At 42.2% G+C, this 144179-nt stretch overlaps 1 protein-coding gene across 1 annotated transcript; it reads left to right on the plus strand.

Annotated features, from left to right (window-relative positions):
• Window positions 1-9584: 9584 nt before the first annotated feature.
• LOC134602725 (nuclear factor 7, brain-like) lies at window positions 9585-77445 on the plus strand. The gene is made up of 7 exons (XM_063447901.1): window positions 9585-9673; window positions 17966-18243; window positions 33397-33492; window positions 48452-48685; window positions 66074-66093; window positions 76465-76577; window positions 76742-77445. The coding sequence occupies exons 2-7, from the start codon at window positions 17968-17970 to the stop codon at window positions 77287-77289; spliced, it is 1287 nt and encodes a 428-aa protein (XP_063303971.1). The 5' UTR covers window positions 9585-9673; window positions 17966-17967; the 3' UTR covers window positions 77290-77445.
• The last annotated feature ends 66734 nt before the right edge of the window (window positions 77446-144179 follow it).

Here is a 144179-nt window from a genome sequence, read left to right on the forward strand (position 1 = left end):
GTTCGACAACACTTAGAAAGACACTGTTCAGTGGAAACATTCCCACGAACAAGGGGAACAAGCTCCAAGGTAAGACTATTGACTATGTTCAGTAGTTTGTTCATTTTTAAACTACCGAACTAGACTGACTGCAAGCCCCGATTCTCTGGAACTGTTTTGGGCATAGGACCATGCGTGTGGTCGGTCAAACAAATGGCTTCCAGGAAATTCCTGAACTCCTGAAATGATCTGGGTGATTTTTGGATATGTTGGTCACCCAGATCAGGGCTATCAAGGGATGTAACTTTTGTGTTTTTTTTTTTTTTATGTATCTTAGGACACTTTTCGGGTGTTTAGGAAAAAGTATGTTTTTTCTGTGCTTGGAGATAATTGGATTACATTAGTACAGTTCCTGATCTAACTATCTCCCAGGCACAGATGAGGGATTATATGATTATGTATGGGAGTATCCTGGATCTGAGAGCCAATGTTATTGTGTATTTGTTTCTACTGTGGTTTACTCTCAGGTCCAGGGGAGAGTGTCCCTTGCATGGGGACATGCATATAAGGCTGTTGTGGCTGCCATTAAAGTATTCCAGCTTGTACTCCCAGAACTATGTGTTGTCTGGCTACTGGGAGGGGAAAGGGCTACTCTTTAACTGTTTCAGTGTGGTGGATTCGACTCCAGGGAAAGTCCTTGTAAGGACTAGAGCTCCCAGGACTGAGTGTCGTCCAGCGCCTAGGGGTGTCTAGAGCGAATTCCCTATTCGGCTCCAGGAGAGAAGGTTTCCATGGCCCCAGTCAACCCATGGCGACTGTGGGCAGAAGTGCTGCGGGTTGTCCTCTGCTCCAGCTAGGAAGTGGTCCTTGGCAGAGGTACTCACCCGGGGTACAGGGAGCTCTGCCACAGTCTTGTCTGTAGAAATGACGGTATATATACAGCCGCAAGCACAAACACAATGTCGTTTATTCTCTAAATAGTGAATTAAGGGGAACATAAATCCAATTCGTACATTTCAAGCCAAAAATGTAAAGCTGGAAAACAGAAAACGTGAAGACAGTTTACTACTTTGCTTTCTAGGTCTAAAATTGTCAATTTTTTTTTAATCCTTCTAAAATTTGTGTTTAATAGATTATGAAGGATATTTTTTCTTTTTGTTGTTGTTGTAAGGATTCAGCTACTAAGCAGGCAAGTGAGAACAGAAAAATTACATGTTTCTCTAATAGTGGTCGATTCATTATCATAATAAGTTTTCTACCGTCTTTACCCTATTCCCTTCCCCAATCCATCATTTGATCCCTTTCCCCACAGTATTCATAGCTATCATTTGTCTGATTTGTTATATGATCTCTGTCCCAAAAATGATCCTTGAATGCATTGAATGTGATCACCTTCCCCACTGTGTTTCCAATCTACTAATTCCCACTGCTTTGTAATTTACTTCATATTGGGGCCACCTATTTGACTGCAGCTCTACCTTTGGGGTAAAATGAAGCAGGCTTCTGTGTAGTCATTCACTACTTAATGATTTTCTGAAGAATCAGTTGTACAAGTAGCTGGGTATTGGAGTAGTTGACAGTGTTAATGGGTCACTCCAGACCCCTAAAGCACTTTGGCTTGCTGAAATGCTTTATTTGTGAGTAAGAGTATGGCCTCTTTTTTTTTCAATAGAAATTTACACTTTTATAAATTAACCTGGTTACACCTCCTTTGCTTTCAAGCAGACAATGGGTTATGTTACTTCCTGGTCTGGTTAGCTCAGTGGAGCTAAACTCAAGAGGTAGCAATTGCCTAGAGCACCTGCCTTGCAAAGACTTCTCTTTAAGTTGCATTGTGAAGTCTGTGATTGGACAGCCAAGAAAATCTGGGTGTGGTTAAAAGACTGTAGACAAGAGAACTACAGGTATTGCAAGCTGTTTTTAGATATAAAAAAATGCATTAATAAATGCATGTAAGTTTTAATTTGGGGTATATCTACTAAACAGTGATTTAAAAAATATTTAGCATTTTGGCATTGGAGTTATGTAATTATATTTCCCTGTCAGCTTTTCGGTAACATTTCCTGACTGTCAGCTCATGTTACAGCTCTGCATCACGTTGTGGAAGTTGAGCATGTGATACCACCATAAGACCAACTGTTAAGCATAGTGAGCCCATACCAAACACAGACAAAAATATAAAAATTATTGTTAACTACAGGCTTGTGAGGAACATCATATATATCCTAACACTGAGTATTGTGATTTCAGCACAGAAAAGTGTTGAGCAAGGAAATGGGTAAGCAGTATTGTTCGGGTGTGTGGAGCGAGGGAGGGAGCATAGGAGTGTCAGCTAGTTTGTGTGCACGGATGTCTCTCTATAAGAATGTTAAAAACAGTGGTGCTCAGTAAAAAAAAATTCAGTGCATTGTATATATACTTGCTTATGCTTAAAATATGATTGATAAAACAGCCTGTAAATAGTAAACAATACAAACCTAATGTAATATTGTTTAATTCGAATTTCACTCACTAAATTGGACTGGATACAGTACCACTCTCAACTCCCTCATGTACATTGGATCCACTGTATTCCTTTGAAAGGACTCCCCAGCAGCCAGCCCAGGTCTGTAACAACTTTATTACACTTTACAGCAAGTTAAAATCACACAGAAGATTTCACAATTTCCTTTAGGGAATTTTTCCTTCAGAATCGCTTCTTCACACCAGCCACTGTGCTTCAAGACAGTACGTTTCTGGGTACCGTGTCAATGATGTATGACACACGCGTTTCACCGCACCTTGCATAAGCAAGTATATACACAATGAACTGATATCTTAATAGTATAACAATAGTGCACTCACACTTTTTTCTGCACCCTATTGTTTTCAACATTCTAATGTATATTGTTTCCAGTACTTTGATGGTTGCTGCACAATTCACTTGATTAAATTGTGACTTGATTGAATTGTGACACACAATGTTTTCACTTTTTTGAGATAGTATTGTTCTGTGATATTGTTATTTAAGCAGTTGAACTAAAGGAAGTCACGTGCAAAGGATTGATGCAGTATTCTGATACAGGCCTCTTTTTGGTTTCCAGGATATGAATAATCATGACATGCTGAGGAATAATACCACAAACGTGGCATGGTTTAAACTATTTCATCTTATCTCCTAGTGACTGAAAGTTGCCTTTAACTCCTAAAAGGGGACACTATAGTCACTAGAACTACAGCTTATTGTATTTGTTCTGGTGTGTATAACCTGTCCCTGCAGGCTTTTTGTTGTAAACACTGCCTTTTCAGGAACATCTCAAGTGGCTCTCCTCAGACGGTGGTTCCTGGGGCACTGTGCAGCACTGACGTTCAGCATCTCCACACTACATCGAGACATTTAACTTTTTCCATAGAAATGCATTGATTCAATGCATCTCTATTAGGAGATGCTGATTGGTCAGGGCTGTGTTTGGCTCCACTCCCACCCCCTTGGCTTAGATCAGCCAAGGGAGTGTTCCACGGAACTCTAGGGTTCCACAGTAACAAAATTGGGGTTCTGCGGCATTTCGCCACATCCAAGATGGCCGCCGCTACCTGCTGTTCCCAGAAGGTCGGAAACAGCAGAGATAATAAGAGATCGCGGGAGCGTGATCTTAAGCCCGCCCTGCTGTCAGCCCACCTTGCCGTCAGCACGCCTTGCCATCAAAACCCACCCTAGCGCTCGCCCTGCTGCCCGCTCTGTCATCAGCCAGCCACTTAGACTTAGCTCCTCTGTGAGAGAGCCTGCCCAGCTGTCAGCCAGCCCGCCGAGCAGTCAGCCAGCCAACCCTGCCATCAGCCATTTTCTATCACTCGTGGTAGAGGAGTGATAGAGAGTAGAGCTGATAGTTAAAGCTCTGTTATTGTCATAGATAGAAAGCTCTGTTAGGTAGGGACATAGAAATCTCTGTTAGGTAGGGAAATAGAAAGCTCTGTTAGGTAGGGACATTGAAATTCTCTGTTAGGGACATTGAAAGGCTCTGTCAGGGGCATTGAAAGACTCTTTGAGGGATATTAAAAGACTGTCAGGGGCATTGAAATTCTCTGCTAGGGACATTAAAAGGCTCTGTAGAGGACATTAAAAGGTTCTGTCAGGGACATTAAAAGGCTCTGTCAGGGGCATTGAATGGCTCTGTGAGGGGCAAAAAACTGTTAACTGTATTTTTCAAAGTGTTCAAATCTTTTTGCTCCAAGTCTAACTCAAAAATCCTGCTTAAGTTCAGTTCGTTCTAAGAGCGTTATGAAAACAGCATCCTTTTCAGTCAGGTTGTGAGATCTGTATTTTTCAAAGTGTTTTTTTTGTTTTGTTTTTACCAATAAACAACCATGAATTTGGAAAGCTGGTTAAAGCAGGGAAATTCTCTGTCAGGGGCATTAAAAGGCTCTGTAAGGGACATTAAAAGGCTCTGTCTGTCAGGGGCATTGAAATTCTCTTCTAGGGACATTAAAAGACTCTTTGTGACGAACTGAACCTTGTCACGGGTGCTTGGAGGGGCCTGCTGGGCAGCCTCTTAACAAAAGACTATGGGCCTTTTAAAAAAAACAAACTATGTGAACTGATTTGGTTCATGGGATTTTATATTTGGTTCAGGAACCGAACAGCTGCACGAACCGGAGACCACCCTGAAGCTTGTTAAGTCTAATTGCTACTTTGTACCAATTTCCACCGCAGTGTGCTAAGTGTTTGTCAGGGTGGCCGCATTTCCTATGCACGACCACGAAGTGGTGGCCATCTTGTTCGCATGAAAAGAGGCAGCGGTGTTTGGTCGTCGAGTTCATGGAACTATTTTTGGACACTGAAACTCCCGAACACTGCTGGACTTCCATGATCGTCTGTGTTCGGTTTTATAGCACTTAGGAAGACAGTGTTCGGTGGAAACATTCCCACGAACAAGGGGAACAGGCTCCAGAATAAGACTATTGACTATGTTTGGTAGTTTGTTCATTTTTAAACTACCAAACTAGACCGGCTGCAAGTCCTGATTCTCTGGAACTGTTTTGGGCATGGGACCATGCATGCAGTCGGTCAAATTATGACTTCCAGGAAATTCCTGAACGCTTGAACCAATCTGGGTGATTGTTGGATATGTTGGTCACCCAGATCGGGGCTATCAGGGGATGTAACATTCGTGGGGATTTTGTGTGTTTAAATGTATTTTGGGGGGTTTGTATAAATGTATGTTTTCTGTGCCTGGAGATAATTGAGTTTAATACAGTGCTGACCCAATTACCTCCCAGGCACAGAGGAGGGATTTACCTATTTTGTATGGGAGTGTTCTGGACCTGAGAGCCAATGTAATTGTGTGAATGTTTTTACTGTAGTCTACTCTCAGGTCCAGGGTGGAGTGCCCCTTGCATGGGGACCTGCACATAAGACCAATTGTGGCTGCCATTAAAGAGATTAGTTTTACCCTTCATGAAGTCTAGGCTCATGTTTGGGGGAGCTATATTCACTCTATGGATTGCTATAATCACTATACTCCCTTGGCTTACAATGATTGCTCTTGTAAGAGCAGCCTGCTTTGCTCTCTGGACTAGGAGAGGTCTACCCACTGGAAGCTGGATCCTGGTCTTGGGTCCAGGGTGGGTAAAGGACAGCGAGACCCCAAACAAACTGCTGTGGTTTGTGGGGTTTATGGTGGTTATAGTGTCTGGTGCGTTGCTTATGGTACTCCAGGATTACTAGGAAGCAGCGATTGACAGATGTACCCGGTCGGGATGCCAGGCAGTCTGTCACACTCTTTAAGGGACATTAAAAGGCTCTGTCAGGGGCATTGAATGACTCTGTGAGGGGAAAAAAAACTGTTAACTGTATTTTTCAAAGTGTTCAAATCTTTTTGCTCCAAGTCTAACTCAAAAATCCTGCTTAAGTTCAGTTTGTTCTAAGAGTGTTATGAAAACCAGCATCCTTTTCAGTCAGGTTGTGAGATCTGTATTTTTCAAAGTGTTTATTTTATTTTTTACCAATACACAACCATGAATTTGGAAAGCTGGTTAAAGCAGGGAACTCTTCAGACAAAATTATTACTACTTCTACACTGTTCTGCACTTATAGAAACTGAGAAAGAAGATACAACTAAAAATCCAGAAAAAATGCCTGAAATAGTTGTATCTACTGTTCCTCAAATAGCAGAGACAAGTAACAAGTTAAAAAAAAAGAAAGAAAAGCACACAATGCTAGTCAATCTTCTTCTCAAACAAAGAAAAGAAAATATGATGACAGCTACTTGTCATTTGGATTCACAAGTGCCATAAATGAAGATTGTCCGGAAGCACGATGCGTACTTTGCAATAAAATATTGCCAAACAGTTCATTAGCACATGCTAAATGACGTCATCATTTTGAGCAAAACCACGCTGAGTACAAAGATAAAGACATTGACTTTTCTAAGCGAAAGCTAAAGGAGTATCAGAAGAATAAACAATTTATGAGCAAAAAATTTCAAAATGCTAATGAAAAAGCCACAGAGGCTTCTTACATAGTGAGTTAAAAACACCATCTAGTCCCCCTGGCCCACCTTTGCCCCCCTAAATATAGTAGCATCTTACCTTTATTTAGTCTGCTGCTACAGGCTCTGCCCCTGATCTGCCTGCTTGGCTGACATCATCAGAAGTGGTGATCTGAGCCAATCACAATGCTTTCACAGAGCAAAGTATTGGATTGGCTAAGACTGTCAAGCAGGCAGATCAGGGGCAGAGCCAGCACAAGTCAAACACAAACACCGTGCAGCACTGCCTCAGGAAGCATCTTTAGTAGCCATATGAGGAGTGGCCAGTGGAGGCAGGAGCGTATTAGCTGCGAGGCAAACAAGGCATTTGCCTTGGGCAGCATTTTCCAGGGGGCGGCAAAAAAAGCCGCCCCCAAACGCCCAGGGCAAATGCCTTGTTAGCCTTGCGGCTAACAGACATGCCGTCTGGGTGGTCTGCTGGGCAGTGCGGGCGGGCGGGCGGCCGGCCGGTGAGGGAGCACTTCCTCTGAGCTGCCTGCTCAGCTCCCTCGCGCGCCGCAGAGTGAGGCTGGGAGCCGGAATATGACGTCATATTCCGGCTCCGCCTCCCAGCCTCACTGAGCGGCGCGCGAGGGAGATGAGCAGACAGCTGTGTGTTAGTGTGTGTGTCTGTCTGTTAGTGTGTGTGTGTGAATGTCAGTGTGTCTGTGTATGTCAGTGTGTGTCTGTCAGTGTATGTGTGTGTATGTCTGTTAGTGTGTGTATGTCTGTTAGTGTGTGTGTGTGAATGTCTGTTAGTGTGTCTGTGTATGTCTGTTAGTGTGTCTGTGTATGTCTGTTAGTGTGTGTGTGTCTGTGTATGTCTGTTAGTGTGTCTGTGTATGTCTGTTAGTGTGTGTGTGTATGTCTGTTAGTGTGTGTGTGTGTGTATGTGTGTGTATGTATGTCTGTTAGTGTGTATGTCTGTTAGTGTGTGTCTGTTAGTGCGTGTGTGTGTCTGTTAGTGTGAGTGTGTGTGTATCTGCTAGTGAGTGTGTGTCTGTTAGTGAGTGTGTCTGTAAGTGTGTGTGTTTCTGTTAGCGAGTGTGTGTTTCTGTTAGCGAGTGTGTGTTTCTGTTAGCTAGTGTATGCGTATCTGTAAGTGAATGTGTGTGTGTGTATTTAGAAGGCGGGGGAAGGGTGGGGGTGGTGCGGGCGGGGGGAAGGGTTGGATGGGGGTGGCGCGGGCGGGAGGGGGGCGCCTGAGTTTTGTGCTGCCTAGGGCAGCACAAAACCAGGATACACCACTGAGTGGAGGTATCCCTAGGCTGTCAGAGATATTGTGCTGTAATGTAAACACTGCATTTACTCTGAAAAAAACAGACTGCAAAAAGCCTGCAGGGACTGACTATACTCACCAGAACATATACAATAAACTGTAATTGTTCGTGTGTCCCTTTAATTCAGCCCTGTATTGAAAAAGGTATGGAAAGGGAACATAAAGCTTAGCATACTGTCTACTTTTGTAAATGGTATGCATTTATGGGGTAATTTAAAATGTGTATACATTTATATCATATTCAATACACTAGAATGTACACTTCTTTGTGCAGTAATTTGAACAGTCAAACTGCTACAATGCCCCAAAATGAAACATAGGCCTATTAAATCCATCTATGAAAATTCTCACTGTAAAAAAGAACTTCACATAGTAGTGGCAGAGGGAAACATTAGGGGTATTATTGCAAGATTTAGCTTAACACAATTTAGGATTTTGTATAAGAGCATCCCATGTCACATTTCCAAAATGCACTTGTATCTGTGTATATAAATAACAAATCACAATTATAGTAATTTTTTTAACAGAGATTGGCAGTTAAAAGAACACTCCAAACACGTAATGCACTTTAACTTGCTGAAGTGCTTTATTTGTGAAGTGTGTCCCTATTTATTTTACAAAAGGTACAGATTTCAATAGAAATTGGCACATTTATAAATGGACCTTGTTACACCCTCCTGACTGTCAATCATACAACCAGTCCTGTTACTTCCTGGTTTTTAGCTCAGTTGATCTAAACTCAAGAGGCAGGCAGGGAACTGCAAAGACTTCTCAATGAGCTACATTTGAGAAGGTTGTGGTTAGCCACATAATGTCTGGGCTGGAGAAGAAAGGGAGGGCTTGCAAAGAGAGATCTTGCATTCAAGGGGAGGGCTTGCATGCAAGGTACCTGCAGCTTTTGCAAAGCATGCTAGATATTCCACAATTAAAAGAATGCTATAGCACTATATAGCCCTAGTCACCGTTTAGGTTCCTAGGTTACTAGGGCCCCATTCTGTGGCGAATAAATGGTTAATTAACCATTTATTTGCTTACCTTAATCCAGTGCTGGGCTCCCTCTGCACTGGTGACCTCTCCTTCACCTGGCACCCAGACCACTTAATTAAACTGAAGTGGTCTGTGTGCATATAGTGGTCCTTTCAAAAATCCATAATTAAATTCATTTATATTTATTTTTTAATTTGGGGGTGGCAGTGGAAAGTGTCCCTTTAAATGGCTATATAAAAAGTTATTAAATACCTTTAGTCTACTTAATATAAATATATACTTTTGTGTGGCAAACTATTAACCCCTTAAGGACCAAACTTCTGGAATAAAAGGGAATCGTGACATGTCACACAAGTCATGTGTCCTTAAAGGGTTAAACTTAGAGGATAAACACACCAAATTTTAAAATCTGTAACTCTGTAAATCGGGGCAAATTAATTAATTTATTTTGAATTACTTTTCTATAGCTGAACTACTTGTGTACACATTATTAATGCCAGAAGCTTTTTTCTTTTTTGTTATAAATGGGAATTTATATATGTGTATGTTACATCAACTTAAAGGTTAAAAACCTTTTTGTCCTTAAAAAAAATATTTATACTATGTGTTGGTACAATGAGAGATAAAAAAAAAATTGTATTTGAACACACACATACTAAAGATGTAAAAAATGCTCAAGTTTTTAATTACAAAATAAGCAAACTGTAACAGTGTCCTGAAGTGGTTAAATAAAACAGCTATCCATGTGATTTAGAGGGAGTAGCTCTGGGGGTTGTGGTCATGTGACAAGGTTAGCCAATACAACAGAGGCAAAGAATTGATAGTTCAGCTCTGATTGGCTGCTCATTTGTCATTCTGGATGAAGTTGTTCTGTTTTCTAGTTTGTAACAAGGACACCTGTGAATAAGGCATCTACATCCAGGTTAGTGGGAGTTTGCACGAGCATTGGTCATACAGAATTACTATATTATTGTCCACCTTGTGCATGCTGCAGGTTATGTGCTTTGCAAAGACCATTGTTTCTGTTAACCTTTTTAGCTCCCCACAGCATTGAGGTAAGCCCTTAAGGACACATTTTTATTCCAGAAGTTTGGTACTTAAGGGGTTAAAGCGTCTTCAGACCCTTCTCTTCCCTTATGTGAGCCAGTACTGTGATCTGGGGAACGTCTGAACACTAACCATTCCAATATTAGTAACCCTCTGATAGCTATTGTGCAGATCCATTGCCAGTATTGTTTACAATCTATAAAGGAAATGGGATCATGGGAGATGTAGCTGACTGTACAGCACATGATGTGCAGATTTACCAGCGATGTAAAGGCACAGTGCAAGTTGTATCAAGTAGTAACTCTAATGTTTAAGTAGTTTTGCAATTGATCGGTAAAGCTAGCGATATTCTTTTCATTTGTTCTGAGATGGCAACATGAAATTGAAATTCACCAGATTGGTTACGTTGCCTTTGAGACTGTATTGTAGCCCAGGAATTAAATTTACACCCATAATGGCATACCATTTGCAATAGTAGACAACCCAAGGTATTGCAAGTGGGGTATGTCCAGTCTTTTTTTTAGTAGCCATTTGGTAACAAACACTGGCCAAAGTTAGCGTTAGTATTTGTTTGTGTGTGAAAAATGCAAAACAAACCGCCGATTTTGGCCAGTGTTTGTGACTAAGTGGCTACTAAAAAAGACTGGACATACCCCATTTGCAATACCTTGGGTTATATACTATTGCAAATGGTATGCCATCATAGGGGTAATTTTCATTCTTGGGCTACCATAGGGTCTCAAAGGCAACGTAACCAATCTGGCGAATTTTTATGTGAAAAAAATGAAACAAGCCTTATATTTGACGCTATAACTTTTGAAAACACCATAAAACCTGTACATGAGGGGTACTGTTGTACTCGGGAGACTTCGCTGAACACACTTTTTACTGTTTTGAAACACAAGTATTTAGCACAGCAATAATATCGTCCATGTAAGTGCTGTTTGTGCGTGAAAAATGCAGAAAACTTCACTTTTATTGGCGATATCATCGTTGTAATACACTTTACTGTTTTGAAACACTAATATTTGTGTTCAGCGATGTCTCCTGAGTAAAGCAGTACCCCCCATGTACAGGTTTTATGGTGTCTTGGAAAGTTATAGGGTTAAATATAGTGCTAGCAAATTAAATTCCCTTTAGTTTCGGCATGGGTTGTCAGCCAGGTCCCACTAATTGTAATTAATTAAGATACCTAATTATGTAAAAATATTACATAAATATATATGTAGAATTAATGTATGTATGTGTGTGTGTGTGTGTGTGTGTGTATGTGTATATATATATATATATATATATATATATATATATATATATATATTTTGTGTGTATAATTTTTTCTAAATATTTTTAGTTATATGTACATATATATTATCACAATACAGTTAGAACAAAATAAAACACATCTATATATTTTTTTAATTATTTATTTTTAATTTTTTAACGTATATACATATTTTTATTTGTGTGTGTATATATATATATATATATACACTTAGATCATATATCATTTTTTTTATTTCCAGCCAGCAGGGGGACTGTCATTACAGTTAGTCCCCCTGCTGGCAATGCACCAGGCAGCTAACCCGGCCATGTGATTGTGAGGTCCTCGCAAGGATCTCTCACTCACATGGCTGGGGGGGGGGGCTGCAGGACGTCGGACGTGCCACGGGGGGCTCCCTGGGAGACCCCCAACCGGGTAAGTTAAAAAAAACAAAAAAAACGGAGGGCGTACTATTACGCCCTGCGGTGTTTAGAGACGCTTAGAATAGTATAGTACTCCCTCCAGTTTTAAGGGGTTAAAGGACCACCATAGTGCCAGGAAAACATACTAGTTTTCCTGGCACTATAGTGCCCTGAGGGTGCCCCCACCCTCAGGGACCCCTCCCGCCGGGCTCTGGGGAGAGGAAGGGGTTAAACTTACCTCTTTCTCCAGCGCTGGACGGGGAGCTCTTCTCCTCCGATCCTCCTCCTCTCCTCCCATTCGGCTGAATGCGCACGCGCGGCAAGAGCTGCGCGCGCATTCAGCCGGTCTCATTGGAAAGCATTATCAATGCTTTTCTATGGACGCTTGCGTGCTCTCACTATGATTTTCACAGTGAGAATCACACAAGCGCCTCTAGCGGCTGTCAGTGAGACAGCCATTAGAGGATTAGGAGGCTGGATTAACCCATTTATAAACATAGCAGTTTCTCTGAAACTGCTATGTTTATAAAAAAATGGGTTAACCCTAGCTGGACCTGGCACCCAGACCACTTCATTAAGCTGAAGTGGTCTGGGTGCCTAGAGTGGTCCTTTAAGTACAATACAAAATAGAAACCCCAAACTAGAAAAATCTAGACAAGGAGTATATAGGGGGTTACGGAGGTAGTTTAGGGCATAACCCTGGGGAATGAACAATGAGAAGAATGTAGAGAAGATAGTTAGCTCCAAATCCAGGAGTCAAACCAGTTCACTATATCTACCTCCTGCGTAAAGATCAATATAAGATAATAAACTTTATTTCACATCAATATATATATATATATATAAACAATATGTGTACAAAAAAACGCACACCGTGATCAAAAGTGAGCTAAAAAGACTGCAATCATGTGGATCAAGATATTACCGCTGTCAAATCCTCTAGTATTGAGTATGTTGGCTACAAATGCAGCAGCTTATATTGACTGATTACAGTTAATGTGTTACAATTGTAAAAAGTAGCTAATAGTTTTCCCAGATGAAAAAGTACAGAGTTGTCTGTGTTTTAGCAGAAAAACAAAACTAGAGTGAAATAGAGGAAAGTCTACAGTAAAATCAGAGAACGTGGTGTACAAGGAAATGGTCGGAGATTTCGTCTGCGGAAGGAAGCATGAAGTGCTGGGTGGGTTATTTTTTTGTTTTCTCCTGTATGGAGGAATTGACGTCTTGTTATTTTACGTGTAAAGCTTGTAGTGTACTAGCAAGGAAATGCACAGATTTATTAATATATTCCTGAAATAAAAAAAAGGAAAATATTAAACTGTATTCATTCACCGAACAGTGCTGTAAAAAGTAAATTTCTGAGGAATGTTGTAAACTCACTTTCAGCCCCCTTAACGATTTAATCATAATGAAATTCTGCTGAGATTGGAGTCACTGGGCACCATATTACCTTCAGGGGTTTAACCACCATAGAGTCCAGGAAGGATTGCCTTGGCAGCTGGCGATAGGCAGTACCGAGAAGATAGTTAAATGGTTTTGAAATAGTTTAACCCCAAAGGTTAGACAATGATTAGGCCATGCTTGACTTGGAAACCTTCGGCACTCCGTATGTTGTGGACTACCTCTCCCCTGAGCCTTTGCCAGCGTTATAGCTGTAAGAGCTATGGGGGATGTACTCCACAACATCAAGGGTGCCGAAGGTTGCCTACTCATGGCCTAGGCATTTCAGCATCAATAACTTCACACAGATGTAACTTTTATATGTGTTAATTTAAAGGAACACTATAGCATTAGAAATAATAAACATGTAATGCTTTAGTGTCTCCTCACTATTTTATATCAGAGGGCCCCTTAACTTAAAGGGACATTCCACTGCCCAAATGCAAAAAATAATCACTATACCAATACCTCACTTCATTGACTTGGGAACCTTTAGTGTCTCTTTAAGCCATAACTTGTATGCATGACTTTATTCACTAGGCAATTTGTGGAGCAATTACTTTAGGGTCCTTCTGTATTGGGTCTCCTTCTCGTGCAGCATGACAAGTAATACAGATCCTTCAGCAGAACAAGGAAACCAGAACAAATTTTAGTTGAATAGCTCAGAAGAATTAATTAGGAGTGTGAGACTGGAACTTTTGCAGTGCATATGTCTTGCTGAGTCCCTCATGATGATGGTGTGCGAAGGATGGATGCTGCTCGGTGTATGCGTTACAGCTGAGGAGTCTGTACGCAAATAATTCTTGGATGGCCGTACCCTCCCCCCCAAAAAAAAACACAAGAGAAAGCCTTCTGTATCTAAGCATGTGATATTTTTCCTTTCTAATACATGCCTGTTTTTTTTCATCGCTTGCTCACATACTCTGAATTCTGTGGACCGTGTGTGAATGTTTTGGTTAGTTTGAAGAAATTTCAACAAGCAGGCCCTTAACCAGACTGTGTTGAAAATCTGTTTTTTGCACTTGTGTGCTGGGTGGATGTGATGTCATCACACTTTCTCTTGACCTATTAAAGATTCTAGGCATCAGAGCATTGGAAGCCATCAAACTGTAACAGTCCATTACCCAAGAGACCCCAGAGAAGCTAGCTACAAATCCTTAATGTAGGCAAGCAACAGGGTGGTTTTAAAACGATAGAATATTATTTCTACATAAGTTTGTGACTTTGTGAAGCTCTCCAAAATTTCTGATGGTAGTTGCAGTACCTTTACAATGTTCTATTTTATACCTTTTTTGTATATAGCTTCATTTCCTACCTTCCCTTCCCTTTTTTTTTTAAACTCCTTTTTAAAGATGCAGTGTTGTCTCTTCCCCAGTTATCAAACTGGTTTAGAAATTAATTCCCCTGTAATTCAGGACCAAATAAAGTAATGCCAACTTATTTTAATTGTGCATTTTTTATTTTAATTTTTGGAACCTGCTGGTAAATATAATGAATTTTGGCTGAACTGACAGAATACATTTACATCTTATTATTTTTTTATTTTTATTTTTTTTTATATAACTAGTTTGGTTATTTTGGATGTAGGTTGTTTAGAGAGAAATGGCTTTTGCCTTTCCAAATTATGCTCTGTTGGCTGCATGCATAGCTGCTTAAAGATCCATGACTTTTTCGCATTATCAGTCTGGTTCTAAATAATGTTCTTTATTTTAGTATAAGTTTTATATAAAGCCATGCTCTAAATGCCTGTGCCGTTCCATATCATGTGTCAGCAAAATCACACTAGTTTAATTAACTGACCAGTATTAAAGTGTCTCACTTTGGAAAATATCAATAGGTCCAGCAACTCAGTCCTATCCAATTCAAATATATTGTTACAAATAAAGGTACAGGCATCTCAACTCGGCAGGAAAAAAATACAATGTTTCAGCCATAGTGAGCCTTAAAGGAAAAGAACAAGTGCTTAGAAACTACTAGACTTGTGCATTCGTGTCTGGATGAATCTCGATTTGTTCGAAATTCGGTAGATGCAGCACTTTGGCAAATTGTTCATTAGTCAGACAAATTACCAAATTACATGATGTAGGCAATTTTTTTTTTCTCCTCCCTATTTCCCATCTCTTGTCACACCTCTCAGTTGTTTTTGTGTAATAATTATATATTAATAAATGTGTTACAACTTAAGTTATTGACATTTTTTTTGTATGTGCATGCACACATTGACTATTCAATGAAGTGGGAACTTTCACGAATTCAAATTAGTGGGTTTTTTTTTTTTTTTTTTAAATATTAGGTCAAAATAGAATCATAGGTGACTTAGAGAAATTCTATTATTTTGGCCTTACATTTAAAATTCACTTTGCGTTCCCACCAGTTTTAGGATTGTATATCCTCTCCTGTAGATCCAGTGGTTTAAACTTCTGCGTCTTCTTGGGACGGAAGGACTGACACTTTTCGTACAGTAAACATTTGCTTGCCACTAGAGGGGCTTACAACCTCTGCTCTGCTTGGAGACCCTGAATACTCCCCATAGAAATGCGTTGACTTAATGCATCTTTAGTTGGAGATGATTATTGGCGTAGCATAGCAATTTGCTATGCATGTGCACTATCCTCCCAGTGCTTCCACATGGCCCAATCGTTGTATTGGCTCATTCTTTAGGATTAATGAACTCCTCCATGTTCGTGGGCTGTGGGGAGCCCAGTGTGGCGGGAAGTAAAGGTGTTTACATTTTTATAGGAGTGCTGTAGTGTTCCTTGAATGTCAGAGTAACTGCAAAGGTTACTGCATCTCATACATGTATATTAAGTGAGGAATGATGAATTAGAAATTAAGTCAGGCTGGCACACTTAATTTAACATAGCTTTGCTAAGAGTTAATTGTGACAGGACATGTGTAAATGCATTACTGCCAGGAGTGCCTTCGCATACCACCAATGTAAATCGCGAACTTATTTGCAAACAGTTTTACAACTTATCAAAGGTCCAGATGGGCACCGGGCAGTTACACTGTGTATACTCCCTGCCAGTGGCATACCCACTGTGGCCAGCCTCTTCTCCTGGGGGGGCCCAGGAGTTGACCACCTTAGGGCCCTCCGAGGCTGGCCCTGGTATCATCGCGCAGGCTGGCGGGCGCGCGAGGGAGCAGTATCCCCTGAGTGCTTCCTCTTCGGGTCCCTCGCGCACTGCACTGATACCGGAGCCGGAAGATGACGTCACGGATCAATTTTCGCACCGGGGCCCCATGGGTCATGTGTACGCCACTGACTCCTGCATAGAGTTTACATTAGTTGTGCAGAGCCAAGCCCTGCTCATTGGCTGGGAGTATCAGATAACTTGCAGTCCATGAGCTAAGCCCTGCATCTCCTGGCTTGGTTTAATGAGAGCCTCCAGCTGTCAGACTGGAGCATAGTAGACCCTAGGTAAGTTGCTTGCCAAACCATTAGCAAATAGTTAGACTACTTCTTACAATGAGTGTCTGTGGTAGATTGCAAGTAAGAGGTCAAGCCATTTTAAATTAAGGTGGCTTCACTCCTTCCTTAAAATCATGGGGAGGCAGCCAGGATATCTCAGACACTATATTTACTACAACAAGCTGTAGTAGTTATGGTGCTGCTTATCTGCTTTACTTATCGAAAAGCAGAAAAATAAAGCGTGAGAACACATGACCGGAACAGCTCAATGGATAAAATGTAGTTATTTGGAGGAACAGATTTTTTCACCCATGCACACGTGTAACAAATCAATTTAGTTTAGGTGATTCAGCATTTATCCATGTGGCTTTTCGGTTTGGATGAATTTTGGTCCTACAACTCGTTTTGGGAAAAACAATTTGGATGGGTAAAAAATACACCTATCGGTGTGCAGCAAAATGTAAAGATTATTTAGATATTTTGTCATACATTGATATGTGCATTATACCACCTGGGTAACTAAAAGGGGAGGGACAGTAACATTTCTGTGTGTGTATATATGTGTATTCGTATTCTTTAAGCAGGTGATGAATGAATATGCTGATTTAAATCACCACCCAGAATATTGCATTCTGAAGAAAGTTTGCACTTTTTAAAAAAGTTTTTTTTTTTTTTTTTTTTTACTTTTAGCTTCAAACCATTTACATGAAAGGCCACCAATGCAGATTTAACCTACAGGTTTAGTTTAAATACTGAACTTATGCAGACCTCTACCTGTGCTGCATACTATGGAATCCTGTGCACTGTAGTGGTTGTAGTGCCCTGGCACTACCCCATTGTATGATGTTGAACTGTTTTTAGAATGTTAGAATTCTTTCCTGAAGTCTGCTGAGCACCGCGCCCCACCTCCACTACTTCCTATGGAGAGCTTGAAGCTCCTACGCAGATTTTTGTCAGCTTTCCAAAGTCAAGACCTCTGGACTTGGCTCAGAATGGTAGAGATTCCATCTCTACAGAAAGATGTGGAGGTGAGGAATGACACTAGGTGGTCTCCAGGTGCTTTGGTCCATTTTAATAAACTAGTTAAGTGTCATTGCATTGGGTGTAGGCTATTAAAGTAGTATTTGTAGAGACATTGTTTTGGTTGCGATTTGAACATTGCTTTCATGTGGAATAAAGGCTATATTTAGATGTAATCTCCATTAGTGTAACAAACTGGTTTTTTTTTTTTTTTTTTTTGGGGGGGGGGGGGGAAATAGTATAACATTTATTTGAAACAAACATGGGTTGCATAGCAAACAGACATAATAAACAGCAATTTTGTATATACGTTGCTTTCCAGACAACTTAAACATTAAGGTTATGTAATTTGTTTCAATTTTTAATATATTCCTTCATCCTTTTATAGTACAGCTTACTGAAAAAGGCAATGTAATGTAAAAAGATGTCCGCATTTGAGCATAATGTCCACATGCAGAAATTATAGTTAAATCATACAGAACTTTTTAAATGCCTTTTATGGTGAAATGGGAGACCCATTCACTTTTCCACATCCACAAACTTGGAGACTTTAAATTTCTTTTTATGAAAGTATTATTTTTAATTATTTTTTTTTTTTAACTCCTTAAACAGACATGGCGAAAGCAGTGCCACCTGAGACCACCCTTTCAGAGGAGCTGACCTGTTCTGTGTGTTATGAGCTGTTGACTAACCCAGTGATGTTGGACTGTATGCATCACTTCTGCCGAGAATGCATTACATGTTATTGGAACGTCTCCAATAATGAACCCACCTGTCCTCACTGCCGGATGAAAATACCTGACAAATCTGTAAAGTCCAACCAACTCCTAAACAAGGTGGTAGATCTGGTGAAGAAATGCAGCACGTCCGAGTACCACAACAAAATAGAGGTTGGTGTATATATTATGGCACATTCGTACTCTCTGAGCCGGTTGAATGGTCCAAACAGTCTGCTCTGAGAAGCTTTTAACCGGGCCTCCACAAGGCTCCTTTGGCATCAGATGGGTGTGCCAAACAGTGCCTTGAGCTTTGCCCAGTGCTGGATTCAGACAAGTACACTTTTACTTTTTCCCACATAGCATATTTGGGGGGATGCTAAAGAAAAATGGCCAACAGAGCATTATTCAATGAAAAAAGGGGTGCACAAGATGGTTTCAAACATGTTTCTGCATAGAATCTGTTCTACTCAGATTTTAGACTAATAGTTTACTTTAAAAATATTTTAATTATGAAAGTTGTTAAACTTAATCTCCCAAAAAGCTTTGCTACTCCTTTTAGTGAGATGTGCAATTCTTTTATTTGCCACTCTAGGTTAAAAGGTTGAGGTAGAATGTTAGCTGCATGCTAATAAAGGAAGCTGCAAGAAGCTTGTTTATATTCTTTCCTTTCTTTCCTTGACTGAACAAAATTAGACATTCAAAATGAGCTTAGGTCAAAAGCTACGAAGAGCATAAAAAGTTATGTTGGGGCATGTAATATGAAACTAAAGTGGCAAGTTAAAATGCTTTCATAGCAAACACAGAGGGTATGGCTTGAAAGTCTACGTTTCTGTAGATTTGCAACAAAAAAGAACATAGGAAGGTGAATATGTTACATGTTTTCTTTTCTTGTTTTATGCACTATCCATATCAAATATCTAGACAGTCTATTTCCTATCTAAGCTACTGCTTTAATTTACACTTACACTGCCCCCCTCCGCACTGTCGTCCTCCCACACTGCCCCTGCCCTCCTCTGCACTGTCGTCCTCCCACACTGCCCTTGCCCCCCTCGGCACTGTCGTCCTCCCACACTGCCCTTGCCCCCCTCGGCACTGTCGTCCTCCCACACTGCCCTTGCCCCCCTCGGCACTGTCGTCCTCCCACACTGCCCTTGCCCCCCTCGGCACTGTCGTCCTCCCACACTGCCCTTGCCCCCCTCGGCACTGTCGTCCTCCCACACTGCCCTTGCCCCCCTCGGCACTGTCGTCCTCCCACACTGCCCTTGCCCCCCCCCTCGGCACTGTCGTCCTCCCACACTGCCCTTGCCCCCCCCCTCGGCACTGTCGTCCTCCCACACTGCCCTTGCCCCCCCCCTCGGCACTGTCGTCCTCCCACACTGCCCTTGCCCCCCCCCTCGGCACTGTCGTCCTCCCACACTGCCCTTGCCCCCCCCCTCGGCACTGTCGTCCTCCCACACTGCCCTTGCCCCCCCCCTCGGCACTGTCGTCCTCCCACACTGCCCTTGCCCCCCCCCTCGGCACTGTCGTCCTCCCACACTGCCCTTGCCCCCCCCCTCGGCACTGTCGTCCTCCCACACTGCCCTTGCCCCCCCCCTCGGCACTGTCGTCCTCCCACACTGCCCTTGCCCCCCCCCTCGGCACTGTCGTCCTCCCACACTGCCCTTGCCCCCCCCCTCGGCACTGTCGTCCTCCCACACTGCCCTTGCCCCCCCCCTCGGCACTGTCGTCCTCCCACACTGCCCTTGCCCCCCCCCCCTCGGCACTGTCGTCCTCCCACACTGCCCTTGCCCCCCCCCCCTCGGCACTGTCGTCCTCCCACACTGCCCTTGCCCCCCCCCCCCTCGGCACTGTCGTCCTCCCACACTGCCCTTGCCCCCCCCCCTCGGCACTGTCGTCCTCCCACACTGCCCTTGCCCCCCCCCCCCCCTCGGCACTGTCGTCCTCCCACACTGCCCTTGCCCCCCCCCCTCGGCACTGTCGTCCTCCCACACTGCCCTTGCCCCCCCCCCCTCGGCACTGTCGTCCTCCCACACTGCCCTTGTCGCCCCCCTCGGCACTGTCGTCCTCCCACACTGCCCTTGTCGCCCCCCTCGGCACTGTCGTCCTCCCACACTGCCACTGTCACCCCTCTCCACTGTCCCAGAAAAAATGGGCAAATTGGGCAGAGAAAAAGTAAACATTTGAATAATAACTATTAATTATGAACATGGGGGTACAATTTATGGAAATGGTCTGCCAAGTGGTACTAAAGTCAAAAAAGGAACCACTGGCCTAAGGCCTCGCGGCCACCTAAAACGCCTTAGGGCAGACTGTCAGGTCCTCGGCCAGTGACTGAGGACCAGACACCAAGAGGGGCGTGGCGGCATACTGTCTGCCTGGGTGGAGAGTGCCCATCGCAGACACCGGTCTGGAGGGGGGCTGATGGTGTGAGGGGGGATACTGGGTGTGAGAGGGGGGTGATGGTGTGTGAGGGGGGATACTGGGTGTGAGAGGGGAGATACTGGGTGTGAGAGGGGGGATACTGGGTGTGAGAGGGGGGATGCTGGGTGTGAGAGGGGGGATGCTGGGTGTGAGAGGGGGGATGCTGGGTGTGAGAGGGGGGATGCTGGGTGTGAGAGGGGGGATGCTGGGTGTGAGAGGGGGGATGCTGGGTGTGAGAGGGGGGATGCTGGGTGTGAGAGGGGGGATGCTGGGTGTGAGAGGGGGGATGCTGGGTGTGTGAGAGGGGGGATGCTGGGTGTGTGAGAGGGGGGATGCTGGGTGTGTGAGAGGGGGGATGCTGGGTGTGTGAGAGGGGGGATGCTGGGTGTGTGAGAGGGGGGATGCTGGGTGTGTGAGAGGGGGGATGCTGGGTGTGTGAGAGGGGGGATGCTGGGTGTGAGAGGGGGGATGCTGGGTGTGAGAGGGGGGATGCTGGGTGTGAGAGGTAGGGATCGACCGATTATCGGATCGACCGATATTATCGGCCGATATTCACAGTTTCCTAAATTATCGGTATCGGCATCTAACCTTGCCGATAATGCCGATAATGCGTCCAGCGGGTGCGCCCCCGTCTCGCTGCTCCGCACGGCAAAACAAGAAGTGCGCACGAATCGCGGGAGAGGAGCTGAAGTCCCGGCCGCCCTGAAGTAGTGCTCTCTGGAGGAGTGGCTTCAGTCAGTGCCGTGTGCCAGCCGAGTTGTCTGCTCTGCCGCTTGTGTGTCACTGCCAGCCCAGTTGGATCGCTTTATTTGCCACCTTTTCTGGTCTACTAAAAAGGTAATTTTCTTTTATGATTTATATCTATGATTTTTATGTAATACTATGAATATTGTTTATTTAGAGGTTACTAAGTGGGGTGGTTGTGGTCGGATGCCGGATGGCACATGGTGGCACACTAAGTAACTATATTGGCACTTTGGCATCTTAAATTATAATTAATCCCTTGGTTGGAACTGGAAGTTTAAGTCAGGGGGAGGGGGGATGATGGTGGAAATTGGCATTTGGCATTAGTATAACTATATTATAAATGTAAATTATAAATTGACTACCAACTAATATTATTAATATTATTAATTTATAATTTACATTTATAATATAGTTATACTAGTGCAAATTTTGCCAAATGCCATTTTTTGTCACTAATAAAGCAATTAGTTGGTTGTCAGTGAGGGGGGAGGGGAGGTTGGTGGTGATGGTGGTGGTAATTGGCATTTGGCACTAGTATATTATAAATGTAAATTATAAATTAACAAAGCCTTTTGTTGGTAGTCAGTGAGGTGGGGGGAGGGGAGGTGGTGGTGGTGGAAATTGACATTTGGAAAAATTGGCACTAGTATATTATAAATTAATAAATCCACTTAGTTGGTAGTCAGTGAGGTGGGGGGAGGGGGTGGTGGTGGATATTGGCATTTGGCAGTGGCACTAGCTTAAATTATAATAAAGAAGCAAGCAGCCCTTGGTAGTCAGTCAGGGGGGGAGGGGTGGTGGTGCTGCTGGATAATATGGCACTATAGTATATATTATAATAAAGCTCTGGGTGTTGTTTGCATTAGATTTATATACACACACATACTATACAAACACACACTGCATTATATACACACACACTATACAAACACACACTGCATTATATACACACACACTATACAAACACACACTGCATTATATACACACACACTATACAAACACACACTGCATTATATACACACACACTATACAAACACACACTGCATTATATACACACACACTATACAAACACACACTGCATTATATACACACACACACTATACAAACACACACTGCATCCACTACACACACATACACAGCTCCCCTGTCTAAACACACTGCATCCACTACACGTGGCATGTCTATTTTATGCATTTACCTTTAGAAATAGTTTTTTATTTTCCAAAATGGTAAATGTACAGAATATCGGCAAATTATATCGGCTATCGGCCTGAAAGTTCACAGAATATCGGTATCGGTATCGGCTCTAAAAAATCAATATCGGTCGATCCCTAGTGAGAGGGGGGATGCTGGGTGTGAGAGGGGGGATGCTGGGTGTGAGAGGGGGGATGCTGGGTGTGAGAGGGGGGATGCTGGGTGTGAGAGGGGGGATGCTGGGTGTGAGAGGGGGGATTCTGGGAGGGAGGGGGGTGATGGTGTGAGAGGGGGGATACTGGGAGGGAGGGGGGTGATGGTGTGAGAGGGGGGATACTGGGGGGGTGAAGGTGTGAGAGGGGGGATACTGGGAGGGAGGGGGTGATGGTGTGAGAGGGGGGATACTGGGAGGGAGGGGGGGTGATGGTGTGAGAGGGGGGATACTGGGAGGGAGGGGGGGTGATGGTGTGAGAGGGGGGATACTGGGAGGGAGGGGGGTGTGATGGTGTGAGAGGGGGGATACTGGGAGGGAGGGGGGTGTGATGGTGTGAGAGGGGGGATACTGGGAGGGAGGGAGGGGGGTGATGGTGTGAGAGGGGGGATACTGGGAGGGAGGGAGGGGGGTGATGGTGTGAGAGGGGGGATACTGGGAGGGAGGGAGGGGGGTGATGGTGTGAGAGGGGGGATACTGGGAGGGAGGGAGGGGGGTGATGGTGTGAGAGAGGGGATACTGGGAGGGAGGGAGGGGGGTGATGGTGTGAGAGGGGGGATACTGGGAGGGAGGGGGGGGGTGATGGTGTGAGAGGGGGGATACTGGGAGGGAGGGGGGGGGTGATGGTGTGAGAGGGGGGATACTGGGTGGGGGGGGGGGGTGATGGTGTGAGAGGGGGGATACTGGGTGGGGTGAGGGGGTGATGGTGTGAGGAGAGGAGGGGTGGTATACTGGTGTGTGTGGGGTGCTGGTGTTTTGTTAGAGGGGTGGATACTGGGAGGGAGGGGGGGGTGATGGGAGAGAGAGGGGGGATACTGGGAGGGAGGTGTCTGGTTTGTGGAGGGGGGTGCATGGCAAATGTAATGCAAGCAGTTAAAAAAAAATATATATGTAAATGAAGCTCCGGGGCCTGACGGTATTCACCCACGCGTACGTAAGGAGCCAATTTTGGAAATAAGTGAACCTCTGTATTTAAACTTTCAAGATTCTTTTGTTTCAGGGATTGTAGGAAGGTAGATGTTGTTCCTATATTTAAAAAGGGTTCAAAATCATTGCCTGGAAACTATAGACCTGTAACCTTAACTTCTGTGGCTGGGAAAGTATTTGTAGGGCTATTAATGGATAATAATCAGGAATTCATTGGGAAGAACTTTGTTATTGGCAAAAATCAGCATGGTTTTATGAAACTTAAGTCAGGTCAAACTAACCTAATTGCATTCTAGGAAGAAGTAAGTAGAAGTGTAGATCAGGTTGCAGTGGATGTGATCTACTTGGATTTTGCCAAGGCATTTGATATGGTTCCTCACTTTAGTGTTCAAACTAAAAGAAATTGGTCTAGATGATTATTCTTGTTCTTGGGTAGAACATTGGCTTAAGGATAGAGTATAATAAGTTGTCATTAAGTGTAAATTTTTAAACTGGACAAAAGTGGTAAGTGTTCTGCTTTGAGACTGCTTCTATTTAACATTTATTCATTTATTATCTTGAAATAGGCATTGAAAGCCATGTGGGGCGGAACCAGCCCCGCCACTTGTGCCTGGAGAGGACTGCTTGCCAGCCTCTTGCCCTGTGACTATGGCCCTGGGATGTATTGCCCTTCTAGGAACTGATTTGGGCATATTGTATTTTATTATGCTGCTGCTGGCCCTTTAAGAACCATCTGGGGACATACTGTGGAGTTACTGGGTGGCCACCATTTCATGTATCAGAGGCATATGGTGAGAACAATAGATGGCAGCCATTTTAACTCACAGACACTGTTTGGACTTTTCTACACGGTGCCATCTCGCCTGTATTTGGTGCACAAAGACATTGTGCAGTAGTTTTAAACTATACAACAGGGGACACATTATACAGTAATTATTTTTCATATAGCCTGTATATGTTCTGTGAAATCTGCATTAAACTGTATCTTCCAAACTACTGAACGGATCTGGGTGAATTTTGGATATGTGGTTCACCCAGATCCCCCGGTTCCGAGGATATACTTTATTTTATGGGGTTATTGCATGTTTTGGGGTCCCTGTGATATGTTTTACAAAACTGTATTTCTCTGCCTGTGATAATTATATTACCCATTGTGTTCAGTAATCCTATCACAGGCAGAGGGGAGGATTTTGTGTAGGAGTGTCTGTGTGTATTGTATGGATTGATTGGTTGTACTATGTTTGTGGATTGTGAATAATAGAGGCTGTATGTGCCAGTACAGTCTGTTCTGCTTGACCTCAAAACGAAGCGTTGTCTCGTTATTGGGGGAATTAGATTGTATGCTGATTGCCAGGAGTGTAAGCTGATTGTATGCGTTTCCTGTTCAGCTGTTTACAGCATTCATATGCTTGAGAGCATTCGTATGCTTCGGTGGTTGTGGTGTCTGCTGTCGTGCTTGGAGTCTTTAGGAAGCGCTAGGAGCATCCTTCAACGGAGGTACCCAGTCGGGGTGCCCGTCGATCCGTTACACCATGTTTTAGTATTTGCAGATGACACAAAACTTTGTAAAGTAATAAACTGTGAGCAGGATATTACTTTGCAGCAGAGGGATTTTGATACATTGGGGGTCTGCGCACTAAAAGAACAGATGAAATGTGATGTAGAGAAATGCAAAGTTTAGCACTTTGGGGTAAAGAATGCACAAGCAACTTTGACCCTAAATGGTAGTGAATTTGAGATACCAACACATGAGAGGGATTTGTTACAGACCACAAATTAGGCAGCAACATTTGATACAGTTCCACACAGAAGATTAGTGTTCAAACTCAAGGAAATCGGTCTAGATGAAAATGCCTGTTCTTGGGTAGAACATTGGCTTAAAAACAGAGTACAAAGAGTTGTCGTCAATGGTAAATTTTCAAGCTGGACTGAGGTGGCAAGTGGTGTCCCTCAGGGGTCTGTTCTGGGACCCCTTCTATTTAACATGTTTGTAAATGATCTTGAAGACCGCATTGAAAGTCATGTTTCAGTGTTTGCAGATGACACAAAACTTTGTAAAATAATACAATGTGAGCAAGATATTACTTTGCTGCAGAGGGATTTAGATGGACTGGAGGACTGGGCACTCAAATGGCAGATGAAATTTAATGTTGAAAAATGCAAAGTTATGCACTTCGGCGTAAAGAATACACAAGCAACGTATACCCTTAATGGAAGCGAATTAGGGATAACAACACACGAAAAGGACTTGAATTGTTATAGACAACAAACTGTGCAACAATGTGCAATGTCAATCAGCAGTGGCTAAGGCCAGTAGGGTATTGTCATGCATGAAAAAGGGCATTCATTCTCGGGACGAGAATATCATTTTGCCTCTTTATAAATCACTGGTAAGACCACACATTGAATATGCTGTGCAATTTTGGAAAATGGAACGTTCTATATTTGACCCTGTAACTTTCCAAAACAACATAAAACCTGTTAATGGGGGGTACTGTTGTACTCGTGAGACATCGCTGATTACAAATATGTGCATTTTGTTGCAGTAAAACCTAACAGTATTATGACATTTACAGCTAAAATGTGAGGTGGAACTACACATTTTTAAAAAATAAATAAATTTCTCAGTTTTTTTTTTATTTTATTCATAATAAATTATATTCCATATATGAATAGTTAATGGTAAATTAAAGCCCTGCTTCTCCTGAACAAAATGATATATAATAAGTGTGGGTGCATATAATATGAAAGAGGGGAACTACGGGTGAACAGACATATAGCGCAAATTCCAGTTTTTGTTTACGTTTTGTTTTGATCAGAACGTGCACTATTGACTCCGTCCTGAAGGGGTTAAAGCTCTACTCTTCCTCCCTACATATTGAATCCCACATCCACAAGTTAAAAGATACACTACATTGGTAGTATTACAATCTATATGTTCTTTAATTTCAAATGATTCTCCTGTTATATGGCTGTTAAAAGATTGGGTTTTTTTTTGGTAAAAATCTGCATCCTTTGCATCTGCCACATTTGTAAAAGCCTTTAAAAATTATAGTATCCGATTCTTTAACTCTAAAAGTACTAGGAGCTAAAACGTTCTTAAAATTCTTACTTTTCTTAAATATCATTTTAGGTACAGATGGAATTTGTTTTTTAAGAAGCTCGTCCTCAAAAAGGAGGGGCCAATGCTTCTGTAAAATCTTTTGAATTTTAAAGGCTTGGGCATTATATTGTGTAACAAAGGATAGGGCAAAATTATCTTTAGCATTCTCATTTTTGACTTTATTGATTAAAAGATCATTCCTAGCAGTATTTTTACATCTATTTATTTCTTGGTCTAAAAACTTAGGAGAATATCCTTTTTCTATAAATTTCTTCCTGAGAACCTTTGATTGATCTAAAAAACTGCTTTCTTCTGTGCAGTTTCTTTTGATTCTAGTAAATTGGCTTCTGGGGACACCTCAAAGCCAATTTGGATGATGTGCACTTTTAATATTAATAAAAGAATTGGCATCTGTGGGTTTAAAAAATGTTTTAGTTTTAATAGTTAAATTCTCCACATATAAGGTCAGATCTAAAAAGTTAACACTATAAGGATCTGCGTGGGGGGTAAAAATCAATGATTGGTTATTCACATTAATATGATTAAAAAATTATTGTAGTAAATTAAAAGGGCCTTTCCAAATTATTAAAATATCGTCAATATATCTACGCTATAGTACCGAATTCGCGCCATAAGGGTTGTTATTCCAAATGTTGGAAGTCTCCCAGTTATACATAAAGATATTGGCGTAGCTTGGCGCGAATTTGGTACCCATGGCGTTGCCCTTTAGCTGTAAATAAAATTTATTGTTAAAACTAAAAAAATTATGAGTTAAAATAAATTTGATCCCATCTAAAATGAAAATTCTTAAGAGAGGTGATATATCGGTATCTAGAATTTTTTAATCATATTAATGTGAATAACCAATCATGATCTTTTAAAGTCATCCAAGATCGTTTTGAATTTTCAACCTGGTTTCTTAAGGTTAACTTTTTAATTCATATATATATTTCTATTATTAGTGTTGGTATGGTGTTATTTACATTACTATGATAGTATTTTAGTATTTCTATATTCTATGTTTATATTTTTTTATAATTTTAACATTGGTACCAAAATGTAATGTCTGACGATTATTATTTATTTATTTATTAGGAAAATTATTACCTAATGACTATTATGTATTAACTCTCTTTTTCTTTATATCTAATGGATCCTATTGGTATAAATGTTCCAAAAAAATATTGATACATTCAGCATTTGTTTTCTCTCTTTTAATATCTAGTGAATTGATTTATCATGTAATTATTCCTCTAAGATCTGATTGCTGCCCTTTTTTTTTTTTTTCCCCCCGTTTTATTATGCTCGTATCTGTATTTTGGATAACTTCCTGCTTTACGAGCGTGGAACGCATGTGCGTTCCACAGAATACCGGAAGTATTTCTATGTATCGCCGAGACGAAAAAGAGGTCTGGAACGCAAATTGAATACAGGTGACAGGATATCACATTGACGCATGACGATTGGCTGTTCAGAAGGCGGGATATTTATCAGCACATTTAAAAAGACGGAAGAAGGAACTTTCACTACTAGACTTTTATTTGCCCCTGAGGAAGTCCGTTTTCGGACGAAACGCGTAGGGCTGAAGGACCACAACAGTACCTTTTGAACTTTTAATGAATTTTATTTCATTTTTGATTTATTTACTGCGTTTGATTTAATTGTTTTATATGGTTTTACCTGGCTGATTTTTCTACACACTCTGGGAGGCAGGATGTCGACACTGTGAATCCTGAAGTGTTAGATATGCTGGATTTCAACCATCATTTTGTGAGTGCAATCTAATAAATTGTATTTTTGTACACCATTTTACTGGTACTGGTACACTATGGTTTGTGTGTCTTTCCCTCTGCATAAGGTCTAAAGAATACCTACAGAATCCGTCAAATCTTCAGAGATTACTATACGCCTGTTTTGCACTTTAATCCTGTAAGTGCATTTAAAGTAGCGCAATTTTGGTGTTTTGAATTTATTACACTATGCTGCTCTATTTTTTCCTTTTGTAGATTGTATTGTTTATATTGAATCAAAGTGTAATTGCATTCAAGCATAGGACACATCCTGTGGGGATATTTATGGGATAATAATAGTAAACAGTTGAGAATTGACCACTATTTCAATTCTCAGATCCCAAAGATCGTTATCGAGTAAGTGAAATGTATTCCATATAAATAAAATCACAATTTGTTATAAAAATAGATACAATTTAGTGTGACAATTTAAATAATAATAAGTAACATGCGTGACAATCAATGAATATTCAGTATAACATGGTATGCAATTAATGGCAATACACATTCCAATGGTTAACACAGCTTCAATTGTCAAGACAAGATTTATGACGGTGTTTCACAGAGCTTGCAGCATAAGGCCATAAAACTTAGCTAACAGTCCTTTACTGGAACAGTCCTTTACTGGAACAGTCCTTTACTGGAACAGTCCTTTACTGGAACAGTCCTTTACTGGAACAGTCCTTTACTGGAACAGTCCTTTACTGGAACAGTCCTTTACTGGAACAGTCCTTTACTGGAATCCAATAAGAGTAATCTACCATGTTCTATAGGCAGAATTTTAACTTGCCTAAACAGATATTTTATCTTATTTTAGAGCAAATCAATACACCTGGATAAATATCATGATATGCTAACATGTGATAAATCACATAAATACATAATTATTCTAATTCCATCTGCAGAATGGAATGGTTATAACTATATACTTCTTAGTTAACTAAGATTTCTAAATATCGAAATCTGATCGTGATTTATCCAGTCATATATCATGCTATTAGAAAATTTTAATTAAATTAGATTAATTAAATGAAACCAGTATAATTACCAGTTGAAGAGATGTTCTCAGGTAGCTAAGTGTCAAGGAATGTTTGTCATGGGTTTCTTTCTCACTCTGACTCACTTGCTTCTTTCTGACTCCTTGTCTTTCTTCTTTTTTTCTCTCTTCCCTTTGTCTTAACTTTTAAAGGGAACAATTCTCTGTTCGTCATTAGGTGATAGACCAATAGAAAACTGGAGGTGTGGTTACCTTCCAGATAGCAATGTAAGTATTTTTTCTGTAGAGGGCAGTCTCGTCCCACTAAACATTCCTATCCTGGAAAGTTAAATTTTCCTGGTGGCTATTCTGATGTTATTTAGCTTATCTTTATGGTTATCTATAACTTAAGTTTTCTGTCATTTCAAAGAGTTTCTTTGGGCTTTCTTCAGACTATGTGTCTGGCAAATTCTGCTATAATTTCTAATATGACAGTTATAAACTAAATATGACCTCTAAATTACAATGGGATCTTATACAATATCGAAAGTAAAATTAAATTATTTAATCTTCTCTGTCACAAATGTCTGGGTTTAGAATTTATTCTATTCCATTAGCATTTAGACAGTCTGTCCATCCCCCGTTCTCATTTCTTATCACTTGATTTGTATATACCATGCATTCCTTAGCTCTGGCAAAGTGGTTAGTTTTACAGAAGGGATAGAAATCTTGTCTCTTGAGAATAACAAAATGAAGTCTGCTCTGTTCAGAGTGACTCTGACAATATACATTTTAATTTCTATCATAGCACAAAATGTCTGCCGATATAAATACCCTGACAATCCCCTCTAATTTTGTCCGGACATTGCATTGGATGATTGCAGACACACACCATTGGCAAATAGGGTATTTAAGAGAGTTTCTGGTTAGTAGATTGTTGGCCCCTGACGAAGGTGCATCTTACATAGCACCGAAACGCGCATCAGGTGTTTGCTTTTTCTTGGGTTATGGGCACTGGGCATGGCACTTTTTGCCTAACACTTTTTTTGATTATCATGTGGTTAGAATTTCTCTTTATCTTTTACTGCTCCTATGTCTGTCTAGTTTAACAGGGAGAGGGGCTATTTAAATTTTACCACCAGCTTTCTTTTTAGCTGGCTTTTGAGCTCCTATCCTCTACACTCTATCTACTAAAATTTTTGACATTTTGTTTCCTCTTTTCTTCTAAGTTACACACAGGAAAATGGGATATTCCATATAAGAAGAAACTTTTTTTGAGTATATCACATGAGATAAAATATCAGGGTAATGTTCATTTATATTAAGAGCCATATCTAATAAAGCTTACAATATATATTTGAAACTATATTGATACATAGTTTCATTAACACTTTTGGTGTTGTGATTACATGTATCTACTTGTTTTTTTCTTTTTACCTATTCATAAATAGGACACGAGGTCACGCATTTAGGCTAAATCTCCTTTCTTACAGCCTAAGGCAACAAAGGTTTTTTTACAGTAAGAGCAATAAGGATATGGAATTCTCTGCCTGAAGGTGGTATTATCAGAGTCCAAACAGCAATTGGATAAATACTTCCAAAACATAACATACTGGGATATAATTTCTAATTAGTGGGGTCATAGCTGCTTGGTCCAAGGAGATATCTGGCTGCCATTTTGGGGTCAAGAAGGATTTTTTTCCTAGTTTGTTGCAAAATTGGAAGTGCTTCAGATTGGGTTTTTTTGCCTTTTTTTTTTTTTTTGGATCAACAGCAAAAACATATGTGAAAAAGTCTGAACTTGCTGGACGCAAGTCTCTTTCCAGCTATGTAACCATGTAATATTCGGTTTGGGCGCTCATCTGGAGAAAATAGGTGACAAAGGAACAATGGATACCTCTGGATTCTCTAAAGTCATCATATTACTGGGGAGTAAAAGAGATTTTGGTTGGCTCTTCCACTTTTCATAAAGTGCAGATAATGTCAGACTATTTTTATAGCAATCGCAAATTCGAACAAGGAACGACTCGTTCTAAGCCCCTGGAAATCTGGAATCTGGAAAAAAATCTTCCTCCTGGTGCCGTGAGATTCAGGATTTATTCAAAATCCACTTTAAGTTTCTATAACAAATATTCAAAAATGTCTTCAATTGGGATTTGCAAAAGGTTTACACCCAGCATCTATGATGGTGTAGAAGCTGACTGTAGAGATCTGGACATTTAAAGACTTGGCGTCTGAACTTTTTTATCTCCAGGTACTTTGAGCAGTATTAAGACTTCTTCCTACTATCAGAACTTTTACCTTTTGTGGGATGTTAATTTGGCCCTTTCAGTACTATGTGACACTCCATTTGAGCTGTTGTAAGACTGCAGTGTTGAAAGATTCCAACATTCTTATGTGGAAAACTATTTTTGGTAAGCTGTGACTTATACTAAAAGACTAGGGGAACTTCAAGCCTTAGCCTTTGCTCCCCATATGTGTGTTTTTTTTTTGTTTTTTTTTTTGTTTTAATATGGATAACGTTATCCTCCAGCTACACCCTTCATCCCTTACTAGGGTTTCTTCAACAATCATTCTACCAGCATTCTGTCAGAAGCCTGAAAACTTAAAGGAACATATTATTTTACCTCAATGTCCAGTCAAACTTGCCATTCAGTGATATTTAGAGAATAATAGACCTTTTAGTCTTTCTGACAGGTTGTTTGTTCTTTATCAGGGTCAAAAGAAATACTTAATGGCATCAATTAAGAAAGCTGTCATTCTTGAATACAGGTCCTCCAATGTTCCTCTGCTTAGCTCCTTCATTTGTTGGGTCTAGTCGCTGGGGCATCCAAGATGGAGCCTTGCTCCGATTAGTGGGTCTAGCCACGGTACCACTAACATCGGCCTCCCCATTTGCATGACCTCCACCTGCTTCCAGAGTTTGTATACTCCCTCCGTAGACCACTCCACCACCCTTTGTAAGTGTGTGGCCTGGTTATAAATTTGTTAGTCTTGCAACGCTAGCCCACCCTCATCATGTTTGATGCGCGGGTGAGATCTCTGCCACACAAACCTCAGAATCTGGGTTCGCAGTTAAGTGAAAAAGGCTTTTGGGATGGATATCGGTAGGGCCTGAGAGAGGTATAGCACCCATGCTAGGAGGTTCATCTTGATGATCCTCAATCTGCCAGGACCATTCCCCAAGTTCCCTCTCTACTCTTGAGTAGCTGCTGGAAGTTTGCTTGGTATAGTTGGGTTGGGTCTCGTGTCATCCATTCAATCTATTAACTTATGTCTGCCCAGTGCAACGCCCACTAGAGACATTCCATCACTCTTAATCCCTCAAAGTCTCTTTTGGGTTGCATGCATGAGTTGCGTTCCACAATTATTGCGCTGTGCTACTGAGAATATATGAGATAAGTGTCAGCGTACCAAAATATGAGTTGATTTGTGTTGGTGTTTTATTGGTGTTGATTAGGTCTGTCTAGAAGTTATACTATAGGTGCAGGTTCCATTCACATCATGTCTAACAAATATGTACTAAAAAACAAGTTACACCTCTTTATCCTGTAGCTGGGTGCCTCAATCTTCGCTCAATGTCAATTGTTCTAAGCTTGTTGTTCTATGCATCTGGCAGTGAGCATAGAGAAAGCATACACAGAAGAGTTATAAAAACATTGTTTTGATTTCTCCTCTTCGTTTGCAATGTTCTGTCTCAACTGTATTATGATGTAATTTAGCAAAATATTTAATATAAAATAAAAGAACATCTCATTAAAAAGGTTAACACAAGTTATTGATGATTTTCAATGCTTTGTTCATTGATGTAAATTACACAGAAGTGACCGTTCCCCTCATAGAAGAACTGATTTAGAGTACATAAAATGTACAATAAGAATCCGTTTAATTCAGACCCACAAAATAGATTACACTGCAGCTGGTTTAATTTAATGTACCCCACTTTGTCCTACAGAGTGATCTAAAGGAACTGCTAAAGACACGGGAGCATCAAGTGGGAACTTTAAATGAGAAAAGAACAGACGCAGAGAAAAAAATTCGAAGTGTGAAGGTACTTCTATGTTCTAGCTTGAAGAATAACCAGAATATGCATTCTCTTTTAAACATGTTTTTGAAGTGGTAGAAATTAATTGGTGATTGTCTTCTCCTCCTGCCAGGTCAGTGTATTTTTTTTTTTTTTTTTTTTATTATGCTTTCAGAAATGCGTGTATTTGCAAAATGTTTACAATATTTGAAATATATCTTTTACATGCTTTGATTTTATAAAGTCAATCCAAAGTGTTTTTAAAAAGTGAGATTCATACGGAGTATGGAATGCAAACTTTGTTTTCAGCTATAGAAAATGACTTTAAAACCAGCTGTGACTCAAATGGTAAACACATTTTTATTTTTTTATTTTCCATACAGGAAGAACTCTGACAGCTGCAAATCTATGTATTATATTGGAGGCACTTTGCTTTTGGGCATCTACATCTGTTATGTATGAATTGGCAAAATTGACTGTATGCAATGGTGTAATGTATCCTTGGGATCTAGCACCGTCTGTAGATTGATTGAATTCTAGTTTTAAAAGAAAGCTGGAATATTTTGCTTTTAAAATAATTTATTCTTCACTTTCTAACTTTAGACTTAAAAGCTAGTTAAGACTTTAACACGAGCTGTCCCTGCCACCTCATAGAAGTAATTGACGTACTTTATTCAGGGGAAAAAAGAAAATAACTATCTGTATCTAGAGTGATTTATTTTTTTATTTTGACAATCTTCGTTTTTTATAAAAAACTTCTCAATAGTAATAAAACATACAGTCATAGTATACAGGTGGGAATCAGTTACAGAAGTAGGTAAATCTTCCCCACTGTGACCATTACTACTTCCCTGTGGTTCCCGATTTGGTTTTGCAATAAGAGGTACAGGTCTACAGATATCATCGTACATGTTTAAAGGTGCTGTTTCCGCTTGGTGGGTCACTTAGATGTGTAACTTCCCTTGTGCACGGAACCTCCATGTATACTGTACATGCTAAAATCCTAGTCCCAGGTATGGGATCGTCCACCCTGTTCATGTTCGCCAGTTCCCTTCCCCGTGACAGTCACCCGGCTTGCTATTGGGTCTAGTCGCTGGGGCATCCAAGATGGGGCCTGCGGCAAGTCGATCATGGAGTAAACCACGGCTACCTGCACCCTCCGCAAGTCACCAACCCATGTGGCCTGGTAGTTGAGCACTTGTGAGGAACCACTTTAAGAGGGATATCAAATATATAGTAGACGTCTTGGATCAGAGAGGGACGGTTGGGAGGAAAGTGTGGGGGGCAATGGGAGAGAAAAAGTGAGAAAATGAATTGTCGCTCCAGTCCTGCCTGCTTTGAACCTTGGAGATTTGGTAGTTTATGTACCATTTTTAAAGAAAACCTGAGTGAGCAGACAAAACACATTTCTTTTATTTCCTATGTGATTCATATTCAACTGTAGGTAATAACAGAATGGCACAATCCTAAAACAAACCATGGCAACAAAGAAAAAAAAATTCAATGACCCCTGTTCAAAGGTCTGCATATCGATGATCGCGTGCAGTCTTTTGTAATAGTTGTCTGAGGCCCCTAATTCTTGCAGGTAGTATAGCTGCCCATTCGTCTTGGAAAAATGCCACCAGATCATGGAAAGTCTTTGTCGTCTTGCATGAAACGCACTTTTGAGATCTCCCCAGGGTGGGTCGATGGTCAGGAGACTTTGATGGCAACTCCAGAACCTTCACCTGTTTCTGCTGTAACCATTGTCAAGGTGTTGTCAGGGATATTGTAACCGGGCTTTTTTGTGGCATTGGTTTAGCAAAGGCTTCTTTCTTGCAACTTTACCATGCAACTTTTTTTTTTTTCCAGAGCAGCCTGTATTTCTTCTGAAGTTACCTTTTGTTATTGAACAGTAGTGACTGGCATTTTCATGGCTTTGGATACATTTTTATATTCTTTTCCATCATTATAAAATTCTTTTACCTTGTTATTCAGGTCTTTTGACAGTTCTTTTCTGCTCCCCATGTCTCAGTATCTAGCCTTCTCAGTGCATCCACTTGACAGATTAAAAAAAAACTAATTGACTATTTATACACAGACACAAATTCCAATTTAAAAAGCCACAGGTGTGGGAAATTACTTTTTAATTGTCATTTTAACCTGTGTGTGTCACCTTGTGGGTCTTTAACAAGGCCAAACATTTAAGGTTATGTAAACTTTTGATCATGGCCATTTGGATGAGTTCTGTTATTAGGATTTAATAAGGAGCCAAACCCTTTCCAAACCCCAGGGTGAAAGCACTCCACTGAACCAAAAACAGTACTACAGACACAAGTCTCGAACGCTATGACGGTACCCAGAAACAAGGGCCTCCAGGGGAACTCCAAGGCAACATCCTCCCCACACAATGGCATGTCCCACAAGGGCCCTTCCTGCCCTCCTCATAACCAACCAAAACCCATGGACAATGCCAGAACGAAATATACACTAACACAATGGAATACACTGCCCGTCTGCACACCCAAAATGGAGCCCAGCACAGAAATACCTGATACTAGGTGAACTGAAGCAAGCCCAACACCGTCCATAAGTGGACAAAGCAAATACACAAAGGACATCAACCCTAGTCATACTTAACCCAGCTTAATTGATCTAGAACATATTCAGAAAAATGAGCTTCCATTGAACCCATCTGGCCCTGGGGCCTTACCTCCTTTTGATATTTGTTCACTATCTATATAAGCGGTAGAGGCAAGATATCTGCCTACACTGATTCAATGTAAAGATAACAAGTATACAACTTTGCAGCAAATAAACTCCCACTGTAGTTCCTCCAGTGTAATGACCAAAGCAGAAAAAATTGGGGTAATGCGCAGCTGGTATTTTACGTGCACGCCTAGGTGCTAAAATATTTATTGGAAGGACAAAGTACAGGTTGCAAACGTTTTGGGCAAATGCCCTTTATCAATGCTAATGTCCTTGGTAAAGCATGGATACAAATACACATATATACAAGTAAAGTGCTTACAATAATCCAATAAGAGAAACTGCTATGTGTACACAAGGGTTAATCCAACCTCTAGTGGCTGTCTCACTGACAGTCGCTAGAGGCGCTTCCGTGTTTCTCACTGTGAAAGGGGGGCATGTGCTCTATTGAGATGTGTTTCCTATAAGAACACTGTGCATGAGTTTGAGGTCCCTAAACAAGAGCATCCACTCTTCTGGGGAATTTAGACCCTTAACATTAAGGGAGATTATTTTGGTCGTCATGGTGTTGGTTTAACAGGCTAATCTGGCCCCTCTGGGCGCATGCATTGAACATCCCAAGGGCAGTGGGCATCAACACAGCAAAGGAATATATAAGTGGAGGAGAAGAAAGAGGATTGCATTAATATTGTAAAGCACTACGGAATATGCTGGCTCTATATAAATACCAGTAATGATAATAGCAGGTAGAGCAAATGAAACTATTTACAAAAACTAGAGCCTGGTCTGATTCGTGGCCAGGACAAATGTGGGATCTTTTCTGACCAAAGTCGGGAGTGGTATCGCTCCCCCACCAGACACTCATCATCGAAAACATGCTTCCTAGTAACCTTATAAAATGCGATAATCTATGCAAACATGGAAGAAACAGAACTCTAGACCTTGTAATAACACATGTGCTTGTGTTTGTTGGGGTGGTCTAGCTGGCCCTTCCCTCAATCACGTTCCCATCCCAGTTTCCCACACCCGGACTAACAAATTGTTTGGATTGGGGCCACCTATTCGGTTAACTCACGTGCCGTTTATTTGAACAGAGGGCAATGAGAGGTCGGTATGATTGGAGGTTTTTTTTCCCCCCCATTTCCTCCGCTCCACAGCCCACCCTCCTCTTTCGCCTCTGCTAGAATGTCTTGGGGGGGGTACCACTTTGCATAGTGAATAGTTCAGTTCCGTCCTCTTCCTGCCTCGACCCACCTTCCTCCTAAAGCTACATAGTCGGTCTTTTGGGCTTCGTCTGGAGTCCTGCGTGTCGGTTTCTGTCTCCCATACCCGCTTTGTGGTCGTCATTCGAATACCATGCCCCCTCCACTAGCAGTTTTGCGAATGCTGTGGTTTCCTGGGACACATGCTGACCCCGCGGAGCTATCTCTTCTGGGCCCTGTGGATGTAAGCCCGCCCTGATATGGTGACAACCCAGAGGTGCCATGCCGGTTGCACAGCAATCCATTCCAGTTCACCTTAAGAGTCAGTCCAGAGCCCAGTTTTATTACCGTCACCCCACCCCTCTTGGACGGAACAGGGTGGACAAGGGCTGCTCCCCCCTCCCCCCTCCCAAGCTGTTACTGGCATCCTCTCCCTCCTATCATACGTTGGTGTCCAGTGAGAGTCTGTTCCTTACTCCTGGTGTGGCCTTGTTATTCAGCCAGGGCAAGGCTGCAAGCCATTCTCTGGGGGGCAAGTAACTTCTCCCTTCTGAACAGGTCTGCAGCCTCCTCTTGGGCGTCTAGTCCCAGGGATCCCAATTGCTCGGGTCGCCCAAGGGGAGCAAGACATGGGTGCTGTAACAAAAATATACCCCAACACGCAGGATTCAACTCAACAGAAGACAACACAGAGGGGAGATATGTCTACCAGACCTTAGAATGGCCGGACTCGCGTATAAGAGAGGAGTACAGAGTCAGGAGCGATCCGAGGTCAAGGGCACAAAGAGACAGCGTAAACTAGGACTAGCCAGGGTCTCGTACACAGTAAACAGCAAGCCGGCGAACAGATAAGGATAAAGAGATAACGTAGTCAGAAACAAAGCCAAGGTCAAGTACGAAGGAACACAACTGAACACAACAAGCGCTAAAGGGAACTGAAACAGAAACCACGATAGGGCAACGAACTAAGGGAAAAAGGTGAGTATATATGCCTAAACATCTATTTTCATTGGTCCCTGTCACATCCATGCCCCCAAAAGGTAAGTGTATGGGGAGTGTGGCATGACCGGGACCAATGGGAGGCCTTTGCCAATTTAGGCTCCCACTGTCCCTTTAAGAGCGTGCCAGAGACCCGGCGCGCTCTTAGAGTCAGGCGGGACACATGACCGCTTCTCGCGGTCACTGCCCGCCTTCCTAGTGAAGCCGTCGGATGAGCCGCAGGACCGCGCGTGGCTTGAACAGAGGACCCTGGCCGGCCCCTGGAAAAGGTAAGTACCGCTACAGTACCCCCCCCCCCCCCCCCCCCGAGGACAGGGGAGGGCCAGGCCTGGCAGGAAAATGAGAATGGAAAGAACGCACAAGGCAAGGAGCGTGAACAGCGTCAGCGGAAATCCAACTGTGCTCCTCAGGCCCATAGCCCTTCCAATGCACCAGGTACTGAAGTTGACCTCTAAGGAAAAGAGAGTCAAGAATGGCAGAAACCTCAAACTCCTCATGGCCCTCCACAGTGACAGGAGGGGGAGGGGGAGGAGGAGTATGCCGGGTATAGCGGTTGCGTACGTAAGGCTTCAACAACGAAGTGTGAAAGACATTAGGAATACGCAGATTCTTAGGAAGACCCAAGGCATATGAAATAGGGTTAACCTTATGCAAAATACGATAAGGACCAATAAAGTGGGGAGCCAATTTCATAGAAGGCACCCGGAGGCGAATATTTCGCGTGGAAAGCAAAACCATGTCCCCCACGACATAAGAAGGAGCCGCCCTGCGATGCTTGTCAGCCTGCACCTTCTGGCGAGCAGCGGAATCCACCAAAGAACGCTGAACCTGCTCACAAGTATTATGCAAACCAGCCAAATGCTCATCCAGAACTGGCATGCCCTGTGAGGAGAAAGCAGCCGGAAGAACGGGATGCTGGCCATAGACAATGTAAAAAGGACTTTTGCCGGAAGAATCATGAGTAGCGTTATTCCGAGCAAACTCAGCCCAAGGAAGAAGGTCAGACCAATTGTTCTGATGGTGGGATACGAAACAACGAAGGTACTGCTCCAGAGATTGATTGGCACGTTCAGCAGCTCCATTAGACTGGGGATGGTATGCGGAAGAAAATGAGTAATACCCATTTCCGAACAAAAGGCTTTCCAGAACCTGGAAATAAATTGGTCACCCCTATCGGATACAATAGATAAGGGAATACCATGTAATCGAAACACCTCTCTAGCGAAGATAAGTTCCCTAGACGTGGGCAGCTTGCGAAGAGACACAAAGTGAGCCATCTTGGAAAACCGATCTACTATCATTAGGATAACTGTGTTACCATTCGAAGGGGGTAATTAAACAATAAAATCCATGGACTGGTTGGACCAAGGTCTCTCGGGAACGGGTAATGGATGCAACAGCCCACAAGGAACTCTACGAGAAGATTTCATACAGGCACAAGTAGTACAAGCACCTATATAGTCGGTGACATCCTTGCGTAAGGAATCCCACCAAAAATACAGAGAAACAGCTGACACTGTTTTGGAAATACCAGGATGTCCAGCAGTCTTAGTGTCATGATACAATGACAGAATATCCCGTCTCTCGGGAACATCAACGAATAGTTTATCGGTAGGCCTCTCACTAGGTGCCATGCTTTGTTTCGCTAGTATGGCCTGCAAGAGGGACGAGGAAATAGAGAAAATAGTAGTAGCTATTATCCTGTCTGGGGGTATGACAGGAGTAACCTCAATCTCCTGTTTGTCAGCGGTTTCGAACTGTCTGGACAGAGCGTCTGCTTTAGTGTTGCGATCACATGGCCTATAGGTGATAATATAACTGAAATGAACAAAAACAGTGACCACCTAGCCTGCCTAGAAGACAATCTTTTAGCCTCACTAAGGTAGGATAGGTTCTTGTGATCTGTAAATATGAGGATGAGATCCTTAGTTCCTTCTAACAAATGTCTCCATTCTTTAAGTGCTAAAATAATAGCAAGGAGTTCGCGATTACCCACATCATAATTCTTTTCTGCTTTGGACATTTGTTTGGAAAAGAAGCCACAAGGATGCAATGGCTTTTTAGGCGACTCTCGTTGGGATAAGACAGCACCTACCCCGATATCGGAAGCATCAACCTCAAGTATATAGGGCAATGAGGGGACAGGATGCTGTAAAATAGGTGCAGAGGCGAACGTAGTCTTAAGGAATTCAAAAGCCTGAAGTGCCTCGGGAGACCAGGCACGAGTATTGCCATCCTTTTGTCATACGGGTGATAGGCGCTACAATAGAGGAAAAACCTTTAATAAAGCGTCTATAATAGTTAGAGAAACCAAGAAAACGCTGAATGGCTTTCAAACCTTGTGGTAGAGGCCATTCAATGACTGCAGAAAGCTTCTGGGGATCCATACGAAAACCTTTAGCGGAAATCAAATACCCCAAAAACTGGACTTCGGATTGGTCAAATAGACATTTTTCCAGTTTACTATAAAGATCATTAGCAAGAAGGGTCTTCAGAACTGTTGTAACATGTCTGTGATGAGTGTGTAAATCTGTAGAATATATTAATATGTCATCCAAATACACAATTACAAATGTGTGAGTAAAGTCTCTTAAGACGTCATTAATAAATGCTTGAAATACTGCTGGGGCACTACATAGACCAAATGGCATAACAGTATACTCGTAATGGCCAGATCTAGTATTGAATGCCGTCTTCCATCCGTGGTCTTTCTTAATACGTATTAAATTGTATGCATCTCTAAGATCCAATTTAGTGAATACAGTAGCATGTTTGAGCCTGTCAAATAATTCCGTGATTAAAGGTATAGAGTATGCATTTTTGATGGTGATTTTATTTAGACCTCTATAATTGATACACTGTCTTAAATCATCTTCTTTCTTCGATACAAAGAAGAACCCCACTCCAGCCAGAGACGACAATCTCTTAATAAACCCCTTTTCTAGTGATTCCTTAATATACTCCTCCATGACACGGTTTTCTTGAACAGATAAAGGAAACACCCTGCCCTTTGGAGGTATAGTGCCAGGCAATAAATCAATAGCACAATCGTAGGGTCTGTGAGGCGGTAATTTGTCAGCCTCCCTTTTGTCGAAGACAGTCTTGAGAAATAAGTACTGAGGGGGTATAACAGTAGACAAAGGAGGAGTAGTAGGAACATTAATAAAATTCAAAGGGGTGACTTCAATAGTACTCGTGGCAGGCTTCGCTCCATGATTTTATTTGCCCTGACTCCCAGTAGAAAATGGGATTGTGCGCATGTAACCATGGGTACCCTAACGCAAGGTGTGAAGAGGGAGAGGTGATGACCTGGAACCGAATGGTTTCAAAGTGTAAAACAACTGTATACATGTGTAACGGTACAGTTTCATGAGTAACAACTGGAGAACTTAATGGTCTACCATCTATGGCCTCAACGGCCAAGGGTATCTCCTTCTCTCTGATGGGAATGTTGTCTTTCTTAACAAAACCAGAGTCTATGAACTTTTCAGCTGCTCCGGAGTCAACCAGGGCTTGTATGTGCTCAGCTATTCAACTCTCTCCCATATGCAAAGAAACAGGGAGAAGCAAACGGTTAGTGTGACGAAACCAATCTCGCCACATTGTATTGGAGGAGCCTGGTTGCCCGCCTGCTGCCTCTGGACTATGGACCGGCAGCTAAAGGGTTAATTTTACTGTACAAACAGCCGTTCACCAACCTCCCCAGAGCCGTGGGAAGCCGGCCGGCGTTGTTAATTGGCCACCCAGAAGCTGGAGTGTGCTGCCAATTTACCTCCCTGAAGCTGCGGTTAACCGCAGCTTAATTGCCTGTTAACTGTGTGGCCGCTGTTACACTTAGCGGCCGCTAGGTGGCGCTGTTCTGGAGCTTCCCGGGCAGCCAGCACTTTTCTGCCCGGCTTTCATGCACCAAAATCGGACACTTTTCCGTGCAGGCACCGCTGAACCTCCAGCCCCTGGTTCTCATTCGTATGAATTTGGTGAATGCAGGGAAATTCGGTAGTTTGTTTTATGTGAACTGTAGTAACCCAGATAGCCTGCCATGGAGCATATTCGTATAATTAAAGACTTTAGCTCCAAGGCAATTAAACTGTATTCGTGTGGTCTGGGTGCCATTCACCTAATGTGCACCCAGACCTGAGCTATCTGGGGATATGTTACATGTCTGTGATTTATGTATAAAATGTGTCTGTATGTATTTTAAAGTGATAGTCTGTTTCTGTGTCACCATGTGCATAATGGAGCCTGGCCTTTGTCCTGGGAGATAATTGAATTACTTCATTAATTATCTCCAGGGCAGGGAGGAGGAAACCAAGATGCATTGTGGGAAAGTATTGTGGCTGTGTGTACGAAAGTGATACATGTCTGTCTGCTGTTTCAGTCTTCCATCTGGTCCCCTAGGGGAGTGTCCACCAGGTGGGAGACCTGCATAAATACAGGGGCAGGTAGCCAGGGCCGGACTGGCCCACCGGGAAATTTCCCGGTGGGCCGTCGGCACCTAGGGCCGGGGTGACCTGCGGTCGCAGGGAGAACTTGAAGGGCGGCCGCAGGGGAAGCTCTTCATGAGTCCGGGAGCAGGCTCTTCTGGGGGAGCAGGCTGTTCTGTCTCTGCTCCCCCTCCCTCGCGCGCTAGAAAGAGACCGGGGCCGGAATATGACGTCATATTCCGGCTCCGGTCTCATTAAGCTGCGCGCGAGGGAGGGGGAGCAGAGACAGAACAGCCTGCTCCCCCAGAAGAGCCTGCTCCCGGACTCATGAAGAGCTTCCCCTGCGGCCGCCTTTCAAGTTCTCCCTGCGGCCGCCAGCACAGCTACCAGTCTGCCCACCCACAGGTACTAAAAAATATGTATGTCAGTGGGAGTGGCTGTGTGTGTGTTCCATGCTGTGTGTGTGTGTCTCTGTCATGGTGTGTATGTGTCTGTGTCATGCTGTGTGTGTGTCTGTCTGTCTGTGTCATGCTGTGTGTGTCTGCGTCATGCTGTGTGTGTGTTCCATTGTGTGTGTGTGTTCCATGCTGTGTGTGTGTCTCTGTCATGGTGTGTGTATGTGTCTGTGTCATGCTGTGTGTGTGTCTGTCTGTCTGTGTCATGCTGTGTGTGTCTGCGTCATGCTGTGTGTCATGCTGTGTGTGTCTGCGTCATGCTGTGTGTGTGTGTGTCTGTGTCATGCTGTGTGTGTCTGTGTCATGCTGTGTGTGTGTCTGTCATGCTGTGTCTGTCTGTGTCATGGTGTGTGGGTGTGTCTGTCTGTGTCATGCGGTGTGTCTGTGTCATACTGTGTGTCTGTCTGTGTCATGCTGTGTGTCTGTCTGTGTCATGCTGTGTGTGTGTCTGTCTGTGTTACGCTGTGTGTCTGTCTGTGTTACGCTGTGTGTCTGTCTGTGTTACGCTGTGTCTGTATGTGTTACGCTGTGTGTCTGTCTGTGTCGTCTGTGTCATGGTGTGTGTGTGTCTGTCATGGTGTGTGTGTGTCTGTCATGGTGTGTGTGTGTGTCTGTCATGGTGTGTGTGTGTGTCTGTCATGGTGTGTGTGTGTCTGTCTTTCATGGTGTGTGTGGGTGTGTGGGTGTGTGTGTGTGTGTGTGTGTGGGTGTGTGTGTGTGTGTTTTTAAAAATAGTGTTTTACTCACCTTTTTTTTTTTTTTCTTCCAACGTCGTGCTGGTCTCTGCCTCTATGACTGAGATCATCAAGCTTGATGATCTCAGCCAATCCGCACTGACACAGGAAGCGCCTCTAGTGACCGTCTGAGTGTCTGGCACTAGAGGTGTCACTAGGAAGCAATGTAAACACTGCCTTTTCTCTGCAAAGTCAGTGTTTACATTCAAAAGCCTGCAGGGACAGGCTATAGACACCAGAACCACTACATTAAGCTGTGTGTGTGCGCCTGCTAGTGAGCTTGCATGTGTATGTGTGTGTGTGTGTGCCTGCTAGTGAGTGAGCTTGTGTTTTTATGTCAATGAGCTTATGTATATTAGTGAAATTGTTTGTCTATGAGGCTGTGTATCAATGAGCTTGTGTGTGTCAGTGAGATTGTCTGTGTCTGCATGTGAGTATGCTTACTGTATAATTAAATGTTTTACTCTGAAAGGACCAATATATTATATTAGAAAAAGCAATATATATATATGTGTGTATATATATATATATATATATATGTGTATATGTATGTATGTGTGTATATATATATATATATATATATATATATATATATATATATATATATATATATATATATATATATATATATATATATATATGTATGTATATATATTGCGACAATATATGGCGCAATGACTTATGGGGCTGGCATAGATTTTTTTTTTTTCCAGGGCTGCTTTGTATCCCCAGTCCGGCCCTGCAGGTAGCCCTGAATAAACAGACCACTGCTTGACCCTCAACACGGAGCCTTGTCTCGTTCTTGGGGGGATTCACTGTATGCTGCTGGAGATTGACTGCTAGGAGTGTAAGCTGATGTCTGCTTTTCCTGTTCGTCTGCTAGCAGCAATTCGTGAGGTTCCAGTTCGGGAGTTTGGAGTGCTACCTTATTCCCTGGTATGCAGTTAGGGAGTTTGGTGCATTCACCTATATCCAATTCGTGAGTTTTGGTGCTTTTACAGTAGCTGTGCCTTTTTGTGAAAAGGGGATTATCGCCTAAACAGACTTTTCCCCTTTTATGCTGAAACGGTCCATAACAGTTAGGAGGCAATTTAGGAGACTTGGATATCATACCCAAGGCCAGTCTCCTATAAGGTCTTAGGTGCAAGAGTTTTCAGTAAGCAAGGGACATTCTTATGCCATATGGTCTCTCCTACCACAGTATAGGCAGAGTCCGTCCCTTCTCCTATGTAATTTTTCAGTATCAGAGAGTTTGGCAACCCCTAATTGCATGGGTTCCTCCTCAGATACTTTAACACTCTCAGGTTTATCAACTCTGGGGTTAATAGGTGTAACCAAACATCTATTCCTGCTTTTAGTATAGAGCCTGTCACAAATCCTATTATCTATATTAATGAGGTAGTCAATAAGGTCCTCTAATGCAATAGGATGCTCCCTAGCTGCTACCTCATCCAATATAGTGTCAGATTAACCTTTCATGAACGCAGTAGTTAACCCATTATTGGTCCAATCTACCTGTGAAGCAAGGGTACGAAACTGGATGGCATAGTCAGCCACAGACCTAGAGCCCTGTTTAATTCTCATTAATGCTCTGGCAGCATTTTTTGACCTTTTTGTTGTGTCAAACGTTCTACGAAAAGCCGTAAGGAAATTATTGAAATCATGCACCATAGGTCCATTAGCCTCCCAAATAGGATTTGCCCACTCAAGTGCTTTATCGGTAAGTTGGTGCATAAGGAACCCCACTTTAGACCTCTCTGTGGGAAAGGAACGTGGATACATCTCAAAGTGGAATTCTATTTGATTAATGAACCCTCTGCATGTCTTAGAGTCCCCTCCATACCTAGGAGGAGGTGTTAAATGGGCTGAAGTATTAGGCAAAGTAGATACTTCAGGAAGAAGAGGTGTGGGAGTGTTAGTTGTGGTTGTTGGAATAGTTCTAGATAAGAGCGTCTGGAGAGCCTGGGCTATCTGATCCATACGGTGATCCTGCTCTACAAATCTTGTCTCATGAGAAGCCATCTGCTGAGCTAAATCTGCGGGGTCCATGTCCCTATCGTAATGTAACAAAAATATACCCCAACACGCAGGATTCAACTCAACGGAAGACAACACAGAGGGGAGATACGTCTACCGGACCTTAGAATGGCCGGACTCGCATATAAGAGAGGAGTCCAGAGTCAGGAGCGATCCGAGGTCAAGGGCACAAAGAGACAGCGTAAACTAGGACTAGCCAGGGTCTCGTACACAGTAAACAGCAAGCCTGCAAACAGAACAGATGAGTATAAAGAAATAACGTAGTCAGAAACAAAGCCAAGGTCAAGTACGAAGGAACACAACAAGCTCTAAAGGGAACTGAAACAGAAACCACGATAGGGCAACGAACTAAGGGAAAAAAGGTGAGTATATATGCCTAAACATCTATTTTGATTGGTCCCTGTCACATCCACGCCCCCAAAAGGTAAGTGTATGGGGAGTGTGGCATGACAGGGACCAATGGGAGGCCTTTGCCAATTTAGGCTCCCACTGTCCCTTTAAGAGCGCGCCCGAGACCCGCGGCGCGCTCTTAGAGTCAGACGGGACACGTGACCGATTCTCGCGGTCACTGCCCACCCTCCTGTTGCAGCCGTTGGATGAGCAGCAGGACCGTGCGCGGCTTGAACAGCAGCAGGACCGTGTGCGGCTTGAACAGAGGACCCCGGCCGGCCCCTGGAAAGGGTAAGTACCGCTACAGGTGCATCCCACTCTAAATGCCGGTAGTCTAAAGGAGTGGCTCCAGGCAAATTTAATATTGTGGGCCTGAAGTGTGTCTGTGATAGGCCTCCATTCCTTGCGTTGGCCAGGGTGACTAGGGCTAAGTCTTGTGGCATAGAAGTGAAACCTGAAGGTTATGTCTGGTGGTTGTGTGCTATTCTGATGAAGTGCTCCCAGGGCTCTATGTGCCCTGTCAAGTTCCCATCTGTATGCTGGGAAGTCGGGCCGTATTTAAGGAAGGCTAGCGCCTTCCCTGCCACCTGGCCTTCTTTGGCATCTTGCTAGGATGCAAGAAAAAAATGTGGGAAAGTACGTTGAGCTGTGAAGCAGTAGAATTATATCTTATGGAGGAGATGGTCTATTTAACCCCTTAAAGACCAAACTTCTGGAATAAATGGGAATCATGACATGTCACACATGTCATGTGTCCTTAAGGGGTTAATCTTGGAGGCCAAAGGGATCAGGTGCAAACTCACATTCATTTATATGTAGGGTACAGAGATAGGGATACGAATTTAAACTCCTATGCCACTAGCCAGGCCTAAATATTAAGCAAACCTATTGCGGCTACATGCAAAGTATGGAAATAAACCACACAGCTCGCTGTCAACTCCTTTACCGTATTTACTTAAAACGAATCTGTACTTTTTGGGGAAAGAAAGCCTCCAAAATTTGAATGCACAGTCGATTCGATGGCGCATTACATTTGGAGCAAAAATCTAAATTTTCTGGCAAATCCACACTGGCATATTTCATTCCTGAAAGAGCTTGAGAAAGAATGGACTTAATATGGAACACTAACATTGAAATCCCATCAATGTTTCTATGGTTGGTGGTAATACATCTTTCCATTGTTGAACAATGTTGTATAGTCGTATCATCTTGTATAAAGACACATTACATAAGCCAGCAAAAAAAAAATTTCAGCTTCCAGGTTTCAAAAATTGAGGTGTGCATTAGATTTAAGTAAATATGGTATCTCTATAAAAGTCTTTATAACTGACACAAAGGCTAAGGAAGTCAGAAACATAAGATGGAAAATCTTTTAGTAGTAAAAATGGCAGAATGCATTGCTCATTGACTGTGCACATTATATCTATACATGTATGGGGGATTGTTCTTTCTCTGTCGGCCTATCTAGCAAGCTTTGCAGTGATGGACTGGCAGATTTGTACACTCTGCAGAGCTGCAACCCACTGGTTACACACTTTGGCTTAATCCCTGTTTTGACAGCCACAGATATCAGCTGTGTCTGCTACTTTCAAACATTCAGTGCACTGGGGGGGGGGGGGCTCTGCAGAACAAAATTTTCACTCGCCACTGCATCTTTTATTACGTGCTCGCAGCTGACATGCCTCAGGCATCTGTCGGTCAATGCTGTGTAGGCTGGAGGTACTTGGCATTTATAATACAGAATTGTAAATTCTGCATTATCAATGTGGTTGAGGAGGGGGCAGTGTTTGGGTGTTGAGGGGAGCCTAGGTTTTGTGAAACTGCTCCCAAAAGTAAAAAAAAAAGAAAGTTTGCCACTACACTACAGGTCTCTTCGCAGCGCACTGGTCTCACGCCCACCAATCACTCTAGTAATGAAAACTATTTAAGCTGAATTAGAAATCTGTCCTACTAGATCTGTTGATATTGCAAGACAAGATGCCTTTAAAGAAAACATGCAACACAAATGACAGTTATAGATGTGTGTGTGTACTAAATATTTTTTTTTTTTTTTGTAGAAAAGTGGGCATGATATTAGGCTAAAGATTGCTGCAGAATTCCAGACCCTACATGAAGTCCTACTAAAGGAAGAAAAGCAGCTGTTGTCCTCTGTAGATGAGGAAGAGGAGAAAGCGTTGGTTCGACTGCGGGACATTGTAAAGAAACTGGGCAAACAGATTGCCAGTCTAGCTGGGAATATCTCATTTATCCAAAAGACACTGAAGAAATCAGGCGATTCTTTTGTTTTGGAGGTACTTGAAGAGATGATTTCATTCTGTTGACTTGAGTGGAATGAATGGAGTTCAATGGAGTGTCATGATACATATTTAAAGAATAGACCTTGATAAAAGTATGAGGATGTACCAAAACTAAATTTATTGTTGGCAGCACAAATTGGGTAGCACATCCCTATCCCTAATTAGACCGGAAATTAATTAAAAAGAAAGATGATAATAATGCCCCCACCTACCCTCCCCACCCTCCGTCTTTGTGGTCCTGTCAGGTCATTATTTTGAATATTTTTTTACATTTTCTTCTTGACTTACCTGAGGGTTATCCTCCTCTGCCCCAAGGGAGTTCAGACTCTCTTTGTTGAGAAGCTTCAGGACATGTCCTCCCAAAGTTTTCCCCCTTTACTGACCAGGGGAAAACTTTCACCGACCTTTTCATTGAATGTCATTATTGAGAGTTTGCAAGACATTTAGCTTGCAGTGGACTTTACTTCAAAAGCCTCAGCATACATAGTTAAGGCTTTAACCAGCAACATGGCTCGGTCTTTGCTAGAAATACCTTTTGGCTTAGGTCTTGGTCCCCAGATGCCTCTTCAAAGTCTTTGTTCTCTTCCATTTCAAGGTGAAATGCTGTTTAGCAAGCATGTGAACAAATGTTTGAAAAGAGCAGCTGAGGGATTAAAAGCTTTTCTGAAACAAGATAGTTGATGCAGGAAAAGTTTTCAAGGCAGAAGATGTGCTAACTTCTCTTCCTCTGAAGACTACAATGCTTATAGGCATGGAAAATGATATGGAAGATTCAGCCCTTGATAGGTAGGTTTTGTAGTCCATTGTGAAAGTGATCTTCTATGATTTCAATAGACTTGCAAGACACTTTTGTCCAGGTTCCCATTGCTCTGCAAAATCAGATTCCTGAGATTTGCTGTTAGGGAGGGCATTTTCAATTCAGAGCCCTTCCCTTTGGCCCAAATACTGCTCCATGAACCTTCTCAAAAGTGCTGGTGGTCCTTATGGCTTGGCTGAGAAAAGAAGACATAGGAACCTATCACTACCTGGATGGCATGATCATTCTGGAACAGTTGTGGCATATATCCATCACCAAGGAGGAACTCCACAGAATGATGTGCTTCATGAAGCTTCTGATGTCTTGGACAGAGGAACCTATTCCAGGTAGGTCTGGTAGCCATAATTCCTCAAGGTCAGCAGAACACAGTGGCGTCCAGTCTCAGGATAGTAAAGATAGATCTGGGAAATGGTCCCTATCAGACGATATTTTCCAGATGATCATGGCAAAGTGGAACGTCCTTCAAGCAGATCTGATGGCCAATCGCAGCAACAGTAAGTTAAAACGTACTTAAGAAGTTTTTATCCGGGGCGTGGTCTGCGGTTGGAGCGAGCTGGACGTGTCCGAGTGAAGCTCCGCCGGGATCGCCGGACCAACAGTGGATTAAAGCAATAAACAAATGAAAATACAGAGTCACAGTGTGTTACCCAAATGGATACCAAAAACACTCAAAACACCCGTGTGGTAACCTCTCTATCCACACTAAAAATCACAGCAAGTCATATACATACAGTGGGTGGAATGTTGCGGTTCAGGATTAAATATGATGGTATTGAGGTAGATGAAGTAAAAGGAGGGAGCCAATTGGAAATGGCTCAGTCCTGACGCCTGTGGGATAGTTAGAAGGGATCCCACTCCCTTCCAAAGTGCAGGTGATGTTCTGTATCTTTCAAAAAGGAATGCCCACGCCAATATAAAATTGGGGACTAAGTCCTTTTATTAGTAAAGTAAAAGTGGATGTACAGCACAGTAAAATGAAATGAAATAAAAATAAAATCAAAACAAACTTGATAAAATCACTAAAATTGTGCTAAAGTAAATAAGTCCACTGTGGGGTAAAAAGAATTACTTGCAAAACGCGTTTCGCCCAAGTCCTGGGCTTCCTCAGTTGCTAAAAGTGTCCTTCAGATGCTTTGTTTATATACCCACTTCAAAGGGTGTTCGTTTCTGGGTTCGCGCCGGTATCTCCACTTCCGGTCGCATATCAATGACGCACTTCCGGTCCGCGGTCCTGTTGTTGGAACGCATGTGCGTTCCAAATCGTCAATAACTTTATTGTTCTTTAGTAAAGTCCCATACACATATCTAATCCAATATCCCCTTAGTAAAATGCATAAAAGAGAAAAAGGGGTTAAAGATCTTCATATATAAACCATCCAAATGACCAGAAGTATATAAATAAAGTTAGTATTGGGAATATATGGTAATAGGGGAAATAGTAGACCTGTTGAAAAGATGATCAGCAAGTGTCATCTTTCATAAGTGAAACGTGCAGCATTTACAAGTACATAAAATTAAATAATGTGGTAAGCATCAATGGGAGTGTATGATTTCTAAACGGAATTTAAGGCATAATTAATTATAAAACGAAATTAAAAATTGATTTTAAAAGATTATAAACGGAATTAAAAGCATAATCTAAAATAAAACTTTTAACCATGCATGTTATAAAAAATGGCATATTTCAAAGTCTGCATTGAGGCCGTTAGGTATGAGGGTGTTGAAATTAAAAATGAATCTCATCTCTTCTTTACCTAGTTTGTTAATATAGTTGCCTCCCCTCCAATCCTTTTTAACTAATTTTATTGCACAAAAGAATAGTCCTGTAGGGACAACAATTTTTTCTGGTTTCAGGATTGTTTTTACTTACAGATCTGCGGTACAGCGATGGGCACCAAGTTCGCCCCCAGCTACGCAAACTTGTTCATGGCATACTGGGAAGAATCCTTTATTTCTAGTGGCCATGAATGGAGGGCGAACTTGGTGTCCTACCGCAGGTATATAGATGACATATTTTTTATCTGGACAGGCAGTAGTTGTGAATTAACCAAGTTTTTAGAATTTCTTAATACTAATGTTTGGGGCGTTAAATTATCTAGCGATGTGAGTAACAACATCAATTTTCTAGATTTGAATATTTATATTAAAGAATCGCGTATTTTTACTAGGAACTACTTCAAACCGGTGGACTCTAATAGTTACATTAACAGAAATAGTTGCCACCATAAGCCCTGGCTAACTAATGCCCCCAAAGGGCAGCTTAAAAGAATCCGGAGGAACTGTAGAGAGGAAACGGAATATACCAAACAGGCCGAGTACATAAAACAACAGTTCATAGAGAAAGGGTATAATGAGGACGCCCTAAGGAAGGATATGGAAGAAGTTAGACTCCTGGAAAGAAGCCAACTTTTAAAATACAAACCCAAAATAGTGACACACAATTACGATGGAGTTCCTTTCATTAGTAAATATAATGGAAACACTAGAAAAGTACAGAAAGCCATCAACAAACACTGGCACATTCTGAAGGACGACCCCATACTTAAGGATATTTTACCTCCCAAACCAAAAATGATTTTTAGAGGCACCAGCAACTTAAGAAATGTGCTGGTTAGAAGCAATTTAGAAACCACAACACCTAAGCACTTTATTAATGACCTGATAGGATTTTATGGGTGTGGAGAGTGCCTACCATGTAGAGCTACTAAAAACAGAAAAAGACACCTCATAGACATAAGTGCAATAATAGGTCGATCGTATAAAATTAAGGACCACCTCACATGCCATTCGAAGGGAATTGTTTACGTACTAAAATGCCCATGCAATCTCCTGTATATAGGAAGAACCATACGACCCCTAAATGTACGGATTGCAGAACATGTCCGCAATATAAAAAAAGGTCTGGAAACGCACTCTGTCTCTCAACACTTCAAAACTCGACATAACCAGGACCCTACAGGACTATTCTTTTGTGCAATAAAATTAGTTAAAAATGATTGGAGGGGAGGCAACTATATTAACAAACTAGGTAAAGAAGAGATGAGATTCATTTTTAATTTCAACACCTTCATACCCAACGGCCTCAATGCAGACTTTGAAATATGCAATTTTTTATAACATGCATGGTTAAAAGTTTTATTTTAGATTATGCTTTTAATTCCGTTTATAATCTTTTAAAATCAATTTTTAATTTCGTTTTATAATGAATTATGCCTTAAATTCCGTTTAGAAATTATACACTCCCATTGATGCTCTAACCACAAGTTTCTTACCACATTATTTAATTTTATGTACTTGTAAATGCTGCACGTTTCACTTATGAAAGATGACACTTGCTGATCATCTTTTCAACAGGTCTACTATTTCCCCTATTACCATATATTCCCAATACTAACTTTATTTATATACTTCTGGTCATTTGGATGGTTTATATATGAAGATATTTAACCCCTTTTTCTCTTTTATGCATTTTACTAAGGGGATATTGGATTAGATATGTGTATGGGACTTTACTAAAGAACAATAAAGTTATTGACGATTTGGAACGCACATGCGTTCCAACAACAGGACCGCGGACCGGAAGTGCGTCATTGATATGCGACCGGAAGTGGAGATACCGGCGCGAACCCGGAAACGAACACCCTTTGAAGTGGGTATATAAACAAAGCATCTGAAGGACACTTTTAGCAACTGAGGAAGCCCAGGACTTGGGCGAAACGCGTTTTGCAAGTAATTCTTTTTACCCCACAGTGGACTTATTTACTTTAGCACAATTTTAGTGATTTTATCAAGTTTGTTTTGATTTTATTTTTATTTCATTTCATTTTACTGTGCTGTACATCCACTTTTACTTTACTAATAAAAGGACTTAGTCCCCAATTTTATATTGGCGTGGGCATTCCTTTTTGAAAGATACAGAACATCACCTGCACTTTGGAAGGGAGTGGGATCCCTTCTAACTATCCCACAGGCGTCAGGACTGAGCTATTTCCAATTGGCTCCCTCCTTTTACTTCATCTACCTCAATACCATCATATTTAATCCTGAACCGCAACATTCCACCCACTGTATGTATATGATTAAAGCAATAAGACCGTAAGTCTAGCGGCAGCTACCTGCGGGGGAACCCGAGATGGTCAAACGGGCCCCGAAAAAGCAAACAAAAAACACACTGAGCAGGGCACTACAGTGTCGGATCTATTTGCGGCCTCCCGCGTTATGAGGAATACCACCCAAGATGGCGGACGGGAGAGCACTGGAGGGCCTCGATCTCCGTCCAGCCCGGGCTCCAGCGTGACACCTGGACCCCAAGAGCCAGATACTAAACAGATACTGGCAACCTTGGCAGAGGTAAGGACATACCTGGCAACGGAAATAGCCAGGAATACCGCCAAAGTCAAGGCGGAGATTCATGCGCTAGAGACCAGAACTGCAGTCCTAGAACAGCGTGTGGAATCCATGGTGGAAGCCCACAACACGGCTGCTGCTCAAATTAACCTGTTAACATCTAGGTTGGCGGCGGCTGAATCTGCGTTGGACGACCTGGGCAACCGCTCGCGAAGGAATACCATTAGGCTGTGGGGTCTGCCAGAACAGGAGGGGGAAGGCTCCCTGATTGAGGTGGTCTCCTCCATATTTAAACCGCTCCTCCCAAATATACCTTAAAACCACTGGCATATTGAGAGAGCGCACCGCACACTGCGAGCCCGCCGGGCAAATGATAACAGGCCCAGAGATGTCATCATCAAGTTTCAATTTTTTCAAACAAAAGAAGCTTTGAGACACGGGAGAGAGGGCCAAATTAAGTACAAAGGAGCTGAACTGACCTTGTATCAAGACCTGACGCCGGACACCCTGAGGCAGCGACTGGAATGGCGGCCTATAATGGAATTGCTCCAGCGGCATTCCATTAAATATGCGTGGGGACATACGTTTCGGCTGATGGCCTTTAAGGATGGTTGTTCTAGGATCCTACACCCGGTGGGCCGCGGCTTCTGGGGCCATGTAGCTTCCCTCAGAGTATGAAGGAGAGAGAGGCAGAGTGGGAGCTGCCGCATCGAGGGTGCGCACACTCCGAGGGGCTGTCCGCGGCCGCAGCAAGGGCAAGGATGGTGGCCGCCTGGCAGGTCTCGGTGATAATGACCGCAGAGCAGGACATCCCAGGAGGACTGAGAAAGAACAGCAATGTGGTGTTCTCCCTTTCTATCATGCTCCCTCAAAATTCCCAGCACAGCCACACCATAGAGTAGTGGTTACTCTATGATGTGGCTGTGCTAGGAATTGTGGGAACTTTGAGGGAGCATGATAGAGAGGGAGAACATCAACTTGCTTTCAGTGCGGTTCTCCCAGGGCCACAACTCCTCCAGGCCACAGGAGCTTCCGACCAGGGCCATCAAGCAGAGGCAGCCCCAGCATCAAAGCACAGTGTCCACACAGTGGTCAAAGGTTCAAATGGCCACCAAAGTGACCGTGGAGGCTGTCACCCCTCCCATGAGGCCCTCAGCTCAGTCTCATGCCTAAGAGAGACCAGAGGTTGAAGTTTGCAGGTGCAGCAGGCAAGGAAGAAGAAAAAAAGAAGTACTGGAGGTGGGACAGGAGCAGGAGGAATTTGAAGCACAGTCAGCAAATAGACAACAGTGAGTAACATGGTTTGAATTATTAATTTTTATCACACAAAATAGGCACACTCAAACATACAGACACATTTGCATACTTAGACACTTACTTACACAAGTACACTCAAGACAGAAGAATTTAGGGCCCCAATTTATTTGGCATATATCTGTTGTATTTTACAATTATTTTTGCTATTCTGCTATATGGCAGTACCCTAAAAACATATTTCGCCTAGATTAACCCCTTAACCACCACGTGACAGTCTACTATGCCATCATACAGTACAGGTCTTTAATGCTCCGTAACAACATAGACCATAATGCAGATGAAATCCTGGATGGTACCAGGAAATACCAGGTGTCTTTCAATACCTGAGAATGTCCTGGATCAGCTGGGTTCACAGTTAGAGGCCACAGACTGACAGATGAGATATGTACAGCACAAACTGAGCGCTGCACATAGCCCTTTAAAGCCTTTGAAATACCATGGCTGAGAAATTTCTCCCCATGCCCCATACTCCTGGATCGCTGCTGGGCTTTTCAGAGGAGAGGGGAGAGAAAGCTTTCAATATATACATTTTGCTAGCATTCCTGCTAACACAATGTACAGATAGAAGTTGTAACTGATGTAATTCTGACAGATATATATATACACACACACACACACACTCCAACCTCTGGCACTCACCATCAAAGAAAAAACAAATGTTTATTATTTATATATATATATATATATATATATATATATATATATACACACACACACACAATGCGCACAGAAATGTCGCTAATATCGAAGATATGTAATGAGCGCATATTTGCCCAGTCTTGTTGCTAGGTGCACATTCTAGCACAATAACATATTCAAAGTGAATAACACACTCATAGGACTTCTAAATAAACAAGATAACATCACAGTTGTGCAACCATTTCACCATTTTAGTCCCATTACCAAACTTTCCTTAGTATGTCAAGGTAGTTGGACTGAAACACATTTGCTTAAAATATATTTAAAAAATATTTTTTATCTTTCCTACCTCTACATCTGCAAACTATGCTGGCGCAACGTATTATTGGGCTGGTATAGAATTTTTTTCCAGGGCTGCTTTTAGTTCCCAGTCCGGCCCTGGCGGCAACCCGGTGTCATTTCTGCACGAGCTAGGGGTTCAAGAAACAGGAGGAATCACGGTTCCAGATGCAGCGATAGCGACGGTACATCCCCTCCCCCGAGATTGGTACACGGCGGGCGAGTGAGGTCAGACGGGTATTCTATTCCGTTTTGGGGCCAGCTCCTCGAGGGGATGGCTGGCAGGGGGGTGTTCTGCATCCTGATTTTGGGAGGAGGATATTTTTTCTATTTGCGGGCACGTTCTTCAGTGTTTTTTCAGGTTTTTTTTTGGTTTGGGGGTTCTTCTGCCCGCTGGAATTGGGTCCTTTTCACTCAGCTTCTCTTTCGGGGGGGGGGGGGGCTCTCCGATTTGTCGTGGGGAGGCTTCTGTCTCCTTGCAAAGACTCCTTGTGACGAGGTTTAGGGTGGTATTCCTATTTTTGGGCCCCTTTGGGGACATGTAGTCAGTGCTTATCCATGCCCGCACCCAGGTTTTCACCGAAGCACAGTGCAGATGCTAGCTTGTGCATGGACGATTAGAATTTCGAACCGGGACCTGGACTAAATTTTTTCCAAAATAGCAGACGGGTGGCGGGAAGGTTGTTGTGGGTGGCGGGGTGGATTGCGGCAGGGAGATAAATTGTTTCTTTCTGTTCCACAACTATTGCTTCATTTAATGCATGGCCTGCTTTCATTTCCTTAAATGTATTTATATTTTGGGTTGTTGCCATCAAGATTAAGCTGAGGCTAGCTGCTGAGATACGTGGCGGGGGGATACCATAATCCATCTCTATCTTTTTGTAAGTGTCACTCGCGCCACCTAGTAAAGCAATAACTCAGGGGGCCCCTTAAACACATTGTAAGGCGCAGGATCTGCGATTATGCGAGGGGAGGGGGGGGGGGGTCTCATGAATCTTAGCCGTTCCAGTTCCCATTTCCGATTAAGGGGACTGTACCATACTTTTTGGGCTTCACAATATTCACGAGGTGAGGGATAGTGCTATGCTCTACTCACCATAGCTCGGGCTTACTAGGGCTGACTTAGGCGTTTGTGTCACTACTGTAATCTTTGGTGGCACCATTAAGCTTTTTAAGGGATCGGGACGGCGGGGGAATCGTGGGACGGGCGAATTGATAGGGGTGGGGGAGAGCCCAGAAAGGTATGAAAGTATACTGACCCTCAGCAGATTGTAATGGGATGCCCCTACTGGGCACCTGTAACGGCAACGGAGGCTTACGACGATTTATTATAAGGATGCGGTCTCATTAAAAATTTGGGTTGGTCTGAGTCCCTGGTCCTGTAGGACCTCTGAGGAATACTGGAGGGACAGGGACTCACACCCCACACAGGCCTGGCTATCGGTAAGACCAGGCACCAGTTGTATATAATGTTTCTCGATTCTTTTCTCTCTTCTTTCCACTTTATTCTTTTTCTTTCCCCTTTTATTCCCTTTGCATTCCCTACCCTAATTTTCCCTGTAGGAGGGTGTGGGGGAGATACCCCTAAGGAATGGCCGGAGATTAAATGAAGTTCACCTGAGGGATGAGCGAGTCCAATCAAGGAGAGGGAGCAGGACGGCCGGTAAGAAAACATTGGTGTCGCATGCACTAAGCAGGCTAGAACACGGTGGCAAAACATGTTCCTTCCACCTGCAAGAAAGGTAAATTGGGTCAATTTAGGGCACATGCTTAACAATATGCCTTATCGTAGCGTGACGTTTGAGGATTTGCAAAACAAAACACCTTTGCGAACCTTTGATTTTTTTTTTTAGATACCTCCAGATTAGAGCTTATGCCCAAGACACTCAGGTTAAAAAAGTTGCAGAAGCACAGATGACGTTCTTTGAAAGAATGTGTGCGAAGGAACAATTCCCGAGCAGACTGATTTCACTTCTATACTCACAGTTGTGCAATAACACTTTAGAATGGGGAGGAATTACATACATATATAGACCAATGGGAGGCGGACTTGGGGGAGACACTGGAGGGAGTGGAGTGGCAGGAAATATGGGAGGCGGCCGCGCAGTCCTCTGTGTGTCTCACTGCAGGAACAAGCATACAAGACGCTGTTTCGATGGTATGCTACCCCGGTTAAGTTAAGCCGTATGAACCAAACTACTACGGACCTGTGCTGGCGGGGGTGCGGACTCAAGGGCACTTACGTTCACATGTGGTGGGAATGCCCAATAGCACAAGTCTTTTGGCGGCAGATTGCGCAGTTGCTACGAGACATATTTGAGAGAGAGGTTAAGCTGGACACATGGGTGTTCTTGCTGGCTAGATCTATGGAGAACTGGACAAAAGCAGAACAGACCCTGTTGCATAAGGTGAACCTAGCCGCTAGGAGAGCATTGGCACAGGTGTGGCTGCGGAGCGAGGCTCCGGAAATTGCTGTGGTAATTCGGAAGATTAAAGATAATTATCTTATGGATGACCTAACAGCCAGGGTTAGAGGCACAACAAAAAAGTTTGAAAAAGTTTGGGGCCCTTGGGAAGCCAGTGCAGCAAGCGCCTGAGGTACACACAAAAGATACTTCCCTGGATGGGATTAGATCAATTGGATATGGATTGGCCTGGCTTTCCCTGCACCTCCCTCCTCCACCCTTCCCTAATTTTCCCATTTTCTAAATTCCTACTTACCCCTCTTTCCTTTTTCTCTTATCTTCTTTTTTACCTACTTCTTTTTTTGAGAACTAATCGCAATTGTTGAAATAAAACCACTCAATATGTAACTAACTTACATTTCGAGAGGACATGGACCTGTGCGCACAGGAACAAACGGATAGCAATTTTTAAGTGATCCGTACATGAAAGCATGAGAAAGGATAGGGCATGTCCTCTCGACTAAAGAAATGTCTGTGTGGTAATTTATAGCTTTATCACGTCTTTTCTGATTTTCCTTTTATGTTTATAAATTTAAAATATACCAGGGAGGACAGTGTGTCAACGTTATACTGTAGGTTATTCTCACTCCAAGATACATTGGTGTAGTAAAAGTATGCAAGGAGTGTCAGTCTACTGTTCTTAAAGATGTAATGGGGACATGTCATACAAAATGTTACAACATCTTACAATGTTTCGATATATTGTGCTTTCACTGTAATGTTATACCTTGGAATAAATAAAGAATTAAAAAAAAAAGGTTTTATCTTCGGACCATAGGGAGAGACGCAATATCATGTAGATGGCAATTCAACCTGAGGTATGCATTTCCAATTGATACTCTTATGCTGGCCAGGAAGCGTTCCACTTCAGCTACATATTACAATGACTGCCTTCTTCTCATGATAACTCCCTAAAAAGATAAACCACATCTCTACACATAGGACATCTTGGAGTTCCTGAAATCTGGAGTAGGCAAAGGTTTGAGTTACAATACCCTGAGTGTCCACGTTTTAACCCTTCCTAACCATAAACAAGACTTTGATTTGGAAGCTGACAGAATTCTCAAAGCAGTTCAACACCCCTATTAAATCAATTGTGGCTCCTATTGGTAACATTTGTTTCTAGCACTATCCTTTTATTTATAAAATATTTTACCAGGTAGGATACATTGAGATCTCTCTCATTTTCAAGTATGTCATGGGTCCACAAAACATTGCATTGATACAATAGGGTAAAATAAAATACAAAGACAATATTAATACACAATATATACAAAATGTAACATAGAACAGGTAAGAAACCTATAATCAACCATGACAGGTGCATTCTGTTTTGAGATATGAGAGGGATCTCTTAAAGGATTTTAGGCTTGTGGAAGATTTGAAAGTGTGCGGGAGGTCATTCCATAATTGGGGTGCTTTGTAGTAGGAAAAAGAGGATCGAGCAGCTTTCTTTTTGTATGGAGGTAGACTAAATAAAGTGCTGGTACTGGTTTTAGGGGATGGGAACAGCCAAAGAGAGCATTCTGCTCAGGTAGGGTGGCAGCTTCCCATAAAAACTTGCTTACCCACAAGGCTGAAAAGATGAAGGGTGCGTCTGGATTCCAGCGACACAGTTTAGTTCTTTTAGCATGTCACAATGGTGGGTCACGTAATTACATTGTATTAAGCTTATTAAGGTGAGTGTGCGGTGCAGTTGCATATACTACATCCCCATAATCAATGATTTCCCTTAGCTGTACAGTCTTTTCAATTACTGTGGGGCTTAGGCAGGATTTGTTTCTGTACAGGGCACCTTGTTTTCTATAAAGTTTTGATGCAAGTTTTTCTATGTGGAGGCCAAAGAAATAGATTGAGGTCTAACATACCAAGTATTTTAAAGAGTGGAAGGTGGTCAGTGTGCCATTTGATTTTGTTTTGATCATAGATGGGGATTTTGTAATCTGTGTAATTTAGGTAGTGTTACAAAGATCATTTTGACAGTTTTGTCAGTGTTTAGGAAGCGTTTGTTTTTTGTGATCCAATTTTCTACCTCTGTGAACTGGCCTTGGAGCACAGCCCCAAGCTGCGGTAGATGCGATTTTGTTTGCATAGATTACGGTGTCATCTGCGTACATGTGTACATTTGAGAATTTGCAGACATTAGGCAGATCATTTATAAATAATGTGAATAGTAGAGGGCCGAGAATGACCCTTGGGGAACACCACACGTGACTGGGAGATAGTTGCTGTCAGAAATGGACACACATTGTGATCGATCTGATACATATGATCGAAACCAGGTTAGCGGATGATCACCAATACCTGAGGTTTTTTTTTTTATTTGTGCAGTAGAATGTTGTGGTATACTGTGTCAAAGGCCTTTGCAAAATCAAGTAAAATAGGTCCAGTTAGGTATCCTTGTCCATGTCAGTTTCGATGTCATTGCAAACTTTTAAGAGGGCAGTTGTAGTTAAATGATTTTGGCGAAAGCCTGATTGATCAGGGGGTCAGTTTGATTGTTGGTAATACTCATAGCTGCATATGGACGCATTTTTCCAAGATTTTTAACATTACTGGGAGCAATGACATTGGACAATGGTTAGAAACCAAAGACTACTTTTATGGATAGGTACTACTCTTGCAGTATTTCAAATTTTGGGTAATCAGATACCAATGATTCCTTAATTAGGGTTGAGACAGGTTTAGCAATTGCCAGTGCACTGAGCTTCAACAGCATTGCTGAGATTTGATCAGGTCTAGACTGGTTTTTCATTTTTAGATTAAGGTGTTTCTTAATGACATTAATCGGTAAAGGTCTAAAATTGGAACTGTTCTATATTGGGTATTTTTGCAAACTTAGTGGGGCTTGATCCATATTTGTAGTTTCAGGATGTGTAATTTATTAGCTTGGCAATCAGGGTGGTGGATCATCCGACAAAATAATTGTTAAAGGCATTTGCTACATCTAAAAGTTGCAGGGTTTGGTTATCCACTTTGACAGTGGAGGGTTGGGAGTGGATTGGGGGAGTTTGTAAGTTATTCATGACTTTCCAAAAGTTTCTAGGGTTTGAAATGTTGTTCAGATTTTCACTTTTCAGATTTGTTTCGTGCATATTTCGCCATTGTCTATAAGCACAGTGATTGTTCATAGAGCCAGTACGCTTGAACTTTGACCACAATGTATCCCAAAACTGGTACATTTGAATAAGGTCAGCTGTGATCCAATTCATATGTGCCCCTTTTTCTCTCTTCTTTGAAAGTACCCTGTTGTCAGCTATTTTATTGGCAGACAGTTAGTTTGGGGTAAGATTAAAATTCAAAATGTATACTGTAAGTCACCACTTAGCAGATGTGACTCATTTTGTAACAAAATGAAAAAGCTCAGACACACTTTTTTTTTTCTCTCTATTCAAACTCTGGAATGCAGCTAATGTAAACCATGACCAGAGATAAGGCTCTTCTTACAAGAACTTGTGTCTGCAACAAGGGGGGGTAGAAAGAGCCCAGACATATATACCTATATCCATATATACTAACTATAATTATGTTTCACCATGTATAAATAGTACCTATGTTAATAACACTGAATATTCATTATTCGTAAACGATTAGCTGAATGTGTGTAAAAGATGTATATATCACATGATGTTAATTACTAAGTAATACACACCGTTTCACACGATCAGACCGTAACTAAGAAAACCAGATGCAGAAAAAAGAATACTAAAGTAATTTTACTTTTTAAATCTAATCTATTGCTACAAGGCTTAATTGTAAAAGAAAGTTGAAACAGAGGCCAAATGCCTCTATAGAGAGGGTAGTGGACGCATGGAATAGCCTTCCAGCTAAAGTGGTAGAGGTTAACACACTGATGGAGTTTAAGCATGCGTGGGGTAGGCAAAGGGCTATCCTAGACTTAAGATCAGGCCAGGGACTAATTAAAATTATTTATAAAATTGGGCAGACTGAATGGGCCGAATGGTTCTTATCGGCCATCACATTATGTTTCTAATGTGTCAAAATCATAGTTTATGGCCCAAAACCCAGACAGCCAGTCGGTACCCATTAAAGATAAGACTTATGAAGTCAAACGCATCACAAAATTTAATTAACCCCTTATACAAAGTAGTAGTTGGCATTCTTATATATATCTCCAAGCCTAAAGAATTTCTACCAAGAAAGTTGGTGAATATGCTGGTTTCATTTAATTTAAATACATTTTTACTAAAAGCAGAAATATACCTGGATAAGGCTGGTCAGACTTCAAACTTTGAAATCCTAATTAGCAGAGGAAACCTATGGTTCCACATTCCATTCCTGCAGGTGGAATAAATGAACAATATATTTACTGGTAAGTTGCCAAATTTAGCATATAAAGCTATTATCCTGAGATATCGACTTATCTGAATTTAGGAATACCGTATATACTCTAGTATAAGTCGAGTTTTTCAGCACATTTTTTGTGCTGAAAAACCCCAACTCGACTTATACTCGAGTGAGTGTCTGTATTATGGCAATTGCCATAATACAGACAGGGGGCTGTGGGGGCTGCAGAGAGTTTACTTATCTCTCCTGCAGCTCCCTCCTCCTCCACGCCGGTCCGGTCAGCACCTCTCAGCTCCCAGTGTAAGTCTCGCGAGAGCCGTGGGGTCATAGTGCGGCTCTCGCGAGACTTACAGTGTGAGCTGGCAGAGGGAGCTGCACGGACCGGCGCGGAGGAGGAGGCAGCTGACAGGAGCTGCAGGGGAGGTAAGTAAGAGCTCTGCCAGCCTCCTCCTACACAGTGCCCATCAACTGGACCACCAGGGAGTGAGAGCCCCCCTCCCTGCCATGTATCAAGCAGGAAGGGGGGACGAAAAAATTAATAAAAAATAATTTAACTAAAATAATAATAAAAAAATAATAAAAATGCCCACCCCCCACCAAGGCTCTGCAACACGCACTCATACACACTGCACCCATACACACACACTGCGTTCATTATATACACACTGCGTTCATTATATACACACACTGTAAATAAATATTCAATTAATATAATTTTTTTAGGATCTAATTTTATTCAGAAATTTACCAGTAGCTGTTGGATTTCCCACCCTAGTCTTATACTCGAGTCAATAAGTTTTCCCAGTTTTTTGGGGTAAAATTAGGGGCCTCGGCTTATATTCGGGTCGGCTTATACTCTAGTATATACGGTAGTTAATCTTTAAACAGGAAAGTTAACAATCTGTTGTGTAAAAATGTGGTTAGAATTATTCCTCTTGGATGGAAAGAAAATGGTTAAACTGAACTTTGTGAGAAATATTGTATTTGTTAGTTGCAATATAAAGTGTTTTTCATGTGAGAATTGTAGCAAGCAGTGAGTGAGTTAACTCGGTGTGATTCAAACTGACAGCAAACGTTTTACAGCTGAATGCTGTGTAAGACAGTGATCTGTGCTCTGTGTCAAGGGATTCTTAAGTTGAAAGATTCCTGTAATCTTGCTAAAATTGCACTAATGTGGATATAACTGATTGAATTCTAGAGGAAGTATTTGTAATTGTGCATGTAACTTCTTTATAATTAATTTAACATATGTTGCTATTCAGCTATCTGAAATAGTGTCATAACTGATGCTATATTGTATACTCATGTTATACTTAAATATTCACTAATTATTGTCACGCATGTTGCATATTATTAATTATTGCCACAATAAATTATATTTTTATAATGGAGATTTTGTAATTAACACATAATCACAAATGAACGTACTCCAGGGTCTGTAAGAGTTAAAATAGTGGGTAATTCTTCACTTTAAATCAATTAAGGGGCTTTCGAGGTCGACAAATGTGACACCATTATTGATTTTTTTTCACTGTTTATTATACATATTAATGGTAAAGCACTTACAAGCTATGTATGATATTATTCAGTTACGGTTTATATATAAAAAAAAAAAAACTCTTGACACCGAGACAAGAGGACCTACGGCTACACAGCTTAATGTTTATATTCAGGAAAGCACATGTTAGCCAGAACCGTGATTACATGGGCTTCTGCGTAAGCCATAATGCAACTGTGTTTATTCATGTCGGTGAAAGCCGTAATGCAACTGTGTTCACCTAAGCTCTGTCAAGTGAAAAATAAAGAAGGAAAAAAAAAATCAATTAAGGGGAAAACGTGCCAATATATCAATGTTTGATATAATAAAAATTAAATATTAAAATGTTTTATAAAAATTATCAAAAATTAATTTATCATCCCATAAATATCCTCACACGGTCTTTCCCAAAGACTGGGTAATCCTAAGAACTGTTCTTGATTTCTGTCCTAAGGTGACATCTACTTTTCATCTTAACAAAAGATTGTTCTTCCTGCCTTATTTGCCATTCGGCAATGAAAGGAGGAAATTAATTGTTCAGGTTTATACTTGGTTAGCTGTTTAATGATCTACATTGAGAAATCCTCTAGCTGACATTCTTCAGAAATGTTTCTCCAGAGATGATTTGTAGTGTGGCTACTTGGGCCTCTGTTAACACCTATATTGGGCATTACTAATTGCATGTCACAGCTTGAAAATTTGACCGAGTAGTAACTCGGTAGCGAATATATAAGATACTTTTCATGGTGTCACTTTTTTTTTTTTTTTTTTCTTTCTCATTTGGTTATTGTTTGGGTATTAAAGACATCCAGACAACTTCATCTCGTTTAAGTAGTCTATGTGCAGTTTCCCTATTTCTTGTACCCTTAACCCTGCAATGTAAAACATTACAGTTTTAAGTCCACCACTAGTGTGTGTCTCTTCCTGACTGCCTCTAGAGGCACTTCCTGGTGCTTCACACTGATTAACTCTTTGAAGCAGCAATGGGCATCCTCATGCTTTGCATGTGGGCATCAGTGTCTCAAATTCCTATGGGGAAGCCCTAATGCGTGCGGCACTCACATTCGGTTCCCCCATTGCCATGATGTCATGGGAGAAGGAGACCGATCCTTTGCCGTGAGACCTCTATGCTGGAATCTGGTAATTGAAATAGGTTTTCAACTCAGTTTTTTTGTATTCCTAACACCATAGTGCTCCTTTAAACATTGTTGTGCTGCAATTGATATGGTCTGGTAAATGGAAAATGTATTCCTACTTTATTTCCTGATCATAGGTCATGGAAGCACAAAGATCCCACCTGGGGATTTTGCTTAGTACAAAGACGGAGGATGGGGGAGGGTATAAAGGGTTACTTTCATTTTAATTTGATTCCTGTCTAAAGATGGGGAGTGGCTACACACTGTTTTGCTGCTATGGCCCTGTACTAGCAAACTAAAATGGTGGTAAATAGTAATACATTTATACATAACACAGTGACGTATTTTTAAATGTTTCATCAGCTTGAGAAATGATAGCTATGACCACTTCACTTTCTCAATATTCAGAGCTGTTGTAGCCAGACACATTTTATAACTTATTCATTTTTTTTTTTCTTTTATTTTTTTTCTCTGCAGGCAGAAGCAATGATGCGACGGTATGTATGAAATAATTTGCACAAATTTTGTGAGGAAATTCTACCTTAACTTTTTTACTTTTGGATTGAGAATTCACATGCTTAGAGCTTTTATAGATACTACACAGAAAAGTAAGAGTTTACCTTTTTATCGGTTTCTACCTATTCTTTTCAACCATTCCCATCATAAAAATATAACAAACACAGACCATCCTCACAAGGTGGGAAGGCAAATAACTCTGTTAAGGTAGAATTTCCTCTTATTTTTTTTATTTTATTTTTTTTAAATCATACGCCAACCCTGCTTGCTTGTATTTTGCATTGTATTATACATTTGCATAGTACTGTCGTGCTACTAAAAAAAACCTTCACTTTTCATGTACATAAAAATCAGGAGAGAACATCTTAAACCATTTTGTAACGGCCACTTAATAGAGCATTTTTTTAATTTAATTTTTAATTTTGTAATTTTTTTTTTAGACAACTCCTGAGACATGCAGGAGTTAAAGCAGAAAGTCACATGTTTACTATATATCCATAATATGTCTGCCTCATTTTTTGTTATGTAAGAAACATGCTAGAACTACCGGTCTATTCAAAACAAAGTACATGCTAAAGATCAATATGACAGGTAGCTGAAGCGTAGTATAATAATAAACAAATCAACACAGAATACTTATAACTGGTATAGGCAAAGGCACTGGGAGAGGGAGTCTTAAAGAATGAAGAGAAGAGAGTCGAGTAACTAGATGTACAAAGAATATATGAAAGCAGGTAAACACAAGCATGGTAAAATCGAGTAGGAGCCACTGGGTTTCCGCATGGAATGCTGCGAAGCCTTCGGGCTCCGCTCCAGGTGACTGGTAGTGATGGCATGCAGGTAAGTCCACTGGATTCTCTGGATTCCATTCCTTCCTCCTACTTGGGCATGAAGGGGAGTCTGGTGGGTGCCACTTCACCAGCCCTAGGCACAACATGAGCCTTCAGCCTGTGCCCTCTGTTCCGGCGCCATTTGGGGCCAACAACAGGGGTCCTGTCCCATGATCTGCCCAGGTTGAAGGCAGTGGTCGAGAACCTCTGGGGGCACAAAGCCCAGGAAGGCAGATGTGGGGACCATTCTCAATCACCTGGTGCAGAGGCTCTGCTTGTGGGACAGAAGTCCAGTAATAGGAGCTGTAAGCAGCAGACGCCATAGCTAAAAAATGCACCTGTGAACAGACAGCGCAGTTTCGCTCATTGTAGGCTGCAGAGTCGCCATTTAGGTGGTCTTTTGCAGGTAACCTGTGCAGGTGTCTGCACCCTCCAGTGGGGACCGGGATATCTCCTACTGGTCCATGGGGAGGGGGGGGTCGGGACCTGTGAGGAGTATCAAAGAGCTGTTGTATGGCAGCCAGGTTTATGAGCAGTGCAGCGGACGTTTGCCCCACTCCTCTCAGAGTAGGCCGCAGGCTCCAAAGTTTCAGAACACCCATATGGGTCTCAAAACTCCCGGTCTCAGAGTCCACAGTAGCACCAACAACTTCTCTCACACTTAAGGAGTTCACACAGCATAGATGGTAGCAGCAATCCTTTAATTTCTGCATTAAAAGGCCAGATTCTGCAGGAGCCTCTCCAGCATGCGATCGATCAGCATGGCAGGCAAGCCCCGCCCCACATTTATTTTACTATCTGTGAATGGGAAATTAAGTTTTTCAGGCTGTAGTCCTTTTTTTTTTTTTTTTTTTTTTTTACAAGACTGTAATTATTTCAGCTTCACCTGGGGTAATAAGAAAGTGAATTATACCTTTTATATATTACACTACTTAATTTTCCAGTCTGGAAGTGATTTCACCCCTGCATTGTAGAGCATTATATAGGTAATGTAGTAAAATATTTGTCACAAACAGTATCAGGGAATTTAAAGGCAAGTATTTATTTACAAACTCCCCTTTCCTGTAAGCTTGCCACAAGTTTTTGGAGGGGCCTGTTTGCCAGCCTCCTACCCTGTGACTATGGCCCCTGCAATAGACCTGGCTAAAATACTTTAAACAGCCTCTGTTCGTGCAGTTGAGACTATATGGTTTGTTTAACGAACTGGAGACCACCCATGAGCTTGTTAAGTTTAATTTATACATTGTTGCAATTTCCACCACAGTGGTTTAAGTGTTTGCCTGGGTGGCCGCAATTCCTATAGAAGACCATGAGGCGGCGGCCATATTGTTCACATGGACCAAAACCGCGAAAAGACTTCAGGGGGACTTAGCCGCGAATGCCCTAGAACTATTTTCGGCATGAAAACCTTGCGGTTCCCGGTCGGTCCTCCAGCGGCACTTAGCCGCGTTTCTATTTAACTATTTTCGGCTATGGGACCATGCCTGCGGTCGGTCAAATAAATGACTTCCAGGAAATTCCTGAACCCCTGAATTGATCTGGGGGATTTTTGGATATGTTTGTCACCCAGATCAGAGCTATCAAGGAATTTTTTTATCTTCTGTGCTTGTAGATAATTGGATTAGAATTCGTACAGTTACTGATCCAATTATATCCTAAGCAGAGGGGAGGCATTGTGTGCTGTGTATGAGTGTCGTGCATTTAATCACTTTTCTTATTGGTCTGTGTCTTTGTGTTGGAGTCCCCCAACAAGGTCCATGTGGGCATACCCCTTGCATGGGTATTGTCCTAAAAGGCCAAGATTTGTTTACCCCTTCATGAAGTCTTGGCTTATGTTTGGGGGATTGGAGAACTATATTCACACTCTAGGGATTGCTATAATCACAATACTCCCCTGAGTATAATTAATAGCTGTTATAAGAGCTGTTCCTGCTACGCTCTCTGGACTAGGAGATGTCTACCCACTGGAAGCTGGATCCTGGTATTGGGTCCAGGGTGGGTGGAGAATGGAGAGACCCCAACCAAGCTGCGGCGGTTCATAGGGTTTGCAGTGGTTATGGTGTTCCAGTGCAGTGCTTATGGTGCTCACAAGTACTAGGAAGCAGCAATTGATGGAGGTACCCAGTCGGGGTGCCAGGCGGTCCGTCACCCTGTTAACCCCTTAAAACCGGAGGGCGTACTATTACGCCCTATTCTAAGCGTCTCTAAACGCTTTTATCAAGGTCTTGATTTAAAGTCCGTCTGGACTGAAACGTCGACTTGATCTGCATTTATTTGCCAAATAAATAACTTATTTGAATTGAATCTAAGTCCTTTGAGTGCACTCTTTGTGGAATATATATATATATATATATATATATATATACCGTATATACTCGAGTATAAGCCGACCCGAATATAAGCCGAGGCCCCTAATTCTACCGAAAAAAACTGGGAAATCGTATTGACTCGAGTATAAGACTAGGGTGAGAAATGCAGCAGCTACTGGTAAATTTCTAAATAAAATTAGATCCTAAAAAAAATATATTAATTGAATATTTATTTACAGTGTGTGTATAATGAATGCAGTGTGTGTGTGTGTGTGTGTGTGTGTATGAATGCAGTGTGAGTGTATGAATGCAGTGTGAGTGTATGAATGCAGTGTGAGTGTATGAATGCAGTGTGAGTGTATGAATGCAGTGTGAGTGTATGAGTGCAGAGTGTGTATGAGTGCAGCGTGAGTGTATGAGTGCAGAGTGTGTATGAGTGCAGCGTGAGTGTATGAGTGCAGCGTGAGTGTGAGAGTGTGAGAGTGTGAGAGTTGCAGAGCCTTGGTGGGGGTGGGTGGTTTTTTTTTATTATTTAAATTTGTATTATTTAAACATTTTTGTTATTATTAATTATTATTTGTATTTATTTAATTATTATTATTATTATTATTATTGTATTATTTTTTTATTATTATTTTTTTTTTTTATTATTCATTATTTTTTTTTCGTCCCCCCTCCCTGCTTGATATATGGCAGGGAGGGGGGCTCCTTCCCTGGTGGTCCAGCATTGGTAGTTCAGTGGGGGGAGAGGGGTGCTGGCAGAGCTGTACTTACCTCTCCTGCAGCTCCTGTCAGCTCTCTCCTCCTCCGCGCCGTCCGTGCAGCTCCCTCTGTCAGCTCACAGTGTAAGTCTCGCGAGAGCCGCGGCTCTCGCGAGATTTACACTGGGAGCTGACCGAGGTGCTGAACGGACGGCGCAGAGGAGGAGAGAGCTGACAGGAGCTGCAGGAGAGGTAAGTAACATCTCTGCAGCCCCCAGTCTGTATTATGGCAATGCAAATTGCCATAATACAGACAATTGACTCGAGTATAAGCCGAGTTGGGGTTTTTTAGCACAAAAAATGTGCTAAAAAACTCGGCTTATACTCGAGTATATACGGTATATATATATATATATATATATATATATATATATATATATATATATATATATATATATATATATTTTATAGTATTTGACTGTGTGGTTAATAAATCAACCCCAGTCTATAGGTGGAGCGCTCGAAAGTGAGATAACTCACCCCCCTCTTTTAGGCCGTGTAGATAACCTAGAGCAGGGGATGAGAAAGAATAATATCGTGTGATATGTTAAAATTAATGATAGAGTGGTGAAGAAAGATATGGATCCACTCACATGGTTCTGAGCCTTATCTGGATAGGCTCAGATCACTTTTGCAGGCGTGTTTGGGATAACACGGAACCTTACACTGGAGGAATGGTAACGCTGTTCCTTTAAGAGACAAAAAAACCAAAAATTTGGTGCAGCATATAAAGATGTTGCAGTATAGGTGACAGGATACAGTGAACTGCTCACCTGATACAGAGCCTGAATTCTGGCTCTGAGTATATGGACGTATGTGTTTATGTGGGGACACAAAACCCTCTAGGTGGATGTAGGAATGGTACTGTTGTTCCTTTAAAAGACAAAAAACCACATTTGGTGCAGCATGTACAAATAATGCAGTGTAGGTGACAGGGTACAGTGAACTGCTCACCTGATTCAGAGCCTGGACCCTGGCTCTGAGTATATATGCATATGTGTCTATAAGGGGACACAAAACCCTATAGGTGAATGGCTGGAGCACAAGTAGTTTCTTCACCAGGAGGAGGTTAGTAAAAAGGTAATTTATTAAATAAAAGACTAGTATAAGTAAAATAGTAAAAAACAATGGATCTACTAAGTCCTCAGTCCTGTGGGTTGTCCAACCCACAGGACTGAGGACTTAGTAGATCCATTGTTTTTTACTATTTTACTTATACTAGTCTTTTATTTAATAAATTACCTTTTTACTAACCTCCTCCTGGTGAAGAAACTACTTGTGCTCCAGCCATTCACCTATAGGGTTTTGTGTCCCCTTATAGACACATATGCATATATACTCAGAGCCAGGGTCCAGGCTCTGAATCAGGTGAGCAGTTCACTGTACCCTGTCACCTACACTGCATTATTTGTACATGCTGCACCAAATGTGGTTTTTTGTCTTTTAAAGGAACAACAGTACCATTCCTACATCCACCTAGAGGGTTTTGTGTCCCCACATAAACACATACGTCCATATACTCAGAGCCAGAATTCAGGCTCTGTATCAGGTGAGCAGTTCACTGTATCCTGTCACCTATACTGCAACATCTTTATATGCTGCACCAAATTTTTGGTTTTTTTGTCTCTTAAAGGAACAGCGTTACCATTCCTCCAGTGTAAGGTTCCGTGTTATCCCAAACACGCCTGCAAAAGTGATCTGAGCCTATCCAGATAAGGCTCAGAACCATGTGAGTGGATCCATATCTTTCTTCACCACTCTATCATTAATTTTAACATATCACACGATATTATTCTTTCTCATCCCCTGCTCTAGGTTATCTACACGGCCTAAAAGAGGGGGGTGAGTTATCTCACTTTCGAGCGCTCCACCTATAGACTGGGGTTGATTTATTAACCACACAGTCAAATACTATAGATGTTATACTTGTGTTAAGTCGTGGGAGGATTGCACATTGGTGGTAGCAGCACTATTTTTTCCACTTAATTCAACTTAAGCGCCTAAACACACAATATTTCTGTTTTTTCCAAAATATATATATTTTAGTCTAGGTGTATTTTACTATTAATATATATATAATTATTGTGTTGAAAAAATATATATATATATATATATATATATATATATATATATATATATAATAAAAATAAAATGAAAAAAAATAATTAAATATATAGGTGTTATTTCGTTCTTACTGTATTGTGGTATTAATATATATATATCAAAATACACGTAGAACGAAATAATATATATATATATATCTATATACATAAATATATACGTATATATCACTATATAAAAAAATTATATATATACATATATTAATTCTACATATATATTTATGTAATATTATTACATAATTGGGTATCTTAATTAATTACAATTAGCGGGACCTGGCTGACAACCCATGCCGAAAGTATAGGGAATTTAATTTGCTAGCATTATATTTAACCCTATAACTTTCCAAGACACCATAAAACCTGTACATGGGGGGTACTGTTTTACTCGGGAGACTTCGCTGAACACAAATATTAGTGTTTCAAAACAGTAAAATGTATTGCAATGATGATATCGCCATTAAAAGTGACATTTTTGCATTTTTCACACACAAACAGCACTTACACGGATGATATTATTGCTGTGATACTTTTTACTGTTTTGAAACACAAATATTTGTGTTCAGCGAAGTCTCCCGAGTACAACAGTACCCCTCATGTACAGGTTTCATGGTGTTTTCAAAAATTACAGCGTCAAATATAAGGCTTGTGTTTCATTTTTTTCACATTAAAATTCGCCAGATTGCTTACGTTGCCTTTGAGACCCTATGGTAGCCCAAGAATGAAAATTACCCCTATGATGGCATACCATTTGCAATAGTAGACAACCCAAGGTATTGCAAATGGGGTATGTCCAGTCTTTTTTAGTAGCCACTTAGTCACTTAGTAAATATTTGATATTAAATGAAAGCCCTGTTTCCCCTGAATAAAATTATATATAATAAGGGGGGGGGGGGGGGGTGCATTTAATATGAAAGAGGTGAATTACGGTTGGACAGACATATAGCGCAAATGCCAGGTTTTGTTTACGTTTTGTTTTGTTCTGTTCACAACGTGTACATTTGGCTCAGTCCTTAAGGGGTTAAATTAGAAATCCACTTTACAGCTGAAAGATTACCTCCACCACCAGACCTGGAAGGCTCAACTTAACAGGCATTTATCATTGTGCATTATGTCTTTGAGTAAATGTTATGAGATATGCAGTACAGCCCCAGACATATTTTCAGTCATCAGATCTTTGCATGACTTGGGAGAATCTTGTTGACCTCAAATGAGAATTTCTACTGCCTCCATTACTGAACAAAACAAGCCAGCCTTATAGTTGCTGCATTTTTTTTTTAGATTTTTTTTTGTAGTTGTAAGCCACAGTGGGGCGCTAAACAAGATAATTGAGCTATGCCTGCTGTAGTGGTGATGATGGTCAATCATTTTGACACTTCCTTGGGTTCTCTTTTTCAGTCTTCTGTGATATTGCTAAAGTGAAAGTTGCCATGCTGCCTCAACTCTGTCCCTTTTCAAATGTAATTTATTGTAATAAACGGGTTATAATTTTGTGTTTTACTGACAAATTCAGTCTAGTGGTAAATGATGCATATGGCCATTTGGTTGCCATCTTGATGGTAGATGAAGCAATTGGTATATATATTTTACCTCTAAATAGGCTGATCTATTTGTTTACTTATTTATTTTTTTAAATCCCATGCTGACCATTGGTGGTTTTCATATTTTAAAAACGAGAATATTTTATGAAAATAAAATAGGCCTGGATTCTAAGTTGCAAACTACTAAATGCAGTTATTAAAGCATCTTATAGAGGCAAATATGTCTGCACAGTTTTACGCTCTGGTTTTCCTTTACGTTTATTGCTGACCATTGATATCTTCATAAATGCATAAATGAGCAGTTTAAGCGCACTGAAAGTGAGCATGTCACACCAGTTTTATTTTAATATATAATAAGTTTATCATATTTTGTTGCTTTAGGCACCGTTAGGGTTACTTTCTTTCTTTTTTTTTCTTTTTTTTTTATTATTCTTTCTTTTTCTTGTGCATTCAGTTACAACATGCTTGCAGTGCCACGACGGCGTGTACAAAGCTATTCAATGTCATACAATGTCATGGCAGGATAAACAGCACATTTTAAATGCATACGATATAACAGGCTTAGTACAAATGAATAACACTTTTATAGCTAGTCTATGCATGCTTAATTAAGTAGTTATGGTATAATCAGTGAGGTAAATGCTTATGCAAGATAACATCAAGTACAGATTTCTCTATACTGATTAAATGTGACCACCAGGTGGCAGCGAGTTGCTAGGCTAGCCGGATAGAGTAGACATGTGGGCTCAGTCATTAAGTGATTTCTTAATGATTTCTGTTTGGATCTGCAAAAACAAGATCAACTATAATAAACTCTAAAGGCAATACTGAAAATGAAATGCTAACATGAAGAATATACAGTGCTCTGCTTGGATTTTAATTATATATGATTAGCAGCCGCTCAGGTACTCCAGCAGCTGTGCTGTATCGGCTGGCACCCTGGCTGTAGTCAAGTCCCATATGTTCCACGCTGATTGCTTAAAAGCTTAGGTACTTTTTCTCCAGGAGTGCATTCTTATGTGACTTCTGACATCAGCCTCAGATATAGAATGAAGCCTCCATGTTTAGGCAGGGTCAGTATCCCACTATAGTCCCGCAGATCCGCTGGTAACAGTGGAAGATTGTTGCCTCAGATATTGCAAATATGTGCCAAGCCTCCGTGATGAATGTGCACCCTTTAAATCCATTCTCCGGCTTATAATGGACGCGGCGGCCATCTTGGATTTTGCCACGCGGTCCCTGTTGATCGTTTCACCGCCCGGATTGCCATAGTTTCCCACTGCTTTCCCGATGGGGTCTGGGATAACCCCCCCCCCGGCCCACAGGGGGGAGAATGGGGCCCTCAGTAGGCGTGTGAGAGGTCCCGCCGGACTAAGCATGGGAGATCGGCCACTTCTCCCGCCAGAGCCTCACGACAGGCCGCAATCCTATCCGCCTAGCAGTCAGCATCGCCGGTAGGACGGTGGCCGACAGCTCCTCTGAGAGTTGTTGCTCGGCTCCCCTCTGCCTTCTAACAGCTGTTGGGTGTTTTTTGGGGGAAGATAAGGTAGTTTTAGGCTGGATATTTTTGTTTCATCGTGGAGCTGAGGTGCCCCACGTCCATCCAGCTCCGCGGTCAGGCCCCGCCCCCCGTTAGTGTTACTTTCAACCATCACTGCATCACTACCATTCATTGAGGTCCATAGATGTTACACCAATTGTACCAACACCTCTCAAATACTATTGACCTTGCTTGGAGACTATTATCTTGGAGATCCTTGCTTGGAGCTCAATCTGTCCTAATGATGGAAAATGCAGGCTTCACTGACCGCATATTGGCGTCAGAGCATCTTTCATTCTTCGACTAGTGTGAAAAACTGTTGCTTGGAGAATATCACTGTATTATCTACCACTAGTAGGATTCTTCTGCTTTCAAATATCACGCAGTCTTACACCTGTATGCTGCTCACCCAGATGTCTAAAATATTATCCCTTCTCCAATCTGTAAATCGGTTGTTCAGATTTAACAATGTATAGGGTATTTTGGTTATATTTGTTAGTTTTTACATCATTATTTTGAAAGTTGTTTGTATTTTGACATGTCCATTTTGAACTTCACAGTAGAAGGAATGTATTTAGATTGCTTCATAAAATGACAAGCTCACATTCCGGTAGAAAGACCACAATTTTACTACTTTGGAAAAATCACAAACAGGTGTTTAACAAACTTCTCAGTCACTTTGAATTCATTAATGGGCAAGTCTGTACATGTACACATACTCACATCCATACCTTGACACTCTACTCTATAAGACGTGAAAAATGGCTTTAGAACACAACCCTTTATAAACTGAATTTATTTTTATTTTTTTGTGCTAGTTTCCCATTATGCTGGCATTATGACTTCGTATTGTGGGTACATACCTATTTTTTTTTTTTTTAAATATATATATTTTTGTAAAGATTTTGACTCTCCTGATCTGTGTACTTTGCTGTCACCGAACGCTTGTGAAAATTTTCTGGATTCCTGGTTTAGTTTGCTTTGCATAATCTCTGCCTTGTGTTTGTCAACTAATGGTTTCCAATGAATTACAAGTAAACTAAATCGCACATACTTGGTTGAGTGCAATGGAAGGTGTAATCGGACCAGAGTGCTTTAGCTCTCAAATTGTTAACATTAACTGTTAACATTATTACAATATGTTGCAACATTTGGTGCTGCATGCAAAATCATCTCTTGCTTTGTTTTACATTTCCTTACTATTCTGTGCTGTTAGCTGGCACAACTTATTAGGTTTTTAATATCGCACTTTAGGCCACCTGTAAGGTTAGAGTCTCCAGTCCTGGATAACTGTGACCTGTTCTACAAGCACAAGGGTCCCTTTCAATACATGGTTTGGCGCAGGATGTTTAAATCCATCCATCCTGGTAAGTTGCACTGTTGTCGTCATACAGGTGTTCCCAGATCCCCATGTTGTCATACATGACCCAACTAAGGTACTTTAGATCAAGAATTCCACATATCTTAGAATGAAAATGTCTGTTCCCATAAAAACTATGCAAGCTAAAATGCGTGTCTGCTTTTTTTCTAGTTCCCGATCCAATGACCTATGACACCTCTTCGGCCCACACAAGTCTTATATTCTCCAATGACCTGAGAAGTGTGACAGATGGAAACAGATCACCTCACTCTCATGTTGGAGACTCATCTAAAAGATTCCTGCAGTGTATCAATGTATTGGGGTCTCAGGTATATCATAGTGGTAAACATTACTGGGAGATCTGGGTAGGCAAAAAGACCAAATGGGATTTGGGAGTGGCTTCCTATTCTGTAGATCGCAAAGTCCGAGTCAAGCTAAGGCCAAAGAATGGCTATTGGACAATCCGCATGCTTGGCAATAATAAGTATGTAGCAGCCACTGAACCTTGGACTGCACTTAAAATAGAAACACCTCCTAAGAGGATCGGTGTATATCTGGACTGTGGGGATGATGAACTAATGTTTTTTGATGCTGAAAGTATGGTCCACCTGTTCACCTTTACAGGGATAGAAGCAAAGGGCTTCTGCCCTTTTTTTAGCCCTGGTTTTCATGCGGACCAAAACTCTGAGCCATTGAAGATATGTCACTTGGTCCTATAATTCAGCATTTCACAGCTCTGATTCAATATTTTTTATGTTCTTCTGTAGAGACAGACCTATAAAGAACTATCTTTAGTCCGGCAGTAAGGAAATTACTATTACCAAAATGACCTCCAACACGTGTAGGGTGTTTGTCTAAAATTATGTGTTTTCAGCTGAAAAATGTCTCTCTCTCTCTTTCTCTCTCTTTCTCTCTCTCTTTCTCTCTCTCTTTCTCTCTCTCTTTCTCTCTCTTCTTCTTCTCTCTCTCTCTCTCTCTCTCTTCTCTCTCTCTTTCTCTCTCTCTTCTCTCTCCTCTCTTTCTCTCTCTCTTCTCTCTCTCTTCCTCTCTCTCTCTCTTTCCTCTCTTTCTCTCTCTTTCTCTCTCTCTCTCTCCTCTCTCTCTCTCTCTCTCTCTCTCTTCTCTCTCTTCTCTTCTCTCTCTCTCTCTCTCTCTCTCTCTCCTCTCTCTCTCTCTCTCTCTCCTCTCTCTCCTTCTCTCTTCTCTCTCTCTCTCTCTTCTCTCTCTCTCTCTCTCTCTCTCTCTCTCTCTCTCTCTCTCTCTCTCTCTCTCTCTCTCTTTCTCTCTCTCTCTCTCTCCTCTCTCTCTCTCTCTCTCTCTCTCTCTCTCTCTCTCTCTCTCTCTGTAAAGGAGAAATACAGTTTGCAACACAATGGCTGATACGTTAATCACTGCTTTGGGATGTTACAATAGCACATCACAGGGTTGTATATATATTTCTGTACTTGTCTTCATTTGATATCTTTTCATTTTAGAAAGATACATTGAAAAGGCAAACCTCTTTATATGCGGTGTATCTTTGTCTACCTTTTTTTCTTTCTATTGTGCAAAAATTGCAGTTCTTCACTTTATATCCCTTGCAATAAAACAATTGATTTTTGTAGAATCTTACAGGAAATTTGTTTTCATTTCAGCATATTGCTTGTATTTCATGATTTGGAATGAATTGTAATGACATTTAATAAACTTTATACCTTGGTAGATTTGTACTTTGCATTATTGGTACAGGAATTTAATACATTGTAACAATTTGGGGGATATTATTATTTTATGGAACTAAAATATAACTTTAGAACAAGCATGTCAAACTCAAAAGCTACCACAGGCCAAATAAACAATGGGCCACAAAAAAACAAAAATGTCAGTTTTCATAGAAACGTAGGTTTATTTAGAAAAATACAGTATCAAAAAGTACCTAACTGACACAGGATGTCCTCATGCGTGTAGGGCTTCAATGTTAACAAAAGAGTGAATTTATTTTAAGGAAACTGCATTTGCATATAACCAATGTTTCATTACAACTACCTTGACCTATTAAGACAAGTTTGGTAATGGGACTGAAATGGTAAATGTATGCTGTTGCACAGATGTAAACAAAAATTATGAGTGTGTTCTTAAAGGACCACTATAGGCACTCAGACCACTTCAGCTTAATGAAGTGGTCTGGGTGCCAGGTCCATCTAGGGTTAACCCTGCCTGCTGTAAACATAGCAGTTTCAGAGAAACTGCTATGTTTGCATATGGGTTAATCCAGCCTCTAGTGGCTCTCATTAAAAGCCGCTAGAGGCGTTTCTGCGCTTCTCACTGTGATTTTCTTAATAACCTGTTGAGGGGCCACTGAACAACCCAGGCAGAAAGTCCAGAGAATGTGATTTGCATGCCCATGTTTTGACCCTGTAACTTTTTCAAAACCCCATAAAGCCTGTACATAATAGGTACTGTTGTACTCTTGAGACTTCTCTGAACACAAATGTGAGTATTGTAAAACACTCATAATATCATCAGTTAAAGTGCAGTTTTTGTGTGCAAAAAACAAACTTGACCACTAAATTTGGCCAGGGTTTGTGACTAAGTGGCTACTAAAGACTTGACATAACCCATTTTTAATACCTCGGGTTGTCTACTTTTACAAATGATATGCCACGATGGGAGTAATTTCATTCCTGGGCTGCCATACAGCAACATAGGCCCTGCAAACGAATCTGCCAGATTTCAAAGTGTAAAAACTGAAATGAGCATGCTCTTTATTTGAGCCTCTAACTTATCAAAACACCATGGTTCACAGCATGCAAATATGTGTATTTATTGCAGTAAAAACTAAAAGCATTTTGCCATTCTCCGTTAAAATGCAATACCGAACTTGGAAAATAAAATTTCTTAATTTTTCACACTTTTTTTAGATGTTGTTCATATTAAATTGTGTTCCATATGTGAATATATGATGTGAAATGAAAGCCCTATTTCTCCTGTACAAGGTGATCTATAATATGTGTGGGTGCATTTGAAAAAGGTTAATTATGATTGAACAGACCTATAGCTCAAATCCTAGGTTTTGTTTTGGTCAGTACAATCTGACCAAACTTTAGTGTCATGAATCCAAACATATTCCTGACACTCTATTTTGGGATTTATTCCATTTAGGCCACGAGTCCCCCTCTCTATACTTGAAAAAGGTATAAAACTTGCTTTTTTCAGCTCTGCACTGGTCTCGTCCCCCTCTCCGCCTTCTTGCCTAAGATAATCAAGCCTGCACTGCGCCAATCGGCATCTCCTCATAGAGATCCATTGGAGGGTCAACGACACACAGTGTGCAGCACTGACGTTCTGAGAAAAGATAGTATCTACATTACTGCCTAGCAACACCTCTAGTGGTTCATGGAGATGCTGAACGTTCCCCATGGAGATGCATTGATTCAATTAATCTCTATGAGGAGATGCTAATTGGCGAAGCTCAGTGTGTTGTCACGCATGCGCAATAGCCACCCAATGTTTTCCTATGGGAAAGTGTTGGATTTGCTGAGATCGTCAAATTTAGTTATCTCAGCCATGGAGGTGGGGCCAGCCATGGCAAGAGGGGCACACTGCTGGAAAAAAGGGTGAGTAAAAAACAAATGTGTTTTTTTTTTTTCTAGAACTTTTACCACTATAGTGTCAAATACATGTTTGTATTCCTGACACTATAGCGTTCCTTTAACTGATGAGCATTAAGGCAATGTTAAGCAGATACACATTTAAAGGGGCATTTTGTTGCCCAAATTCAAGCAAGCTGACGTGATTTAGGGGTGTAGAGTGTCACCTTAAGCAGCACCTTGTTTTATTGAAAATTAACTTGGTGAGTCAGACAAGCGCTCTAATACATGAACACTCTCACCTGATTTATCCTACAATTTGAAGACTAAAATGTTTTAATAGTGATGTATGGATGTTGGGAATCTTGCAGGGTCATTCACTTAAAGGGACACACTAGTCACCAGAGCAACTCCAGCTTAATGTTTTGGTGGCTATAGCCTGTCTCTGCAGGCTTTTTAATGTAAACACTGCCTAGGAACACCTCTAGTGGCAGTCACTCGGACAGCTACTGGAGGTGCTTCCTGGGTCATCATGGAGGCACTAAACGTTCCCCATAGAGATGCATCTCAATGGGGAGATGCTGATTGGCGCAGCACTGTATTGCATGTGCAATAGCCTCCCTATGTGAAAGTATTGGATTGGCTGTCAAAACTGATGGTCTCAGCCAGGAAAGTGGATCTGTTTATTTCCTAAATGGAGAGGGAAATGCTTAAACCATTATAAGGGGAATTCTTCCACCAGGGTGCTCCAGACAAGGAGGGCCACGCTCACAAAATAATCCAGTAAGGAGAAGTCTAAATATGTGGGCACAGCTGATAGTTTCTTTCCAAAGGCAGTCTTTATTAGGGCTACAAAAGAATAGACAATGCTTAGACTCTGGCCTAAACCTTTGTCATGTCTGAATTAACAAGTGTCCCAAACTTATATAAATACCGTCTCCAATAACAGTTAAGAAATGGTGGGGATGAATAAAAACAACTCCTATGTTAATCGAATTAATAGAAAATGACAACTAGTGTCTTCCCAGGTGTGGATAATCTAATGAAAAAGCACCAGTGTCGCAGGCATCTGACTTAATCCGCAACTTCGTGATGACGTCATGTACCACGACATAAGGGTATTCAATCACAATCACAATTACTTTTGCAAAGCCCAAACATTCGGGAAAAGCCAGATGCTTTACACATTTATTAAAACATATTCTACATTAGTGGTTATTAATCTGCCTGGTCTCTGCTATAACGGGTGATGCCTAATCGTAATGACTTCTACTACACTGGGTACACTTATGGTTCGGCACCACCCTCGATGTCATTGTGTCTAGAGCAGTGGTTCCCAACCCAGTCCTCCAGTACCTGTAACAGTCCAGGATTTAGAAATTACCCAGTTGTGTCTAAGGTGTTTTAGAAGAAGAAAAAAATAAAACACTTTAGGACACAACAGGCTAATCCTTAAATCCTGGACTGGTAGGGGGTAGTTGAGTTGAGTACTTGGGCTGGGAGCCCCTGGTCTAGAGAATTTAGCTTTCGTTAGATTAGGGGGCATCTTAGTCTTTTGTCTCTGGTAAAATAGCAAATCAATTTCTCTTTGGACCACTTTTATATATGATACCACAGTACAGTACTGGTTGGGGGTAAAAGTACTCGTTTCTTAAGTTGGTGTCTCTTAATCGCAGTGCTGCTTTCTCCTCCCATACCAGTATTGGAGGATCATGTTTAAGGGTAGAAAAGGAAGGTTTTTTAGTCTTAAGGACCTAAATAACCTGTGCAAAGCAATGTCTTATCAAACTGACTAGCCCTATAAGTAGGACAAGATGATAAACCCCTAGAAAGTACTTTTTATGTCGTCCTTTTTGAGATTCACATCTGCCAAATTATTACTAGCATTTTTACCTATTGGGTCTCTGTGTGTTCACTCATATTCACTATTGACTTGTCCAGGTTTACATTTTCTTATTCTTGTTGTCTTAGATTTCTTGCCACCCCATAATGGGGGGGGGGGGGGGTTCCTAAATATGGAATGCACTTTTACAAAGTATGAAGTGAAAGTTCGATGACATGTGACCTTTATTAGAACATAGAGCTTTGTGAAAAATGTTTATTGTGATGTGTAGCCAGCTAAAGTCCTGACAAAATGTAATGCTACCAAACCTGAATAGGAAATAAGCGAAACACACCTTTTCTTTATGAAAATATATATTTTTTTTAAATATTTTTCATTTGCCGTTCTAAAGACTATTACACACACTGGTAGGAACTCAATTCAAATAATGAATGAGATTAGTGAAACTGAGGTATTTCCTCTGTTTATCTGCATTAATATATTTTGCTATGGTGACATCTAGTGTTCATTTTGTATATACAAAATATAATCCTTCAGTTTTACAATTCCTGTTATTCCTATGTACTTGACATGGTCTATAGACTCTTCTTCTGACAGCTGACTACTCAAACTAAATAATTTCTCAGTAGCCCACTAGATCTAAGAGAGTGTACATATCCTTCAAATAGTTGTGTATGTATTATAGCTGTACCTGTCACATGGCCATTGATGACAGTCATCCCTGACAGTATTATTTGCACAGGAGCTATTGAAGTAAGGAGCTTTATTGATATAGGGGAGTACAACATATGGAACAGAGTTATCCTTGGTTATGTGTGACAATGATTAGAAAAATATATTACTTTCATATAACAGCCAATAGTGAGCTCAGACTTTGTGATACCAAGTTGTGTATTTGTATTCTGCTAATCCTGTGATTTTTAATTTTATTTTTATTTTGTATTAGTCTCTCCTCTATATACACTCCTTTTTTTCATTTCCGTTCCTGTTTAACCCCTAAGGACACATGACATGTGTGACATGTCATGATTCCCTTTTAGTCCAGAAGTTTGGTCCTTAAGGGGTTAATGGTGACACTCGCAGGCTAAATATTATAGGAACTATAGTCCATACACATCTATGAGTAGGGTCTCACTAGTAATGATTATTAACTCTGTTTAACTTTATGCAAGAACAATTAATAATGGCACTGGATATATTTGTCGACCCTGGTGGAAATACAGTCAACAATCATATGCAGGGGTTTATTCACTAAAGTAAAAATTCTAAAGTGAATTTCAAATTTAAGGCAAAGTAGCCAAACTGGAAGCATAGCTGACTGAGAGTTTTTTTTGTTTTGTTTGTTTTTCTTCTCTATCTTTACCTTGAATTTGAAATGCATTGTCATATAGGTATGTGCATGGGCAAACAAATTGGTTTGTTTGGCTCTTTAGGACTTTGGCAATCTCTAACCCTAACCAACACACAACCACTTACACATCTAGGGTTAAGGTTAGATTCCGGTCATCATTCACGTTATTTTCCCTCCCTCTCTTGTTTTGCCACCTTTCAGAAATCCAAAGCACTTTGGAAATTCAGCACTTTGGCAATTCGGTTCGGCACTTCGGAAATTCTGTAGTTTGGAATTTCGGCAATTTGGCATTTCGGACATTTGGAAGCATCCGAATGTCAGAATTGCCGAAATTTGTCCGAATTTCTATTTGGAACATAACGAACTGCACATGCCTACTTTTAAGTGAATTTCAATCTTATGACCAAGATCGAATTGGAAACCTTTTCTAAGCAAGTTAAAGTTCCAGTTCAGTTACTTTGGCCTAAAGTTAGAAATTAACTTTGGATTCACTTTAAATTCTCACATTAGTAAATACAGCAGTTTAAGCAATGCAGTCCATTATACACCGTCCATTTAAAACTGGAAATATAGTCTACAAACAATGGTTAATCTTGGGACTGTGTATGCTTGTGGACCACACTTAATGTTCAACCCACCTAAGCCCTGTTCAGCAGTCCCTGTAAGGCTGTTCTTTACATCAGTGGTGGCTGGTTAAGTATTAAAAGAACACTGTAGGCACTATAACAATGTCATCTTATTGAAGTTGTTATAGTGCCTTCAGTCCTACCCACCAAAGCCTTTTATTTTAATAAAAGTCTTGGAAACACGGCTTCAAGTCACACGTTCAAACCCTCTGGGTATGAGAGCCGGGACTGTTCCTTTGCATCTCTCATACCCTCATATACCTTTACGTCATGCTCTAATGTGGAGTATGATCATGATATGCCATACAGAATTATTGTATTCAATGATTCTCTATGACAGAATCATGGGCACATCACCCAGAGTAGCATTGGATTGGACCTTTAGATCATCATTTAAAGAGGAGACTCAGCACTGGAAAGAAGATGAGTAACTTCTTTTTTCCATTTTTATTTTATTTTGTAGGGGGACTGAAACTAAGCACAATTATCAAGACTCTGGCGTTAAGAATACATATATGTATTACTAACACTACAGTGTCCCTTTAGGATGGTGGTGCTTCAGATTCCTGCCCTGGAATTTGAGTGCAGTCTTTAAAGTGAATCCGTCACCTCTAACTTACCTTTCTTCTATTGTTTCTTCTCTTGTTTCAGAATGTCATTCTTTTCTTCATTTCTGATCTATTTCTCCTTAAAACTTAAGACAACGTAGGAGCTGCTTTATGTTATATATGTTTCCTACGCTTGATTATGCTGACAAGTGATGGAGCTTAAGGCTAGCTCAGCAGTGTTTGTTAGCTTGACAAATAAGCCCCACCCTTTGTCAAGATTATCAGGCATAGAAAAAATACAAAAGACAAAGTAGTCCCTTAATTGTTATACAATTAAGTGTTTCTTCCCTTAATACTGTTAGAAGCTCATGTTTTAATTTATTTACATTACCCATGTGTACTTCTGAGAGTATCAGCTATGTTTCAGTGGGTGTTACACTTGCTGCAGGAAACATGCCTAATCCCGCATGGTCAGCACAGACTTGCTTTCCATAACTGGTTAAAAGTCCCCAACACTTTATGTTGGTTTAGTATAAATCAAACATATCTGTTCTCTCTCTCTCATTTTCAGATTGCCTTTCCAAAGCTGCTACAATAAATCATTCTTTAATATTAAAATAAAAGTTTTACTTTCCTTTTCCAGCACCGAGCATCACATGGTGCACCTCTCTGCTCTGCCGCCCAAGATATAATTGAGGAGGTATGGCCTTCTCCAGCAATGGTCCAATCCAAAGCGCCTCATAAAGGAACACTCGGCATCCGACATGCGGCCACACGCTTTTCCAGTGCTTCTCATAGGAAAACACTGAATTTAATGGTTTATTAGCTTCTGGGTCACATGACCAAGTTTACATGGTCAGGGCAAAAGAAACGCCTCTGTGGGCTATCAGGAAAGACAACCACTAGAGGTGGATGTTTTATATTGTAGGGTTAAATACACAGGATCAGTGCATCCATACCACTTCATTGCAATAAAGCGATCTGGGTGATCTTAGTGGTCATTTAATATAAACATGTACTAGGGGAAGAAGGCAGGCCGGCGGAGGTACTGTTATATTCTGGGAAATGTTTTGCTGGGTCCTTGGGTCCTGGAATTCATACCCCACTGCAAAAAAAAATTCAGGAATGGTTTGAGGAACATGACGAAGAGTTTAAGGTGTTGCTTTGGCCTCCAAATTCTCCAGTTCTCAGGGCCCCACCTCAAACTTACAGGTCTTAAAGGATCTGCTGTTAATGTCTTGGTACCAAATACCATATGACACATTCAGAGGTCTTTTGGAGTCCATGCCTTGACATTTACAAGCTGTTTTGGCAGCATGAAGGGAACCTACACAATATTAGGCAGTTTATTTTATTGTTGTGGCGGATCATTGTATCTATGCATAATACCCTTATCCATAAATTAAGTGAAACCATTAAATGTTTTATTTAGCCTTTATCCTTCACATTGACCCGCACATACTCTGATGTATTTAATACACACATACACCCACGAGCACACACTGGCCTATACACATAGACACAGACTAACCTACACACACACAGTGACCCATAAAACAGATACACATGCTCTGTTAATTGCGAAGAGCAACAATGTGATGCTGCACCTCACTGCTCCTCAGCAAACTTTAATTTGGGAGCAGCACCCAGATACAGCAGCCCACCAGCAAGTTTCCCAGTTGGCCAGCCCTGCACACCAAATGAAAAACCTCCAGGAAGGTCAAACAGACCCAAGAGTCAGTGGTGATCCCCCCCCCACCACCTTCTCCCCTGAGAAAATAGTGCAGTTGCCATCGGTTGAGTTACCTCATAAGGGTCAAGGTCGGGAGTAGCAGCCCTTTGGCAGATTGGGCCCCTTTTAAAGTTGCAGAGAGTGCAGGGAGGAAGTGACTGTTACTTTCTACCAGCGTACAGACTGCACGGGCTGGCAGAACACAGGATGCAGCTAAGCGAGGAGCAGGGAGAGCTCTGCAGCTTCAGACTCTCATCAGGATCAGCCAGACCCAGGAAGTCACCTACCCGCAACCAAAAGGTAGGGTTGCAGGCGGGTGGTTCACATTATGGAAGCTGCAATTTGTGTATTCCCATGTGTATGTTTAGGTATGTGTTTGTGTCATTGTGTATCTGCGAGTGTCAGTGTGTATCTATGAGTATGTGTGTGCAGGGCCGGCGCTACCATAAGGCGGCACAAGCGGCCGCCTTAGGGCGCACCGGCCCGGGGGGCGCAATCCTCGGGTGACCAGCAGGAGGAGAGCACCCTGCATAGTGCTCCTCTCCTGCCGGTCATTGCGTGTAGAGATGCCGAGTGGGCGGGCCGCGGTTTACCCGGTCTGACAGGAGATGCAACTCCTCCCCCCTCCGGGACAGGAGGGGGGAACAAGAAGAGTTACAGGAGGGGGGGGGACAAGAAGAGTTACAGAAGGGGAGGTGGGCAATAAGAGTTACAGGAGGAAATGGAGGGGCAATAAGAGTTACAAGAGGGGAGGGAGGTACTATAAAAGTTACAGGATGGGGGAAATAAAAGGTACAGGAGGGGAGGGGGATAATAAAAGGTTCAGGGGAGGCAATAAAAGGTGGGGGACATTTAAAGGCACAGGAGGGGAGGTGGGACAATGAAAGGTATAGGGGGAGGGGAACATTGAAAGGCACAGGAATGCACACAGAGAAACTCATAGAGGCTGAATGCACACGGGGGGGCAAAGAAAAGAGGGGCTGAGGGAGGACACATAGATAGACAGAAGGGTTGTGGGGAGAAAGAGACGTACAAAGGGACTTTGGGGGAGAAAGAGCCACACAAAGGAGCTGGGGAGAAGAAAGAGACAGACAAAGGGGCTGGAGTAAGTAAAAAAATACACAAATGGGTGGTAAGAAAAACACGAGGAGATAAAACACAGCAAAGCGGGTGTAAGATACACAAAGGAGAAAAAGGGAGTAAGATATTTGAATGATAGGATATAAAACACTGAAGGGGATAAGAAATTTAAAAGGGGGGTTACATGACACACACAGGTGAAAATGCATTTTTTTTGGGGGGGGGGGGAGGCGCGGCAAAATGCATCTTCGCCTGTGTAGTCAAAAATACTTGCACCGGCCCTGTGTGTGCATATTTGTGTCAGTGTGTATCTGTGAGTGTTATTGTGTATCTATTAGTATGTATGTTTCTGTGTGTGTCAGTGTGTATCTGAGTGTGTGTTAGTATGTGTCGGTGAGTATGTGTGTTTATCTGCATGTCTGTGTATCTGTGAGTGTCCGTGTGTATCTGTGAGTATGTGTGTACCTGTGTGTGTCCTTGTGTATCAGTATGTAGCTGAGTATGTGTGCATCTGTGTGTGTCAGTGTGTATTTGTGTGTGTATGTGTGCATCTGTGTGTGTCAGTGTGTATCTGTGAGTATGTGTGTGCATCTGTGAGTGTCATTGTGTATCTATTAGTATGTGTGTGTCTCTGTGTGTGTCAGTGTCTATCTGTGAGTAGTGTTGTCGCGAACCCGAAATTTTCGGTTCGCGAACGGCGAACGCGAACTTCCTCAAATGTTCGCGAACCGCGCGAACCGCCATTGACTTCAATGGGCAGGCGAATTTTAAAACCAACAGGGACTCTTTCTGGCCACAAAAGTGATGGAAAAGTTGTTTCAAGGGGACTAACACCTGGACTGTGGCATGCCGGAGGGGGATCCATGGCAAAACTCCCATGCAAAATTACACAGTTGATGCAGAGTCTGCTTTTAATCCATAAAGGGCAGAAATCACCTAACATTGACACCTGTCCTCAAAGCCCCTGATACACACTGACACAGAGCAGAATAGAGACTGTTCCCCGTCCTCAGAGACCATGATACACACTGACACAGAGCAGAATAGAGACTGTTACCCCTACATAGGGTCACTTGGCAGATATGGCGGGGTCGTGGGAGGTGGAGGATGACTTTCACCTCTTCCCCTGTTAGATTCCCGTTGTGCTGTGACATCACCCTTATACGCTGTGTAAAGCATACTATTTAATTTGATCAGCATGGCCACTTGAGTTTTTATAGTTTTCACGCTGCTTGTAGTTTATATATGGTTCACAAAAATCAAACAAACGATAAAGTAAACATGTAAGGATTCAGAATATTCTTTCAAACCCTTACACATTGTGTGTACGTATTTTTTGTCTTAAGTTTGTGGCTTTAAAGAGGTTCACGTTGTTTCTATGATGTGCATAACATGTTCTTGTAAATGTTTGTTAAATTTTTCCTGGAATTGTAATTTTTCAATCTGAATAAAGATAGTCAAATCCCTGATACACACTGACACAGAGCAGAATAGGGACTGTTCCCCCTACATAGGGTCACTTGGCAGATATGGATTGACACCTATCCTAATGATCCCTGATACACACTGACACAGAGCAGAATAGAGACTGTTCCCCCTACATAGGGTCACTTGGCAGATATGGATTGACACCTGTCCTCAGAGACCATGATACACACTGACACAGAGAAGAATAGAGACTGTTCCCCCTACATAGGGTCACTTGGCAGATATGGATTGACACCTGTCCTCAGAGACCATGATACACACTGACAGAGAGCAGAATAGGGACTGTTCCCCCTACATAGGGTCACTTGGCAGATATGGATTGACACCTGTCCTCAGAGATCATGATACACACTGACACAGAGCAGAATAGAGACTGTTCCCCCTACATAGGGTCACTTGGCAGGTATGGATTGACACCTATCCTAAGGATCCCTGATACACACTGACACAGAGCAGAATAGAGACTGTTACCCCTACATAGGGTCACTTGGCAGATATGGCGGGGTCGTGGGAGGGGGAGGATGACTTTCACCTCTTCCCCTGTTAGATTCCCGTTGTGCTGTGACATCACCCTTATACGCTGTGTAAAGCATACTATTTAATTTGATCAGCATGGCCACTTGAGTTTTTATAGTTTTCACGCTGCTTGTAGTTTATATATGGTTCACAAAAATCAAACAAACAATAAAGTAAACATGTAAGGATTCAGAATATTCTTTCAAACCCTTACACATTGTGTGTACATACTTTTTGTCTTAAGTTTGTGGCTTTAAAGAGGTTCACGTTGTTTCTATGATGTGCATAACATGTTCTTGTAAATGTTTGTTAAATTTTTCCTGGAATTGTAATTTTTGAATCTGAATAAAGATAGTCAAATCCCTGATACACACTGACACAGAGCGGAATAGAGACTGTTCCCCCTACATAGGGTCACTTGGCAGATATGGATTGACACCTGTCCTCAAAACCCCTGATACACACTGACACAGAGCAGAATAGAGACTGTTCCCCCTACATAGGGTCACTTGGCAGATATGGATTGACACCTGTCCTCAGAGACCATGATACACACTGACACAGAGCAGAATAGAGACTGTTCCCCGTCCACAGAGACCATGATACACACTGACACAGAGCAGAATAGAGACTGTCCCCCCTACATAGTTACCGACTTGTTGTAATTCGGTAACATTTCCGCCACTTTCTGCTTATACCGGGGGTCTAGTAGCGTGGACACCCAGTACAGGTCGTTCTCCTTCAGCCTTTTTATACGAGGGTCCCTCAACAGGCAGGACAGCATGAAAGACCCCATTTGCACAAGGTTGGATGCCGAGCTACTCATTTCCCGTTCCTCCTCCTCACTGATGTCATTGAAGGTATGTTCTTCCCCCCAGCCACGTACAACACCACGGGTACCAGATAGGTGACAACGAGCACCCTGGGATGCCTGTTGTGTTTGGTCTTGCTCCTCCTCCTCCTCCTCCTCAAAGCTACATTCCTCCTCTGACTCCTCTTCCTCACAATCCTCTTCCAGCGTTGCCGCAGGTCCAGCAAGCGATGCTGATAAGGCTGTTTCTGGTGGTGATGGTGACCACAACTCTTCCTCTTCCTCTTCACGCTCATGAGTCAACAAGTTGACATGTGTCAACTTGCCCAACTTCATGCCGCTATCAAATTCTTTCCGTTGTCACACACCACTTTGCCGATATCCAGTTGCTGCGGAGTCAGCCACTTTTCCACCTGTGCGTTCAGGGCGGACAGGAGTGCTTGTCCGGTGTGACTCTCTGCTTTCAAGCAAGTCAAACCCAAGACGGCGTGACACTGCCGTATCCAGGATGTGGAATAGTACCTGGGGAGCTGGGAGGGTGCCGTTGATGTGGAGCAAGACGCAGCAGCACAAGAGGACTCAGCCGAGGAGGTTATGGAAGAGGATGGAGTAGGAGGAGTAGAGGAGGTTGCAGCAGGACTGCCTGCAATTCGTGGCGGTGTCACCAACTCCTCTGCAATGCCACGCATTCCTTGCTTGTCAGCCGTCAGCAGGTTTACCCAATGCGCAGTGTAGGTGATATACCTGCCCTGACCATGCTTTGCAGACCAGGTATCAGTGGTCAGATGGACCCTTGCCCCAACACTGTGTGCCAGACATGCCATGACTTCCTTTTGCACAATCGAGTACAAGTTGGGGATTGCCTTTTGTGAAAAGAAATTCCGGCCGGGTACCTTCCACTGCGGTGTCCCAATAGCTACACATTTTTTGAACGCCTCAGACTCAACCAGATTGTATAGTAAAAGCTGGCGGGCTAATAGTTCGGACAAGCCAGCTGTCAGACGCTGGGCAAGGGGGTGACTTGGTGACATTGGCTTCTTACGCTCAAACATGTCCTTGACAGACACATGACTGTGGGCAGATGAGCGGGAACTGCTCAAGGCGGGAGACGGAGTGGCGGATGGTTGAGAGGGGGCAAGAAGGACAGCAGTGGTTGACGTGGCTGAAGATGCTAGACCAGGAGGAGGATGGCGGCTTAGAGTAGGCGTGCTGCTTGTACTCATGTGTTGATCCCATAGGCGTTTGTGATGTGAGATCATGTGCCTACGAAAAGCAGTTGTACCTAGGTGGGTGTTGGACCTCCCACGACTCAGTTTCCTTTGGCACAGGTTGCAAATGGCATCGCTGTTGTCTGAGGCAGACACACCAAAAAAATGCCACACTGCTGAGCTCTGCAATGACGGCATTCTGGTGGTGGACACAGCATGCGTTGATTGGCGTGCTGTCGGGCTGACCCCGGGTGCCAATGCATGCTGTCTGACTGTGCCACCAGCTCCTTGCGACGACCCCCCCCTGCTTCCAACTCGTCTCCTCCTCCTCTCTGTCTCCCCATCTGAACTTTCGCCCTGTTCTTCTTCTTGCCGAGCGGGCACCCACGTGACATCCATGGACGCATCGTCATCATCAACCGCTTCGCTTGCATCTGACAACTCAGAAAAGGAAGCAGCAGCGGGTACAACATCATCATCATCACACCGTATGTGTTTAATGCTGCCTGCCTGATACATATCCCTGTTATCTACATCCTCTAGCAATAATGGTTGCGCATCACTCATTTCTTCAAACGGGTGTGTGAATAACTCATCTGACATACCAAGTAAAGCGGCTGTGGTGCTAGTTTTGGTGGTGGCGGCAGGCGGGTGAGTGGTATCTTGAGAGGTGCCTGAAGCTAAGCTGGAGGAGGATGGTGCGTCAAGGTTCCGAGCGGAGGCTGTACAAGATTGGGTATCCTGTGTTAGCCAGTCAACTATGTCCTCAGAACTTTTCAAGTTCAGGGTACGTGGCTTCTGAAAACTGGGCATTATTCTAGGGCAAAAGGGAATCACAGCACCACGACCACGACGGCCCCTGCGGGGTAGCCTGCCTCTGCCTGTCATTTTTTTGGGGATTAGTGGTACTATAAGTGCAAGCTACTGTGAGACCAGATATGATTGGCAATGTGAACTGTAAGAGTTCTGCAGAGCACACACTGTAGGCCTGAGACACCCGCTTGAAGACAAGTAACTGCTATTCAATCTATAACAGTGAAAAACAAATTTTGGTTTTAAAAGCACGCTATAGAGACACCAGATATGATTGGCAATGTGCACTGGAACAGTTCTGCAGAGCACACACTGTAGGCCTGAGACACCCGCTTGAAGAAAAGTAACTGCTATTCAATCTATAACAGTGAAAAACAAATTTTGGTTTTAAAAGCACGCTATAGAGACACCAGATATGATTGGCAATGTGCACTGGAACAGTTCTGCAGAGCACACACTGTAGGCCTGAGACACCCGCTTGAAGACAAGTAACTGCTATTCAATCTATAACAGTGAAAAAAAAAATTGGTTTTAAAAGCACGCTATAGAGACACCAGATATGATTGGCAATGTGCACTGGAACAGTTCTGCAGAGCACACACTGTAGGCCTGAGACACCCGCTTGAAGAAAAGTAACTGCTATTCAATCTATAACAGTGAAAAACAAATTTTGGTTTTAAAAGCACGCTATAGAGACACCAGATATGATTGGCAATGTGCACTGGAACAGTTCTGCAGAGCACACACTGTAGGCCTGAGACACCCGCTTGAAGACAAGTAACTGCTATTCAATCTATAACAGTGAAAAACAAAATTTTGGTTTTAAAAGCACGCTATAGAGACACCAGATATGATTGGCAATGTGCACTGGAACAGTTCTGGAGAGCACACGCTGAAGGAAGGACTGACAGAGCCGCTTGAAGGACACTGACTGGCTGCTATTAGCTTACACTAGAAACCTTTTTTCTTTGTAAAAGCACGCTATAGAGACACCAGATATGATTGGCAATGTGCACTTGAACAGTTCTGCAGAGCACACACTGTAGGCCTGAGACACCCGCTTGAAGACAAGTAACTGCTATTCAATCTATAAAAGTGAAAAAAAAATTTGGTTTTAAAAGCACGCTATAGAGACACCAGATATGATTGGCAATGTGCACTGGAACAGTTCTGCAGAGCACACACTGTAGACCTGAGACACCCGCTTGAAGAAAAGTAACTGCTATTCAATCTATAACAGTGAAAAACAAATTTTGGTTTTAAAAGCACGCTATAGAGACACCAGATATGATTGGCAATGTGCACTGGAACAGTTCTGCAGAGCACACACTGTAGGCCTGAGACACCCGCTTGAAGACAAGTAACTGCTATTCAATCTATAACAGTGAAAAACAAATTTTGGTTTTAAAAGCACGCTATAGAGACACCAGATATGATTGGCAATGTGCACTGGAACAGTTCTGCAGAGCACGCACTGTAGGCCTGAGACACCCGCTTGAAGACAAGTAACTGCTATTCAATCTATAACAGTGAAAAACAAATTTTGGTTTTAAAAGCACGCTATAGAGACACCAGATATGATTGGCAATGTGCACTGGAACAGTTCTGGAGAGCACACGCTGAAGGAAGGACTGACAGAGCCGCTTGAAGGACACTGACTGGCTGCTATTAGCTTACACTAGAAACCTTTTTTCTTTGTAAAAGCACGCTATAGAGACACCAGATATGATTGGCAATGTGCACTTGAACAGTTCTGCAGAGCACACACTGTAGGCCTGAGACACCCGCTTGAAGACAAGTAACTGCTATTCAATCTATAACAGTGAAAAACTAATTTTGGTTTTAAAAGCACGCTATAGAGACACCAGATATGATTGGCAATGTGCACTGGAACAGTTCTGCAGAGCACACACTGTAGGCCTGAGACACCCGCTTGAAGACAAGTAACTGCTATTCAATCTATAACAGTGAAAAACTAATTTTGGTTTTAAAAGCACGCTATAGAGACACCAGATATGATTGGCAATGTGCACTGGAACAGTTCTGCAGAGCACACACTGTAGGCCTGAGACACCCGCTTGAAGACAAGTAACTGCTATTCAATCTATAACAGTGAAAAACTAATTTTGGTTTTAAAAGCACGCTATAGAGACACCAGATATGATTGGCAATGTGCACTGGAACAGTTCTGCAGAGCACACACTGTAGGCCTGAGACACCCGCTTGAAGACAAGTAACTGCTATTCAATCTATAACAGTGAAAAACAAATTTTGGTTTTAAAAGCACGCTATAGAGACACCAGATATGATTGGCAATGTGCACTGGAACAGTTCTGGAGAGCACACGCTGAAGGAAGGACTGACAGAGCCGCTTGAAGGACACTGACTGGCTGCTATTAGCTTACACTAGAAACCTTTTTTCTTTGTAAAAGCACGCTAAAGAGACACCAAATATGATTGGCAACTGTCAAAGCACGCTGGAACAGGTCTACAGAGCACACGCTGAAGTAGGCCTGACACCCAGACGCTTGCAGACAACTAACTGCTCTTCTATTACAGTGAAAAAAAATTATTTATTTTAAATCTAAAGCTTAAGCTATTGTAAAAACAGATATGAGTGGTGGCACTGGGCAAGAGGGCACAGTATCCACTGTGAACCTCACACAGAAGCTGGCAGGCAGGCAACTGCTCTTCTATTACAGTGGAAACAAAATTTTGGTTGTAAAAGCACGCTATAGAGACACCAGATATGAGTGGCAACTGTCAAAGTGCGCTGGCAGGGTTGTGCAGGGCACACGCTGAAGGAAGGCCTGACAGAGCCGCTTGAAGGACACTGACTGGCTGCTATTAGCTTACACTGGAAACCTTTTTTCTTTGAAAAAGCACGCTATAGAGACACCAGATATGAGTGGCAATTGTCAAAGTACGCTGGCAGGGTTGTGTAGGGCACACGCTGAAGGAAGGCCTGACAGAGCCGCTTGAAGGACACTGACTGTCTGCTATTAGCTTACACTGGAAACCTTTTTTCTTTGTAAAAGCACGCTAAAGAGACACCAGATATGATTGGCAACTGTCAAAGCACGCTGGCACAGGTCTGCAGAGCACACGCTGAAGTAGGCCTGACACCCAGACGCTTGCAGACAACTAACTGATCTTCTATTACAGTGAAAAAAAATGATTTCTTTAAAATCTAAAGCTTAAGCTATTGTTAAAACAGATATGAGTGGTGGCACTGACTGTGCAAATGGGCAAGGCATCCAACCTGACACAGAAGCTGGCAGGCAGGCAACTGCTCTTCTATTACAGTGAAAAAAAATGATTTCTTTAAAATCTAAAGCTTAAGCTATTGTTAAAACAGATATGAGTGGTGGCACTGACTGTGCAAATGGGCAAGGCATCCAACCTGACACAGAAGCTGGCAGGCAGGCAACTGCTCTTCTATTACAGTGAAAAAAATGATTTCTTTAAAATCTAAAGCTTAAGCTATTGTTAAAACAGATATGAGTGGTGGCACTGACTGTGCAAATGGGCAAGGCATCCAACCTGACACAGAAGCTGGCAGGCAGGCAACTGCTCTTCTATTACAGTGAAAAAAAATGATTTCTTTAAAATCTAAAGCTTAAGCTATTGTTAAAACAGATATGAGTGGTGGCACTGACTGTGCAAATGGGCAAGGCATCCAACCTGACACAGAAGCTGGCAGGCAGGCAACTGCTCTTCTATTACAGTGAAAACAAATTATTTATTTTAAATCTAAAGCTTAACCAATTGTTAAAACAGATATGAGTGGTGGCACTGGGCAAGTAGGCACAGTATCCAATGTGAACCTCACACAGAAGCTGGCAGGCAGGCACCTGCAATTACATTACACAGGAAAAAAAAAAAGCAGCCTGATGTTATAGCCCTAAAAAGGGCTTTTTTGGGGTGCTGTCCTTACAGCAGAGATCAGATGAGTCCTTCAGGATTGTAGTGGACACTGAATACCCTAGACTAGCTATCAATTTCCCTATCTAATCAGCAGCAGCTAAACTTTCCCTCCTCTCACTAAGCATGCAGCTTCAGAATGAATCGAAAATGGATGCTGGGAGGGAGGTTGGAGGGTGTGGAAGGGAGGGAGTGCTGCTGATTGGCTGGAATGTGTCTGCTGACCGAGAGGCACAGGGTCAAAGTTTGCCCAATAATGACGAATAGGGGGCGGATCGAACCGCCATGTGTTCGCCCGCGGCGGCGAACGCGAACACGCTAAGTTCGCTGGGAACTGTTCGCCGGCGGACAGTTCGGTACATCACTATCTGTGAGTATGTGTATCTGTGAGTGTCATTGTGTATCTGAGTTTGTGTGTATCTGAGAGTATGTCTATTTATCTGCATGTGTGTGTATCTGTGAGTATGTGTATATATGTGTATGTATCTGTGTGTAGGGGGGTGTGTCTGTATGTGTAGGTATATTTGAGTGTCAGTGTGTATCTGTGAGTGTCAGTGTGCATCTGTGTGTGTGTGTGTGTATGTATGTATCTGTGAGTGTCAGTGTGTATCTGGGAGTATGTATGTGAGTTTATCTGTGTGTACCAGAGACAACGTAGTCCACTGCACTCAGGCTTTTACTATGGTCTATTAGATAGAAACTGCTAATCTGTCCAACAATGCAAGGTAATAGAATATACAGGCAACACTCCAGGAACTGAAGGTGTATTTATTGGAAGGTAGAACACACCATAAAAGTGCAAAAGTGTGACGTTTCGGCCCTAGAGGGCCTTAAGCATTTTTTACCCTCCAATAAATACACCTTCTGTACCAGGAGTTTTCCCTGTATATTATATTACCTTGTGTCTGTGTGTGTGTGTGTATGTGTGTGTATCTGTGTGCCAGTGTGTGTATGTGCAGGTATGTGTGTGTATATGTGTGCCAGTGTGTGTATGTGTGTATCTATATGTAGGTATGTGTATCTGTGTATGTGCCAGTGTGTGTAGGTATGTGTGTGTGTATTTGTGTGCCTGTGTAGGTATAGGTTTGTATTTGTGTGTGTGCCAGTGTATGTGTCTGAAGGGATATGTTTGTATCTGTGTGTATGTGTCAGTGTGGGTACATGTGTATATCTGTGTGTTATCCCACAAAGAGATATCACACAATTCAAAAACAACTTAAAATCCTAGCAGTATATGGCATAACCCAAAGGAAAACACATGTAATAATAATAATAATCACAAATACAGAAACCCAAAATGTGCCATTTGCAATCTCTGAACACTGTTTTAACCATATTTATGAATTTTATACTAATATGGCCATGATTTAGTAATATAATATAATAACAGGTTTTGGTGTATACATATACATAACTGGTTGAGAATAGATCTGCTTTGGCAATGTTAGGTCATTTATGTACTGCAAAGAGGTCTATCAAAAAGACTCCAAGGGTTAAACATAATTAAATATTAGAGAGAACTGATCCCATGTAAACAGCATCATAGATTGAGACAATAGAGGTTGTATATCCTCCAGACCTTCTGTCTCTGTACAGAGAAAAGGGGCCTATTTATCAGGCCTATACAACTGGACTAGATTGGGACCCTTTGTAAATGCTAGTACAGAGAGGCCTGGCCCAAACTACTGTATTTACTTGAATCTAATGCGCAATCGAAGGTGAAAGCTGGAAGCTGAAAAATGTTTTTGCTGGCGAATGTAATGCACATGTATACAAGAAGATACTACTATACAACATTGTGCAACAATGAAAATGTTTATTGCTATATACTATAGTAACATTGATGGTATTTCAATTTTAGTGTTAAATGTTAAGACTATTCTTTCTTAAGCCCCCTTAGCAACTACAAACTGTATTTTAGACTGGTGAGCTCACCGGGATATCTGCTTTTCTGTTTTTATGTGTTTACTTGGAATAAAGTTTGTTACATTCTGAAGTTCTGGCTGCAAGTGTGTCCATAGGATCCTACGAACACATTGGGCTGATCCTCCCTGGGCCTTAAGCAGGGCCGGACTGGCCTACCGGGATACCGGGAAATTTCCTGGTAGGCCGCCGGCCCTGGGGCTGTTTGAGATGTGGCTGGGGAAGGAGGTCAGCAGTGTATATGGGGGAGGGGGAGACAGCAGTGTATTAGTGGGAGGGGGGTCATCAGTGTATTAGGGGATGGGGGTGACCTCACAGCACCCCTACCCACCATGCAGAACCCCTAACCACCTCACAGCCCCCCCCCCTACCCACCTCACAGCACACCTTATAGCCCCCTACCCACTCACAGCCCCCTTCCCACCTCACAGCCCCCTGCCCACCTCACAGCCCACCTTACAGCCCCCTACCAGCTAACCCACCTTACAGCCCACCTCACAGCCCCCTACCCACTCACAGTCCCCCTATCCACCTTACAGAACCCCTACCTACTCACAGTCCCCGTACCCACCATACAGCCCACCTCACAGCCCCCCTACCCACCTCACAGCCCCTTACCCACCTCACAGTCCTCCTACCCACCTCACAGTCCCCCTACCCACCTTAGAGAACCCCTACCTACTCAGTCCCCCAACCCACCATACAGCCCCCATACCCACTCACAACCCCCATACCCACCATACAGCTACCCTATCCACCATACAGAACCCCTACCCGCCATATTAGAAAAATAAATATATATCAATAATATGTAAGGCATATATGTATATATATTCATGTCTTGCCACCCCAGATGATTGAGCAATCCATAAACACATTATATATATATATATATATTATGTGTTTATATATAATTACTCAATCATCTAATGCAGAGTTTCCCAATTACCCTAGGGTTCCAAGAGAACAATATTGGGCTTCCACGGTGATTTGCACGTCGGGTGCCCCAAGCATTTAGGGCCATCTGATGGGTATCGCTAAACCCGCGACTGGACCCCTGTAGTATTGGATGCTGGGAGGAAGGGACAGTACTTCCTCCCAAACAGAATGCGCCGCCTGGAGGGGGAGAGGGAGCAGCGAGGACTGCAAACCAACCTCAGCCAGCAGCACTGAAGATCCTGCTGCAGAAATGTTCATACACTATGTCAGTGTTCCATGGGAAACATTTATTTGGAACCCCTGATCTAATGATTGAGTAATATATAAACATAATATATATATAATTTATTATATGTTTATATATTACTCAATCATCTAGGGTGGCAACACATAGCCGTACGTATTACATGTGACAATGTGTGGCGCAGTGACTTATGGGGCTAGCATAGATTTTTTTTCCAGGGCTGCTTTGTATCCCAGTTCGGCCCTGGCCTTAAGTTATGAGTGGTAGTTTAACCACTCTCATCTTATGAGTTGTTTACCTTTAGAGTTTATTTTTTTATTTTTCTACTTGTGTTACAATATTGCACTATTTTATCCGCTTTTGTTTCCTTTGATATATATATAAGTGTGAATTCCATATTGTGCAAGTATTTAAGTGGGCAGTATTGTTGTTGGATATCACAATAATAGTATTTTTTTTTTTTTGCATGCATGCATGCACACTTATCTCCACACTATTTGGACTGGGCACATATTTTCTTAATTGTGTTCATACAAGTCACTTGTATGGCATGCAATGTCTGTATATTATAATAGTTACATGAGTGATTTTAATATTTGCACACTATTTTCTTGCATTACTGTCAGTGAATGTGTTTCAAATCAGTGAGATTGTGTATCTGCCATTCAAAGTGTGTGTAAATGTGTCTGCCAGTGAGTGAGTGAGTGTCTGTCAGTGAGTGTGTGCTTGTCAGTGAGAGTGTTTTAAATCAGTGAGATTGTGTGTCTGTCATTGAGTGTGTCAGTGTGTCTGTCAGTGAGTGTGTATGTCTCTCAGTAAGAGTGTGTGACTGTCAGTGAGCGTGTCTGTCCTTGTTTGACTTTCAGTGAGTGTGTATCAGTAAGTGTTTTTCCAATCAGAGAGATTGTGTGTCTTTCATTCAGAGTATGTCAGTGTATCTGTCAATGAGTGTGTGACTGTGTCAAATCAGTGAGTGTTTGTGTGAATTAGTGGGAGTGGAGACTGTCAGTGAGCATATGTTTGTCACTGTGTCAAATCAGGGAGTGTGTCTGTCATTGATAGTGTGTGACTGTCAGGGAGTGTGTCTCTACAAAAAGTTGTGGAGCTCATAGATAGAGAGGTGGGGTCATTTCCATAGAAACATGCATGCCTTGACTGGACATTTGCAAAAGGGAGGAGTTATTAAGATGACCACACCCACAAGTGGGGCCCCTTAAAAAAAAATTCTGCAGTCAGGCATCTGTGACTTTAGGATCGGCTCTGTTCAGGCCCATGACACCCTTAACCCCTTAAGGACACATGACATGTCATGATTCCCTTTTATTCCAGAAGTTTGGTCCTTAAGGGGTTAAACCAGCACTTGTTTTAAGATGTATAAATGTGTAATAAGCTCATTAGGAAACAAAATTGTATCCATTCTAATATTAAAAAGAAAAAAAGAAAAGACAGAAACTGTAACACAAGGTGTTGCGAGACAGCATCAGAAAAGTATTTTTGAAATGTATGTGGTGTCAGGGAAATCACCAGCAAATTTAATAAAATATGTACTTACTAGAAGCTTTTGCCTCCACCAAGACAGACACCATTTTAATTTGGAGTGGAAGCATTTGCATCTGTGTAATCATAATTGAAGGTTAAAACTCTATATAGATATAGATTAATTTTAGGTTTGTTTTTTTTTTTTTTATATAAAGAAAAGCAAGTTAGTTTTGCATGACAGGTTCTTTTTAACCTTCAAATTTGGATACTCTCCAGACATGTCTGTTGTTTGTAACTATGTAATGTAACCATGTGCAGCCTCCCTTATTGTATCCAACTCCCATAACACTGAGAAGTTGAGGCATGGCTGTAAATAAAATATCAGGTATCAAGACCTGGTTAATGTCATGTTATTCAATGCCAGATTTACATTTTGGGCTCCTTTACACAGACTGACTTCAGTCATCCTAAAAGATGTAAAATAATACTTGCATGGATTTTTGTGGGTGGGTCATGAGTGGAAAATTGGCGTATATACAGAAACTGGCAAATTGGCCATAGTTATTCTAGGAATTGGCATAGTAAATTTTTAAAATACATTAAACTCGTATTCTAGGATTCTGTCTTATTGGAATTACTACTTTGTCAATTGTAAACCTACAGAGACTGTTAATTCTGTGCCTCACTTGCAGAGACGGTCAGGGTACTGTTCAATGAGGCAGTAATGACTCAAAACAGGCAGACAACTTTCTAAAATGTTACTTAGAAGCCATTCGCACAATCAGGACAGGTAGACTAACATACAGATTGTATAAAAGAAGTGTGGACCTCATGGCCATACCGCCACTACGTCACAGCACCCCAATATCTGTGGGTCCTACACTAAATTTAACATGGGAGATTTAGATGCTAACTTGCAATACTTAAAGCTTCAACTGCTTTCAGAGACTCCTCAATTTATGCTTTCCTGTGGTCACTTCCAAATGGGCACCAATAGTGATGGGTGGTCTTTACGGCAGCATCATTACTTAGAAATTCTTGTTCTGGGTGTGCCCCCAATTCCCATTTTGTTTTGTGTTGATTTGGAACACAAACCAGATTCCTATTGGGCTGAGCACCTCACCTTTCCACTATCTGTGCCCCTTTTGAAGTGACCACAGGAGAGCATAAATTGAGGATTCTCTCAAAGCAGTGGAAGCTGTAAGTATTGCAAGTTAGCATACAAATCTTCCATGTTAAATTTAGCATAGGACCCACCGATATTGCGGTATTGTGACGTAGTGGTGGGCTTAACCCAATATGGCCATATGGTGTAATTGAACCCTCATATTTGTTTGCAAAGATTTTAAGTAGTCTTGTAAAATTTAAAACTGTATTTTTGTTTGTGTGTGTGCTCTTCCTTTTGCATAGATTTTGGTCTTTACGAAAGCACCACTGCTTAGAAATGCAAGATCAGGGTGTGTATCCAATTCCCATTTTTTGTTTTTAAGTGTGGACCTCCTCAGTTTCTTTTATTTTTATACTCTCTTGTACTTGAGCTCTCTTTATCTATGTGAGTGTTTGTAAAGTAATTAATTGCCTTTATTACTCTGGATAAAGCAGGATAAGGATTATTTTACAAAGGGTGAGTCAACATACATATCAGTACCAAGATTCCCACTGGCCTTGAGCTGACGCAATGTAATAAAGGTCTAATTTGTCATGAATTACATTTTTATTTTAAATATGATATTTTTATAGAGACAAGCCAAACACATTTAGAGTAATTAAGTGGCCTCTCATGATGCCCTGAATTCAACTATGTGTATGTAGAAAGAATAATAATGCCGCTTCCAACGTTAATTCATTAAGGCCTAGCTGACTTTGCCAGAAGTAAATCTGTGTAGTCATTAGATTTAAAGCCTACTAATTTTCAATATTAATATTGGGATGAATGCAGCCAAATTTGCTCATGTTTAAAATGGATATGTTGACGTATCCATGGTCAGAGTTTCAATAAACACCGGAAAGGATGCAGGTTTTCTCTGTAGCATCGAAATAAACCATTTGTCAGCTTCCTGCTGATGGGACGTGAAAGAGAGGAGGAAATGACAGAGTATCTTTCCTTCATTGAGTAAGCATTTCACAAGAATATCTGCACTATATTCATTGGTATTGTACTATATTAATTGTTAATGTACATCTATCGATCACTGCTGGTGATCGATAGACTTAGTAACTACTCCTCACAGGCCCTAAAACACTATTGCGTGACCTTATAGAGCCATGTAAACTGTCCTCAGAATCCTGCACATTTTCTTATTTGCTTACGCTAAATCTAAGCAGCTTTGTTTATTAGCTACAGTAGTGGTTCTCAAACCAGTCCTCAAGGCACCTCTACCAGTCCAGGATTTAGGGATTTCACAGTTGTGTCTAAGGTAGTTTTGGGGGAAAAAAAAAAAAACACCTTACTTGCAGACTGGTTTGGGAACCACTGCACATCCTTTTCTGAGGAAACAAAATGGCAGCTCTCAAACAAATGGTACAACAAACTGGAAAACATCACCATTAAATAGAAAATGCTACAAGACACGAATGAAAAATTATAACAAATATTTAACTTCAAACCAATTTGTGTTTGCTGAAAGCTATATATCACAAGCAGTGCTGTCTTTTATTATATTCCCATAATCCCTATCCCATGTGTCATTTTACTGTGCATTATTTCTGTTGAACAGTTCACAAATACTTTATATAATTATTATTGCAATAGTCTTGCAATCAGAACAAATATATTTAGAAGTTATCCAGATGTAACACACCTAACACAACAATTCTGCTTTAAATTCCTGTAGTTTATCAGCCGGTGACTGATAACTTCTATATGTTTCATTGGCCTTAAGGATACTCAGCCAAATTATGTGAACCAGAATGAACCTTTTCTGCAGTAATTAATTTTATCCATGAAATCGCAAATGTAGAGCCAGAATATTAAAATTTAGCACATTAACTTCTTAGCCTAAAATCCTGAAAAGTTAGGGGGCACCAAAGCACCATTTATACTTTCCATTGAAACCTCACTAGGAATGAATAGTTGCAGTATTTTTATAGTGTCATTCACAAAAGTAGAAACTGTCAGAGATTCAAAGTGAACATAAGGGCTTAGCCTGATCAGAACCACAGAACTGTAATAGTAGTAAAGCATGAACTTCACAGAATATAAGGATGGGCAAACTGGGCGGCTGCCCTGGGCCCAGTTACTCATGGGGGGCCCAAAGCAGCTGCCCCGTGGGCCCCGCTGCCTGCAATAATTTTTTTTTTTTTAATATTTCCCTACCTAATGGGCCAGCGGTGCTAGTATTGCGGCTGCACCGGGGCCCGCACACTAGGGGGGCCCACCGGGTGGCCCATACCCTTAGGGCCACCCAGTGAGCATGTTCCAGCAGGGGTCCGGTCGGCGCTGTGGCCCTTTAACAGCGCGACTGGGCCCTTGCTTAACGGCTGCATGGGAGGAAGTGACGTCCGCGAATCACTTCCTCCCACCTCACAGACATCGGGCCGTGCGGGAGGCTGCTGGGCCAGGATCCAGTGAGGAGGGGGAGCAAGCAGAGCCAGACTCCCAACTACCCCAGCCAGCACACTGGACCCCAGGGAAGGAAGCCTCTTTCAAAGGTAGGAAACTGAAGAGTTTCTGTCTGTGTGTGTCAGTATTTTGTCTGTGTCAGTATGTCTGTGTGTGTCAGTATGTCTGTCTGTGTGTCAGTATGTCTGTGTGTTTGTGTGTGTGTGTGTGTCAGTATGTCTGTGTGTGTGTGTGTGTCAGTATGTCTGTGTGTGTGTCAGTATGTCTGTGTGTGTGTCAGTATGTATGTGTGTGTGTCAGTATGTATGTGTGTGTGTGTCAGTATGTCTCTGTGTGTGTATGTATGTGTGTGTGTCAGTATTTATGTTTGTGTGTGTCAGTATGTCTGTGTGTGTGTGTGTCAGTATGTCTGTCTGTGTGTCAGTATGTCTGTCTGTGTGTCAGTATGTTTGTCTGTGTGTGTGTCAATATGTCTGTGTGTCAGTTTGTATGTCTGTGTGTGTGTCAGTATGTATGTCTGTGTGTGTGTCAGTATGTATGTGTCAGTCAGTATGTATGTGTCAGTCTGTGTGTCAGTTTGTATGTCTTTGTGTGTGTCAGTATGTCTGTGTGTGTGTCAGTATGTATGTATGTGTCAGTCAGTATGTCTGTGTGTCAGTTTGTATGTCTGTGTGTGTGTCTGTATGTATGTCAGTGTGCCAGTCAGTATGTCTGTGTATGTGTCAGTATGTATGTCTGACACAGTGTCAGTATGTCTGTCACAGTGTCAGTATGTCTGTCACAGTGTCTGTGTGTGTGTGTGTCAGTGTGTATCTGTATGCTGTCATTATGTATGTATCTGTGTGTGTGCCAGTGTGTATACCTGTGCATGTATCTGTATATAGCCAATGTGTGTATCTGCATGTGTGTCAGTGTTTGTATCTTCATTTGTCAGGTTATGTATCTGTGTGTCTGTATGTTGTCATTGTGTGTGTCTGTGTATCTGTATGTTGTCAGTGTATCTGTGTGTGTGTCAGTGTGTGCATCTGTGTGTCTGTATGTGTGTGTAAATGTGTCTGTATAGCTGCATCTGTATGATTGTGTATATCTGTGTATCTGCAAGTGTTTCTGTGTGTGTATGTGTATCACAGTGTGTGTGTTTGTGACAGTGCATGTGTATTTGTGCATACATCTCAGCATTCAACACTACATGCAAATACACACCTGCATTCAAAGTTCAACACTACATATAAACACACCTATTTTTTAAACAACAAAATGATATATAAACACACCAGTGTATTCATAAACCAACACTACACATAAATGCATACTTGCATTTAAATGCCATCTCAACATACAAACACACCCCTACATTCACACAAACATACTCCATACAAAAACATGCTTACACTCAAACACACAAATACTGCTCAGTGCTAAATACAACCCTGCATGCATGGAAAAATGGTAGCGCCCCAGCTGTCAAAGCATTGTTGGAGTTGCATGACAGATGGCGATCTACCTTTTGTCCCCTCTTGCCCAAAATAATTCATGCACCAGAGCCCTCTCTACTTTACGTCCGCCTCTGCGTTGAGGTGGGGGGCATAATTGCATGCCATGGAGGGGACGACAGGGTTCAGGGGGCCCAAGCAAATGTTTGCCCAGGGTCCAATCCATATTAAAGACGGCCCTGAATATAAGTACATAAATTGCCAACATTTTTAGAAAACATGTTTACTGGCATAGATTGATACAATTTTCATACAAGCACAGTTTGCTATGAAATCTCATAAAACAATTAATACCCTCAGTGCAAACCCTCAATTGTAAGATCAGCAAGTAGATTAGAATCCATGAACCTCGTAACCCTTCCAAAGAGAGGTCAGAAAATATCTGGGTTCCAACGTCACTTGCATTTTATGTTATAAACAAATTGCTTTTGTAATACACATGTACATGTAGTACACATGTAGCTAATTTTGTAAAAAAAAAAAAATTTTTAAACATATTAGAACTAGCAAACACCAATAAAAACAGTGTAACACATGGTACTGCCAATTAGTAAAAACAAGTGCTGGATTCAGGTAAGTTTATCTTTACAAATACTACCCAAAACATACAAAACATATAACATGTATAAGAAAAAATAAAACATACAAGTAAAAAACATATAAAGAAAATATGCACATAAGTATTAATCGGAAATGTCTCCACAATTGAGAGGTCCATTCCAAGCCAACTACTTGTTTACCTGGAATGCAAGGTGGCATGTATATACTTCCAGACATTTCCCGCACGCTCATTGCGGTGTTCTGCACCAAATATCTACTTGAATACATGGGTGAGAGTCTCTGGTGTCCCCGTAAGTGGAATATCAGAGAACAAAAGAGGGACAGGACTGGGAGACGGAGTTGTATGTGTGTGTATAGGGAGGCCGCTTCTGAATTTGTATACGTTTGGAGGCTGCTTGTGAAGTTGGGTATACCAGCTGTGGTGCTGTGTATGCCTGTATGTGGGGAGAATGTTTGTAAAATTATGTGTATGGAGATTCTGCTTGTGGAGTTGCATGCCATGGTTTGCATGTGTGGGGAGGCTGCTTGAGGAGTTGTGTGTCAGTTGAGGAGCTGTTGGCAGTGTAGTGTGTGGAGAGGCTTCTTAGTGGCGTAGTGTGTGTGGAGAGCAGTGATGTATCTTCCGCGAGGCAAACAAGGCATTTGCCTTGGGCGGCACTTTGCAGGGGGCGACAAAAAAAGCTGCCCGAAATGCCCAGGCAGATCCCTTGTTTGCCTCGTGTCCTGGGGGGCTCAAGAGCCTCCCCCTCACCCCCTGAGGCGGGCGACGGGCAGCAAGGGAGCATTCTCAACTGAGCTCTTCCTGCTTAGCTCCCTCGCGTGCCGCTTAATGAAGCTGAGAGCCGAAATATGACGTCACTCCGGCTCCCAGCATCACTAAGTGGCATGCGAGGTAGCTGAGCAGCAAAATCAGAGCTCCCTCAACGCCTACTCAGCCTGTCCGCCCCCTGCCTGTCCACCCAGCAGCCCCACTGGACCGCAGGTAAGTAATCCACTCCAGCTCTCCCAGGAAGGCTGGGTGGATTTAAATTAAAAAAATAATAATAATTTGTGAGTGCTGGTGGACATGTGTGTGTGTGTGTCTAAATGTGTGTGTCTGTCAGTGAATGTGTGTGTGTGTCTATGTATGTGTGTTTGTCAGTGAATGTGTGTATGTATCTGTCAGTGAGAGTGTGCATCTGGCAGTGAGTCGGTCAGTGAGTGTGAGTCTATCAGTGTCCCCCCGAGTAATAGTTTGTGTCTGTCTATCAGTGTGTCAAATCAGTGAGTGTGTGTGTATGTCATTGGTTGTCAGTGTATATGAGAGTGTGTGTCTGTCAATGAGTGTGTGCGTCTGTCAGTCAAAGTGCGGTCTTGACAGGAAGGGGTGGGGAAAATTTAAATTAGGGGGGAGGGGTGCCCGAGCACCGTCCTGCCTAGGGCAGCACAAATCCAAAATACACCACTGATGGAGAGTGGTTGTAGTGTGTGGGATGGAGGCTGTAGGATGTGGGGATTGGGGCTGCAGTGTATGGGGGAGATATAAGATGAAGTATAAGGTGAATAGTGACTCTAGTGTATGGGGAAGATATTAAATGTAATATATGTGAGATAAGGGCTGAAGTATATGGGGAAATAGAGGCTGCAGTGTATTGGGGACATATGGGCTGTAGATGCATAGAGGCTGTGGTGGTGGGATAGGGCTTTAATGGAGGAATAAGGGCTGTGATTGAGGGGCAGTAGTTGGGGATTGGGACTGTAGTGTTTGTGGTATAGATGGGCTGTAGTGTATGGGGGATATATGGGCTATAGTGTATGGGGAGATATGGGCTGTCATATATGGCAGAATAGGGGCTTAGGTGTTCATGGGGTAGAGGCTGTGTTGGGGGTATATGGCTATGATGGGAGCAATAGGGTCTGTAGTATATGCGGTGTATAGGGGCTGTGGTGTAGAGGGCGACAAGGCTGTGATGGGGTATAGGGGTAATGCTGGGGGAGATGGGGATTGTGTTGGGAAGGGGCAGTAGCGGGATATAGAAAGAGGGTCTGTGCTGAAGGGATAAGGATTAGGGGATAGGAGCTGTGACAGGGAGAAGGACTGTGATGGGAGATGAGGGGTGTGTAGTCTTTGGGTATGATACGGGGGTATAGGAATGTGGGGAAGGGTTGGGGGCTGTGATGGGGAATAAGGACTAAGATGTGGGATAGGCACTTCAATAGGGAAATAGGGGCTGTATTGAGGAATGGTGACTGTGTAGGTTGGTAGTGACAGTAGTAGGGGATGGGAGCTGTGATGTGGGCTAGTGCAGTAGTTGGGAGAATGAGGGCTATGATGAGGGGAAAATAAAATAGTCAGTGGCTGGGGGCTTTTATGGCAGAGAGGGGCAGTAGTGGGACAATGGGGGCTATTATGTTGGACATGAGCAGTAGTGGGGGGTCGGGGCTATTATGTGGAATAGGGGCAGTAGTGGAGAGGAGTGAAATATATGGGGAGAAAAATATATATAAAAAAACCCAAAACTTAACTAAAGTGTATTACTCCCTCACTGAGGCTTACATTTGACCAATGAGGGGGAATTCTGAAACCCTGGTGATATGGTGGGAGAATCATCTTGTCTGCACCCCCTAGTGGGTGCAGACAATCCATTCCAACCAACACTAGGTAATTTAGCAAAGTGTATTCGTAAAGAGTAAATGAAAAGTTAAATTGTATATAGGTAAACTCCTGTAATGAGGGGGGTAACCCCAAATTTTAGTCTAAATTCAAAAATCAGAAAAGAACAGGAGTGTAGCATGGGGGTAATTGCCTAGTATGCCCATCAAGTCATTCAGAACATAGAAAATGACTATAGACTATGCTAAAACATACCTTTTAATAGGTTATTGTTAAAATAAACACAAAAAGAACTAATACCACCACCTTAAAACAAACAAAGTAACTCTAATATGGCAGGAAGAACCACTCTTAAGAATGACTTTCTGGGCACACTATGCTAATTACAGGGTAACAGGGTTACCATTCAATCTATAGATATTAATAATACCGGGTTATTTATGAGCATTGGCATTTGGATTTGGGTCTTGCTTCTGCCTCTGCTTGCCGGACTCTTATCAACATCTGTGTTTGGATGTCTTCAGATTTCCTTAAACTAGAGCATACTTTTGGGTGAACATGTTTGAGCTTTTATGTTTAAACATTAGGAGAACCTTAGTGCATCTATTTTTAGATTGCGTCTACTATAATGGACATGTAGTCCCCTCGTGTGGCTGCTAATCTTGGGTTTCCCCTTTATATACCAGCAGGTGTTTTAATTTACTTTGGGGACATGCATTGAGCTGAGCCCACTGAGAGGTTTAGCATGTGACTCCATTCTTAAGGGAATATAATGAGAAGTATACTCGTTCCCTTTTTGAATGATCTCTTGAATGAGGCCAGTGGGTGAGTTTAGAAGTGATTAAACACATGGACTTCATTTGGATACCCACTGAATTGATCACGAACATACCCTGAAATTACTACCCAGACATCTGCCCCTTTAAATAATTGTGGGTTATTATCTAGGTGACATCAGATTTTTTGGGTATAGTGTTTGTGTTTTTACCTTGTCTCCGATCACACCTCTTTGGATGGATGTAATACAGGGATAGAGATATATATCACTTCCCTTATCCGATCGTGGTTCTTGCTGAGGTAAATGGGAATCTAAATTGAAGCTACTAAACTCGCCAGAGTTATTCCGGTTTTCCACTGTAGGAATTATATCAGTGGGTCGCATCTGTTATTTCAACACCCTCCCGCTTCCTTTCCTATGAGAAAGAATTTTGATTGGCTCAGTTCAACATTTCAGATGATGCCAGCCAAGAAGGCAGCACAGAGGCAGTGCCAGAAGCAGCAGACTGCAATAAAGGATGTTACTATATTTAGGGAGGCAATGGGATAAGGGGGGCAGGAGGGCTAGATAGTGTTTTGTAACACTATAGGGTCAGAAATACATGTTTGTGTTCCTGACCCTATAGTGTTCCTTTAATGTCTCATAGACTAACATTATTGCTAATAAACACCTCTGTTCTTGACTGTGTCCTATAAAACCATGTAGCGTGTTCCAGTGTTTGAATCTGTGTCTTTGTATCTACATGTGTGGCAAGCTGTGTGTCTGTTCATCTGCATGTATGGCAAATACACAAACACACAGATACAAACACTAACACACATGCAGATACACAGACACACAGAAGCAAACACTGACAAGCATCTAGATACACAAATACACAGACTGACACAGATACAGATACACTGACACACATAAGCAAACAGTGACACACATGCAGATGCACAGTTACACAGATACAAACACTGACACACATGCTAATAAACGGAATGAAAAAAAGGTGATTGCGCAAGTTGAGTATAGCTCCACAGGTTTTGTAGAACGTCCCTAAGTTCTGTAAATATAGAACACCAACATAGGGTGGTATGCTTAAACATAAAGTATAAAATTGAGAAGCTTGGAAAAACTCACAATTTTTAGAGCATTTATAGGTTTGCTCTAAACTATACAGGCAGAGTGCATCAATCAGATGTGCATATATCTGAGCTGGGTTCCCCAGAAGGTGTTTGCAGTCCTCAGTCAGGAAGATCAGGAACCAGGTAGCCAGATGTAGATATAATAGATTACATTTATTGATACACGATAAAAAACAATAAAAAGCACAACGTGTTACGACCCAGTATAGAGGGTCTTCCTCAGGTGCAGTATACAGGTTACAACTGAAAATTCTCTTATTTTTATAAGACAAACAATTAAACAATGATTACAGGTGTGTATAAAACAATCCCTCCCCTTTTCCCATATAAGGAATACTTTCGGTCTTAAGCCGTGTATTCCCGCTTTTCCCCCAAAATGTCCGTCATCACCCCACATTCTCTATGCGTCCATCTTGACCTTCTCAACATGGCCACAATAAGCAGCTAGCTCCGGTGTATCACTTCCGGTTTCCGTCTTAGTCAGAAGTCGTCACTTCCGGTTTCGTCATTGCGGCGTCATATCGGGCGGCCGTATAGTGATGTATTCGTGTTCATCCAAGAGAGGAGTGGACGGAATACATCCCAGTTTAATTAAAAGTCCATACAGAGGCCATATTTGAAAATGGAAAGTATAAGGGCAAAAACAAGTCAGATTATTAAGTATTGATTCAGTCAAAATACAATATGTTATCAAAGAATAGAGAATGAAATATAAAATATACATATAAAATGTTAACAACTAGAACTTGGATATAATAAAATACAATAAAAGAGTATATATACAAAGTAAGAAATTATAGCCCTCAATAGAATTTAACCATATAGAGAATATTCCATAAGAACTAGATATATACATTAAGTAAATAATACTTATAAAACATACAGATAAAAGTATAAAAACTAATTGGGACTAGAAATACAGGATTTTTTTCAATAACATTTTTATTTTTTATTTATATTATAGAATGGGACCTATCTCAAAGTCAATGTTTAATCGTTTGTGACATAAAGTTTGGAGCTCAAAGATCCAACTAGATTCCTTCTTACTTAGATTAAATGTAACATTCCCTCCTCTCCAATGGGTTTGAACCTGCTGTATTGCTGTAAATTCTATTTCATCAGGATTTGAATTATGTTTGATTAAAAAAAATGATTAGACACACTATGATTTACAAAACCATTTCTTATGTTTCTAACATGTTCGTACATCCTTGTCTTTAAGGGTCTGGAGGTTTTACCTATGTATTGTAAGCCACAGGTACATTGCAATAAATATATGACATTTCTAGAATCGCATGTAATAAAAACATTAATATTGAACCTTTTTTTAGTTATGTTAGATACAAAGTTATTTCTTTTTTCTGCTCACTTTAGTGTTTTTACAGGCATGACAATTCCCACAATGATAAAATCCCTTTGCTGTCTTAGACAAATTGCTTAAAAAATTATTACTGTCTACTTCCTGTTTCTCTACATAATTAAAAGTTAAAATCTGCTTAAATTTTTTAGCCCCTCTAAAAATAAACTTGGGGTTATCATCAATAAATTTGTGGACATCGTGATCTTGCTTTAAAATGTTCCAATTTTTCTTTATGGTCCTTTTTAATGACCCTATATTAATACAGTAATCAAAGATCAGCGGGATTTGCTTAGTTTGTATATTTTGATTCCTCTTTTTATAATTTAATAACTGGGGTCTATCCAAATCTCTTACTTTATCTATATCTTTCTGACGTTTTTCTTCACTATATCCCTTTTGTAAAAATTGTTGTTTTAAAATTGACGACTGTGCAATAAAATCAGTGTGGTCTGAGCAGTTTCTTTTTAGTATTAGAAATTGACCCTTGGGGATATTCTGGAGCCACGGATCATGATGACAGCAACTAGTTTCTATGTCCACTTGTTTAAAAAAAGTTCGGGTCTTAAGTCGTTCAGAAACATAAATATTAAGATCCAAAAAAATCTATGGTTACTGGCTTATATTCTATGTAAGATTAATCCCCCATTCATTAAGATTTAGGTAATTAAAGAACAGATTGAAATCTGCTTCAGACCCTCTCCAGATAATAAAAATATTGTCTATATAACGTCTGTATGAGACCAGCTTTGCACCCCAGCCATGTCCCTGGTATATAAACAAATATTCCCAATAGGACTTAAATAAGTTGGCATAACTGGGGGCAAACATGGTCCCCAAAGCAGTGCCTCTAGTTTCCAAATAAAAATCGCTGTCAAACCAAAAAAAATGATTGGTTAAAATCATCTCTATTCCTTTAACAATAAAATCTATCTGAATATCTAAAAACTAATTTAACTGATTTAAAAAGAAAGTGACTGCCTCTATTCCTTTTGAATGGTCTATTATAGTATATAAGCTTGTAACATCACAAGTAATCAATAAAAGACCTTCCTCCTTCCTCCTCATCGAGTCTTGTTTCTGAACGTCTTAAGACCCGAACTTTTTTTTAACCCCTTAAGGACTGAGCCAAATGTACACGTTGTGAACAAAACAAAATGTAAACAAAACCTGGCATTTGCGCTATATGTCTGTCCAACCGTAATTCACCTCTTTCATATTAAATGCACCCACACTTATTATTTATCATTTTATTCAGGGGAAACTGGGCTTTCATTTAATATCAAATATTTAGCTATGAAACATAATTTAATATGAAACAAATGGGAGAAAATAAGAAATGTTGTTATTTGTTTAGTTCTACATGACATTTTAACTGTCAATGTCATAATACTGTTTGCTCTTACTGCAATAAAATACACATATTTGTATTCAGCAAAGTCTCACGTGTAAAACAGTACCCCTTTTTACTCAAAACAGTAAAAAGTATCACAGCAATAATAACGTCCGTGTAAGTGCTGTTTGTGCGTGGAAAATGCAAAAAACTTAACTTTTACTGGCGATATCGTCGTTGTAATACATTTTACTGTTTCGAAACACTAATATATGTGTTCAGCGAAGTCTTCCGAGTAAAACAGTACCCCCCATGTACAGGTTTTATGGTGTCTTGGAAAATTACAGGGTTAAATATAGTGCTAGCAAATTAAATTCCCTGAACTTTCGGCCTGGGTTGTCAGGCAGGTCCCGCTAATTGTAATTAATAAAAGGACCTAATTATGTAAAATTATTATTAAATATATATATATACACGTGTGTGTATATATATATATATATATATATATATATATATATATGTAATCTTTTTCAATTATTTTTATTTATATATAGTTATATAGTGATATATATGTATATACTTATGTATATAGATATATATTATTTTGTTCTACATGTATTTTGATATCACTATATATATATATATATATATATATATATATATATATATATATAAATAAACCAAGAGGGCTGCACTCACCTGAACATGCATACATTATAGGGTGCGGCTGTGGCTAAAATATACAAAATACAGAATCCAGCACACTCGCTTATTAACTAAACAGTGATTTCAAATCTTAGCGATTGTAATAGTTTTATTTAAAAACACCTCACCTAGGCAAAAAATTATGGGGGTTTAGTTACATTATATGATCATACATTGCATAAGCCTGCTAACTACGTCAAAGTACCCCATATTCGGCAGGTTCTATCCTACTAGCAGCCTAATGCTTGCTCTTATGAGATTAATCCACTTACTTGGGAAATACTGTGCCTCAGGTGCCTCATTTAAAATACACTTAGCCAGTGTATGTGTATTTATGTGTATGTGTTTATATATACTTAGATCATATATATATTTACTATATATATGATCTAAGTAAATATAATTTAATTTTCAACTGTTTTAAAGGGACACCATGGTCACCTGAACAACTTTAGCTTAATGAAGCAGTTTTGGTGTATAGAACATGCCCCTGCAGCCTCACTGCTCAATCCTCTGCCATTTAGGAGTTAAATCCCTTTGTTTATGAACCCTAGTCACACCTCCCTGCATGCGACTTGCACAGCCTTCCATAAACACTTCCTGTAAAGAGAGCCCTATTTAGACTTTCTTTATTGCAAGTTCTGTTTAATTAAGATTTTCTTATCCCCTGCTATGTTAATAGCTTGCTAGACCCTGCAAGAGCCTCCTGTATGTGATTAAAGTTCAATTTAGAGATTGAGATTTTTTTCATGCAGGCTCTGTCAATCATAGCCAGGGGAGGTGTGGCTAGGGCTGCATAAACAGACACAAAGTGATTTAACTCCTAAATGACAGTGAATTGAGCAGTGAAATTGCAGGGGAATGATCTATACACTAAAACTGCTTTATTTAGCTAAAGTAATTTAGGTGACTATAGTATTCCTTTAAAAAATATTACTCATCCTATCCCTAAATTAGTTTTTATTTCTTTGTTTAAAACACATTTTAGCAACTGCTGTGAACCAATTCCTCTGAAAAGATATTATTATAATTTTTAACATTTAAACAGGTTTCAATGTACAAAATAAACTCATAAAAAGTGACAGGTTGTCACAATCAAAATAGACACATCCTCTGTGTTATACTGACCTTCAACATTAACATCCTCTTTCCATATGCATCCTTCCTTTTGTGTATATTTTTAATACATTCCCCCCCTAATGCAATAAGTAAAACTACATTTTTTTCCGAGTAATATTAACTGCACTGTTATTTCCAGAAGGAGCACTGAATAATGGGTTAGGATAGCATCTTAATGAGCAAGGTGATTGGTAAATCCCTGACCCTATACTGAAACTCATCCTTTGATAGTGTGTGGTTCACAAGTTCCTTTTTTTTTTGTCAAGCAGGTTTTTTTATTGAGGTATAGTCACCCTCCACAAATGGACATAGAGAGAAACTTGTAAGTAGCCAGGTCTGTCTGCTGGGATATATGTCCGAATTGCCGAGGTCCCGAAGTTCCGAAATGCTGAAGTGCCGAAGTTGCAGAAGTTCCGAATTGTCAAAGTGCCGAAGTGCCGAAGTTCCGAAGCCAGTGAAAGAAGAAGAATGTTACATTGTATACAATTTTAAATAAAAAGTATACAAACATAGCCAGGATTCAGCTGTAAATATTTGCAACACTTACAACAATCAAGTAACATACATTCATATAAAATGTAAGTTACTTGGCCAGTCAATGTAATGACAGGAATAAATAAGTAGATAACTCCCTAATTCCCCCAGTATTAGGGAGCTATCTACTAAAAGGCTGAAAGACCTAAATTGGTCTTTCAGACAAATTTACTAATACTAAGTAAAGATTACTTAGTATTAGTAAATTATGCCCCTACTCGCTATACCGCGAGTAGGGGCATGTCTATTAAACAGTGAGCAGCCTTGGCTGCTTACTGTTTTAAAAACAAACAAATAAAAAACAGTCCCCCCTCCCGAGATGCGCAAGTGGGGGCTTTTAAACTAAAGGGGGGACCTATTGCCCCCCCCGGGCCCCACCCCTGAGCGGCGAGTGGGGGCCCTAAATCAGAATAAGAGGGGGGACCTAATGTCCTCCGCCCTGGCCCCCACCCCTGAGCAGTGGGTGGGGGAACTAAATACTAATAAGAGGGGGACCTAATGTCCTCCCCCCGGCCCCCACCCCTGAGCGGCAGGTGGGGGCCCTAAATACTAATAAGGGGGGTACCTAATGTCCCCCTCCCCGGCCCCCACCACTAAGCGGTGGGTGGGGGCCCTAAAAACTAATAAGGGGAGGGACCTCCCCCCGGCCCCCACCCCTGAGCGGCGGGTGGGGGCCCTAAGTTAAAGTTAGAATAAGGGGGGAGACCTATTGTCCTCCCCCCTGGCCCCCACCCCTGAGCGGTGGGTGGCGGCCCTAAATTGGAATAAGGGGGGACCTAATGTCCTTCCTCCTGGCCCCCATCCCTGAGCGGTGGGTGGCGGCCCTAAATACTAATAGGGGGGGACCCAAGGACCCCTAAGCGGTGGGTGGGGGCCCTAAATTCCAATAGGGGGTGACCTAGTGTCCTCCCCCTGGCCCCCACTCCTGAGCGGCGGGTGGGGGCCCTACAGTAAAATAAGGGGGGGACCTAATGTCCTCCCCCCTGGCCCCCACCCCTGAGTCGTAGGTGGGGGCCCTAAATACTAATAAGGGGGGGACCTAATGTCCTCCCCCCTGGCACCCACCCCTGAGCGGTGGGTGGGTGCCCTACAGTAAAATAAGGGGGGGGGACCTAATGTCTTCCCCCCTGAGTCTTAGGTGGGGGCCCTAAATGCTAATAAGGAGGCAGACCTAATGTCCTCCCCCTTGGCCCCCACCCCTGAGCGGTGGGTGGGGGCCCTAAATTGGAATAAGGGGGGGACCCAATGTCCTCCCCCCTGGCCCCCAACATTGGGCGGGGGGTGGGGGCCCTAAATACTAATAAGGGGGGAACCTAATGTCCCCCCCTGGCCCCCACCCTTGAGCGGCAGGTGGGGGCCCTAAATTGGAATAGGGGGGGCCTAATGTTCTCCCCCTGGCCCCCACCCCTGAGCGGTGGGTGGGGGCCCTAAATACTAATAAGGGGGGGGACCTAAGGTCCACCCCCCTGGCCCGCACCCCTGAGCGGCGGGTGGGGGCGCTAAGTAATAATAAGGGGGGGACCTAATGTCCTCCCCCCTGGCACCCAGCCCTGAGCGGAGAGTGGGGGCCCTAAGTACTAATAAGGGTGGGACCTAAGGTCCTCCCCCCCGGCCCCCACCTCTGAGTGGCGGGTGGGGGCCCTAAATACCAATAGGCGGGGACCTATTGTCCTCCCCCCCGGCCCCCACCCCTAACCTTGTGTGTATCATCAGCATGGAGTCAGTTCTGGTCTGATTTAAGGCTGTCTGAGAGCATATCGCTAGGTAACAAAAGGTTTATGGCGAGGACAAACATGATGCAACTCTCCACTGTCAGGATCCCGCGGGCGGCTGCGAGGGTAGGCTGCAGTCCGCTCGCGGCACTCACCCTCCAACCATCCGCGGGTCCTTTCCCGGCATACGCTCGCTGGGCGGCATCCTCCCAGCCTCGGATGCCGCCCGCGTCCTCCTCTCCGTCCCCCAGCGGCAGCATGCATGACGCTGAACGCTGGGGGACCGCCCACTCTTGTACACGCCGCGGTCAGCCACCTGACCCGGCGTTAAAGACACAGTACGACAATCACATTGGGAGACATAGATATCTCCCACGTGTGATTGTTAATTCTGATTGGAAGTTATCCAATCAGAATTAACCACAGGGTTTAAATACTTACCTTTCCTGTTCCTCCCTGCCCTGTCGTGGTCTTTGCTTGCTAGTATTGATACTGAACTTGTGTTTTCTGGTTATGTACTCTCTGGCTTGTTAATCTGACTTTGTCACTTTCTCCTACCCTTTGACCTCGGCTTGTTTCTCGTTATCCTGTCTTTTGGTTCCCCTTACTCGGCTTGTCTCCTGACTATTCTGTGTGTGCTTAGCCCGGCCACTCTAAGGTCCGGTACTGCACCTTTTCTGTGTGTGTGCGTGTTAGCGTGTTGGGTTCCCCGAATCGTGACATCCACAATGCAAATCCCTACAATAACAAAAATCCAAATTGAAGTCTGAAACACGATGCCTGTCTGTGCTCATTTATATGTCAAGTTGGGAATTCTGGGATAGTTGTGGAAGCGTGATTTCTCAAATTTCTCTACCCACAGGGGGACTTTACCATGCTCAGCTTGAGATATGCAGGTGATGCATAACAGTAAATATTCTATTTGCATTATGGGGTGTTTTCTCATATTTGGTCACACCAGACATTTTGTTACATATATGTATTCATATAATTGTTATGTTTAGGCATTTCTTAAATATATTTCTGGGGCATTTCAACAGTTACCTTTAGCTACCTAAATAAAGGAACCCACATCAAATGTATCTAACGTTTTTAAAAAAGCGGGAAAATAAAATGATCCCAAGAAGTAGAATTTATTGAGGAAATCTGGAATGTCCAGAAATATAAAATTTACCACATGCAGAATGTGAATTTAATATTACAGCAGTAATGTACATGGGCGTAGGAACCGGGGGGGATGGGGGGGACGCATCCCCCCCAGCAAATCATGCGGGGGGGACAGGTAATGGGGAAATCCCCCCCAGCTCCGCCGGCCCCCCTTTTGCTGCAGCCGCCCGAGCGCTCTGCAGAGAGCCTCAGGCGGCTGCAGCTCTGCCCGGGCTGGTGCGTCCATGAGGGCGCACCACCCGGGCGCAGCCAGAGGAGAGGGGCTGACAGGAGGGAAGCGCTCAGCGCTCCCTCCTGTCACTCCCTCTATGTAGCGTGGCCGAGCCCGGTACAGGGAGCATCTGTCTCCTGTACCCGGCCGGACTAAAAGGAAGTGAACACTGAGTGTGCACTTCCTGTTAGTCCGCCGGGTACAGGAAACAAAAGCTCCCTGTACCCGCGGACAGTACAGAGCTCGGCCACGCTACAACACAGGTAGGGGAGGGGGGAAGAAAGAAACAGGGAGGGAGGGAGGGGGTGGGGGGGAGAAAGAAAGAGGGAGGGGGGAGAAAGAAACAGGGAGGAAGGGGGTCAGAAAGAAACAGGGGGGGGAATAAAGAAACAGGGGGGGGGGTGATAAAGAAACAGGGAGGGAGGGTGATAAAGAAACAGGGAGGGAGGGGGTGTGTGATAAAGAAACAGGGAGGGAGGGGGGGGTGACAAAAGAAACAGGGAGGTGGGTGATAAAGAAACAGGGAGGGAGGGGGGGATAAAGAAACAGGGAGGGAGGGGGGGAATAAAGAAACAGGGAGGGGGGATAAAGAAACATGGAGGGAGGGGGGATAAAGAAACAGTGGGGGGGTGATAAAGAAACAGGGAGGGAGGGGGGATAAAGAAACAGGGAGGGAGGGGGATAAAGAAACAGGGAGGGAGGGGGGATAAAGAAACAGGGAGGGGGATAAAGAAACAGGGAGGGAGGGGGATAAAGAAACAGGGAGGGAGGGGGGATAAAGAAACAGGGAGAGAGGGGGATAAAGAAATAGGGAGAGGGGGGGGATAAAGAAACAGGGAGGGAGGGGGGATAAAGAAACAGGGAGGGAGGGGGTATAAAGAAACAGGGAGGGAGGGGGAGGGGATAAAGAAACAGGGAGGGAGGGGGAGGGGATAAAGAAACAGGGAGGGAGGGGGAGGGGATAAAGAAACAGGGAGGGGGGGATAAAGAAACAGGGAGGGAGGGGGGATAAATAAACAGGGAGGGGGATGGGATAAAGAAACAGGGAGGGAGGGGGGATAAAGAAACAGGGAGGGAGGGGGGATAAAGAAACGGGGAGGGAGGGGGATAAAGAAACAGGGAGGGAGGGGGGGATAAAGAAACAGGGAGGGGGGAAGAAACAGGGAGGGGAGGGAGAAAGAAACAGGGAGGGAGGGGGGAAAGAAACAGGGAGGGAGGGGGAAAGAAACAGGGAGGGGGAGGGGGGGAAAGAGTGACAAGGGAGGGGGAGAGTGAGTGACAAGGGAGGGAGGGGGGGAAAGAGTGACAAGGGAGGGGGAGAGTGAGTGACAAGGGAGGGAGGGGGAGAAAGAGAGTGACGAGGGAGAGAGATTGACATCCATCACACACACACAATCATGCCACCCTCACACACACAGAAACACACAATTCATCCTTACACACACTCAATGCACCCTGTGCACACACACACAATCATGCACCCCGTGCACACACACACAATCATGCAATCCGTACACACACAGAAACACACAATGCCTTCCTTACACACACTCAATGCACCCCGTACACACACTCAATGCACCCCTTACAGACGCACACACTGCATCCCGTACATACACAGAATCACATCTTGCAGCCCTTACACATACAAACACAGATTCACACAATGCATTCCTTACACACATATCAGGACATCCCCTACACACTCCACCCCCTGTGAACAAACTCATTGGTGGAACGTGAAGGTGGACCCTGGGACCCAGACCTTGAGCTGTGTAAAGGGCCCCCAAAAAATGGAGCTGCTTCCCGTTCTCACAGAACATTGATTTTTGGGACCACAGTTACAAACAGCCTCCAGAGAGCCTGTTCTACACCAGACCAGTGGAGCCAGACTGCAGCTAGAGCCCATCATCATCCTCATCTGGTTGTAAGTAGGCAATCTAGCATATTATTTGTGGCACTAATCTCTAATTTACCTCACATTAAAGAAACAATATAGTCCCCAGAAGCACTGCAGCTTAATGTAGTGGTTCTGGTGTCTATAGCCTGTCCCTGCAGGCCTTTTAATGTAAACACGGCGGCACTCCAGCACTGGCGTTAGTTAACATGGCAGAAAAATAATTGGAAAGGGTTAGGGGGGCTACTAATAAGTATAGGGGGAGAGGGGTAGGTAGAAAAATAATTGGAAGGGTTTAGGGGGGCTACTAATATGGATGGGAGGAGGGGGAGGTAGAAAAATTATTGGAAGGGGTTAGGGGAGTACTAATATGAATGGAAGAGGTAGGGTGGGTTCTAATATGCATGGAAGGGGTAAGGGGGTACTAATATGCATGGAAGTGGTTAGGGGGTACTAATATGCATGGAAGGGGTAGGGGGTTAATATGCGCGGAAGGGGTAGGTGGGGTTCTTTTGTGCATGGAAGGGGTAGGGGTGGTTCTAATATTCATGGGAAGGGTAGGGGTGGTTCTAATCAGGTATCCAGGTAAGTAAAACCCCTTCCTTGTAGTGACCCTTTAATGTTATTATTTAATCATTTATATAGCGACTGCAAATTCCGTAGCGCTGTACAATGGGATAAACAACTCCTAGTTTACGGAATAAGAATATACCCGGCGAGTAAAAATGCTATCCCCCCCCAGATTTTTGGGGGTTCCTACGCCCATGGTAATGTACAAATACAATGGCAGTCTCATGAAATAGAAAATGATATTATGTTACTTATATTTACTTTTTACCATCTTCTTATTATAGAATTATAGATTCCCTATAAATTCCCAGTTCAAACACTGGAAACCACAACATGTAGATTTGTTTGTTTTAGGAAACAATGTGAAAGAATGTAAAAATGAAATAAAATCCAACGCAAAAACAAAAGCACTTTGTTTTCTTGTTTAATGGGTACCAGTTATCAATAGCCTTGCATTAAAATAGAGGGGTGGTCTGCCTCAATGTGGTTGCTTTGTAGAAAGAAAAAAAAAAAATTTTATGCATAGTCTACTTGCTGAAAGGAAAATATGGCTCCAACCAGATTCACAGTGGAAGCATTGTTTGTCTGCACCGTTTGCCAGTCAATAGACAGTCACACAGAGACTGGCCATTAGTTCTCTGGTTTAGCAACGTTTTTATTACAGATTCATGTTGCAGTGTAGTTTCACATTTTACTTCATTGCTACGGTTACTCGAACCTTTAACCCCTTAGTAACCAGACCAATTTCCTTACCGTTAAGGACCAGGGCTGTTTTTACATTTCTGCGGTGTTTGTGTTTAGCTGTAATTTTCCGCTTACTCATTTACTGTACCCACACATATTATATACAGTTATTCTCATCATTAAACGGTCTATTTTCATCATATTGTATAATTTACTCTAGAAAAATTATAATTATTTTTCAAGAAAAAGGCCCTATAGGGGTCGAAACGTCGATTTACGATATTTTCTTCACATGTAATTCACTTCTCAGAATAAAAGTAAGTTATTGAAAAAAGTCCTGTGAGTGCACCTTATTACAACATTGGAATATTCATACTGACGCTGAGGTCTGCACCCAGGCAAGAATATTGGAATTTTTTTTTGAAAAGGGTGAGTGCCAAGTTTATCTCTTTATATATATATATATATATATATATATATATATATATATATATACACATATACACACGCATACACACACATTCTACATATATATTTGCCTATTAACTGCATAATTATTTAATTTTATTACTAATTTGAGCGACCTGCCTGACAACCCAGGCAGACAGTCCAGATAATTTAACTGGCAATTCCTATATTTAACCCCTGTAACTTTCCAAAACAGTATACAACCTTTACATGGGGGGTATTGTTATGCCCTGGAGACTTTGCTGAACACGAATATGAGTATTTTAAAAACTAAAACTTATCACGACAATGATATAACCAGTAAAAGTTCAGTTTTTGTTTAACAAAATGCAAAAAACAAATAAAATCGCTAACTTTGGCCAGCATTTGTGACTAAGTGGCTACTACAGAAGACTGGAAATACCCCATTTTGAATACCCTGCGATGTCTATATTTGTAAATGGTACACCATGAGGGAGTTAATTCACATTCCTGGGTTACCATATGGTCTCAAAAGGCAACATAGACACAGAAAACCAATCTGGCAAACTGAATTGGGCAAGCCTTATATTGACCCTGTAACTTTCCAAAACACCATAAAACCTGTACATGGGGGGTATTGTTATTCTCGGGAGACTTAGCTGAACACAAATATGAGTGTTTAAAACAGTAAAACCTAGCAAGGCGATGAAATCACCAGTAAAAGTGCAGTTTTTGTGTAAAATAATGCAAAAAACAAATATGAACTCTAACTTTGGCAAGCATTTGTGGCTTCTTGGCCAGTGGCGTACATACCAGGGTCGCAGGGGTCGCGGCTGCGACTGGGCCCGGCCCACCAGGGGGCCCGGCCGCCCCTGCGACCCGGTATGTACCCATAGGGCCAGCCTCTTCTGCTGGGGGGCCCAGGAGCCGGCCACCTCCGGGCCCCCCGAGGCTGGCCCTGCTGTCACCCGGCTGGCGGGCGCGCGAGGGAGCACTGTCCCCTGGGTGCTCCCTCTTCAGCTCCCTCGCGCACCGCACTGAAACCGGAGCCGGAAGATGACGTCATCTTCCGGCTCCGGCATCAGTACGCGGCGCGCGAGGGAGCTGAAGAGGGAGCACCCAGGGGACAGTGCTCCCTCGCGCGCCCGCCAGCCGGGTGACCAGCAACACCACTGGACCCCAGGGAATCCCCCCAGCTCTCACACAGGTAAGGAGGCTGGGGGGATTAAATTTAAAAAAAAAAACAGAAAAAACGTGTGTGTGTGTTTAGTGAGTGTGTTAGTGAGTGTGTTAGTGTTAGTGAGTGTGTTAGTGAGTGTGTGTGTGTTAGTGTTAGTGAGAGTGGTAGTGAGTGAGTGTGTTAGTGAGAGTGTTAGTGAGTGTGTTAATGTGAGTGTGTTAGTGAGTGTTGGTGTTAGTGAGTGTGTTAGTGTTAGTGAGTGTGTTAGTGAGAGTGTGAGTGAGAGTGTGAGTGAGAGTGTGAGTGAGTGTGTTAGTGAGTGTGTTAGTGAGTGTGTTAGTGAGTGTGTTAGTGTTAGTGAGTGTGTTAATGTGAGTGTGTTAGTGTTAGTGAGTGAGTGAGTGTGTTAGTGTTAGTGAGTGTGTTAGTGTTAGTTTGTGTTAGTGTGTGTGTGTGTTAGTGAGAGAGTGTGTTAGTGAGTGTGTTAGTGTTAATGTGAGTGTGTTAGTGTTAGTGAGTGTGTTAGTGTTAGTGAGTGTGTTAGTGAGTGTGTTAATGTGAGTGTGTTAGTCAGGGCCGCCATCAGAAATTTTGGGGCCCCTGACAAAGCACAAGGTCTGGGGCCCCCGGGCCCGCCCACGCCCTACCCAGTCCGCTGACAATGATGCGGGACTGAATGTGGTGTGTATAGTGGAAGTGAAATGTGTGTAATGGGTGTAGTGTTTGTGTGTATTAGATACTGTTTGTGCAGTGAATGCAGAGTGTGTGTTTGTGTAGCGGATGCAGTGTGTATACGGAATGCAGAGTGTGTTTGAGTAGTGGATGTAGTGTGTGTACAGTGATGTAGTGGATGTGTTTGTGTGTACTAGATGCATTGTGTTTAGGTGATGCAGTGTCTGTAGTGGATGTAGGGTGTGTATTAGACGCAGTGTCTGTGTATAGTGAATGCAGAGTGTTTCAATGTGTGGTGGATGTAGTGTGTGTACTGTGAATACAGGATGTTTGTGTAGTGGGTGCTGTGTGTATAGTTAATGCAGAGTGTGTGTCAGTGTAGTGAATGTAGTGTGTGTAATAAATGCAGTATGTGTTAGTGTAGTGAATTCGGTGTGTGTTAGTGTGTAATGAATGCAGAGTGTGTGTGTGTTAGTGCAGTGAATGTAGAGTGTGTGCCAATGTGTAGTGAATGCAGAGTGTGTGTGTGTTGTACTTGTGAATGCAGAGAGTGTGTTAGTGTGTAGGCAATGCAGTGTGTGTGTCAGTGTAGTGTATGCAGTGTGTGTCAGTGTAGTGGATGCAGTGTGTGTCAGTGTAGTGGATGCAGTGTGTGTCAGTGTAGTGAATGCAGTGTGTGTCAGTGTAGTGGATGCAGTGTGTGTCAGTGTAGTGTAAGCAGTGTGTGTCAGTGTAGTGTAAGCAGTGTGTGTCAGTGTAGTGTAAGCAGTGTGTGTCAGTGTAGTGGATGCAGTGTGTGTCAGTGTAGTGGATGCAGTGTGTGTCAGTGTAGTGGATGCAGTGTGTGTCAGTGTAGTGGATGCAGTGTGTGTGTCAGTGTAGTGGATGCAGTGTGTGTGTGTGTCAGTGTAGTGAATGCAGTGTGTGTCAGTGTAGTTGATGCAGTGTGGGTCAGTGTAGTGGATGCAGTGTGCGTCAGTGTAGTGGATGCAGTGTGCGTCAGTGTAGTGGATGCAGTGTGCGTCAGTGTAGTGAATGCAGTGTGCGTCAGTGTAGTGAATGCAGTGTGCGTCAGTGTAGTGGATGCAGTGTGTGTCAGTGTAGTGGATGCAGTGTGTGTGTCAGTGTAGTGGATGCAGTGTGTGTCAGTGTAGTGAATGCAGTGTGCGTCAGTGTAGTGAATGCAGTGTGCGTCAGTGTAGTGGATGCAATGTGTGTCAGTGTAGTGGATGCAGTGTGTGTGTCAGTGTAGTGGATGCAGTGTGTGTCAGTGTAGTGGATGCAGTGTGTGTCAGTGTAGTGGATGCAGTGTGTGTCGGTGTAGTGTAAGCAGTGTGTGTCAGTGTAGTGGATGCAGTGTGTGTCAGTGTAGTGGATGCAGTGTGTGTCAGTGTAGTGGATGCAGTGTGTGTCAGTGTAGTGGATGCAGTGTGTGTGTCAGTGTAGTGGATGCAGTGTGTGTGTGTCAGTGTAGTGAATGCAGTGTGTGTCAGTGTAGTTGATGCAGTGTGGGTCAGTGTAGTGGATGCAGTGTGCGTCAGTGTAGTGGATGCAGTGTGCGTCAGTGTAGTGGATGCAGTGTGCGTCAGTGTAGTGAATGCAGTGTGCGTCAGTGTAGTGAATGCAGTGTCCGTCAGTGTAGTGGATGCAGTGTGTGTCAGTGTAGTGGATGCAGTGTGTGTGTCAGTGTAGTGGATGCAGTGTGTGTCAGTGTAGTGAATGCAGTGTGCGTCAGTGTAGTGAATGCAGTGTGCGTCAGTGTAGTGGATGCAATGTGTGTCAGTGTAGTGGATGCAGTGTGTGTGTCAGTGTAGTGGATGCAGTGTGTGTGTCAGTGTAGTGGATGCAGTGTGTGTCAGTGTAGTGGATGCAGTGTGTGTCAGTGTAGTGGATGCAGTGTGTGTCGGTGTAGTGTAAGCAGTGTGTGTCAGTGTAGTGGATGCAGTGTGTGTCAGTGTAGTGGATGCAGTGTGTGTCAGTGTAGTGGATGCAGTGTGTGTCAGTTTAGTGGATGCAGAGTGTGTGTCAGTGTAGTGGATGCAGAGTGTGTGTCAGTGTAGTGGATGCAGAGTGTGTGTCAGTGTAGTGGATGCAGTGTGTGTCAGTGTAGTGGATGCAGTGTGGGTCAGTGTAGTGGATGCAGTGTGGGCCAGTGTAGTGGATGCAGTGTGGGTCAGTGTAGTGTAAGCAGTGTGGGTCAGTGTAGTGGATGCAGTGTGGGTCAGTGTAGTGGATGCAGTGTGTGTCAGTGTAGTGTAAGCAGTGTGGGTCAGTGTAGTGTAAGCAGTGTGGGTCAGTGTAGTGGATGCAGTGTGTGTCAGTGTAGTGGATGCAGTGTGTGTCAGTGTAGTGTAAGCAGTGTGTGTGTGTGTAAATGTGCAATCTGTGGAGGGGGAGGGGTGGGGAAAGTGGCATTTTTACATTAATTTTATAATTGTATATTAAATTAATTAAATGTTTCTCCCCCCTCCCTGCTTCTTACCTGTGTCCAGGGAGGGGGGAGATTCCATCCTTGGTGGTCCGGTGGCATGAAGGGGCCCCCGGCCCCCAGTTACCGCAGAGGGGGCCCAGCACACAGCTTCTTCACATTCAGCTCATTGCCTCCAATAACTCTCGCGAGACCCGCGGAGCGTTGCCATGGCAACCGGGTCTCGCGAGAGTTAATAGAAGCGAGAAGAGGAGAAGCTGTGTGCTGGGCCCCCTCTGCGGTAACAGGGAGCCGGGGGGCCCGCGGCTGCACACATAGATAGCGATATTCGCTATCTATGTGTGCAGAGAATGAAAGAGGGGCCCAGGACTGCTAGAGCAGTCCGGGCCCCCCAGGGCCGCCGGGCCCGTGACAACCGTCATGGTTGTCACCCCCTGATGGCGGCCCTGGTGTTAGTGTTAGTGAGTGTGTTAGTGAGTGTGTTAATGTGAGTGTGTTAGTGAGTGTGTGAGTGTTAGTGAGTGAGTGTGTGTGTTAGTGAGTGTGTTAATGTGAGTGTGTTAATGTTAGTGAGTGTGTTAGTGAGTGTGTTAGTGTTAGTTTGTGTTAGTGTGTGTTAGTGAGAGAGTGTGTTAGTGTGAGTGTGTTAGTGTGAGTGTGTTAGTGTGAGTGTGTTAGTGTGAGTGTGTTAGTGTGAGTGTGTTAGAGTGAGTGTGTTAGTGAGTGTGTTAGTGAGAGTGATTGTGTTAGTGAGTGTGTGAGTGATTGTGTTAGTGAGTGTGTGAGTGATTGTGTTAGTGAGTGTGTTAGTGAGTGTGTGTGTGTTAGTGTGTGTTAGTGAGTGTGTTAGTGTTAGTTTGTGTTAGTTTGTGTGTGTGTTAGTGAGTGAGTGTGAGTGAGTGAGTGTGAGTGAGTGAGTGTGTGTTAGTGAGTGTGTTAGTGAGTGTGTTAGTGAGTGTGTTAGTGTGAGTGATTGTGTTAGTGAGTGTGTTAGTTTTAGAGTGTGTTAGTGTTAGTGTGTGTGTCTGTTACTGAGTATGTTTGTGTGCGTCTGTCACTGAGTGTGTGTCTGTCAGTAAATGTGTGCGTCTGTTCATGAGAGTGTGTGTGTGTGTGTGTGTCTAAAGCACTTACCTTTCTCCAGCGCCGGGCTCCCTTGGCGCTGGGGATCTCTCCGTCCCGATCCGCCTCTCAGCTCCGAATGCACATGCGTGGCAAGAGCCACGCGCGCATTCAAACCGCCCATATAGGAAAGCATTACTCAATGCTTTCCTATGGACGTTCAGCGTCTTCTCACTGTGATTTTCACAGTGAGAATCGCAGAAAATCCTCTAGCAGCTGTCAATGAGACAGCCACTAGAGATGGATTAACCCTCAGTGAAACATAGCAGTTTCTCTGAAACTGCTGTTTTCAGCTGCAGGGTTAAAACTAGAGAGACCTGGCACCCAGACCACTTCATTGAGCTGATTTGATCTGGCTGTCTGTAGTGGTCCTTTAAGTGTATATGTTTATGCATGCACTGGCGTACATACCGCGGTCGCACGGGTCGCAGCCCTGCGCCAGGTGCCCGCCCGCAATGTGTTGCGGCCCCAGCCCGCGCAGAGTAAGCGGGGGGGGGGGCACAGATCAGTTTTCGCACCGGGGCCCCATGGGTTGTGTGTACGCCACTGTTCTTGGCTACTACAAAAGACTGTATAAACCCCACTTTGAATACCCTGGGTTATCTACTTTTTCAAATGGTAAGTCATGGTTGGGTTAATTTTCATTACTGGACTGCCATATGGTCTCAAAGTCAACATAGGCCCAGCAAACCAATCTGGCAAATTTCAATGTCCAAACATGGAAAAGCCCTACATTTGACCCCTGTAAGTTTGCAAAAACTCATAAAACCTGTACATTGGAGGCACTGTTGTACTCAGGAGATGTCGCTGAACACATATTGGGGTGTTCTTTGTCTGTAACACATAACAGGAACCGAGAATCCATGCCTAAAGTACAATGTGAGAGAAAAATAGCACAAAAAATTACTACCCAAAAGTTTGACAAAGACTGGTGGTAGAACTAGTGCATGGAAAGTGTTAAAATACCACCATTTAAAATACCCTAGGGTGTCTACTTTTCAAAAATATATGGTTTGATGGGGGTAAATTACATTGTTCGGTTTCAAAAATGTCCCAAATAGGACAAGGGTGCATGCAATTTCAAGTTGGAAAACTGGAATGCACACCGTCCAGATAAGGTCTTACAGCCCCCAGAGAACCTGACACATCTATAGATGGGTGGTATCACTGTACTCAGGAGATGTTGCTGGACACATATTGGGGTGTTCTTTGGCAGTAACCCTTAACGTTCTCAGTACATGTATTCTTAAATTGCTATGTGTGTCAAAATAAATCACCAATTATTATTATTTATTTTTAATTTGGCATAGATTGGTGGTAAAATGGTTGCATGAAAAGAGTCAAAATACCCCAAGTTTAATACTTTAGGTTGTCTTCTTTTAAAAAAAAATATACATGTGAAGGTTTATTCAGGGATTTCTGACAGATATCAGTGTTACACTGTAACTTTGGTTAATTTTGAAAAAAAAAATGGTTTGGAAATAGCAAAGTGCCACTTGTACTTATTGCCCTATAATTTGCACAAAAAAAAGCTAAGAACATGTTAACTTTCGGTATTTCTAAACCCAGGACAAAATTTAGAAACTATTTAGTATGGGTGTTTTTTGGCGGTTGTAGATGCGTAACAGATTTTGCGGGTCAAAGTTAGAAAAAAGTGTGTTTCAAAAAAAAATAAAAAAAAATTATCAGATTTAAAAAAAAAATTATAGAGTAAATTATATGGTATGATGAAAATAAGGGTATCTTTAGAAAGACCATTTAATGGCGAAAAACGGTATATAATGTGTGGGTACAGTAAATAAGTAAGAGGAAAATTACAGCTAAACACAAACACAGTAAGAAAATTGTAAAACGGTCTGGTCACTAAGGGGTTAACCCCTTAAGGACACATGACATGTGTAACATGTCATGATTCCCTTTTATACCAAAAGTTTGGTTCTTAAGGGGTTAAATATAGTCTCCTATTTTACTGTGTTGATTTCCTTTATGTGTTTACATGTTTCTATCATATACTCCGCCACATCAAGGGTGTGCTATGCCACCTTTCTTGAATCCCTCGTAATAACCATCCGAAACAGTAAAGAAGTTAAGCCCCATAGGTATGCATTTTTTTTTTTGGTCAGTGGATGTTTTGAAAATCACAGATATTTGTTTGTATGATAGTATTAATTTTCTAGATTGCTGATAACTTTTAATTACTTTTTTTAAACAGCATAACTTATATTTAATCTATGGTATCTTACCACCCACATACAAACCAGTTTCTGTCCTTCTCTTAAAAAATCTTTTAATGACCCTAACAACTAAATAAATATAATCTCAAGGTTCTTTTGACGTCCTCACCTTTGAGATCTCACTAAATCTTTGTGACTTTTATTGCAAGTCTAAAACAGCTTTAAAAACATTGATACGTTCACACACAAGGAGAAAAAATATGTGAAATCCTAATAAATTAAAGAATCTCAAAGCGGTTTACTCCACAAGGATAATTAAACATGCATTAAATCCCAATGACAGTATTTCACAGACACTTTGTTTAACAAATGTGTCAGCAATGTCTAAATCTTTATCTTACAAGTCTACCTATTCAATGCACTACAGCTGGATAGCGGTGTTAGAACAATCAAGTGTTTCAAAGAAGAAAGATTTTATGAATAAGCATAGCGTAACCAATAGCTAAATTACCTTTGTTCAAGTACTTGTATGTTTAAAATCTAGAGGCATTCTGACTATAATGTTAAGACCATACTATCAGCAAAAGATCTAGAGACCACGTGCTAAAACATATTTAATCTACCACATTTGGCATCTACTTTCACTTATAAAGCTCAAATGTTGCGTAATCAGCGGCATATAATATTATTTCTATCTTTGAACATGTGTGCCCTGGAGTTAGAGCCTTTGAGCAGAGGTTCCAGTTGAATCCCAAAAAATGTATATGCATACCTGGTATGCATAAACCCCTTTTCCTACAAACATGATCATTAGTAGGATCTGTGTTGTGTTGCAAACTTACAGGGTTATTTATTAAAGTGAGAATTCAAATTGAATTTCAAATTCAAGGGCAAAATAGCTGAGTTGGAAAAACATGTCTAAGCCAATTGTGCTCAAAGTTTGGCTACTCTGACTTAAATTTGAAATTGTTTTCAATTTCCACACATACATTGCTTTGTCTTTCCAGTAAATACCAAGCCAAATCACTGTATATGTTTCTCTATAGGGTTTTTTCAAGTCACTCTGAAAGTTTTCAACGCTAGCGCAACTCTTTAGAAATAGATACATACACTAGTAAATGGTAATAATAATTAATTTTCATATCAATGCATAACATTTAAAAACAAACAAGTGTAATTATATTTAAAGGGCCACTATAGGCACCCAGACCACTTCAGCTTAATGAAGTGGTCTGGGTGCCTGGTCCATCTAGGGTTAACCCTTTTTTTTTTTTTTTTTATAAACATAGCAGTTTCAGAGAAACTGCAATGTTTATATTAGGGTTAATCCAGCCTCCAAATCCTCTAGTGGCTGTCTCATTGACAGCCGCTAGAGGCGCTTGCGTGCTTCTCACTGTGAAAATCACAGTGAGAGCACGCAAGCGTACATAGGAAAGCATTGTAAATGCTTTCCTATGAGACTGGCTGAATGCGCTCGCGGCTCTTGCCGCGCATGCGCATTCCGCCGAAGAGGAGGAGAGGAGGAGGAGAGCTCCCCGCCCGGCGCTGGAAAAAGAGGTAAGTTTAACCCCTTCCTCTCCATCCAGCCCGGCGGGAAGGGGACCCTGAGGGTGGGGGCACCCTTAGGGCACTATAGTGCCAGGAAAACGAGTATGTTTTCCTGGCACTATAGTGGTCCTTTAACCCTTTAAGTCCGTCCTTTTTAAAACGGCTCTAAACGGCGCAGGACGTAAATGTACGCCCTCCGGTTTTTTTTCACTTACCCGGTCGCCGGCGATCCCACGCCGGCGATCGCGGTTGGGGGGACTCCCAGGGAGCCCCCCGCGGCACCTCCGTCCTCTTCAGCCCCGCCGGGCCATGTGAGAGTGAGGTCCTTGCGATGACCTCACAATCACATGGCCGGGATAGCTGGCTCAGGCATTGCCAGCAGGGGGACTAACTGTAATGACAGTTAGTCCCCCTGCTGGCTGAAATCAAATAAAAATAAATGAAAATAAGTGTAAAAAAAAATAAATATATACTTAGATCATATATTATATATATATTATATATATATATGATATATATTATATATATATATGATATATAATATATATTATTATATATATGATCTAAGTATATATATACACATATACACACACACATACACTGTCTAGGTGTATTTTAATATTAATATATTTATATAATTATATATATATATTAATATCAAATTTTATTAGCTATGTGTTAAGTTAATTCCTCTTTTTATCCGGTCTAATATAAACGTACTTCCTTTCTCTAAAGTTTTGGTTCTTAAAGTTACTTAAATGATCCCCTTAAAGGTATATAAAAAAAATAAAAAAAATAAATAAATAAAAAGAAATAAATATATAATTAGATGGCTGTTAATATCCTCTTTTTCTGTTAAAGACCTTACTAGTTCTGACACTACTTGCAAGTGGCCCTTCGCGGTTATACGTATTTGCAGCGTTATTAAAGAGGTAGGCCTCCAATTCACCCAATTCGTTTGTATGTTTATTTCAGGTAAGCAAGTACTTGACATAAATGGGTCACGTTTCTTTCCCTTTAGTTCAGTTGGTTCCCTTCAGGACAAGCGTTATCCTCCCGTCTTTAGTCAGATATATTAGGTTCAAGTAAGGATTATTCCTTCCTCTACAGTATACCTAGTACGACACTGTCAGCAGGTACGTTTACTTATGTGCCCCTGGGGGGGGATTAGGACTAATTGTAAAACTCCCACCAATTTAGGTATGTTCCCATAGGCCTCTTTGCCTATAAGTTTAGTGGTCCCGCAAGGCATAAAATCAGCCCTTACGTCCAGAGGTTCAGGCCAATCGTCCCAATGCTTAGTTAAAGCCTTGCTTCAATTCATAGTTAGGGCCTCACCCGTCATGGCCAAACGTTTGTACGTTCTTTTACGTGTCACCGAGAGGCCAACACCCCGCCACCCACCTCAGTGGCACAAAGGCCCCACGAGCCAAACCATAGGTAGTGCCTCTCATAGCCACTTGGCAAGTAGTTAGGGCCTCATCTGCCACCAACATAAGCTAGTTAATACAATTTCGCCTGAAGGCACTAATCTAGTAAGCGGGGTCCCTGCAGTAATATACAGTACTGTACTAATCCAACCTGTCTGCCTCACGCCCTTAGCATGTCCAACGCTTCTGTACAAGAAGACAATCTGTCGATTACCAGCACCCCTCTCAGATCAGCCATGCAGAGAAGGCAACCCATCCCTCCGAGTCCAGCTTCCAGCTATCGGTCCTGGACTATCCCTAAAATCACTGCAGAACTCAAAAAGAGTAATATCCCTTATCCGGCTACAGCTAGGAAAAATGAACTTTTTCGTTTGTTGAACTCTACTGAGGATAACGAAAGGCCTGGCCCTAGTTCAGAGGTTAACGTACAAAATAGCCTGGCTGAATTGCACGCCATGATGGCCTCCCTAGTATCCTCAGTAGCTACTATAAATAATAGGTTGGATAATCTGGAGGCTAATAATGTTCCAACAATCCCTGAAGTTCCCGGGCCTGTTGCTCAGCCCGCGCCTAACCCTAGAGGTAACGATAACCCTCTACCAGCTAAAAAAGCTACTAATGTAATCAATCCTATTCACCTCATACCGCAGACTCTGAGACGTGACATCATAGAGGGAAAGGACGTTAACTTGGCCTCACTACTGATAGCGGCTCAAGACGTTGTAGAGAACAGGGCATACACGTTTGAGGATCTGTCAGTAGTGATGAAGGCTAGAGATCCTAGACTAAATAGGAAACTTAACATTCCCGAATTTGTCTTGGCATTTGGTCTTTACAGAGACGTGATCTGTACAGCTTTTCCCCTCCGCAGAGAGGAGCTAGACTTATACCTACACAAAGTGATAGAGCTAGCTTATAAGTATGGGGGCTTTGCCTTTTACGATTATCACAAGTCATTCTCATCCAGATCAGCCGCATCACTATCTCAATATAATACAGTCACAGACTGGGGACAGTTAGACACAGAATTATTTCTGATGCATTTTGCAGGTCTCAAAACTCCTTCCTGCGCCATATGCTCATCAGCAGCTCATTCGGTTAATTTCTGTCCCGAAAATGTAGCAATCCCTTCTACCAGTAGCGCCAACTCCGATTATCAGTCCACCTCTACCCAGAGGGAGGTAAGAGACAAATTAGGCAGGCCGATTGTTTTTTGGGTAAAGCTCAAGTCTGCAATAATTTCAATGCTGGGGGTTGTAGTTATAGGGCCTGTAGGCTGCTACACGTGTGCTCGCTTTGTTTCAGGGCACATGCCAAAACGATGTGCCCTAACAGATTGTACCCTAAAAAGGCTTCCACTCCAATAAACGTACCTAATTTGCAACGTTACCTGTCTAATCATCCTTCTTTACATCTGGTGGAATTTCTCACGACAGGGTTCACTCACGGGTTTCACACAGGGTTTGTGTCACTCCCCACAGGTATCTTGGAATGTCCCAACCTACAGTCAGCTCTCACAGACCCAGACACCTTACAAGAACTCTTACAGAAAGAAGTCACCAATGGGTTCATGATAGGCCCTTTTACTACACCACCTTTCTCCTCCTGGAGAACAAACCCACTAGGTATCGCCACAGGGAAGTTTAACAATAAAAAGAGACTAATTATCGACTTTTCTGCACCTCACTCATCTTCTACACCTAGGCTAAATGCACTAATCCCATCAGAAGACTTTTCACTGCAGTACGCCAGAATCGACGATGCCATACAAGCTATCATTAACTCCGGGAAGGCGGCCTGGTTAAGTAAATCAGATATTACTAATGCCTTCAAGTTACTTCCCATTCATCAGTCACTCTGGCATCTGCATGGAGTTAAGTGGCAAGACAGCTACTATTTTGCTACCAGACTTACCTTCGGCTCCAAAAGTAGCCCCAAGTTATTTGACCTATTCGCCGAAACGTTAACCTGGCTACTCCTGAACTTCTGCAGATGTCCAGTTGTCATACACTACTTAGACGACTTCCTCACCATCGAACCACACCAGTGCACTCCACACAGCCTTAATCACATGCTCACTCTGTTCAAAGATTTAGGAGTCCCTGTAGCCCAGGACAAAACTGAAGGTCCCAACACGGAGATTACTTTCCTGGGGATTACGCTCAATTCTGTCTCCATGCAAGCAAGCCTGCCCCAGGAGAAAGTAGACAGAATTCTTTCTTACATAAACATCTGCACGTCATAAGGCACTTGCACCAGGAAACAGCTACAGTCACTACTCGGTTCACTAAATTTCGCTATGAGAATAATTCCACAGGGCAGGTCTTTCATTTCCAGAATCCTCTCTCTATTGCACGGTCTCCCTGACGACGACTCCACGACACCCATAGACGAATCAGCTACAGCTGATCTAAAAATGTGGCAGCTGTTCCTATCCTCTTGGAATGGCAGGTCGCTATTTGTTCCCCCCATTTCTGACGATTCCCCAGTACTCTGGACTGACGCTTCAGGTACCATAGGTTATGCGGCCATTTTTGGCGATGAATGGCTATACGACTCTTGGCCGATCGAGACCTCCTCGCTCGAAAATTTCAGTACCACCTCTGCACTTTTCGAGATTTACCCTATCGTAGCAGCAGCACACACGTGGGGTAAAGAGTGGAGGGGGCAGTCAGTCAGATGCTTTTGTGATAACTTAGCTACGTGTAATATCATTAACAAAGGCCGCTCTCAGTCCCTCACGGTTATGAACTTGGTCAGAAGACTGACTTGGCTAGCAGCTAATCTCCAATTCTGCATAACCTGTGTTTACGTCCCAGGTATACAAAATACCGCTGCTGATGCTCTGTCACGCTTTAATTTTCAGGAATTCTTCAGACTGCATCCAACAGCAACCCAGCAACCCAGGGTACCTCCAAAATTCACAGACCTAATAATGCGTTAAGCTCTCTCTTACAACATAGTGGGACGCTCGCTCAGGCAGGTTTATCCCTTAATACAAGGAAAGCTTATTCCAGAGCATATGAACTGTTTAAAAGATTTGTTCGTGATTACTGTATAATAAATGTTTTTTCCATTGAAACCATGGTTGCATTTACAACTTTTTGCCACTTTTCTCTTAATCTAGCTTACAACACAATCAAACTCTACTTAACGGGAATTCAACACTACGTGTTAACCTGCTTTCCCAACAAATCTCCATTCCTAGCTTCCTACCCAGTTAAAAGTGTCCTCAAAGGCGTTCAGAAATTATCAGTACACATACCCACTAAGCGACTTCCCATAGATAGTAAGCTCTTTAAGAATATCTCCGATGTACTCGACATGTCCCCTTTCGAACAAATCACAAACCTAATTATCAAATCCGCGGCTCACTTAGCCTTTTATGGTTTCTTGAGACCTAGAGAATTTACTGTAGAGAAAGCTTCCGACTCCAAGTCATGCCTCCAAAAGAAACACTTAGTTAAAAAACAGGACCACTACATATTATCTATTACTCATACCAAAACGAGCCAAACAGGTCCACCAGTGGAAATTAAATTTTATCCCACATCGACCAAATGGTGTCCTATCCGAGTATTGGATAAACTAGTAGGATCCCAAATTACTTCCAACCCTGATTGCCCACTTCTAGCTATTCAAGGGAAGCCCCTAACCACTAAAAACTTTATGCTTTACATACGCATGTTATTACTCCGGTTGGGACAGAACCCACATTCATTTTCAGGCCATTCATTTCGCATTGGAGCAGCCACAGCTGCCTCAGGTAATCATGTACCAACACACATCATTAAAAATATGGGGAGGTGGAAATCATCTGCATACAACAGATACATGCCCAATCCGGAAAAAGAGATAAGAATGGCTTTCTGTGAAATGTCTAAATAATGTATTGCTTAATAAACGCATTTGACTTAATCGCTTCTTATTTTTGCCCTCTTTTACAGGCCTAACCTCACGTCAGTTTCGGCAAACCTCAACTGACTTGCTCTTAAAAAAAACTGCTTATTTTAAGTTTGCTTTCCTTACGTCCTCGGAATGTGCCGTACACAAATAGAAGGCTTGACCTGTAATTGTGGGAGGCACTTGGTTCCCTATATAAACCGAGTGAGCCCCTGCTTACCTGTCTTCGACGTTCTCGGAAGTGCCCCTCCCACCGCACCCTCAATTTATTATAATTTTACCTAGGTGGGCCCTCTTTTACAGGCCTAACCTCACGTCAGTTTCGGCACACCTCAACTGACTTGCTCTTAAAAAAAACCTGCTTATTTTAAGTTTGCTTTCCTTATGTCCTCGGAATGTGCCGTACACAAATATACCTATATATAAATAAAAATATTAAAAAAAAATTATATATATATATATATACGTATATATACACATATGTATATATATACATATATTAATGTAATAATTTTACATAATTAGGTATCCTAATTAATTACAATTAGCGGGACCTGCCTTACAACCCATGCCGAAAGTATAGGGAATTTAATTTGCTAGCACTATATTTAACCCTATAACTTTCCAAGACACCATAAAACCTGTACATGGGGGGTACTGTTTTACCCGGGAGACTTCGCTGAACACAAATATTAGTGTTTCAAAACAGTAAAATGTATTACAATGATGATATCGCCAGTAAAAGTGACGTTTTTTGCATTTTTCACGCACAAACAGCACTTACACGGACGATATTATTGCTGCAATACTTTTTTTTTTTTTTTTATTCTTTATTTTAGTTGTGCGCAGAAATAACAAGTAGCCTCAATGCGCCACGACAGCTGCATCAGGGTAATACGGTAAACAGTTGCATTACAGGTTGTGGCACAGATTAGTCAGGCACATTTTTTTTAAATGAATATTGTTAGTACAACAGTTTGGTTACTCGTTTTGTTAAGTAGGTTAGTAGAAGGCGTGTGTCAGGAAAGATTATTCAGAGGAGTGACATAGTTGTGAATAAACAGTTTCGTAAACCAACAGTTAAAACACTTTAAGAAGGCCTTCAGAGAGGTCCTACATCTATAGACCGGTAGATAAGCTTAAATTCAGTCAAGTCTAGCTACTAGAGATGTACGCTTATTGAAAACATCTAAATACAATCTAGAACATACGCCGTATAACTGCATACCATAGGCTGGTCACATTTAAGAGTAAAGTTCCGCTGGGCAAACCACGGAAAGGCTGAAGGCCTGTAATGATAAAGCAGTAGGAACACAGGAATATGTTGATGTGATACAAAGAAAATAGCAGGCATGCATCATATAATGGCAAAACATAGGCATATCACCGGCACTGCAGTTAAAGCATATGGGAATGGCTAAAAGGCATAAAATACCACTGGTTGAGTCCAATTTGGGGTGCTCTGGCAACCCGAATTCATTTAGCTGTCCGGTCGCTATATGTTATGGGATCAGCCTACGCCCGTTTGGGTGAGTCCTGGCAGCCTCGATGAATGTAGTGGGGTGCTTCCCCGCTGGATGTTGTCTCCGATAGGTCTTGTGAGAGTCTTCTCGCCGAGCCTCACCATAAGTAGTGTGCCGGTCGGACCGTCCTGCCAGAACAGAGTTCGGGCAGTGCATGGGCTGAGGAGGCATGTGAATAGGTCAGTTAGGCCTGCGGGGTATTGCAGGTAAGTTCGTCGCGTGGTGAGATGCTGAGTGGCCGTCGCGGTCGCTTTGTGAGTTCCATGGGTAGGGCTGCCCTTGAGTTGTGGTCGCTGGGTTTCGAGTGGAAGGTAATACCGAGGCAGACTTTCCCCTCCCAGGTGGGTGTGTCTTTTCTGTGATCCTGTGCTTTGTAGCTGGGGTCGATTTGTGCCGCGAGTGGCCACCCGCCTGGTTCTGGGCAGGTTTGTGCTGCGTACGCGCCAGTGGGCGCCAGAGTTGGCCCTGAGCACGCCGTGTTGAGTGTGCGGTAGCCATTTTGTGTTCTCTTCGTGGCCGCTTTAATGGACGAAGTCCGTGGGTAATGTCAGCGTCCTGTTGCATGTGCTTTTCCAGTTCCTGCCAAAAAGCTGTGAATATTGCATCCAGCCTTATTGTGTAGTCATCCTGCTCTGTATAACATTCTGCAGGTTTAGCTGTATCTTCCCCGTGTCGACCGGGAGCTCTCTCGGCATTGGTCCCAGGGGTACATAAAGTCCGGTGGGTTACAGGCTGTGTTATGGGGGTGATCGTCCCCAGCGAGGACCGGGATGACCCCCACCGGTCCAGAGGGGGGGGGGGTAGCAGAGCTGTGTCAGGCGAGTGAGCGTGCCCTCCGCCGGGAGATTGTCAGGATCGGGACAGGGATCCAACACGCAGAGTACAAACAGTAGCCAGATACGTATACCGGACCTTAGAATGGCCGGACTAACGTAAGTAGTACAGTAGAGAATGGTCAAAGACAAGCCGAGGTCGAGGGTAACAGAAGACAGGTAAGCGAGAGACAAGCCGAATCAAGGGTAACAGAGATAAGCAGAGTAGAGCAAACAAGCCGGGTCAAAACCAAAAGGGATAACTAGAATACACGAGCACTGAGTGACTAGAACAAGCTAGAACCACGACAGGGCAATGAGCTAATGAAAGAAGCACTGTTAAATGCCCTGTTCAGATAAGTAAACACGCCTCCGAGGCGTCCTGATTGGTCCTGAAGCAATTGAGTGACAGGTCGTTCCGGGTTGGCGTCCTGACGTCGACTTCCGGACGTCATGCTATAAAAGGGAGTCACTCCCTCGCGGCCGGCTTTGCATGACCAGATAGACCGCGAGGAAGGGGGAAATCAGACCGTCCGGATGGATGAACGGCTAAGTCTCTACCTCTTTCGGAGGTAGAGACCTCAGGTACCCTGACAGAGATCGGCCGCCTCCCTCAGGCTTCAGGCTCCGCTCTGGCTTAGGCCGCATGGCCGGTTCAGGCGATTTCATCTTGTTTCGGGCCGGGACAGGTATCATCCTGTTCCCCGGTGTTTCCTTAGTCGCTTTCTGGTCACCGTGGGTCAGTATCATCAGTCGTTTGTCCAGGATTAGCGTTTAATAGCCCACCGGTGCTGGAGCTCCTAAAAGACTCGACCGGCCATCTTGGCTGTCAGGCTCCGCCCCCCACTGCAATACTTTTAACTGTTTTGAAACACAAATATTTGTGTTCAGCGAAGTCTCCTGAGTACAACAGTACCCCTCATGTACAGGTTTTATGATGTTTTCAAAAATTACAGCGTCAAATATAAGGCTTGTGTTTCATTTTTTTCACATTAAAATTCGCATTCACATTAAAATTCGATTGCTTACGTTGCCTTTATGACCCCATGGTAGCCCAAGAATGAAAATTACCCCTATGATGGCATACTATTTGCAATAGTAGACAACCCAAGGTATTGCAAATGAGGTATGTTCAGTCTTTTTAGTAGCCACTTAGTCACAAACACTGGCCAAAATTGGCGTTTTTTGCATTTTTCACACACAATCAAATACTAACGCTAACTTTGGCCAGTGTTTGTGACCAAATGGCTACTAAAAAAGACTGGACATACCCCATTTGCAATACCCTGGGTCGTCTACTATTGCAAATGGTATTCCATTATGGGTGTAAATTTATTTCCTGGGCTACTATACAGTCTCAAAGGCAACGTAACCAATCTGGCGAATTTTAATTTCAAATGTAACACGCTATATTTGACCCTGTAACTTCCCAAAACACCATAGAACCTGTACATAGGGGGTACTGTTTTACACGTGAGACTTTGCTGAATACAAATATGTGTATTGTATTGCAGTAAAAGCAAACAGTATTATGACATTGACAGTTAAAATGTCATGTAGAACTAAAAAAATAAACAAAATCTTATTTTCTCCCATTTTTTTCATATTAAATTATGTTTCATAGCTAAATATTTGATATTAAATGAAAGCCCTGTTTCCCCTGAATAAAATGAAATATAATAAGGGGGGCTGCATTTAATATGAAAGAGGTGAATTACGGTTGGACAGACATATAGCGCAAATGCCAGGTTTTGTTTACATTTTGTTTCGTTCACAACTTGTACATTTGGCTGCGGTCTTAACGGGTTAACCTGAGAAACACTGTTTGTGTTGTTTTTGCAGAAATCATATTTTCTATATCTGTCCTGAATCCTAATATTAATATGGGGCTCTCTGCAAGTCAATGCTAAATAGGGCCCTGGAATGAGGCACCTGTGACAAGGAGGGGTGCAAAACCAAGGAGTTGGCTAGACTTCCAAATATATATATATATATATATATATATATATATATATATATATATATGAAACCAGGGGCCTGCACTCACCTGGGTGCTGCTGGGGCCAATTTATACAGCTTAATAGGCCCTATTTAGCCTTGTACTGCAGAGAGCCCCAGATGGATTTTTTTCCCCAAGTAAGTGGGTTAATCTCATAAGAGCAGACATTAGGCTGCTAGAGTAGGACCTGCCAAAGATTGTGTACATTGACGTTGTGGCAGGCTTAAGCAATGTATGATCTTATACTGTAACTATACCCGAATTATTTTTGCTTAAATTAGGTGTTCAAAAAAAAAATGAAAAAAACTAATACAATCTGTGAGCTTTGAAGTTGCTGTTTAGTGTATGAGTGAGTGCACTGGATCTTGTGTATTGTATAAATTACCCCCAGCAGCTCCCCATGTATGCATGTTCAGGTGAATGCAGCACCCTGGTTTCATATATATATACAATTATGACACACTCTTATTCAGGCTTATTCAGACGTGTTCCAGTGAATATATATTATTCAGGTGTTTTCATGTTTTTCCTTTTATTAATATTTAATCTACTCGTGATATTCTTATAACTTAAAACAAATCAGGTATTGTTCTAGCATTATGTTAAACATTACTTTTAAGTGAACAATCGCATGTAGTGAATTATATTTTGTTCAGCAGTTTATGAAACACTTAGAATAAATTTGTAACATACCGTAACTCTTATTTGTTGTGAATATTTCTCACTTTAACCCCCTCATTACTGAATACTCTCTAAAAAGTAAGCAAAATATAAAAATGATCTTAAACACAGTATAGTTGCCATGTTAACTAAGAATAAAAAGTTTGTTCCTTGCATACATTACAGTTCATAAACTTAAAAAAAAAGATATGATGAGGTACTGCAGCTATACAGGATACATATAAAAATGATGCCATGCTTTTATGCCACGCGTTGTGTCAGTGTGTATTTCAGTGTGTATAAGTGTATGTACCTGTGTGTATCAGTGTGTATGTATCTGTATGTATGTGTGTATCCATCTGTGTGTATCTATTTGTGTATCTATTTGAGTATGTCTGTTTGTGTATGTGTGTGTCACTGCTTATGTGTATCTCTTTGAGTGTATCCATATATGTGTCTGTATGCATCTGTATGTGGTAGTATGTGTGAATATTTCTGTGTGCTCATGTGACAGTGTGTTCAGTACGAGGCAGTGTGCATATGTTTGTCTGTGTGTACAAACACACCCTTGCAATCTCATATATTGCATACAAAAATAGCACCTACTTTAACACATGCAGACCCTTCATTTACATATTGTCACACCACCCTAAATTTAGGCTTTCTCAGCCTTTTCCAAAATACCATATTTTTCAGTGTATAGGACGCCCCCACATATAAGACGGCCCCTATTTTTTTAGACCAAAATTAAGAAATCAATATTTTAAACATGAAATAGAACAACTTTGATATTTTAGAGGTGACTTCTGAGGAGAACAACACACCTCTGATTCTCATGCCTCCCCTGTGCTACGGTACTCTTTGAAGTTAATGGCTCCATAGTGCATAGTGCACTCAATACAGCAGGTGGTGTGAGACTGGGACATCACAGCAGGATTGCCTTTGCTCCCTGATCCCCATTTCCTGCCCCATACATATAAATCAGAAAGTAAGACCTACCTGAGGTTGAGCAAACCTTAATATGGCTGCTCCTTTTATGGTGTGGAATGTCTCTGGAGCTCCGTTGGCGGTAAGTGCTGACGTCTGCTGCAGCTCCCACGCATATAGGAATCTCTTCCTCCTTGCCATAGCATCCAGAAGTCTACAGGCCCTGCTTCATGTCACTTTGGGCCAACGAACTCGAATTAGATGGATTTTCGAATTGGGAGCAAGTGCAACATGGTCCGAGATTATAAATTGGCAGGATCTTCCTTCATCTTCAGTTTTTCTATAATACAGACCTGCTCTTACAATGGTGCTGCGTGACTGGGAGGCACGGTTTGTGTGTGTGTGCGTCATGGAACACCAAGGCGCCATCTTGGCTTAGGCCCAGCGCACAAGTGTTTTTTTTTAAACCCCTGCAGTGACATTCCGTCTATAAGATGACCCCCAATTTTAAACAAAAAAAAAACAATTTGAAAAGAAACCATAGTCGTATACACATAAAAATATGGTATGTTAGTGTATGTCACATTGATAGAGAGTGCTTCCATTTTACCTTTACAGAGGCTCTGTAATCTCTGCCTGAGATCTTCCTAGGTTGTATTGGCTTGTTATTAACTATATGAGTATTAAAATATTTGAATATTTAAACAAGCCCATGAAGAGTCTGCTGTTTTGCATTTTTCATACTTTCATTATACACTAGCTATAGTGTCCTGGTGGGCATATAGGTGACCAGTCCCCACCTGCAGGGAGAAAAGACGTACTTTTACTTACCATTTCTACCTTCCAGCGTCGATCCTGGCTCCTTGGCTGAGATTAGGAGATCAGTGATCTCAACCAATCCAATGTGTTCCATTACGAAATCATTGCGAGGCTAGTGTGCATGAGAAGAAAGAAATAAAGAAAGAAAAATAAATAACAAAAGAAAGAAAGGATCACTGTTTTAATACATGCAATTGTCCAGTTCGCCACTTTTTGATTGCAGTGTAAAATTACTTTTCACTATAATTCACATACTGTTTGCATGTTTAAGTGTGTTGTCTCTGGAAAAAACCCAAAATGCAGTGTTGCAGCAGCTTCATTTAATTTAATCATTTGACATATTGTAAAGTTATTTTAAGTGCCTATTGATTTACAAATTATTTTATACACTTTGGATTGTTATATACATTTACAGTTGTGTTCCTCGGGCCAAATAAGAACAGATGCCGGTTGGTGCAGGACACATAAATAATAAGAAAT

The sequence above is a fragment of the Pelobates fuscus genome, chromosome 3 (assembly GCF_036172605.1).
Source record: "Pelobates fuscus isolate aPelFus1 chromosome 3, aPelFus1.pri, whole genome shotgun sequence".
NCBI lineage: Eukaryota > Metazoa > Chordata > Amphibia > Anura > Pelobatidae > Pelobates > Pelobates fuscus.

What these genes read in the sequence shown, in the direction of transcription:
- LOC134602725 (XM_063447901.1), top strand. Translation starts at nt 17,968, where the DNA reads ATGGCGAAAGCAGTGCCACCTGAGACCACCCTTTCAGAGGAGCTGACC. An exon ending in AGTACCACAACAAAATAGAG is followed by an intron (nt 18,244 to 33,396) that starts GTTGGTGTATAT and finishes TTTGTCCTACAG; the next exon opens with AGTGATCTAAAGGAACTGCT. An exon ending in AAAAAATTCGAAGTGTGAAG is followed by an intron (nt 33,493 to 48,451) that starts GTACTTCTATGT and finishes TTTTTTTTGTAG; the next exon opens with AAAAGTGGGCATGATATTAG.